This window comes from Miniopterus schreibersii (genome assembly GCF_964146895.1).
Source record: "Miniopterus schreibersii genome assembly, chromosome: 15".
Classification (NCBI taxonomy): Eukaryota; Metazoa; Chordata; class Mammalia; order Chiroptera; family Miniopteridae; genus Miniopterus; species Miniopterus schreibersii.
Genome location: NC_138115.1, coordinates 50,432,340 through 50,569,737, shown reverse-complemented (window position 1 = coordinate 50,569,737; position 137,398 = coordinate 50,432,340). Strand labels below are relative to the sequence as shown.

The 137,398-nt window shown below is 55.4% G+C and overlaps 7 protein-coding genes across 15 annotated transcripts in view; 4 read left to right on the top strand and 3 right to left on the bottom strand.

Annotated features, from left to right (window-relative positions):
• The window catches only part of IP6K1 (inositol hexakisphosphate kinase 1), a 27,043-nt gene extending 9,368 nt beyond the window's left edge, over positions 1-17,675 (top strand). For 2 of the 3 annotated variants that reach the window (XM_081160407.1, XM_081160408.1), the window contains exons 2-6: positions 5,624-5,974; positions 7,000-7,210; positions 10,979-11,160; positions 13,647-13,822; positions 14,348-17,675. In XM_081160407.1, coding sequence (XP_081016533.1) covers positions 5,752-5,974; positions 7,000-7,210; positions 10,979-11,160; positions 13,647-13,822; positions 14,348-14,881 — 1,326 coding nt within the window. In that variant the 5' untranslated portion in view covers positions 5,624-5,751 and the 3' untranslated portion in view covers positions 14,882-17,675. The remainder of the gene's footprint in view (positions 1-5,623; positions 5,975-6,999; positions 7,211-10,978; positions 11,161-13,646; positions 13,823-14,347) is intronic. The other variant, XM_081160409.1, reaches the window with a different exon arrangement.
• Positions 17,676-17,982: 307 nt separating this feature from the next.
• GMPPB (GDP-mannose pyrophosphorylase B) lies at positions 17,983-20,461 on the top strand. Its single transcript, XM_081160406.1, has 9 exons — positions 17,983-18,370; positions 18,484-18,564; positions 18,668-18,716; positions 18,867-19,009; positions 19,217-19,375; positions 19,461-19,539; positions 19,613-19,740; positions 19,822-20,004; positions 20,090-20,461. The coding sequence occupies exons 1-9, from the start codon at positions 18,242-18,244 to the stop codon at positions 20,219-20,221; spliced, it is 1,083 nt and encodes a 360-aa protein (XP_081016532.1). The 5' UTR covers positions 17,983-18,241; the 3' UTR covers positions 20,222-20,461.
• Positions 20,437-46,606, bottom strand: RNF123 (ring finger protein 123). Of its 4 annotated transcripts, none has more exons than XM_081160402.1 (39): positions 46,535-46,606; positions 44,899-45,016; positions 44,536-44,620; positions 41,686-41,765; positions 41,481-41,575; positions 41,006-41,060; positions 40,824-40,909; positions 40,556-40,642; positions 40,281-40,348; positions 40,007-40,132; positions 39,507-39,621; positions 39,328-39,432; positions 38,832-38,957; positions 38,614-38,706; positions 38,470-38,543; positions 37,594-37,711; positions 37,397-37,496; positions 37,133-37,194; positions 36,908-36,979; positions 36,575-36,695; positions 35,829-35,930; positions 34,521-34,633; positions 34,079-34,277; positions 33,590-33,735; positions 33,204-33,287; positions 32,388-32,495; positions 28,596-28,773; positions 27,762-27,836; positions 27,524-27,611; positions 27,345-27,432; positions 27,173-27,257; positions 25,790-25,929; positions 25,519-25,707; positions 25,351-25,426; positions 25,038-25,122; positions 21,339-21,481; positions 21,096-21,190; positions 20,863-20,948; positions 20,437-20,778 (listed from the first exon to the last, which is right to left on the bottom strand). In XM_081160402.1, the coding sequence occupies exons 2-39, from the start codon at positions 44,978-44,980 to the stop codon at positions 20,658-20,660; spliced, it is 3,951 nt and encodes a 1,316-aa protein (XP_081016528.1). In that variant the 5' UTR covers positions 44,981-45,016; positions 46,535-46,606; the 3' UTR covers positions 20,437-20,657. The 4 variants fall into 4 exon arrangements, with proteins under 4 accessions (XP_081016528.1, XP_081016530.1, XP_081016527.1 ...); XM_081160404.1 differs by having other exon boundaries at positions 34,527-34,633; XM_081160401.1 differs by having other exon boundaries at positions 44,899-45,079; positions 46,535-46,602.
• Positions 22,124-23,812, top strand: AMIGO3 (adhesion molecule with Ig like domain 3). The gene has a single exon (XM_081160405.1). The coding sequence runs from the start codon at positions 22,207-22,209 to the stop codon at positions 23,725-23,727; it is 1,521 nt and encodes a 506-aa protein (XP_081016531.1). The 5' UTR covers positions 22,124-22,206; the 3' UTR covers positions 23,728-23,812.
• Positions 46,607-47,427: 821 nt separating the features above from the next.
• Positions 47,428-52,118, top strand: MST1 (macrophage stimulating 1). 3 transcript variants are annotated; one of them, XM_081159371.1, is made up of 18 exons: positions 47,428-47,530; positions 48,194-48,341; positions 48,424-48,536; positions 48,614-48,728; positions 48,810-48,946; positions 49,025-49,145; positions 49,282-49,400; positions 49,584-49,752; positions 49,902-50,032; positions 50,119-50,221; positions 50,325-50,461; positions 50,561-50,596; positions 50,684-50,804; positions 50,972-51,049; positions 51,194-51,340; positions 51,421-51,527; positions 51,628-51,767; positions 51,884-52,118. In XM_081159371.1, exons 1-18 carry the CDS (start codon positions 47,443-47,445, stop codon positions 52,043-52,045), a joined length of 2,172 nt encoding a protein of 723 aa, XP_081015497.1. In that variant the 5' UTR covers positions 47,428-47,442; the 3' UTR covers positions 52,046-52,118. The 3 variants fall into 3 exon arrangements, with proteins under 3 accessions (XP_081015497.1, XP_081015499.1, XP_081015498.1); XM_081159373.1 differs by lacking the exon at positions 49,902-50,032 and having other exon boundaries at positions 49,025-49,141; positions 51,884-52,117; XM_081159372.1 differs by lacking the exons at positions 51,628-51,767; positions 51,884-52,118 and having other exon boundaries at positions 51,473-51,527.
• Positions 52,119-52,533: 415 nt separating this feature from the next.
• APEH (acylaminoacyl-peptide hydrolase) lies at positions 52,534-61,352 on the bottom strand. Of its 2 annotated transcripts, XM_081159289.1 has the most exons (22): positions 61,236-61,352; positions 61,028-61,160; positions 60,409-60,535; positions 59,958-60,051; positions 59,785-59,860; positions 59,533-59,696; positions 59,230-59,367; positions 59,045-59,136; positions 58,928-58,968; positions 58,722-58,843; positions 58,147-58,207; positions 56,965-57,062; positions 56,238-56,289; positions 55,305-55,393; positions 54,758-54,896; positions 54,192-54,275; positions 54,031-54,111; positions 53,575-53,663; positions 53,273-53,463; positions 53,078-53,180; positions 52,887-52,993; positions 52,534-52,799 (listed from the first exon to the last, which is right to left on the bottom strand). In XM_081159289.1, the coding sequence occupies exons 1-22, from the start codon at positions 61,245-61,247 to the stop codon at positions 52,694-52,696; spliced, it is 2,199 nt and encodes a 732-aa protein (XP_081015415.1). In that variant the 5' UTR covers positions 61,248-61,352; the 3' UTR covers positions 52,534-52,693. The 2 variants fall into 2 exon arrangements, with proteins under 2 accessions (XP_081015415.1, XP_081015416.1); XM_081159290.1 differs by lacking the exon at positions 60,409-60,535 and having other exon boundaries at positions 61,236-61,268.
• A 1,811-nt stretch (positions 61,353-63,163) lies between these two features.
• BSN (bassoon presynaptic cytomatrix protein) lies at positions 63,164-132,328 on the bottom strand (the record flags this gene model as incomplete). Its single annotated transcript, XM_081159199.1, has 12 exons — positions 63,164-67,512; positions 69,392-69,483; positions 69,814-69,868; positions 70,034-70,165; positions 70,688-70,787; positions 70,921-71,729; positions 72,021-74,094; positions 76,303-82,953; positions 83,402-83,848; positions 90,247-91,131; positions 100,154-100,562; positions 132,129-132,328. The coding sequence occupies 10 exons, from the start codon at positions 132,326-132,328 to the stop codon at positions 69,828-69,830; spliced, it is 11,748 nt and encodes a 3,915-aa protein (XP_081015325.1). The 3' UTR covers positions 63,164-67,512; positions 69,392-69,483; positions 69,814-69,827.
• Between the last annotated feature and the right edge of the window lie 5,070 nt (positions 132,329-137,398).

The window sequence follows — 137,398 nt, the reverse complement described above, 5'->3', positions numbered from 1 at the left end:
GGAAAATCCTATGTAGGGAAGCATCCACATCAGTTTCCCAGGCACCTTAGGGTGTGCTCACCTGGGCCTCCGTCCTGTCAGCTCTCCCCCACTGCTCTCAGCTTCTCTTAATTGAGCTACATTAGGATGGAGGTGAAGGAAAGAAACTAGAGTCACCAGTCATGTCAGAAACCTCGATTGGAGAGCAGGCCTGGCACTGCCCCTGTGCATCTTTCTTTCAGTTGTGCAGAAGCTTCTCTCCTCAGTTTTGGATCTTTAGTGGGATGGGCAGTATGAGATGTGAAGTCCAGGATGCTCCTCACTCCATATTTTAGCATTTTAGACAGGCTGTTTTTTAAAAAAAAAAAAATATATATATATATATATATTTTTTTTTTCATATTTAGAGAGCGAGGAAGGGAAAGGAGAGAGAGAGAAACATCGATGTGAGAGTGAAACATTGATCGGCTGCCTCCTGCATGCCCCCTACCGAGCATTGAACCCAAAACTGGGGCATGTGCCCTGACCAGGAATTGAACCGGCAACCTTTTGGTGCATGGGACATGCCCAGCCAACTGAGCCACAGTGGCCAGGGCTAGACGGTCTCATTTTAAGTGTTCTGTGGTTCTGTATTTCTTTTAGAAACATTTCTCCTGTCCTTCCACGTGTGTGCTTTCTGAGTTTGACCATGTTTAGATTCAGTCGTAAATGTGCTAGGCAGAGACTTATTGATTCACGTCTGGCTCACTTGCACTGTTTAGTCACAGCACAAGGTATTACTGTGGCAGCTTGTTAAGAATGTCCATTCAGATTGTGAGCAATGTTTCAGGGAGGAAGGAAGGGGCACCTTTGTTTCTCCTTTCTTTTGTCGTTCTCATTTTGATTTTCCCTGTATCACTTGGGACCTGTGTTTAAAATTCTGTCGTCAACCCTCCCCTTTTTCCCATTCATTCTAGCACAGTTGAGATATTTTCAAAAGGGTTTTTGCTTATATATATATATACACATACATACATACATACATATATATATATATATATATACACATATATATATATATGGAAGCACAGGTTTCTAATCTTTACAAATCCAATAAAACCAGGAAAGGGGTTCACTGGATTCTATCTTTTCTCTTTGTCCTAAATTAATTCTGTTCTGGCAGTTACTTGATGGGCTGGCACATCTCAGGCCTCCTGCCAAGTTTCCATTCCTCCTTGCTCCCTGTTAGCTCTCTGCCTAGTGCTCTCAGGAGGATGCCGCTGTGTCCCTTGATCCTGGGATAGGACCCAGGAGTCTGAACAATTCTTCATCTCTTCTCTGAGGACAGACAACAAACTAGATATCTTTAAGCCTTTTCTCTTCTTGTTTCAGACCTTCCAGATTGCTCTAGGCCTCTGCACACACTTCTGGTTTCTAGGTGAGGGTTGTGCCAGGCCCTGGCAGATTGGAAGGGCAGGCTCAGGTTGGCAGCCCTACTTACTTTGAAACGTTCCAGTTCCCTCCTCAAAGGTGAGGTTTGTGAGCATCTGCCTGAAACAGTCCTGCCCACGGGGGGTGGGGAAAGGAGGATGCGCTCTCGCGCCCTCCTGAGCGTATCTAACCTGTGTCAGCGCCTGCAGTCTCGTATGTAAAAGCAAGAACGGACTTGCCTTCAAGAGGCATTAGGCTCCCTTGGTTATGTGCTTTAGAGAACAAACAAGCTTATATGTTAGTTTTCTGCTGTAGTTTTTTTATCCATGAATTTAAGGGTATTTCAGTATCTTTTTCCTGTCAGAGTCTTTATTAGCTTATTTCTGAACTTAATTTTCATAAAGTCCAGAGCTATACAGCCCAAGCTTGCTTTATTGTTCTTTTCTGTTAGAATGACTCATCAGGCCATTGTATTGAGTGATTTTGCTATTTTAACCTTGGATTATATCAGAGGTAAGAGACAAACTAAAGATACATTATTGACAGAATTTTACTTAGCATTTCTGACCTACCAAGTTTAAATTTAATTTTTAAAAAACTAAATGAATTTTATATGATTTTTAAAGGACATGATACTTTGTCATTATGCTTTTAGTGCTTAAGTAGATATCTTTAACTTCAGAAGAGGTAGTAGAAATACTGAGTTTATAAACCATTTTTTATGAAAAATTGAGAAAATTTACAAAATATACCTATGGAATGTGAAGGCACCAAGGATGCTTCTCTCTCTCTCTTTTTTTATATGGTTTTATTGATTTTTTTTTTTTTGAGAGAGAGAGGAAGGGAGAGGGATAGAGATAGAAACATCAATGATGAGAAACATCACTGATTGGCTGCCTCCCGCACACCCCCTGCTGGAGATCGAGCCGCAACCTGGGCACCTCTTAGCACACCGGCTGGGCAGGGATGCTTCTCTTTATAAAAAGATTGCATATCAGACTCAAGTGGTTAATCTGAGGCTATAAAAATATGTTGGCCACAGAATTTGGAATTCTAACCAGGCTTCTTAGAGTGCATGTCTGCTGATCTGCATGTTAGTGTGTGTCTGAGCCTGCCCGACTAAGGAACTTGGTGACCAGGTATTGTCTTGCTCTTGCTGTGGAGATAGTGCCTTCCTAGTTCTCAAAATAGTTCTGACCTTGTTTGATACCATATCTGATTGCAGTTTCTCTTTCTTTGCCAGGGTTTTTATTCATTGCCACTTTCTAGGCTTACTCTGTTGTTTAGTTAAAACAAACAAACTTATAATTTTTTTTTTTTTTTAATATCTTTATTGATTTCACAGAGAGGAAAGGAGAGGGAGAGAGAGAGAGAGATAGAAATATCAGTGATGAGAGAGTTATTGATCGGCTGCCTCCTGCAGGCCCCGACTGGGGATCGATCCCGCAACCCAGGCATGTACCCTGACCGGCAATCGAACCCCAATCGCCTGGATCCTAGTTCGATGCTCAACTGCTGAGCCACGCCCAGCCAGGCTATAATTGTATTTTCTAAACTTGGTTGGAGTTCTTTGATGTGGTTCATCCTTTATTATTGAGATTATCTGTATGTTTGCTGAATTCCCCCCTTGTTTCTCTTTTGTACCCTTAACAAAACTGTTCTAACCTCTTCACGGGCTATCTTCTTTTTCCTTCCACATCTTGTTTAGTTTCTGTTGTTGCTGTTCTTATCTGGGTATATTTAAAACTGTTTTTCTTTCATATATCATCTTTTTAGAGTTGAAACACAGAACTTTGCATTTCTTTATTTGTTGATTTGGAATTCTGTCCTGTGGCCAGCGTGCTTTGCTCTCTGTAAAGCCATCTCTTTGTCCTGGCTTTGGTAGCTCTAGATTAGTCTGTAACTTTTTTTATTTACAATCCTAATAGTAAAAAGAAAGAACGTGTCCTCCATAAACATTTTTTTCATGTCATATATTTACCCTATTGTGCATATCTGTTACAAACATCATATACATACCTACATGCATTCATTTATTCAGCTGTTCTTATTGTGTGGCTGCCATGTGCCAGGCACTACTCCGGGCATTTAGGATAATATGTAGTCACCTAGCTCTGGCCAGTGTGGCTCAGCAGTTAGAGCATCAGTCCTGCACCGGAGCGTCACGGGGTTTGATTCCCAGTATAGTGACCTAAACAGACAGTCTTTCCTTCATGGGGTTGACATCATAATAAAAATAAGCAACAGATATCATTGATAAGTAAATTACATGTCAGAAGAGGATAAGTACCATGAAAAAAAAAGAAAAAGTAAAGCAGATTAAGGGGACAGAGTTCAGGTGGGTTTGCAGTGTAAGCTTAGGGAGGTTAGGTAGATCTCATTGAGAAAGAGACATTTGAGCCAGTACTTGTGAAGGAAGTGAGTTATCCATGTAGATATCTGGGGGTAGAGTGGTCCAGGCAGAGGGAATGACTGGTGCAAAGGCCATAGAGTAGCAAAATACGCCTGTGTGTCTAGCTAGTGTGACTAGAGTGAGGTAGCAATGGGAGAGGGCTAGAAAATCAGATCATAGAGAAAAGGGGGTGGGAGGAATACAGATCTTGTGGGATCTTGAGATGGGGTGAGATTGCAGGATTTTGAACTGAGAAGTCACATGCTCTCTTAGTTTAAGAGTCCTGTAGCCTCTGTGTTGTGTTTGTTTTTATTGGTTGTTTGCAGTAGGGTATGAATCAGGTCCAGGGGAGAAGTGTAGCACCAAGCTAGGCTTTAGTTTGTCGAAACACACACTTTGTTTGAACAGGATCCTGTTGTGATTAAAATTACATGACCAAGTAGATAATTCATATGCCCTAAGTATAAGACGTGAATTTAGTTCTTTTTGCCACTGTGAGATTCCTTTTACTTTCATATTGTGTTTTTACTCACTGTGGTCTTCTGGAATTGTTTAATTCATTCCAACAAAGCAGTTTTTTTTGAGCACTTACTGTGTGCCAGAAACTGCCTTGGACCCTGGATGGAGATGAAAGAGAACCATTTGGTGGTGGTGACAGACAAGTAGACAGATGGCAGTACAGTGATACATTGCAGTAGAGGCAGCGCAGCCTCCCTTAGGAACCATAGAGGCGTGTACGCACTCACGTTAGGCGACAGCAGACTCTGGGGAGACTCCCTGGGGCCTTATCCTGAAGGAGGTCTCGAAGGTAGATGGCTGAGCAGAAGGGACTGTGCCTTAAGCGGTGCGATCTGTTTGGGGGAGTGGGAGTGGAAAAAGGTTGATTTTTGTTGATAGCGGGGAAATAGAACATCGTTTCCTGGGCAGCTTCGGATAAGACAGCTTTACAACAGTGTTCTTACATAGCCCATTAGCCCATTATCGTGAGGTTCAGAAAAAAAGTAATGATTTATCTCTTGCAGGTAAAACCTTATTCCTGCTCTACAAATATTTTATTTTTTTAGTCTTGAACTTCCAGATGTAGTCTTGTCAGTACATTCCTAGTTTTAAAAATATATTCAGTACTAAGGAAGGTGCCGACTCCTTTAACTTTCTTGAGAGAAAAATGACATTACAAGGAGGGTACTTGAAGGCAAGGAGCTTTTCCTTGTCCCACGGGTTGGTATGAAGTCAGCGGGAATGGAGGCCCTTTGGTGTTAAACATGGTCCAGAGTTGATGGCCATAGATTTAATGTAAAAAATCTGAAGCCTGAATTCCTTTGGGAAAAGCAAGATGTTTTTATGATTCTACAACTAACAAGGACTGGCTTTCCCCACCTGGTCTTGGCACCTTTGGCAGAAAATTTGGGAATGTAGTGTGACCTGATTTCTCAGGCAGAAACCCTTCCTTTGAGTGAGGGAGAGCCCCTCACCAGTGCTGGGTGTCGTGGGAAGTCTGAGCAGAAGGAGCTCATGTTGCCGTCTGGTTTTCCTGGACCCTTCTCTGAGTGTGAGGTGAACAGGGATAGTTGCTGTGACATACTCGAGCGCTAAGTCACATCCTTTAGAGAACTGAGCAGAAGAGAACGTGGGCTTTGTGCCTACAGAGGTAGATGGAGGAGACGAGACCAGCGCTGCACCATTAAATAAAAATTCACCAACTGCCTCTCACGCCTGAACCAGGGGATACTGCGTGTCAGGGCACCAGAGTCCCTGCTCTTACCCCTGTTGCAGACCCTCTGAGCACTGGGGAACTATCTTGTCGGGAGCTTTGATTCCCTCTTTCCTCTTTCTTTCTGTTAGGAAAGAAGAATACGCTGAACAGACCCTGACCTTTGGCTTTCAGCTCCCCAAGACCTTCTACCGAGCTCTCCTTTTGTGGCCCATGTGCTGCATCGTCTGCCCTCAGTGTGCAACGGGCCCCCAACGCAATGTGTGTTTGTCAAACCATGGAAGTGGGGCAGTATGGCAAGAACGCGAGTCTGGCCGGAGACCGGGGAGTCCTCCTGGAGCCCTTCATCCACCAGGTGGGCGGGCACAGCAGCATGATGCGCTATGATGACCACACTGTGTGCAAGCCCCTCATCTCCCGGGAGCAGCGCTTCTACGAGTCCCTCCCTCCCGAAATGAAGGAGTTCACCCCCGAGTACAAAGGTTAGTCACTGACCTTGGACTGCTTCCCTCAGCTCAGTTTTCCTTGTTTTGTTGGCCCTGTGATGTCTCTCTCTCTTCTCTTCCTCCTCTCTAAAAGTCAATAAAAAAAAAAAAAATCTTTAAAAAAAAAAAAGGCCCAGGGATTGAGGCAGTGCCCATCTAGAGAAGGAAATGGGCCAAAGAGAAGGCTGTTCTTGGTTTGACGTATTGGCATATTTGTAAATGCTTCTCACTAATTTTCAGATTATAGAGCCAATTTCGCACATCGGGTGAGGAGAAACGTAGCAGACAGAGGGTGGATGTGGAAGTTAGACAGAAGGCAGCCTGGACCATTTTTAAAGACAGAAAACAAAAACCCTCCTTCCTTGAGTTAGGTTTCTAGGTGTTGTGTTTTAAGTGGTTTGGTAATGATTTAGAAGACATTACAAACAACCTGTTTGATAAAAATAGACACAACAAACTTTTGCATGCATACAGCAATGGAAAATACAAAGCTGTCGGCTGAGTGGAAGTTCTCTCTGGGGAGGTTAGCTTAGCATCACGATCAATGTGCGCAGAAGAAGTACTTCTGGGACTATCTGGGAGGGAGAAGTCTGAATGTCTCTCTAATGACACTGTCAGGCAGAAGGGCTCAATGTAGAGGAGGCCACAGGAAATGGCAGCTTCACAGAGCCATTAAATAAGTAGTGGGTTAGATTGCGTCAGGTATGCATGTCACCAAGGGGACACCATTCTTCTTGCGCACTGTTACAAAAGTCATTAACTGCAAGTGAGAGCTACAGATAAGAGGGTGAGAAATAAATACAGATTTATCCGAGATCAAAGGTAAGTAGCAGACTCAGAGTGGGGTGAGTGGTAAGCTATCTTATGGAAAGATGTCTGCTGTCACTGTTCCTACGTTGATCTATAGTTTGTTCAGGGCAGGTGACGTTTGTGTGCTGTAGGGACAGCCAGCGCCAGCCGTCTGTGCCACATGGGCCCAGCCTGTGTAGACATGTGTTGACTGGCTGCCATTTTTTCAACAGGCGTCGTGTCTGTCTGTTTTGAGGGGGACAGTGATGGTTACATCAACTTGGTGGCCTACCCTTATGTGGAAAGCGAGACGGTGGAGCAGGATGACACACCAGAGCGGGAGCAACCGCGGCGCAAACACTCCCGCCGGAGCCTGCATCGGTCGGGCAGTGGCAGCGAGCACAAAGAAGAGAAGGCCAGCCTGTGCTTTGAGCCCTCTGAGAGGTGGGTGGCGAGCAGGCTGAAGGGGCGTACCTGGCCCTGTCAGCACCACCACGAGAGCCCGGGCACATTGTGCATGGGAAGTAGGCCTGAGCTGGGGGGAGGTGGCTGGTGTTCTTGGGTCCACCCATATAGATATGACCTATCCCCTGTGTGTCACATCACCCCAGGGATGACTTCTGAGTGTGGCTTTGGCTGGTTGAGAGAGAATGAAGCTCTTTCAGCCCTTAGGAAGCAAGGATGCCCCTGCCCTCCAGCTTTGTTATATCTCTTGCTTGCCCCCAGGACAGAAGATCAAGATGCATTGGTCCACCGTGAGGCTGCAGCTTCTTTCTGACCTGCAGGATGTCAGAGCCCAAGGGCAAAGAGAAGCCATTCAGACTAGTGTTCTTTAGGGGCTTTGGGTGTCAGATCACTCAGAGACTCTGCTATCAGCTATTAACCCTTTCCCTGCACCTAAAATTTTGTTTATTGCATTGGAAATTGATTTTTCTTGTAAATTAGGAAAATAGCCTACAAAGAATTGTTTTTTGCTATTTCATGCAAAAAATGTGAACTTCCACTAGGGTGGCAATAATCAAAAGGACAGACAATGAAAGTGCTGATGAGAATGTAGAGAAATTAGAACCTTCCTACGTTGCTGATGGGAATGGAAAATAGTGCAGCTACTCTGGAAAACACTTAGTTCTTCAAAAAGCTAAACCCAGCAGTTCCACTCCTAGGTATATACCCAAGAGAACTGAAGAAATTTAACACATAGAAAACTTGTACACAAATGTTCATAGCAGCATTAGTTCTAATAGCCAAAAAAGTGGAAACATGCCAAGTGTCCATCAGCTGATGAATGGATAAATAAAGTGGTATAGCTGTGCAATAGAATATTACTCAGCGATAAAAAGGAGTGGAGTACTGACGCACAGGATGAACCTTGAAAACATTATTCTCAGTGAAAGAAGCAAGTCACAAAAAACATGTTTTATGATCTATTTATATAAAATGTTTATAATAAGCAAATCCATAGAGACAGAAAGCATGTTAGTGGGCCAGAGACTGAGGTGGGGGAGAGGAGGATGGGAAGTGACTGCTAATGGTGATAGGGTTTGATTTTGGGGTGATGAAAATGCCTTAAAAATTCGATAATGTTGATGTTTTACAACTTGTGAATATATTAAAAAGACCACTGATTGTAAAAAAAAACAACATCACCACAAACAACAAACAAAAAATAATAAAACTAATGTAAACTAACAATAATGGGAGCTTCCTGAAACAAAGTAAAATCAAAACTGTATGATTAAATTACTCTATATTTACTGTCACTCAAAAATAAGTTTCTGTGACTGGGATGCCCTGTGACCTGACTTAGTTGGAATTGGACTTAGATGTTGCAGCACGTAGTTAACTCTGACATCAGACCAGTTCAGCCACACGTGCTGCACATCCTGCTTCCAAAGCTCGGGCCTAGGATGTTCCCGTCCCCTCACTCCCTTTGATGGAAAAGACACACTCACATCGAGGAGCACAAAACTCCATGGGACTCTGGCTGAGCGCGTGATGTGTCACTTCCTGTGTTCTCAGTTGGAGTCTTCTGTGGCCAGACCTGCATTTCTGGTGCCAGGAGAGGGCTTCATCTCTGTTGCATAGTTGCAGGGTCTCCTGATGCTGCCCATGCGTGTGGAAATGGATTCCAGCCTGCAGAAGCACAGCTTCCAGGGCTCCCCTCCTCCCCAAGGGGCTTCCTTGTGACTGGTGTTTGTGGGACCTAAGCTTGGTCCTTCAGGTGGACAGGGACTGTTCCCCAAGTCCTTACCTGGCGGTTTGTGCCTCTCTGGGCAGCTCGTAGGAGCGGCTTTCTCTTCTCCTCCAAAGATACAGAAGTTATTTCATGTGTCATCTGTGACAAGCCAGTGCACATAGGATCACGGGACGGTCTGCCCATGTCCAGGTTCAAGGCCCTGCTCTGAAGGTGACAGCTGTCTCTGCAGTGACCAGACTTCTGTTTGGCCTGTTAGCAGAGTCTCTACATCACTCCCAGGAAAGGAGCTTGTTTCTTCCCCAGGTCGAGGGCTGTAACCAGGGTCCCCATTTAGAGAACTGGTTAGGGTTTACTTGGCAAATAAGTCAACCTTGCTGTTTCTTAAAGGGGATCACAAACAGGCCCCCTGAATGCCTTAGCAGCGCCCTCACCAGAAGAAAATGGGACTTTTGTCATGCTGAGGGGCACTGCCGGACTCCTCCACTTCCAGTTAAAGGAGCACGGGACCTCTGCCAGTGCCACCCTGTTGGGGAGCGTCAACAGTTCTGGAGAGGACAGTGGCATTGACATCGCTGCAGCAGCCGCTTCTGCTCAGAGTCGCAGCCATGCTCTGCCGTTTCCAGGGCACGGCTTCGCCTGCCCTTTGCTTTGCTTTGCTTGGCAGTTCGACAAAGGAGCCTTGCAAATTACTCCAGGCAAAGACTTTAATGCTGGGGGAAAGTGAAGTTGTGGTAAAGTTCTGATATTTTGAATTGGAGTCATCTTACCAAAATCCCTTTGTGGTTTGACTTTTTTAGAAATCGAGTTTCCTTACTCGGTGGCTTCATACTTTCCTTTCCACAGGTGCAGCCTGGTCCACTGAGAGGCACAGGTTCCGTGGGGCCTGCTCGTCTCTTTTCCTCTTTCTTCCAGGCCTGATACAGAGGCAGACAGATATTCACGAGCATAATGCCAGCATCTGCCTCCTTGCAGAATTATTAAAGAAAGATTGTCGTCGATGTCACGGACTCGACACTGCCTGAAAGGATAGTCATTCATGTCCTTAACAGTGACATCCTGTGCTCCATTCTGTATTTGTGAAGTGTGAAGCCACATGCTCATCACTTTTTGTATTTTTAAAAATTGTAAAATATAACAAAATTTACCATTTTCACCTTCTCCCAGCATACGGTTGAGTGGCATTAAGTACATTCACATTGTTGTGCAGCCATCACCACCTTCCACTTGCAGAAGCCCTGCGTCACCTCCGGAGAAGCTCTGTGCGTATTAAGCAGTTAACTCCACTCTTCTTCCCCTGGCCCTGGCAGCTACCACTCTACTTTCTGTGCCTGTGCATTTGAGTTACCTCGTGCGAGTGCAATCATATGCTAGGTCTCCTTTTGTGTATGGCTTATTTCACTTAGCACAATATTTTCAGGGTTCATCCAGGTTGTAACATGTATGAGAATTTCATTCCTTTTTATAGCTCAGTCATATTCCACTCTATGGATGTGCCATGTTTTGTTTATCCATCTTTCCACTGACGGACACTTGGGTTGTTTCCAGCTCTTGTTTACTGTAATGCTGCTGTGAACATTGATTCAGGTATCTGTTTGAGTCTGTTTTTGGCTCTTTCAGGTATATACGTAGGAGCGGAATTGTTGGATAATATGATAATTCTATGTTGAACTTTTCTGAGGAACTGTAAGACTTTCCCACAGTGGCTGCACCCTCCAGTAGTGTGTGAGGGTTCCAGTTTCTTCTCCTCAGCAACAGTTCAGTCTGTTTTTATAAGAGCCTTCCTAATGGACGTGAAGTGGTAGCTTCCTCCTGTAGTTTAATGCAAAGAATTATTTTTCAGACATTTTTTAGAGACACAGGAAGATCACTAATAACCACTTACTCACTTTTATGTGCTCATGCATCTGGGGCCCCCATGCCGCCCACCAGCAGGGTCTGTAGGTGGCAAATTAGGCTTGATCCACCCTGTGCAGTGAGACCCCAGAGGGTGACTCGTGTATGTTCTTTCTCTGTAGCTCCCAGGAGGCAAAGACTTCAAAGGTGGAGCCACACAGCCATTCAGATGTCCCTTTCCAGATGCTAGATGGCAATAGCGGTCTGAGTTCCGAGAAGATCAGCCACAACCCCTGGAGCCTGCGCTGCCACAAGCAGCAGCTGAGCCGCATGCGCTCTGAGTCTAAGGACCGAAAGCTCTACAGTATCCTTGTTACTGCTGCTTCAGCAGCATCTGCTGCTGGGACGATGGGTGCTGGGTCAGGGTTCCCTCAGCACGGCTGAAACCCTTTCTGCTCAGGGCTCCCTCTTTTGTTCTCATCTTCCTTTTTCATAGGCTCTTCTTTCTCTTCTTCCTCCTTACTTTCATCAGCATATTCTTTTATGCTTTTTGGGGTTGTTAAGGCTGAGTCTTAAACTTGGGAGTCTGGAAGACTCCCAATAGAACTTTCTGTGCCAATGGAAGTGTTCTGTACCTATGCTTTTTATTAGTATGGTAGACACTGAGTATACTACAATCTGGCTGCTGTGACTTGAGATACTGAATTTTAAATTTATTTAATTAAAATTTAAATCACCAAATGTGGCTAGTGGCTACCATATTTATCAGTACATGTCTAGAATCAGGGATCTGTGTGTGTGCGCGTGCGCACGCGCTCACAGACATGCAAACGTCTATTTCTCACCTCCCAAAAGATAATAATTAAAAAGTAATGTGTTTGATTTTGGTGTTCTTTTTGTTTGTTTTTGTTTTTTATCTAAAGATAAACACATACCTGTACAATGTAAAATAGTTTTAAGATGTTGAAGGTAAAAAGTACTAATTATGAAGTAGGAATCCTTATAAACATTTGGTGTTTGGCAGCAGTAGACAGTAAATAACTAATACTTACTGAGAAACCGAGGGGAAAAGTGCTGAGCACCTCATACATACACGCCTCATAATAGTCTTTGAGGGAGGAACTCTTACGATTCCTTCTGTAGGTGAAGAAATGGAAGCACTGGAGCGTAAGTGTGTCCAGAGCCAGGGAGTGGCCAGAGCAGGATTCAAGAGCCCATGCTCTCAGGCACTGAGATGCTCCTATAGCCTTTCTTAGGATTTATTGTCACTTATTTATAGGTTAAGGAAGGTAATCGGTTAATTTAAGGCCCAATGTAATGGTTTTCTGTAAGTTTTTTTGTTTTTTTTTTAAAAAATATATCTTTATTGACTTGAGAGAGAGGAAAGGAGAGGGAGAGAGAGATAGAAACATCAGTGATGAGAGAGTCATTGATCAGCTGCCTCCTGCACACCCCTGACTGGGGGATGGAGCCCGTAACCCGGGCATGTGCCCTGACCGGGAATCGAACCCTGATCGCCTGGATCCTAGGTTGATGCTGAACCACTGAGCCAAGCCTGGCTGGGCTGTAAGTTATTCTTTAAAGAATTAGGAGGTGTTAAAATGTTCATCAGAGTAATGCTGAGTATCTTATCCACTGAGGCTGTGTGATGTGTCATCGTCCCCAATGGAATTGAGGGCTAGGCTGTGAGTCCCAGTGACATTTGGCAGATATCTGAAGAGCCTGTACCTTTATCCAAGGTTGTTGCAGACAGCCCTGGCCGGGTGGCTCGGTTGGAGTGTTGTCCCGCACACCAGAAAGTTGCGGGCTCGATGCCTGGTTGGGGCACATACAGGATCAGTGTTTATTTCTCATACTGATGTTTCTCTCTTTCTCCCCCCTTCCCTCTCTAAAATCAATAAAAAGCATATCCTCGGTGAGGATTAAAAAAGATTGTTGCAGACAAATTTAGATGAAGACATGGATGTAAATGACCATAGAGCCGTTTTGAGCAGAAGGTCCTAGAAGTACTAAGGGACAAGCTTTAAATATATAGTCCACTGGTTTCAAGTTAAGTCAGAAAATGGCAAGATAGAAATTTAAACCAGCTTCTTCTAAAGATTCCTAATTGGAAATGTAAAGTCTGATTTCTCATTTTTATAGTAGTACTACAAAGATTTCTCAGGCCTGGAGTGGGGCCTTGTTTACTGATGGTGCAGGGATATATGTGAGTCTGTCAGAACCTTCTGTAGTTTGTGTATGCCTTCAGGACATCTGAAGAATGAGAGAGTGACGACTCCAACAGGTGTGGTGTGGACAGCAAGTGGAATATCATTTAGCCATAAAAAGGCATGGAGTTTGTCATACTACAATATAGAGAAACCTTGAAAACATTTTGCTAAGCGATATAGCCAGACACAGAACGACAGTGACTCTGTGACTCCACTTACATGAAGTACCTAGAGTAGACAGACTCCTAGAGACAGAAACAATAGAGGCCGCCGGGAGCTGGAGAGGGGAGGGGAGGGGAGTTGGTGCTCAGTGGGCACAGCTTCTGGTTTCAGTTTGGGAAGATGAAGTTCTAGAGATGGGCGGTGGTGGCGGTTGCGCAATAATGTGAATCTACTTAATGCCACTGAACTGCACACTTAAAATGTTTAAAATGGCAAATTTTATGTTACGTGTGTTTTACCACGATAAAACTTTTAAAAAAAAGAAATAAGCCAGTAGTGCGAAGTCCACATTTGAGAGTTTAGGATGTGAATACAGATTACATTAGACGAGAATGCCCCCTTTTGTGGAAAAACTTGCTTGTGCTTTCCTGGCGGGGGTGCACGGTGAGAGTGGTTGTCGTTCCTGACCGTGGCGCAGAGTTCCTCCTGCTGGAGAACGTGGTGCACCACTTCAAGTACCCCTGTGTGCTGGACCTGAAGATGGGCACCCGGCAGCACGGCGACGACGCGTCGGCCGAGAAGGCAGCCCGGCAGATGAGGAAGTGCGAGCAGAGCACGTCAGCCACGCTGGGGGTCCGCGTCTGCGGCATGCAGGTGAGCGCCTAGGAGCTGCTGCTGGCGGGTTTTAGGTTGCCCTTGTGCCTGCTGCTGCCCATGCCACGTGCTCTCCTTGTCCACATTGTCCAGAATCTCCTCCGAGAGGGTGAGTCCCCCAGGGGGTGCTGAGTGCATCCTTGTATGTATGTTCCTTGAGCCCTCTTGTCCTTGTCTGGTGACTTTGGTCTGGGCTCCAGGTACAGAGCTGCTCTGAGAGCCTGTTGCCCTGACATTGGGGCAAGTAAGACTCTTGTCTGTCAGTACGATGTTCCTAGTTTGAGTCCAGTCGCAGGGCAGCTTGGAAAAGGATTTCAAAGGTGATGGTGCAGAACCTGCAGGCCTGGTCTCTCTCCTGGCTTTATTGCAGGAAAACTTAGGATGAACCTGGCCTGCCAACTCAGTTGTGTAGGGTTAGAAAAGCTCAGGCTGATTAGCAGTGCTTTCCAGACAGTGCTTGCCCAGGGCACTATGCAGTCATCAGGCCTCCTGGCACTCACCCTTGTCTGTTTCCTGGGGTTTCAGGTGTACCAGCTGGACACAGGGCATTACCTCTGCAGAAACAAGTACTATGGCCGCGGGCTATCCATTGAAGGCTTCCGCAACGCCCTCTATCAGTACCTGCACAACGGCTTGGACCTGCGACGTGACCTTTTTGAGCCCATCCTGAGCAAACTGCGGGGCCTGAAAGCGGTACTGGAGCGGCAGGCCTCCTACCGCTTCTACTCCAGTTCCCTGCTTGTCATCTATGATGGCAAGGAGTGCTGGGCTGAGTCCTGCCTGGACCGCCGGTCCGAGATGCGTCTCAAGCACCTGGACACAGGGCTGCCTGAGGTGGCATCACCCTGTGGCCCTAGCACCAGCCCCTGCAGCACCAGCCCCGAGGCAAGCTCCTCCTCTCCACCCAAGGTGGATGTCCGCATGATCGACTTTGCACACAGCACGTTCAAGGGCTTCCGGGATGACCCCACCGTGCATGACGGGCCTGACCGAGGCTATGTGTTTGGCCTGGAGAACCTCATCAGCATCATGGAACAGATGCAGGACGAGAACCAGTAGGCCCAGTTCTGGGCCCTCGGAACCCCTTCCTCTCCACCCGCAGGCAGGGACCATTGATCTGAACTCGCCGTGAGGACACACAGACTTGCTTTTAAAGGGTTATATTTCTCTTGGGTATAAACTAAAAGAAATGTTTTTAGCTGTAGCCTGGAATCCATATATATATAGAAGAGAGCAGAACACACATCCTCTCAGCCAGGCTCCTTAGCTCTACAGCTCTGACTGCTGTGTCCAGGCTGACTTAGCAGAGGTGCCCCTGGTGGGCTTGGCAGCAGGGACAGGGTACCCTTGGACATTGGTTTCTCTTGCCTAGGTTTTTGGGGTCTGTGGCTACAGGGCCCTGCTGATTGTGGGGTGAAGCCCTGGGCTCGCGCAGGGCCCCTCCATGCCCACCCATCCCTTGTTCCTCAGAAGTAGAGGGATTAGGTGCCCATCTCTAGGGGACATATTCTAGTGTTGTGGGTGTCAGCCACTCTTTGACTGATGCCCCCAGGGCACTACAAGACCAGCTGTGCACAGCTGGACCCATCCAACTCAGTTCTGTTCTTAGCATGAGGCTAGATTCATGAAGCTGCGCTGAAGTCAGCTTATGGCAGAGGGCAGGCCCCGGGGTTCCCAGGCCCCCTTTGGCACTTGAACCTGCTCCTTTTCCTGCCTGCACACCCCAGCTAGCCTTTCTCACCAAGATCCCTTGCCTAAGGAGGCCACGCCCTCTTGCCCCCCTGCCAAGGAGAGTCAGTGTCCCAGCAGGCCTCAGGGCCTCTGGTGACTCTGGCGAGACAGTATTTGCAGTTCTTGTGCTGTGGGGCTGGGAGTCCCCTTTCTCTGGTGTGGGCAGCTGTGCTGCCTGTGGATGGGCTGCTCCTCCCAGGGCTCAGGGGCTGTGGTCCGCTCAGGGTCTCACCTTTCCCCAGGCCAAGCTCAAGGCAGCAGCCCATTTAAGGATCTCCAGGCTTGTCTGCACGTAGGGACGTTGTCTGCGCCCTGGGTGCAGGTGCCCAGGTATTGCTGAGTTTTGTCTTACCAGTCCTGGAGTCCATCAGTCTCTGTCCATCTGCCAGCCCGTCTCGGGATCCTTCCCCTGGGATGTAGCCTTGTTCATTAGTAAATATTGATTTCCTTCATGCTTTCCTCAGCAAAATATTCTCTCCCATTTCTGAGGTGAGCTTTTGCCCCTGGCCCGTCTTCAGCAGGCGCTGCCTTTTTTCAAAGAACTGGTAGAATTAATTGTAGGAGGCATTTCCCTGCTGGCCCAGCACCCTCTCTGTGGGCCTGGAGTGTGGCCCCTTCAACACTCAGTACTTACAGTGGTACAGTGAAGGCCCAAGGGGTGACCCCTTCTCCATGGTCTTAGTTTTTGCTGCCAGCCCTTAATGACACAGAGGCCTGCCACTTCTAATACTTTTGGCCAGGAGGTGACACTGCACTTACCTAACCATTGCCAAGGTTAGTGCCCTTACCTCTGAACCTAGGGGCCACTGTCATTGTCACTTTGGGCATATCCCTGTTTGGGCATTAAAGGTAAGCTTGCTAGACTCTGTCTGTGAGAAGCCTTGGTAACTGATGGATAATTTCCTGGTCCTGAGGCAGCCTCATGCATCTTAAATGGGTTCCTTGATGGATCCCATGTCTCAGCCCTCTGACCCTGGTGCCAGTGGTGGGCAGGTTCCCATTCCTTGGGGCTGGGAGGGACAGCTTGCTTGTTTCTGGTCAGTAATGACTGTCTTCTCTCCTGTACTGTTCTGTGGCTTCAGCCGTAGGGGCAGTAGCTCTTCATTAGTGTAGACAGTCATTTCCTGGCAAGGCAGAGGCTGAGACAGGGGCACTTGGATTACCTTGATTTGAACCTGCCCAGCCTGGAGGTGTGCTGTGCCTCCTGAGTTCCTATATTTTGGGAGCACATGCCACCCCCTTCTCTTCATAGCAAGAGGCTGTACCCACTTATATTTAGTGTTTTCCTGGCACTAAAAAGAGAAGGCCTGGGATTTGCTGCTTCTCCCCCCAGGGTGGGTCCCCTCTTTTCAGCACTTTCGCCAGTTGGAGAACCAGCCCCCCTTTATCCTGCAGGTGGTGGGCCTGTGTGTGCACATGCTCTCCGCCCCTACTCTTCCTCACTGCTCTGCCAGAGTCCTGTGCCTGCCAGGCCCTGCCTTCCCAGCCCCAGCTTGGGACCAAAGTGCAGCGTGGGATCACGGTTGGGTTACTCAAGTGACCCCTGTCCATAGTGCTTCCTTGGGCCAAGTGACACAAGCCCCTGGGAGGTGGGATTGGGTGGTGCTTAAAGAGGAAGGGGACCAGTATAGCAATTTGCCAGGGACCCCCACCCCTCCCTCACATTGGGGCCTGTGCGGTGGGCGTGGGGACTCTAAGGGGCCAAAGGCCTAGGCTAGTTCAATAGCCGCTGCTCACCTGCTCACACGCACGCCTCCTAGATGCAGATTGCTTTGAACGTCAACGCCCTTGAATTTGGTTTTCTTTGTGCCGATTTTAAAAAATGGTTTAATGAGGGGAAAAACTTGGAGGACCTTGGGAGGGTCCTTTGCTTCTCCCGGAACCGCAAGGCTGCGCCTCTGGGAATCGCTTTCTTGCTCCACTTCCCTGTCCCCCAAAGCCTGCGCCTCTCTGACGCGTGGCTCCCGCCCGACCCCGCGCAGTTGGGCGTCTTCCGGACGCTGCGTGCGGGGGACGGGGTGCTTAGACCTGGGGCCGAGCCACCCCTTTCTGTCCACCTCGCGCTACCCGCCCCGCTTGTGTCTGAGGTCGTGTATGTCAAAATAAAGCCGCTAGAAACTCAGGCGTGTCTGCTGCTTCTTTGTGAAGACCCGCGGCTTCTGGAAGACTGGCGATCCGCCCCACCCTGTGCCCCCGGCGGGGCGGCGGCGGGCTCCGCGGGCGCCGGGAGAACGCAGCCTCGCCCTTGGCGCCAGTTCCGCCTTTGGATCCGCCAATGGCCAGCTGACCCGCGGGCCCCGTCGCGGTCCCCATAGCAGCCGGGCGCGCTCGGGCTCTCATTGGCTACGTCTGCCGGAGCCGCGCCCCAGCGCTTAGACGCCGGCGGCCGTGCCACGTACACGGCAGCCCATTGGCCCGCCTGTGCTTACGTCACCGCCACTCCGGGCGGGCCTGAGTTTGGGGCCAGCGGCCCTCCATCCAGCCTCGCATCCTGGTTTGCGGCGCGGCCCGCAGGTCGGCGTCAGGGCGTCCTGGGTGGACAAGACAGATACTGACAGGTGCTGGTCAGTCTGGCAAGTGAAGGACGCGGGGCTGGGCCCGGCGGCTGGAGTGAGCGACAGGGGTCGACCAGGCGGGCCGCGGACACCTCGGAGCCCGGGACTCAGTGTCCGGCCGCCCGCAGGCGCGATGAAGGCGCTGATCTTGGTGGGCGGCTACGGGACGCGCCTGCGGCCGCTGACGCTCAGCATCCCGAAGCCCCTGGTGGACTTCTGCAACAAGCCCATCTTGCTGCACCAGGTGGAGGCGCTGGCCGCGGTAAGGCCCGGGCCGTGGGGGACGTGGCACGAGGGCCGGCCGGCGAGTTGGGGTGGGGACGCCCCTTCCTCTGGCTAAGCCTGCCTGTGGGCCGGCGCTGTCCTGTCCGACAGGCGGGTGTGGACCACGTGATTCTGGCCGTGAGCTACATGTCTCAGGTGCTGGAGAAGGAGATGAAGGCGCAGGAGCAGAGGGTGAGGCTTGAGTCAGTTCTTCACTCCTGCCCCTTCCGTCGGTCCCCGCCCCGCTCAACCTCCCTCTGGTGGGAGGAACCTGACCGGGGATTCTCCCTTCCAGCTAGGAATCAGAATCTCCATGTCCCATGAAGAGGAGCCTTTGGGGACAGGTCAGTAGAGATAGGAATGACCCTTGGGGAGGGTTTACGGCTAGGAAAGGGGTAAGACCCAGCTTGAATGGGGCCTGCTGAGCATGGATCCAGGGCTCACCCCCCGCCCCCCCGAAAAATGGTGACCTGGTGACCTGTTCCCTCCTGCAGCTGGGCCTCTGGCACTGGCCCGGGATCTGCTCTCTGAGACTGCAGACCCTTTCTTCGTCCTCAACAGTGACGTGATCTGCGACTTCCCTTTCCAAGCCATGGTGCAGTTCCACCGGAACCATGGCCAGGAGGGCTCCATTTTGGTAAGGAGCAGGTTTTTCTTCTCTGACACTCCCACCTCCCATGTCCAGCCTCCCCCCACCCCCCAGCCTTGAACTGCCCAGCCCTTATGTTGTGGGCGCAGAGCTGTGCAGTATTTAAGCATTTGGGGAACAGGCCCTGAGATTTAGGACAGCATGCCCATCAAGGTTCAGGAACACTGGACTAGGCCTGAGGTCCCCTGCGTTTAGGTGACTCGAGTGGAGGAGCCCTCCAAGTACGGCGTGGTGGTGTGTGAGGCCGACACAGGCCGCATTCACCGGTTCGTGGAAAAGCCGCAGGTGTTTGTGTCCAACAAGATCAACGCAGGCATGTACATCCTGAGCCCTGCCGTGCTGCGGCGGATCCAGGTGTGTAAGAGCAGCTCCTGGGTGGGCTGGGGTAGGGCAGGCTGCCACCACCGTGACCCTGCTCACGAGCTGCCCACTCCCACAGCTGCGGCCTACATCCATTGAGAAGGAGATCTTCCCTGTCATGGCCAAGGAGGGGCAGCTATATGCCATGGAGCTGCAGGGTGAGGCAGGGAGGCCGCAGGGCGGGGGTGGTCTGTGGTGGGGCTGAGCCCCTGATGCGTTCCCTCCCTACAGGCTTCTGGATGGACATTGGGCAGCCCAAGGATTTCCTCACCGGCATGTGCCTCTTCTTACAGTCACTGCGACAGAAGAAGCCTGAGCAACTGTGCTCAGGTCCTGGCATTGTGGGCAACGTGCTGGTGGTGAGGCCCTTGTCCAGCCATCATTACCCCCCTCAGTTTTGGGGACAAAAAGCCCACTTGTGTTTTCCCCACTGTCTTCAGGATCCAAGTGCCCGCATTGGCCAGAACTGCAGCATTGGCCCCAACGTAAGCCTGGGTCCTGGCGTGGTGGTGGAGGACGGTGTGTGCATCCGGCGGTGCACAGTGCTGCGAGATGCCCACATCCGCTCCCACTCCTGGCTCGAGTCCTGCATCGTGGGCTGGCGCTGCCACGTGGGCCAGTGGGTAAGCAAGCTTCAGGGCCGGGCCTTATGGGGAGAGGGGCAGGGGATGTGCCTGCCACACTGACAGGCTGCCCTTCCTCCCCAAGGTTCGGATGGAGAACGTGACGGTGCTGGGCGAGGACGTCATAGTTAACGACGAGCTCTACCTCAATGGGGCCAGCGTGCTGCCCCACAAGTCCATTGGCGAGTCTGTGCCGGAACCTCGAATCATCATGTGAGGGGCTGCTCGGGGCTGGCTGAGCCCCCATTATTGACAAGGAGAACACTGGCTTGACCCGTCAGAAGGCCCTGGACTCGCTGCCATTTGTCTGGGAGGCTCAGACAAGGCTGAAGCTGTTGGACACCTGCCTTCTCCTGTGGACATAATCTGGCAGGATCCTTGCTGGGCACACCCCACAAAGCCCACTCCCTGAAGAAGGGCCGGGCCAGGGCTGTATGGAATAATAATTTAATGCTCACTGTGGCCCAGACTGAAAGTCAAGCTCAGGCACAATTAGGGCATGGCTGGGCCCCCACCAGCAAGGTTACACACAAGCAAGGAGGCTGGATGTGGTGGTGCGGGGTGGTGGAGGCTAGCAAGGGGAGCTCATAAATAGGGCCCAGCCTGGGTCTGGGTTCAAGGGTGGAGGCTCCTGTTGTGTGGACTAGGCAAACCTAGGCAGCAGAGGAGGTGGCACTCGAGTTGGCTGCCTTGTCCCAGTCTTCCACCGACACGATGGTGGCTTTGCAGAAGAAGCAATCCTTGTTGTTCATCAGGTGCTGGTTGATACAGGCTCTGCAACAGGAGGGGATGAGGGGGGCCTGTATATCCCTGCTCCGCCTGCCCTGCCCACCTTCTGTGCCCATGGAGCCCACTTACTTGCAGGACTTGTGGCCACAGGGTTGGAACACAGCAGAGATGGGGTGAGCGTAGCAGATGGGGCAGAGGTCCTCCTCACTGGTGGGCTGCAAGGAGCACAGTGCAAGGTGGGCTGGGGTTGGTTGCCCAGACAAGTGGACATATGGAATAATGTCCATATGTCTACACAGTGTGCACAGTCATGCATTCTGGTGGTGAGTGTGGACCTGTGTGTGTGTGGTGGCCCCACTCACCAGGGAGGCAGCCGCTGCCTGGGCAGATGCAGAGGTCAGGTGTGCCAGCATCTGTTCCACCTGGGCCAGCTCCTCGGCACTGATGTAATCTGTGTCTGGGGGTGGTAAGAGGTGTCAGGCTGAATGTGGGTCTAGGACTCAGTGCCTCTTGAGTAGCCCTAGCCTGGGGATTTGCTTTTTTTGAGACTCCTGACCTGGCCCAGCCCCAAATCCCTCTTCCCTGACCCACCCTGGCCAACTCACAGCTCTGTAGGGAAAAGCGCTTCCGGTCAGGCGCAGGTAGAGCAGTGCCAGGGGCAGGGGGCTCTGGATGCCCCAGAAGATAGCGTATAGAGCGAAGCTGGAAGCAGGGATCAGCCAGGAGCACTGATGTGGCTTTCTCTGTCCTAGGTGGGAGAGGAGAAAAGAGTAGTCAGGAGACTGGGGCCTACCTATCTGAGAGCAGTATCTGTTGGAGGGGTTGGGGTGGGGTGACAATCCAGCCCACCCCATATCCCTGCTTCTTACCCTCCCCAGAAAGTCCTAGATCCCAGTAAGGACCTATACAACCCGGGTACCAGTTTAAGGCGGCTCAGGGGCACCACCAGAGGACAGTGCAACTACACCTGCCACCGAACATACACTAACCCTTCAAAGGAAACAGCAGTTTAAAGGCGGGCTTCCCAGGCTTCCCTGCTACCCTTTCAGGGGAGATGGGCGCTGCGGGAACCTGCCAACCAAGTGCAGGCTGAGGAATTGGGGCCAGACTGGTGGCCATGAGAGGCCCTAGGGTTGTGGCTTCCCCGCCCCCTCCAGCAGGAGCCAATGGAGCCCGAAGCTCCGCCCCTGAGTAATTGCTGCCCCGCCCCCCCCCCCCCGAATATTTAGAAGCTTAGTGTGTCCGGGAAAACACTCCGAGAGCTGGGGAAACGAGAGAAGGGAGTGCAGAGTGGAGCGCAGTCCCAGCTCAACCTGCAACCAGGGAGCAGGAGCGCCGGCTGTGTGGGGTGGAGCTCGCGTCCTGCTCCCCCGGCCTTTCATCACCGGGCACTTAGAGCCAGAGCAGAAGGGGTGAGTCCCGGAGCTGTGCCCCACGCAGAGCTGCCTGGTCCCACCCCAGGTCTTCCCCGCCATGACCTGGCCGGTGCTGCTGGGTGCACTACTGTGCACAATGCGCGTCGGATCAGGCACCCCGGACTCCGAGGGCTTCTTACCCCTTGCGCCCCATAACTGCCCCCACAAATGCATCTGCGCTGCCGACCTGCTGAGCTGCGCCGGCCTTGGGCTGGAGGACGTGCCGGCGGTGTTACCTGCGGCTGCTGCTCAACTCGACCTGAGCCACAACGCGCTCCGGCGCCTGCGCCCTGGCTGGCTAACGCCCCTCTCCCAACTGCGAGCCCTGCGCCTGGGTCACAACGAACTGGAGGCACTGGGTCGCAGTGTCTTCACCAATGCCAGCGGCCTGCAGCTTCTCGATTTATCATCGAATGCGCTGCGGGCGCTCGGCCGCCACGACCTGGAAGGGCTGGGGGCGCTGGAGACGCTGTTTCTGTTCAATAACCGCCTGGCGCACTTGGACCGGCTTGCCTTCCAGGGCCTGGGGGCACTCCGCCTGCTCTACCTGGGCTGCAACGAGTTGGCATCCTTCTCTTTCGACCGCCTGCATGGTCTGAGCGTGACCCACCTCCGCACTCTGGATCTCTCCTCCAACCGCCTGGGACAAATCCCTGTACCCGACCTGGCTGCACTGCCGGCCTTTCTCAAGAACGGCCTTTACTTGCACAACAACCCACTGCCCTGCGACTGCCGCCTCTACCACCTGCTGCAGCGCTGGCACCAGCGGGGACTGAGCGCTGTGAGTGACTTCGCACATGAATACATGTGCCTGGCTTTCAAGGTCCCCACCTCCCGCGTGCGCTTCTTTGAGCACAGCCGCGTCTTCGAGAACTGCTCCGCTGCCCTGGCTCGCGGCCTAGAGTGGCCCGAAGAGCAGCTGCAGGTGCAGGTGGGTGGGTCCCTGAGGCTACACTGCAACACCAGTGCCCCCGCCCTGCACGTTGCCTGGGTCTCACCCCAACAAGAGCTGCTGGTGGCGCCAGGATCCCGCAATGGCAGCATTGCGGTGCTGGCTGATGGCAGCCTGGCCATCAGAAGAGTGCAGCCATGGCATGAGGGTGTCTTTGTGTGCCTGGCCACGGGGCCCCGCCTGCATCACAACCAAACGCATGAGTACAATGTGAGCGTGCACTTCCCGCACCCTGAGCTCGAGGCTTTCAACACCGGCTACACCACGCTGCTGGGCTGCGCGGTCGGCCTGGTGCTGGTGCTGCTCTACCTGTTCGCACCACCCTGCCCTGGCTGCCGCCGCTGCTGCCGCCGCACCTGCTGCTGCCGGCCCAGAGCACCCAGCCCACTCCAGGAGCTGAGCGCACAGTCCTCGGTGCTCAGCACCACGCCGCCCGACGCACCCAGCCGCAAGGCCAGTGTCCACAAGCATGTGGTCTTTTTGGAGCCGGGCAGGAGGGGCCTCAATGGTCGTGTGCAGCTGGCAGTAGCTGAGGACTTTGATCTCTACAACCCCATGGGTCTGCGGTTCAAGGTTGGCTCTGAGTCCACTAGTTCCACAGGCTCTGAGGGGCTGGTGATGACCTAGGCTGCCCAGGGCTCCCATCCAGGCCACCGCCTGCCTGCTGCTTGCCCTGCTCCCTGCTGCCACGCAGAGTACTACCAGCTGCTGGGGGGAAGCACTGGGCTAGTCCTCTGCCTACACCACAGTGGCCCCACTCACCAGTAGAGGGGTTGGGGTCCCTGACCACTCTCCTGCGTCGCCTCAGCACAGGGCCTGCTTGGGCCCCCTTTCCTTGGGACGTGAGGATTGGAACCAAGGCCCATCAGGAAGAGTCCTTGCCTTGGAGCCCAGGTCACCCTTGGGCCAAGGTAGCTCTCCAGGAGTGGTGGTGAGGAACTGAGGCATAGCCACTTCCCCTCACCCCCAAAGGGGGTAAGGGAGTGGGCCACAGGGGAAAGGGGAGGGCTCCAAAGGAAGGCCTGGCCCCCACCCCCAGGGTGGAAGGAGGAAACAAGCCCCCCTCCAGTGAAACAGGACTTGATGCACCAACATTCAACCTACTTCCAGCTTCACAAATCCACACAGAGTCTATTGGGCAGGCAAGGCTCCTCAAGAGACCCCGGGGGGCCTGGCCTGGGCCCCAGCCTGGGTGGCCCTGCTCCCTCTGTGGCCAGGAGCATCACAGGCCACTCTGAGGGCAGGGCCTCTCCCATGGGCTCACAAGACAGCAGCAAGGGGCACTGTGGCCCTACGTCCCCAGCTTTTCAGCAGTAAAAGCCTGCTGAGCAATGGCCAAGATGGATGGGCAGAGCCGGGTCTCTGTCCCTAGAGGGTAGAAGCCTCTTAAGGGCTGGCACTGGTCTCTGCCTAATGGCAGAGGCAGGGCCCTGGCTTCATATAGCTCTCACCGCTCCCACTGCAGGGAGGCAGGGAAGGGGGGCTGGGACCCTCCTGTGTGGGGGCTGAGATGGGGGCCCCTCAAAAGTCCTGAATCTGACTGTCGTGGAGTTTCCTAATAAAGGCAGGACATGCTCATTGCCGGCGCCTTCGCAGACACAGGTAGCAGTGTGCGCTCAGTCTGGATCTCAGCGGTGCTGTCCTAGACATCCCAGGATGCCACCTCCACCCCGCCAGAGTCTTGGTGCCCCTGCCCCACCTGAGGCTCTGACCACGGGCTGAGGGATCCTGTTGTGCTAGAGTCCCCAAGTCTCCTACTCAGCCACTGCTACTGACACCTACTTAGGCATTTTAGAGCTCTCCACCCTTCCTCTACCTCAAAATCTTATCCTGAGGTCCATTTTAGAGATGAGGCAGAGCTGCAGGGAGGCCTGTCCAGCCCTGTCCCCATCAGACACAACCAGCTCCCACAGGGGCCCACAGTCCCCAACACTCACCCTGAGGCTGGGCCATGCACCAGGAGCCGCACCAGGATGCCTGTCACCGCCACCAGGATAGGGTAGTGGTCCACACTTTCCAGGCCTGAGAGAGGGCAAGAGGGGATGCGCTACTTGCGCCCTCCCACTGCAGGGGCTCCTGGCTAGCCTGGCTGGTGCCACCTCCCTTCCCATTGTCCTCCCCACAGTGGGGTGCACTAAGGCTGGGGGTGCCAAGCCTGGCTGTCCTGGTACAGAGTAAAGAGTGGTATCACTGTTCCTAGCCGAGGAAGCAAGGCCTGGTGTGTAGAGTGCAGGGCCCCTAGGTCCTCACCAGGCAGCCACAAGGTGACCACACGGTCAAACAGGTTCCGCTCCGCCGTCACCCGGTTCAGCACCTGGTTCAGCAGCTGTGAGGGCAGTAGTCCACTGGTGGCTGGGTGGGCTCACCCTCAGGGCTTCCCCAGGGTCCCACCGGCTCTCCTTGCCCCGATGGACACACCTGTGCAAGACGCCGCAGCAGCATCTCGGAGGTAGGCTGAGTGGAGTCAAGGAATATCTCGGGCACCAGTGTGATGGTCATCTCCAGGACACGCAGTAGGCTGACTGAGAGGTCAAAGCAGGTGGCACACACCTTGAGCTGCCGGGTGTCCACAAAGTTCCTCTCTAGGCGTTCGACAGCCTGCTGGATCTGAGCAACGGGCGGGCGGGCACAGTCAGTGGCCTGGCCACAGCACCAGTCATGCCTCATCCTCCACCCCACCCTGACCCACCTCCTGGATCATGCCGATAAACTCGGAGAAGGCCCAGTTGAGCTGGTTGAGGACGCTATTGAGGAAGCTGGGTGCCACGTCGGGATCCTGGCGCAGCAGGTCCGCCATGTGCTGCTGCAGCAGGATGGAGGGACAGGGCTCTGCAGGGACATCAGGGACTCCGGTCAGGGGCCCCGTCTGTCTGCCTCTGTCCTAAAGTTGGGCCATTGGTGTAAGGACAAAGACAATTCTGGGAATGCTCAGGTCACGAAGGCAGAAGGGCAGGGCTAAGTCTGCCTAGCAAGCCACAGCCTGCAGTTGTTTCCAGGCGTGGAGCAGCCCCCAGCTCCAGCCCGAGCCCCAGCAAGTTCTCATCCACAGGCCCTCTGGGGAGAGCTAGACATACACAGGGTAACCTAGACCCCTTCTCACTCATACCAAGGCCAGCTTCCCCAAGCACCTCCTCTAAGCCCTGTCGTCCTCTATTGTCCTCTGCTGCCCTTGGCCTGGCTTTGGCATAAGGCCGAGGTGGTGGGCGCCAAGTCTGGGCTGACAGGCAGCAGTAACTAGAGCCCTCAGCTGCAGCAGGGCTGGGCAGACCTCCCCCCTTCCCTCATGCAAATCAATAGTTCCTGCAGCCGCAGAGCAGCCCCACTGCCACTCTCCCCTTGCAGCTCAGTTCCACCCTGAAGGCAGGACCAAGGCGACTGGCAAGGACTCATTGTGTGACTTTGCACAAGGCACTCAGCCTCTGGGGACACCCTTCGGGCCAAAACACTGCCCACACAGGCAGAAACACACCATGTGGGTCAAGGAGAGCCAGCAGGTGGGGTGAGTTTAGCGTGCAGCAGGCAGACCGGCAGCTGGACCACCCAAGACCCCGGCTGGCCGAAGGAGGGTCCTCAGGCTCACAGGGCTTTGCTAGACCATGGCCCCAGAAGAGAACATAGCCTCTGCTTCCAACCAAATGCCCCTTCCTCCAGAAAGCCCCATGAACAGCCTCTAGAGCCCTGTCCAACTCCAAGTCTGTGCCCCCCTGGACTCAGGTGTCCAAGTAGATGGCAAAGAAGAGGCAGAAGGACATGGCGCTGGGACAAGGCTGGAGGTCAGGGAGCACAGTCCTTGCTGCACAAGCTGTCAGCAGCCTGGGAAGACACTGCCTCTTTTCACTGTGACCCAGGCAGAGCTTTAGGCCCAAAGGGTACAAGTGGGACTGGGGAGCAAGGCGAAGTAGTCCCAGAGTATCCCTGGGCTAGGGGTACGAAGGGGAACAGAAACTCCAGGGGATAGACAGGGAGTTTGGGGCCCAACACAAGTCCCAGAGAGGGGCTGGAAGAAGTGGGAAAGTCTGAGAACCCAAGAGCAGTGGACAAAGGCCACTGCCTGCCCGGCCTGGATACTCACTCTGGAGGCTGGGCAAGTTGGCATCCTCAGGTTTGATTTTCAGCAGGTGTGGCAGCCGTGTATAGCGGTACCCGAACCCACAGCCCTGGGGATAGGGTCAGTGGAGGTCAGTGGGGCAGGGCCATCCTTCATTCCAGCCAGCCACAGCCACCTCCCCTCTAGCCGGGCTTACCTTCCAGAGCCTCACCAGGATCCAGTTGGTCTGGGCCCAGGGCCGCTGTTCATAAGGAGCCAGGAGACTCCTCACCATGGCGATACGCCTACGAGGGCAAGAGGTGGCAGGCCCAGGATGAGGCTGGGCGTGGTGCTGCTAAGGGCAGGGTGCACACCCTACCCGCAGCCCCTACTCACTGCTCCTCAGGGATCCGCTCCACAGCCCGCAGGGAGTGTGGGTAGCAGACGTAGCTGGCCAGGGCCTGCATCAGCGAGTCACGGATGTCTGCGGGGACATGCCAGGCCTCAGCAGGCGCCTAGTATGAGCCCTGACCCCCATGCCTCATGCCCATCTGGCCAGCATTTTGTGCAGAAAATAGCCAGCCAGAGATGCCATTCCATGCCCATCCCCTGGGCCCTCTGCAGGGCACCTCACCAGTGCCCACGATGCGTGTGTCGGCAAAGTGTTTGGCAAGGATGGCAGCCAGGCGGGTCAGGGTCTCTTCATAGCCTGCAGGGGGGGAGTAAGAGCTGTTGGCTGGGAGTGGGGGCTGCAGAGGCAGGCGTGTCCCTTGGCAGGGTGGGTGGGCTTGGATTCACCGATAGCTGGGGAAAGGCTAAGGCACAGACTCCCTGTGGGGGAAGGCAGTCCTTGCAGGAGTTCTGACTGGGACCAAACCCATCTGAGCACACACACTTGATGGCCCAGTAGTCAAAGCCCCCTGGGCAGCCACAGCTCTACCTCTAAGGACAAAGCTTGCACTGAGGTCCAAGGTGAGGCAAGGGCAGGCCACAGCCTGATCCAGACATAAATCACCCAGCCCAGCCTGGAATCAGGGGTCTGCATGAAGCTGGGGCTCCCATGTGGCCCCCAGCAGGGCTCCACCCCTTGCTGTGATCTATGGAGACAAACCACTGCCCTGCACAGCTGCCACACCCTGTGGCAGTGCCAGGGTGGCAGGGTGAGAGGCCAGTTGGCTCCTGGACACAGCAGCACCAAGTAGAAAGTGAAAGCAAGGATCCGTTTTGCCTGTTTCCTGCCCCAGCACTGGGGAGGAGCTTCTGGTTCTGTCGTACTGGCACCAGGTAGGGCTCTCAGCCACGTGGACGCTAGCAAATGCTTGTCTGATGCAGGCAGAGTGGAGCCGGCTGCCTCCCCACCTCCCCACGCGCATGCATGCTGCTGGGCCATGACAGCCCAGAACAGGACTCCCAGGGCTCTCTCCAAAGGCCCCTCTCCGCCCCCTTCCAGGCTGAATGGCCCCCTCACCTGGGAGCTCCTCCATGCTGTGCACAGGGCCAAAGTAATTCTTGAGAGCACTGTAGCTGTTGATGGCCACACTCAGGTAGAACTCGGGCATGAAGGCAAAGAGAGGACCTGTGCGGTCACCGTGCTCAACGGTCCGCAGACAGACACGCAGCAGCCAGTAGATGTCCAGCATCTTCTCCTGCGGGAGGCACACAGGGGCCACAGTGGGCATGGCCAGTCTGGGAACCAGAAAAGGCCTCCCCAGAATGAGACATGAGAACTGAGAACTGATCCCAGGAAGTCAAGCAGTGGCTCAGGCAGGGTCAGTTGAGCACTCAGCAGGCAAGAAGGGTGCCCCGGCCTGGAGAACTCTGGGTTGCTTTTTTTAAAGGCACAGAAGGCTTGAAGTGAGAGGGCGCTGTGCGACCACAAGTTTGTCTGGAGCACTGCCCAGTGCAGAAGGGACTGCAGAGGAAAGTGGGGTCGGGGGGTGAGGAAGCCACAGCCTCGTCTAGGCCCAAGAAGCAGGCAAAGGAACTGGATGGGCAGGAAGAGGGAAGTGCCGACAGCTGTGGGGGAAGGGGATGGTCGCACCAAGGGTGGGGCACACATTTCTGGGGGTGATAGAGCCTCCATGGAGGTCACAAGAACTGGAGAAGTAGGCCTGGTGCAGGGCAAAGGGATGTGGCTTAGCACAGTGAAGCATGGGTGCCTGCAGATGCCCTTAAGAGGTGGCACCGAGGAGGCAGAACTATGGTCTGGAGCCCAAAGGGGAAGGTGGTGAGCAGTCAGGAGGCAGCGTGACTGCTGGCAGGACAGAGGCCACAGAACGGACAGAAACTGCTAGGGCCCCCTTCTCCACAGTATGGTTCCCAGAGAATCTGTCAGGATCCCACAAAGGGGACCAGATTTCTCAGGTCCCAGCCCAGACTCAGAGCACCCGCATCTTCTGGGGAGGAGCCCGAGCTCATCTGGGCCGTACGGCGGCTCTCTGATGAGCCTTCGAACCTTCGAAGCCAAGGAGAAGATGTAAGCAAGACGTCAGAGGGGGCCCGGGCGCCACATGGCAGCGAGCCGGAGGGCCAGAGAAGACCGAGTCTGGGTGCGGGGGAGGCAATGGCACCAACTCGGCCACGGGGCCGCTGTAATGGGATGGAAGTGTGTCTGCAGAGGGGTGGATGCTCGAGAGAGACCTTGCAAGACTATTTCAGAGAAATGGAGGAGCCCGTGCTGGGCCATGAGTGAAGATGAGGTGCTAAGACACAGAAGGAGAGAGTGGGCGCAGTAAGTCAGGGAGGGTGTCATGGGCCTTTTCCTTTACTGGTGGGAGAAACTGATAGAAAAGGAAGCAGGCGTGTGAGCTCAAGGCACTTCAGTGTAATAAGGGCTGTATTATGACAAGCCCACAGCAAGCACCACTCTCAATGGTGCAAGACTGAAAGTGTTTCTTCTAAGAGCAGGAACAAGGCAAGGATGCCTGCTTTCACCACCTCTGTTCAGCAGAGCACTGGAAGTCCTAGCCAGTGCAACTCGTTAATAAGGAGTAAAGGACACCCAAGCTGGAAAGGAGGGAATACAGTTATCTCTGCTTGCCGGTGACATGACCTCATATGCAGAAAACCCTAAAGATTACACATACACACACAAAACCCTGTTAGAATTAATAAATGAATTCAGGGAATTTGCAGGATACAAAATCAACACATAAAAATCAGTTGTGTTTCTGTGTACTAGCCATAAACAACCCAAAAAGGAAATCAAGAAAGAATTCCACTATGTTAGCATTAAAACAATGAAGGTAAAAGTTTACCAAGGAGGCAAGACTTCAACACTGAAAATTACAAAATGTCTCTGAAAAAAATTTCAGAGGCACAAGTAAGTGGCAAGACATCCCATGCTCATTGACTAGAACATTTAATATTGTTAAGATGTTAATACTACCCCAAGATCTACAAATGTAATGCAATTCCTATCAATATCCTAAGGGCATCTTTTGCAGAAATAGAAAAATCTATCCTAAAATTCATATGGAATCTCAAGGGACACCAAATAGTCAAAAACAACCTTGAAACAGAACCAACCTGGAGATCTCACACTTCTGATTTCAATTTATTGCAAAGCTACAGTAATCAAAACAGTGTGGTCCTAACATAAAGACAAACACACAGATCACTAGAATAGAAAAGAAAGCCCAGAAACACACACACATAAATAGTCAAACGATTTTTGACAAGGGGCCAACAATATGTCCGTTCCTCAAAAAAAATTTTAAGTCGAATTACCATACAATCCAGCAATTCCGCTTCTGAGCACAAATCCAAAAGAACTGAAAACAGGGCCTTGAAGAGACCTTTGTACACCCGTGTTCATAGCAACATTACTCACAACAGCCAAAAGGTGGAAGCGACCTGAAGCCCATCGATGGCTGAGTGGACAAACAAAATGTGGGATATAGTACAAGTACATTCACAGCGGAATACTATTCAGCCTTAAACGGAAGGAAACACTGACACAGGCTTCAACATGGGTGAACCGTGAGAACATTATGCCAAGTCAAGTAAGCCAGTGACAAAAAGACTAATACTGCGTGTGACTCCGCTTGAATGAGGTACCTGGAGGGGTCAGATTCATAGACAGAAAGCGGCACGTGGCTGCCGGGTACCGAGCACGGGGGAATGAAGAGTCAGTGAGTCTAAACTGCAGTGTGGGGAGATGAAAACATTTACAACAACGTAAATGTACTTCACACCACTGAACTGTACACTTAAAAGGACTGCGAAGGTACGCGATGTGTGGCATTTTACCACAACTGTGAAAAATGGATAAGATGGTGCACTTTACGTTATGTATATTTCATCACAATTTAAAAAGGTATAGAGATGGGAAGGCGAGGTTCCTAAGAGGGTGTGGGAGGCAGTGGCAAGAGTGCCTGGGAGGTGGACAGGCAGGAAATCCCAGGGGTGGGGAGAAGTGCCCCAACCTTCCTTGGACTTGAAGGCAGGGTGGTCTGCAGCAAGAAAGGGGGGCTGAAAGGTGGGGAGGGGCTGGCTCAGGGAGGCGCCAGGAGAAAAAGCAAGTAGAGATGGCCGGTTAAAGACAGGGACACCAAGGGCCTTAATCACCGGGTCATGGGGGCAGGACCTGCCCAAGGAGGCAGACCAATGCTGACATGGCACCTGGGGAGTGTCCCAGGGCACTCACTAGTGGGGGAGAGGTGCCAGGACAGGGAAAGAGAGAAACCAAGTCTGGAGGGTCCGGGGCCTGGGGGTTGAAGCTGGTCAGGGGGAGCCTGCCCTCTGTCTGTCTCCCCTTGGGGCTGACTGCCCAGGGACAGCAGAGCCTCGTATTTCTGATTCACTACTGAGTGTCCCTAGTGTCAGGATGGCACCTGGCCCTCTCCAGGCTCTGGGTACATGTTGTCGAATAAGTGAGTGAGTGAATGAGCAGAGGCAAGCCAGTGGCCTCAAAGTGGAAGTGAGTCCAGAGGAGATGCAAAGAGCGAGGGTGAAGCTCGGGGGAGGCCACAGAGACTGTGATGCACTGGGAGGGGGAGGCAGGTAGAGACAGGCTCTGTTCAACTGAGGATTTATGAGCTGGAGGGGAACTAGGGTGTCTAAAAATGGCATCTACTTAAGTTCATGGGTCATGAGGTTCAGGGGACTTAGAGGGAGGATGAGGGCTGGAGAGGGAGTACATGTGTGCCAGAGGCCCAGGGCAGCAGGGGGCATCGCGGGGCTGTCACAACCCTACCCAACCTCCGACCAGTGAGACTGGGGAGGGCAGCAGCCAAAGGCCGAGGCCACATCTGCTCACCTGGGAGTAGACAGTGGCATGGACCCAGGCAAGACGGCGACTCAGGTGATCCAGCTTTTCTGAGAAAACTTTCTGGCTCTTGGTCAACTCCTCAAGGATGTCCTTCCTCTGCCACCCAAGGAGAAAGGACAGTCAGGACATGGCCCCACATCCACGTAGCCACATAGGGGCCCCATGGTGCCTGGGGCAAGCAAAGGGGGGTAAACCCCACTCCTCTCTTCAAAACACTCCTCTGCCTCTGACCTGCGGGTAAGCCTGAGCAAGCCTCTGAACAGGGCAGGGCATGGTCATCCCCTGGGAATGTGGAAGTGAGATGCAGCTGGGGGTTTGTGAGCCCCTCACTATGACAGCCCAGGGGCTCCACAATGAACTGCTGCCAGCTGGGGACGGGTGGCCTGCCAGGGTGGCGCAGCCTGGGCACGCCTGGCCCTGCTCCCCAGGCAGGGTGAGCTACAGGAGGGGGCTCCCGGGGAGTGGGGGAGCCAGGACCCGCTTCCTGCTGACTCTGCAAGGGGCCGAGGAAGCACTCAGCACTGAATCCATAATTGATGAGGAGAGTGGGTGTGCTGAGCACTTAGCTGGCCAGAGGCGGGGGCACCTTGGCACAGGCCACGGCTGGTTGATGGGACTCAGATCGTGCCCGGACCTGGTGCCAGCCCCCTCTCACTGACCTGCTATGGTCAGGGCGGGGGTGGGGACAAGAAAAACTGCTGAGGTCACCCCCAGAGGCAGGGCCAGGCCAGGCCAGATTTCCTCTGTCGACTGCCCTGGGTGAGCTGCCCCAGCCAGAGACCTACCTGCCCGTCCAGGTCTTACCCGCTTGGGGCACCGACGGAGCTTGTCCTCTGTGTTCCTCAGAGCCATCGCGTACTCGTTGACGTCATCAGATACACCCACCATCTAGAGCATTGGACACCACGTGCCTATGGTGACCCTTGTGCACCTCACGCAGGTTTCTCAGACCCAGCCTGGACCCCAGCCCTGGCAAGCTCCCAACCTTAGGCCCCAGACAGTACCCTCTCCACAAAGTCAACCAGGTCAGGCCTAAGCAGCACTGGCAGGAACCTGTCCTGCTATGGCCTAGGCTCACATGCATGATCACGTCCTGGCAGCCCTGCAGAACCGGAGCACACATGCACACGCACACGCATACATGCAACATGCAGAACTGCATGCCATATACATGGACCAACGGTCAAGACCTTGCCCAGCTGCTGGTGGACGCTGAGGTTGTACATCATGACAGCACCATCAAGGACTTCCAGCAGGGAGTTCTCCGTGAGGGGCTGCTCGGGCTCCTCAGGCGGCCGCCCCAGCAGCAGGCCTTCATTCCAGTGGCTGCCCTCAACTGGGGGGAAGGGCAGGGTCAGGGCTGGGGCTACTCCAGTTGTCTCCTAAGCCTGCAGAGCCAGGATAGGCCTCACAGCAGAAGGGAGCCCTCTCCCGGTTCTGGGCTCAAGGAGGGACTATACAGGGAGGACATGGGGGAGGGGCAGGGCAAGGTCCTGTAGCACCGGGACCTATTTCTGTGGCATTGATTTCCTGCCTTGAATGTACTTCCCATGCCCTTGAGAGGCTGCCAGGCCAGGGGACCAGAGGGGAGGGGAGTGGATCCTGGCTTTGCCCGGGGCAGGAGCTGTATGTGATAGGAGGCCCCATCGGTGCCGTGCGTGGCCCTGCCTGACACCTACTGTCCTCCCGGGTCCTCTGCTCTGCGCTCAGCGTGCGGACCTTCACTTTCTCCGAGGTGCTCAGAGGCCGCCGTGGGGTCATCAGGCTCACAGCTGCTGTGCTGAGGAAGCGGTTGGCTCGGCCCAGGGTTGGAGAGCTGAGCCAGCCGGGTCGGGGCAGGGGCAGCGCACCCCCAATGGCCAGGGCCTGCGTGGGGCGCTGTGGTGGAGAGAGGAGGCCAGACGCCACTCAGCTCCCTAGGACCTGGGCCCACTCAGGGTTCCCCCGATTCATGGGGCTGGGGACTGGGAAAGGAAGGCTTGTGCCTCCACCTACAGCAAGGACGTCTGCCCTTGAGGAGCTCCTTGCCTGTATGGAGGTGGACAGCCCTGAGTGACACCCCTGCCCTTCTGAGAGAGTGAGGGGGGACAGGCCAACACGAAGCCCCCTGCCTGCCCCTACCGGCACCTGGGCGGCAGCAGGAGACGGCTCTTCGTCTCCGTCCAGGTCATCCATGGTGGCCGCCTGGAGCTCCAGGGGGTCGATCAGGATGTTGGCCTTCGAGGCAAGGTCGTCTGGGAAGAATGGCAGGAGGGCTCTCAGTCCAGTGGAGGGTGAGGGGTCAGGGGGGAGCTGCCCAGGACTGCGAAAGAGCGCCGTTGGCTGGGCAGGAGGTCTGGCAGGGCCCCATTTACCACTGAGTCTGTGCCTTACCCCTGCACTTACTCCAACAGCCTTCACTTTGCATCCCGGAGAGTCTTGGAGTCCCACAGAGACTTGGCAACAGAAGGCATCCCATCATACCCTCCCCGTCAGTCCCTGTCTCCCAGGACCTGAGCTTTCCAAGTGCCCCCACTCTTCCTCCCCTCTACTTCTCTCACTGCCCTACTGTCTAAGCCTCTGCTCACCTCACTCTGCACACTCCCCCTGGGGTCCAGGCCCAACCACAGGCTTGTTCCCATCTCTATGCTGACAGCTGCCCACACCAGCTCCGCCTCCAGACCAGGCCTTGGTCCTGGCTGGGCCCCTCACATGCACCGAACTTGTCATCTCAGCCTCCTCCTGCAGCCCCTTCCTGATGGTGCCCCATCCCCACAGCCTCTGGCAAGAAGCCTGGGGTCACCCTTGACTCCACCTCTCCACCCACACCCTCCCCATACCTGTGCTGCCTGAACAACTGGTCACCCTGTCTCCTTTCTTGACCCTCACAAGGCAGCACCCCCGACCTCACTCCCCTGCCCAGCAATGAGCCTACAACTGCCTTGTAGCTGGCGAGGCCCTCAGACTGTGCCCTTGAGACTCCTTGGCCTCATTTCCCATTGCTCCCTGCCTCACTTTTCCTCTCTGGCGCAACGGTTGCTTCCATCTCTGGGCTACGCTGGGTTCGGCTATGCTGGGTCATCCCTGCCTTTGCCTGTGCTGTGCTCAGCCACTTGTGCTCATCCCTAAAAGCAGCTTGGGCAGCAACTGCCCCTCCCACAAAACCTCCCACCCCAGTGACCTCACCAAGATCCCATGGTCCCCACTCTGTCAGCACACCTGCCCCTACTTAATTATGAGGCTCCCAGATGTCCCCTGGGGTGGGTGCTCAAGGAAAGGGATAGCTGGACTCAAGACAAGAGGCAGAGTGGGCAGATCAGCACTTCCCTGCCCAGAAGGCTGATACTTGGGCGCCCTCTAGTGGAAACAGGATGGCTCAGCACTCATGGCAGAACTGGCTCAGAGACTGCCCTGCCCTGACCTGCTCGCTGCCCACAGGCCTGCACTCACCTTTGAGGGTCTTTCGAAGGTGTGAGAGGAGGCCTCCCAGGCGCTGCTGGTCGAAATAGTCCACCTTGCCATTATAGAAGACCTGCGGCGGGACGTAGGCCTCTGCAAGAAGTTGGAAGCCAGTCCAGCAGTCAGAACCCAGCAGGAAGACTCCTGAGAGGTTGCCCCCTCTATTCTGGCCTAGCATAGAGGGAACCCCCGGCGTTGGCCACCTACCCACCCAGGGACACAGCGTGGCCTCTCCTACCTCCTCCACCCTCCTCCATTCAGGTCAGTGCCAGCAACCACACAACTTGGGATGAAGGGGGCATTCTTAGCTGTGGGTTGCTCAGGGGAAAATGCGAGCCCTGGCCCAGCCCTGTGGGGTATCCCCCAATGCAGGGCCCAGAAGGCTTCCCCTGACCCTTGAGGACTGTGTCACACACAAACACAGGGCCCCAGCACCTCAAAGCCCAACCAAAGCATCCCCTGCACAGGACTGCATAGTGGGTTGGGCAGGCTGGGATCGATGAAAGGAGCCTGTGGGAACAGTCAGTGCTAACATGGGCTCGCAGTCCTAGAGTGCAGGGCTCCTACTGCCCAAGCAGAGAACCCACCTGTAGGTGGAGAAGGACTCCACTGGGCAGGAGGCCTGGGACGGTTCCATCCATGCCCACCCTCAGCTCAGCACCCCATACCAACACCAGGGTTTGCCTTGTGCCTGGCTCCACCCAGCCTCTAGGACCCAAGGCCTGGGCCCCACTCACCCTCACTGAAGGAGGCGCGGGGGTTGGAAGCCTTGTACTCATCCCAGTAGTAGCGCAGGGCAGAGATGAGCCGGTGCAAGAAGCAGACCATGTACTCAGGGGGGCAGAGCAGGGGTATATTCTGTAGGCACAAGGCATAAAATATGCAGCTGTTCTAGCCCAGAGCCCAGCCCACTCCCCATGCAAGGCCTGCCCAGGATCCTGGGCTGGGCAGGGAGGGCAGAGTACCAGGGCTAGGTAGGAAGGAGGCAGGCTGAGAGGTAGCAGAAGCCTGGGTTCAGACCCTGCCACACAGCCAGGGGGCTGTTGTAGGCTGGCCTGGTGGGCACCTACCCCCCTGCCGCTGGCATTCTCCTGCAGAAACTTCCGGAACTTGGTCAAGAAGATGTACCTAGAAGCTTCACCCTTCAGGGGAAGGGAAAAGGAAGCTGCAATGAGCTGAGACTGGCTGCAGACTGGACTGGTTCAGTGCTGAGCCTGAGCCTGGCCCCTGCCATGGGAGCTGAGCCTGCCCTGCCCTCCCAGCCTGGGACCCACAGGTGCCTGGGAGACACTCACCCCATTGTCATCTTTATTGTTCAACAGCAGCTTCAGGATCTGGACCTGCAGTTCTTCCACCACTGGGGGTGGGGTGGGAACAGGACACTGAGCCCTCGGCAGAGCCCTGCCCTCAGCTTCCCAGGGAGAGGAGGGGGGTGCAGGCTTGGATGGGGTGCCACCACCAGGGACCCTGAGACCAGCCTGGGTATGGTCACTACCAAGCACCCCCAAGTACACATGTGCACACATCCGCCAGCCCACCCAGGCCCAGGCAGGCCCGACCTTCGATGCGCTTCTTGAGTCTCTGGCAGCCCCGCTCATAGGCACGCCTCCGCAGCCGCTCCTCGGCTGTCTCATCCTTCACCTCCTTACTGTCTTGGCCCTAGACAGGGGACAGGGAGGGAAGACAGCAGGGCTCACCCATCACCCCAGCCCTGGGCCAGCCCTCCTCTGGCCTGCCACCCCTCCAGCCCGCCCACCTCCCTGCTGGAGCGGTGGGGCCACCAGGTGGTGGGGATGAGCTCCTGCAGGCCCGCCTCCTCCACACGCAGCGGGCTCTTGATGTGAAAGAAGACGGCAGACCGGAGCACATCGAAGCTGGTGCTTGTCAAGGCAGAGCTCTGCTCATCTGAGGGCACCCCACACATCCAAGGGTCCCCCGGGGAAGCCCTGCCCACCTCTGCCGTGCCCACCACAGTGCTCTCACCACCCAGGTGCCATTGCTACTCTGCTTGTCTCTCCGTGAGCCCCAGGAAGGCTGTGGCTGTCAAGCCCAAGCCCAATCCCCAGCAAGTGCGCAGTAAAGGCCTGTCACAGGGACAGGTGACTGTGGGTCAGGCTGAAGAGAGAGCGCCTGGTGGCCTCTCTGTCACCCAGCTTTGCTTCTGCCTCCTGGAGGCTGAAGACCCAAGAGAGAGAAGATGGCTACTAGCATAGGCCTCCTAGCCAGGGGCCCGAAGCTCCACTTTCCCTCCTATTCTATTCGCGCATCCTCGACATTCTGGGGGACTAGGAAGAGCTGACTTCCAGATCTCGGGAACCCCCAACCTGGAACGTGATTGAAGTGCAGCGCTTTGGCTGAAGGGCAGGCCCTGTGGTGCCCCCACACCTCCACGTAGCCCAAGGATCTGCAGCCACCTGGAGATCCTGCTCGGGCTGGCCAGCCAACCAGGGCCTCTGCCCTATCCTCCCTGCTTTAGAGAAGGTCCTGGGACAAGGCCTCACATACTGGGTGGCTCTTGGTCCTCCTGAGCCTCCCTGGGGACCCCTGGCCAGAGGCACACTGGCCTCTGCCCTGGCCTCTGCCAACCACTGGGGGTACATGCCTGGACTGCCGGGCAGCAAAGGAAGGATACAGAATGTTGCTAAGCAGAAACTTGCGGGTCTTCTCATGCCTCAGGATGGCGATGGTGAGCCGCAAGTAGTGGATCTATGGGGAGACGGTGCTCAGAGTGGGCAGGTGAGGCCCAGGGGCTCAGGGCAGTGGCATGAGCACCCACTTGCAGGCTTAGGTCGGGAACGATGGGTGAGAACCGGTATAGCCGCAGCAGGGACATCATCAGTTGCTTGAGGCAGTCATGCACCTCGTAGTCCTGGGAGAGAGAGGCGAAGTTGCACACCAAGCAGGCTGAGGGCAGGCTCCCAGGCAACCATTCCCTAGACCCCATCCCAGTGGAGCCCAACATCCCAGCCTGAGGCCCGAGCTCAGGAGTCTCACCTCCATGAAGAGCCACAGGAGGTCCAGGACCTGGCATACAATGGACTGCCCCTGCGCGGGGGTGCCCTTCTCCATGACGCCCAGGAGGAAGGTCGTGAGCACCGACTCCACCAAGTACACCTTGCGCTGCTCCAAGGATGTGCACTGGTGAGGTGGTGGCCTTCCACCCACTCAGGGCACCTGTGCCATGGCATGTGGTCGAGGCCACAGGCATAGATGGACCCTTGGGCCCCCTTAAGCAACCCCTCTGGGGCTTTGCCAATGCAGCTCCCTGGCCTGTGATATCATGGCCCCTCAACCTTCCTTCTAGGACATCCCAAGACTCTCAGCTGGAAGAGTCTCTTCTGTTGCTGGGTGACATCCTTGGGGTCCGAGGTTTCTGGTCACACAGGGCCCCTGCTGGGTGAAGGTGCAGACCTCATGCACCTTGGCACCCTAGCCCCTAGCACAGGTGCCTCTAGCACGGCTGCCTCTTCCCCTACCCATGTCCCCTCACCAGGAGCGGCGCAAAGCGATGGAAGATGTGGGCCAGCGTGAGCAGGACAGTGGGCTGGCCCTGCAGCCGCCACTCGGAGCTCTCCTTCTCCACCAGCCGCCCCTCCTGTGGGGGGGAGGAATGTTAGGGGCAGAGGGTGGTAGAGGCCCACAGCTCCCCCAGCCCAGACTCTGGCTCACCACGGGGTCCAGCTCCACGCTGAGCAATGCCCGGAAGCAACCCAGCAACTTCTGTGCCCGTACCAGGTCGGCACGCGGTGGGTCCTGCAGGGGCCGGTAGCCTGCCACTGGGTAGGTGTCACAGAGTTAAGCCAGCACTACTGCATCTGTGGCTCAGACACACCTGTGCCCCCTCCTGCCCCCAAGACCACTGAGCAGGGGCCTGGGCTCCAGGGCAGGAGGCGGGGCCTGCTTGGCATCACTCCCACGCTTACTCTCTGCAGAGTGACACTCTTGCTACTATGTGCTGTTCGTCTGTTCAACAGAGACGATAATGGTACCCACCTAACAAGGTTGCTATAGGAACTATTGTCCTCAGCCCTCACCGAAGCTGTGCCCTACTCACTCCCGGACACAGCCAGGGCCCAGGCCCTGCCCAAGGAGCTCCTGGGGCAGGGAGCTGCCCTCAGCTTCCCTGGGATTTTCCAAGCCCCTCCACAGCCTTCTTCCCAAAAGGATATCGCAGAGGACGGCTGCCGAAGTTGAAGGCCACGGACTCCTTGAAGGAGAGGCTGATGGCTGGGAAGTAGGCCATGCCTGGGCCCCGGGATAAGTTCTCAAAGGCGGTGCCCAGGGACACGCCATTCCTGGAGCAGAAGGGAGAGCCTGTGAGCCAGTGCTAAGGCCCCTGCTGGGGCTGTCCACCCTCAGGTCACCCCCTCACAGGGACGGGAAACTGAGGCAGCCCGGGGAGGTCCCCGAGGCCAGATCTGAGGAGGGATGCAGGAGACTCACAGGCAGAAAGAGAGAGTGCCATCGTCCAGGTCAATCAGGCAGCTCACGATGTCCCCCGCTGCCCATGCCTGACAGGGGAGGAGCCTTACACATGTGCAGAAGCCAGGGAGCCTGCCCACTGTGCTCCCTGGGCTGCGTCTCTACTACCACCCAGAAGAGACCCGAGTCCCTGTCCCCTCCCTGGTGCCCTACAGTCCCTCACAGCTTCCCAGTGGCACCTGACAAGCTGTGGAAAGGACACGGGGCAGGTGGGCTACAGGGGACTCGGCCCTCACCTTGCCGTAATTTGTGGTGGTTACGTTCCACTTGCGCACCCGGTTGCCATCGTAAGCATAGGAGTTGTGCGTATCTCCAACCCCCTCCTAGGGAGGATGGTCTGTGAGGTCCAAGAGAGGTGGGCCGGGGCAGGGCCAGAGCCCAACAGCCACCAACCTTGGACCCGCATGGCTCCTGGGGTGGGACACGTTCCCAGAGAGCAGTCGGGTGAGGGTCTAGAGGCTGTAGTAGGAGAGGTCTCCCTTGGAGGGCCCCACCCACACATACCTCCTGGTTGAAGCGGCAGTTGATGGTGCACCAACCGATCTGCATGAGCCCCTGGGAGGAGATGAGGACCTCGTAGACCCATTTCCCTGGAAAAAGCCAAGTAAGGCCCAGCAGGCAAACAAAGACTGCCTTCCACCTCCAACCTTCTCCCAACTCCCTGAGCCAGAGGAGCACGGCCTCACCTTTGTACACACAAGTGGTAGAGCGGATAGTACCAAAGTTGCTGTGCCCAATCACCTGGTGAAGGAGAGGGGTGGTGAGCCTCCTCCCAGGCACACAGGGTGCCTTCCTGAGGGAGAATGCCCCATCCCTCACTCTGCCCGCCTTGGTGGTGCGGGCCTGTTGTGGCCAATGCTGCCCTGTGCCTGAGCAGAGTGGGAGGGACTAGGCCTGCATGAGCAGGGATCCTGAGCCAGGAGCATGATGGGAGGGGCTCATGGCTGTGTTGGGAACACCTTGGGGCTGGACTACTTCCAAGAGGATTTCAGGGGTATATCAGGAGGTTTCAGTGGCTTGGGACTCAATCTGCCACATCAGGAAGGGTTTGTGGCTGCAGAACCATCAATAAAGGCAGGGACACCAGAATACATTGGGAGGAGTTTAGAGAGGTGTCAAAAGGGGCTGGGACCCGGGGTTCCATGCCATGCCCTCACTCACCCCCAGGAGGTCATCATCCACCAGAAGAAGCCCTTCAAAGCCCCCCGTGTGGTCCAGGACCACAGTGGAGGGGCCAAGCCGCCCTTCCGCCTGTCCTGAAAAAAGGAGGTGGGCGTGGGGTCAGGCAGGGCCCAGAGCACACTGAGCTCACCAGGGCAGCCCCAGGCCCTGGCTCCCTAACCCCACTCCAGAAGCTGCCACATACCCTGGCTCTCCTCATCCTCACTGTCCACCTGTAACAGCTGGTCCAGATGCTCTGGCAAGTTCTGGAAGTTCAGGGGTTTCCTGGGAAGAGCAAGAAGCTGTGAGGGACCCAAAAGTCTTTAAAACCAGCCAGATGACACTAAACCCTCTCCTGCTCTGTCCCCTGAGCTTCAGAGGGTGGCTGCCTAGACTCCAGAAAAAGGGTGGTGCTAGTCCTAGATTCCGGCACCTGGCGGGTGAGAAGGCTAGATTATCTGCAAAACTAAAAATGTGGTGCTCTCAGGACTGTTAAACAACGAGTCCTCTCTAAGTCTTAATTCCCTCATCTATAGAGAGTGACACAGCTGTATGTCAGAGATGCTGCAAAGACTCCAGGAACAACATATGCTCCCTGTATAGCTCACAACCTGCCCGCTCGCAAAGGTGGCTACGTTGATTATACTGAGGAAAGGAAGGCTGGAAGAATTGCTGGTCCCCAAGGTAGTCAGTACCACGGACAGCTCATCCAGCCCTTGACCCCAGCCCTGATTGATGCTCCTCTGGGGGCAGACTTCCAGTCTCCCCACCACCCAGGCAGGGAAGTCTGTGTGTGGAATCAGACATATCCTGGCAGTATGAAGGGCTCAGCCCTCTGTCCTGTACCAACCTGTACAGGCCAGCAGAGCACCCGTCCCAGCCGAAGGGACTGGGAAAATCTGTCTGAGTAGCCCCCTCACCCTCCCAGCATACATACTCAGAGGAGAAAGGGCTGTCTCAGGTCGGCCAGCTCTGCCCTGAGTTCAGCTGCTAAGAATAGCAGGGAATGGGGTGGTGGAAACTAGCAGGTCTCAGGCAGAGGAGAGGCCCAATACCCATCTGGAGCCAGGCCACAGACTGCCGGCACCTGTTCTTCCACCTCTGATCTTAGCTCCTACCCCATTCTTCTGCCTAGCGAGTAGCGTCGGGAAGGGGATGCAGATGGGCCAAAGCACCCATTTTCTGGCAAGGTAGCTTCAATCCAGGCTCAGGGACCACATGCTCCTCTCTGGCTGTGAGCTCCTACTAACCCAGAGCTGCAGGAGGCAGAGATGCACAAAGCCATGTAATTATATGTGGTGGCCATATAATGGGGTGCTCAGACAGTAGTGTTAAAGGCTGCCGCCAGTCTCATCTCTGAATACCCCAGTGGTCCAGGGATAAAGGAGGCTTCCTTACTAGTTCTTCCTGGCCCATGCCTGGGAGGGATACCCTGGTCCTATGCCTGCTCTCCAGAGCAGCTGGGGGCAGGCGACCTGAGACAGCCTCTCCGAGTGCCTGCACCACTGCCCATCTGGCCAAGCCCAGCACTGCCTGCCCTTTGTGGACTGCCCAGGGTTTTCCATCCACACAGCCGCTGACTGATAGCCCCGACACCTGCTTTCCCTCCTGGCAGCCACAGCATCAGCAGCAGCAGGCTCATTTCTGGTATCACATGAAGTAGGGATCAGATGGCCCTGGGAACAGTCCTGGGCTGGGGCTGGGGTGGAGGCAGGCAGCAGCCCTCAAGAAATAGGAACCCCTTGGCCACCACAGACACTTAAATGGAACAGGCAACAAAGCTGCCCTTTGTGCCCATCCAGAGAGTAGAGACTGTGAAAGACAGAATAGCCCCGGCTGGCAAGAGGCTGAGTGACGGGACACCCAGGCCTCCCAGTAAGGAGGCAGAATTTGCAAGAAGTAATTTAGCAACAGTCTTAAAAGTGATTGCAGCCCGGCTAGTGTGGCTCAGTGATTGAGCATCGACCTAGGATCCAGGAGGTCATGGTTCGATTCCCGGTCAGGGCACATGCCTGGGTTGCAGGCTCGATCCCCAGTACAGGGCATGCAGGAGGCAGCCGATCAATGATTCTCTCCCATCATCGATGTTTCTATCTCTCTCTTCCTCTCTCTGAAATAAATTTTTTTAAAAGTGACTACAGTTCAAATACTCCAGCCACATGAGTCCAAGCCTGGGCATCATCACAGCATGTCTACAAAAAAAGCAAAAGCAAAGACCCCTCCAAACCAGAGCATGGCTGAGAGCCGACCCATGGCCCTAAAAGATACCCACTAGGATCAATCTGTAATGTAGGAAAACACTCAGAGGATACCATTGGGTGGCAAAAACAGGATTTAAACTTCTCAATATTTTTGGAGGTGAGTGATATGTCCATTATCTTGATGGTAGTGATGGTTTCACAGGTTACCCCAATTAAAGCTCCCTTTAAATAATGTGGTTTATTGTACGTCAATAATTCCTCAATAAAATTTTTTTAAAAAAAAGGACTGATGATGACAAAAAATTTTAATTAAAAAATGTATTTTTATACAGCATAATCCAAACTACATAGATTGTGAAATCAAGAAATCCTGCCCAAATAGTCATATTAGAATAACGAGATGATAGATGCTCTTTCTTCTAAGTTTTTGCTAAAATGCACTTGTAACTTTGATATGGATTAAACTTAAATGCATTAAACTTGCAAGGAAAGGGGGCTGGTGAGGTCTGTACTTTAGAGATTCAGGCTGAAGCTGCAGAGGGCTAGGGTGGGGAGAGGTGTGGGCAGATGCTCACAGGGTCAGATGCTGACTGTGGAGTAGGTGCTACGCTGAGCACTGACTGCACCACCCCTCTGACCACTACAACTCCCTCAGAAGGAAGGTACTTGCACTGTCAGGGGAGAGGAAGAAGCGGAGCCCAGAAGGCAGACACCAGAGGTCCCACAGCCAGGAGCAGCAGTGAGAACGAGACCCAAGCCAGCCTACCCAGAGCCCAGGCCCTCCTCCCCACAAGGCGGCCTCTAGCCTCTGGTCTGGTCCTGCAGAGGGAGGAGGGCTACCCACCAGGCCATACCTGCTGGTGGCTGCGGCGGGTGTGTGCTCAGGAGAGGAAAAGACGCGGTGCAGGTAGTCACTCAGTAGCTTTTCGTGCACAATGCCTGGGCCACAGGTCAGAAGGGAGAGAAGGGTCATATGGTCAGTGCAACTCTCAGCTCTGCTAGCCTGAGGCTTCTGGTCCTAAGCCAGCCACAGGGGTCAGAAGAGCAGTCATGCTGGGTGCACTGCTCCCTGGCAGCTGGTAGAGAGGAGCTGGCTGACAGGTAGGAGGGGTGCAGCAAGGCCCGAGGCTCACTGGACCTGGGACTTTGCTGCCTTGGTCTCTTCCTTCTCCTTCCCTCAAAACAAGGAGCCTCCTCCCAGCCCTGCCAGCCCTTACCTGTGACCCTGGGTTTTTCATCGTCTGAGGTAAGCCCATAGCTCTTGCGGGAGAAAGATAAGCCAGCCCCCTTGGATGCCATCCTTCATCTCTTGTGGGCAGCCAGTGGTCCTGGGGGCTGAGGCAGAGGCAGAGGTTGTCCAGTTGAAGCCAGCCAAGGGCTCCCACACTGACCTCAGTCCTAGGGTGGCAGGAAGTTTTGGGAGCAGGTGAGGCCAGGTGCACCCATACTCTTGCATGTACTAACACAAGGCAGAGGAAAGCAGGGACTCCCAGCTTCCTACACAGGGAGGGAGGGTATGTAGGACCCCACATGACAGGTCCCCCACCATGTCCCAGTGCTCAGCACCGGGCCCCACAGAGCAGGTGCCAGATATATGTTTGTTAAACCAAATTAAATGCCTCAACCTTGGGAAAAATCAGACCAAAGTGTCCAAAGTGAGATAGCCTAGGAGCAGAGCCCTTCTCAGTCAGAAGCCACACTGGGTCCAGCTAGTATCCAGAAAAAAGGATATACCCTACACCACATTCCCCCTAGGGTAGCCCACCATCCAGGGCTTGGAGCCATCTTCAGCTACAAGTCCTGCTGACACCCAAGGCCAGGACCTCCTTCCTCAGCTCCAGGATCCTCCCTTCTCTTGGCCAAAGTCCTGCTAGTTTTCTTGCTCCCACTCACACACACTGCCTCCCACCCCATCAGAGCACCACCCTTGCCCAGTCCTCATCGCGGACCCTGTTGATCTCCCCACCGCTGTCCCATCCCTCACTGGGGTGTTGCTACAGCTGCCTCAAAAGCTGCAAAGTCGCTGGTGCCAGCCTCACTGTCTAAAGCTGTCCCGTCCAACACAGTAGCCATTTAGCAACATGTGGCTATTCAAATTTGAATTAAAGTTAAAAAAATTTTAATTCAATTTCTCAGTTATATTAGCCACATTTCAAGGATCCAGTGGCCACAAGTGGCTAGTGGTTAATGTACTACACACTGAAAATACAGGACACTCCCAAAAAGTTCTCTACACAGCACTGGCCCGGAGCCTGGCCCTCTAGCAGGGCCTCAGCGCTCGGCTCTCTGCGGCCCAGCCCCTTATCTCACCCCAAACAGGTCCTCGGCTCACATCGCACGCCCTTGCCCCTTCCCACCCAAACCACGCCTGCTCCTCGCGAAGGCGACTCCCGCCCGGCCGCCCCGCGGGCCCTCGGCCGGCCGCCCGGCCGCTGCCCGCCTCGCACCAGAGCCGGTGCCGGGCGGGTGAGCCGTGGTCTCCCGTCCGATCGGCAGACCTTCCAGGCATCCACTCTGGGCGTGTCAGGTGCTGAGGACCCAGGTGAGAGGCGGACCTCGGCTCCGCGCGGGGGCTCCCCGCCACGTCGGTCCTGTCCGGCCCGGCCGAGAGATCCGGGCTCGGACCAGAACCGAGCCCATCGCGGAGCCCAAGGGCGCGGAGGGCAGGGCACGTCTCCCCCAAGTCGCCGCCACCCGGCCCCCAGATCCGGAGACTCCTTCAGGCCAGCTCCAGCCCGCAGCCCCGCACCGCAGGCCGGGAGCCCGCGCGGCCGGCGCTCCGCACCGGGCCGGCGGGGCCGCGGGAGGAGCCGGGGACCGGCCCCGCTCGGCGCCCAGCCGCCCCTCACTCACCCAGCCGCCGCCGCCGCGTCCGGGCTCACAACATCCGCCCGGCCTCTCGGCTACGGCGCCCGACCGGGGCCAAACTTAGCCCCTCCGCGCACGCGCGGCGGCCGGCGGCGGCCTCCGCCAGGGGGCCCCTTCGGCCACCTTCCGCCAGCTCGCTCCCGGCCTCTGCATCGCTCTACCGCGCGAACCCCGCACTGCTTCCGACCCCTGCCCGCGCAGGAGGAGCGCCTAGCCAAGCCGTGTCGGAGCACGGCGTCCTAACTGGGAGCCCCAGGCCACCTACCCCAACTCCTACCCGTACTTGAAAGCCCGGCCCAGATGTCCCCTAAGGACGTCTGAAAGGCCGCTCCTGCCACGGCCTCGCTACCTGTTACCCCCACCTCCCTTTAGGCCAGACTGGTGGCCTCGCTCACTTTCCCGGGGATGGCACCTCTGGTGAGGCAAGGGTGTCCTCTCTGGGCTCTACTGTCAGGGGTGTGGGCCTATCTGCCTACAACTGGGCCAATAAGTCTGCAAAAGGAGTGGGCTGCCTGGAGGCTGGGGCAGGAAACATTCCCTACTTTGCAGGGGAAAACAGGCTTAGAGAGGTTTACTAGCATTGCGTAGGGCTGCAACCCAGGTCTCTGGCAGCAACCGTGTCTATACTGCCCTTCCCTGCAGAGCAGGGGGACTCCGCCACCACCCCAGGGCACCTCAAGGGTCCCTTGAACCTTTCCAACACCTACATAGGGAGGTCTCTTAGGAAAAGTTGTGCCAGAGTGAGAGCCCTTGCCCCTCACCCAGGGGGCCTGACGCCTGGCCCCACCCCTATTCCTGTAACTGGGTCTCAGGTCAGGCCCATGCAGGCCTGGAATGGGGGTGTGGAGCCAGAGCCGCCCAATCCCGTAGAGACAGGTTTCACAATTTCCCGGATGGGGCTGTGGTGGGTCACAGTGCAGCTCCTGAGGATGGGGTGGCTCCCACTCCTGCTCCTTCTAACGCAGTGTTCGTGGGCCCCTGGTGAGTGTGCTCGCCCCTCCCCACCGCCCGATCCCATCTGCCTTCAGGGAGAGGCCAGCCCCAGGCCCATCCTGCTATTCAAGCCAGGAGCTCTCTTTCCTGCTGGGCATGGAGCACTGAGTGACCTTGGCTTCTTGCACAGAGCTGGGCAGCCCCAGGACTATAGATACAGCCTATTCAAGTTTGCATTAGAAGGTCTGCTGCAGCATGGAGGCAGTGCTGGGACCCAACAGATGCCCACATGCAGGCGGTTATCCCTCACCAGCCTGCTCTGTCCCTCTAATCTAGCAAATGCCCTTGTTCTGGTAAGAGACCAGACTTGGAGTCAGAATGCCTGGGTTGGGCCTCTGCCTGGGTAGTATGACAGCTCTGGGCTTGGCATTCGCAGCTGAAAGAGGAGATGAAACAGGTTCCATCAGGCAAGCACCACTTCCCACTGCTCTCACAGAAGGTATGTTTTAGATCTGCGCCTGGTACCTTGCCCACAAAACAGTGATACAGGTGATAACTGCCACATCTGGGCAGGCTTCTCCCACCCTGTACAGGAGTCTGACCATTGAGTGTGTCCACAGAGTGCATCCAGAGCCTTGTAGCTTTGATGCCCTGAATAAACAGTGTGTACATGCTGATATACATGAACTGACATGCATGCCCACCCTGCAGGGCAGCGCTCGCCATTAAACGACTTCCAGGTTCTCCGGGGTACGGAGCTGCAACACCTGCTACATGCAGTGGAACCCCGGCCTTGGCAAGAGGATGTGGCAGATGCCGAGGAGTGTGCAGGTCATTGTGGGGCCCTACTGGACTGCAGGTAAGTGGCAATAGGGCCTAGATAAGACTGGGGGCAGAGGATAAGACTGGGCCTGGGGTGACCCTGTGTCTCCTCGCCTCAGGGCTTTCCACTACAACGTGAGCAGCCATGGTTGCCAGCTGCTGCCATGGACCCAGAACTCACCCAACACATGGCTGCAGCATTCAGGGCGCTTCGATCTCTTCCAAAAGAAAGGTAAGTGCGAATAAGGGTGGCCTGGGATAGGGGTCCTGGGGCCTCAGGCCTTGTTGATGTGGGTCTATTGCTCCCAGACTATGTGCGGACCTGCATCGTGGACAATGGGGTCAAGTACCGGGGCACCGTGGCCATCACCATGGGTGGCCTAACCTGCCAGCGCTGGAGCCACAGGCTCCCCAATGATCACAAGTGAGACAGACACCTCCTCTCTGTCCCTGCCAGTGGGCACCTGCCCCCAGCACACAGTATATTGCCCCTCTCTGCACCCAGGTACATGCCCACACTCCAGAATGGCTTGGAAGAGAACTTCTGCCGCAACCCAGATGGGGATCCTAGAGGTCCCTGGTGCTACACGACAGACCCTTCTGTGCGTTTTCAGAGCTGTGGCATCAAGTCCTGCCGGGAGGGTAAGCGGCTAGGGGTCCAGCCTGGGTGGGAGGAGCGTTCCTACACCCGCCCATAAACCCACTGCCCTGTGTCTCCAGCCGCTTGCGTCTGGTGCAATGGCGAGGATTACCGAGGCGCAGTGGACCGCACCGAGTCAGGACGGGAGTGTCAGCGCTGGGACCTGCAGCACCCGCATCCGCACCGCTTTCAGCCGAGCAAGTACGTGCGGGCGGGCTCGGTGCCTCGGGGGGGAGGGGGGGCAAGGCTAGTGGAAGGCCCAGGACTCCAGGGGCGGGCGGTAGGACACGGCCAGACATGGCCTGAGTCCCAGGGTCTTGTTCACACGGGCCCCCAGGTTCCCTGACAAAGACCTGGACGACAACTACTGCCGGAACCCTGACGGCTCGGAGCGGCCCTGGTGCTTTACCACCGACCCGCAGGTGGAGCGAGAGTTCTGCGCTATCCCCAGCTGCGGTAGGACGCCAGGGCCCCGGGCCGCGCGGGGGAGGCGCCTGGGCAACGCGGGGGCGTGGCCTAGCGGGATGGGCGTGGCCCGGCGGGGCGGGGCGGGGGGACCGGCAGAAGTGGGGTGCGTCCTCAGCCCCAGGCCCGGTCTCAGCTCCGGCTTGGGTTCCGATCGGCTTCGGTCCACCCAAGGGCCCGAGGCACAGCCGCGCCAAGAAGCCACGACGCTCAGTTGCTTCCGCGGGAAGGGCGAGGGCTACCGGGGCAAGGCCAACACCACCGCCGCGGGCGTGCCCTGCCAGCGTTGGGACGCGCAGAGCCCGCATCAGCATCGCTTTGTGCCCGAGAAATACCCGTGCAAGTGCGGTGTCAGGCGACAGTCGCTGGGGCGCACCTCCCGGGGCGGGGCTTGGAGGGCGGGGCGGGGCGGGGCCGGGGGCGGGGCCGGAGGCTGGGCTCCCGGGGGAGACCCGCTGGGACCCAGCTGCGCTGAGCAGAGTACCTGCCCAGGGATCTTCGCGAGAACTTCTGCCGAAACCCCGACGGCTCGGAGGCGCCCTGGTGCTTCACGTCGCGGCCTGGCATGCGGATGGCCTTCTGCTACCAGATCCGGCGCTGCACCGACGACGTGCGACCCCAGGGTAAGGCCCGAGCTGGGGCTGGAGGCACCTAGCGGCAGGGCTGGGGCGAGAACCGACTGACGGCAGCCCCCGCCCGCTCGGCACAGACTGCTACTACGGCACCGGGGAGCGGTACCGCGGCTCGGTCAGCAAGACCCGCAAGGGCGTCCCCTGCCAGCTGTGGTCCGCGGACACGCCGCACAAGCCTCAGTGAGTTGGTCGGCACGTCCACCCAAACCCTAAGGCCACTCAGGCTGGAGCCCGGCGGGGATTTGGGATTAATCTGCTATGAATCCGCTCCCCTCCCGCCTAGGTTCACTCCTGCCTCCGCCCCCGACGCGCATCTGGAGGAGAACTTCTGCAGGAACCCAGATGGGGACAGCCATGGGCCCTGGTGCTACACTACAGACCCCAACACTCCCTTCGACTACTGTGCACTGCGGCGCTGTGGTGAGCTCGGATGGCACTTCCCCCGGGCCGGCCCCCAACCTCCACACCTCCACCGCCTAAGGCTGGCTTCCTAAGCTGGGTGAACTTCCGTTCTTTCAGATGACGACCAACCACCGTCCATTCTGGAGCCCCCAGGTACACACGGGCCAGGCTTGGGTGGGGGGCCCTTTGCCTCCCATCTGCATACAGTGGGGGTTTCATGAGGCCCATCCTATCCCCCAGACCAGGTGCTGTTTGAGAAGTGTGGCAAGAGGGCACCTCGCCTGGAGCAGCATCCCTCCAAGCTGCGTGTGGTGGGGGGCCAGCCTGGGAACTCACCCTGGACAGTCAGCTTACGCAACCGGTGAGGCACAGCTGACTGTCTCCCCATGAGAGGGGCTGAGGCTGTCCTCTGTTTATGCCAGCGGAGGGTGGGAACCTGCCCCTAGCCTCAGAGGTTCTAGCCAAGAGATGGTAGGTCCAGCCTGTGTGCCAGAACTCAGTTCCATGTACTAACCCCCACTCCTCCAGGCAGGGCCAGCACTTCTGTGGGGGGTCCCTGGTGAAGGAGCAGTGGGTACTGACTGCCCGGCAGTGCTTCTCCTCCTGGTGAGCCTCCCTTGGGTTTGGGGACCCACCTAGTCCCATCACTCTGCCTTCATCTTCCCCTTGGCCACCTTCCCCAGGCAAACCAACAGGTGGGCATTGGGGCAGCAGACTATAAGTCATGACTGAGCAGAGCCTCTCTACCAGCCATGTGCCTCTCATGGGCTATGAGGTATGGTTGGGCACCATGTTCCAGAACCCACAGCCCGGGGAGCCAGACCTGCAGCAGATCCCAGTGGTCAAAATGGTGTGCGGACCCTCAGACTCCCAGCTTATTCTGCTCAAGCTGGAGAGGTGTGTGACAAGTCTAGAGGGTGTGAGGTGGGGCTGGGTCTTGTGGCCTCAGGCCCTGAGTGCCTTCATTTTTGCTAAAGACCTGTAACCCTGAACCACCGTGTGGCCCTGATCTGCTTGCCCCCTGAGCAGTATGTAGTGCCTCCAGGGACCAAGTGTGAGATCGCAGGCTGGGGTGAGACCAGAGGTAAGAGCACAGTTCAGGGGCATGGACTGCTCCAGGCCAGGAGGCCCAGTTCTGGGTCCTACCCAAAGGCCCTCCGTTCTTTCCATTCCCTTCACTATAGATAAGAGAAACAACATGGTCCTCAACGTGGCTCTGCTGAATGTCATCTCCAATCAGGAATGCAACATCAAGCACCGTGGACGTGTAGGAGAGAAGGAGATGTGCACTCAGGGACTGTTGGCCCCTGTGGGTGCCTGTGAGGTCAGTCACAGGGCCCCTGGCCAGCCAGGGGAGGGTATGGGAAGCTGAACATGTACTATGTCATTTCCAGGGGACTAGTCTCTGCCTTGGCTCTCACCAGTTCTCCCACTTACCAGGGTGACTACGGGGGCCCACTTGCCTGCTTTACCCATGATTGCTGGGTCCTGGAGGGAATCATAGTTCCCAATCGAGTATGTGCACGGCCCCTCTGGCCAGCCATCTTCTTGCGTGTCTCTGTGTTTGTGGACTGGATTTACAAGGTCATGCGTTTGGGCTAGGCCTGGCCTCAATCCCATGTACCCTGGGAAGAACGAAGCTTCCTGTCAGACATAAAGCCACCTTTGCTCTTCACACCCGTGTAGGGCGCTTCTTAGTCTCTGCTTCTAGGGAATGAACTGACACCTCCTCACTAGGGCCTGGGGGGCTCAAGCCCTGCGTACCCTGGGCTGGGCAATCTGACACTTGGGAGTCCTTCAGCCTGTGGGTGCTGTGGATGAGCAGGACCTCACTAGTCCCCTATATGAACTGTTGGGAGAAGGGTGGTGTGGGGCAGTTTCTAACAAAAGGGGTTGCAGCAGAGGGAGCTGGCCTGGTGGAGTCTCAGTTGGCCAGGACAAGCAATGGCTGAATCCCTCACTGTCCCCTCCCTTCTCACACTGGAGATAGATGAGGTCCTATGGCTACCACACCCAGGGCCTAAGGTCTCTCTGAACCCAAGGGTGGGGCTGAGAGTAGGCATGGCTGGGCACAAGGTACCAGCAGGAACCAGACCGTCCTCATTTATTGTAACCATATAGCCCACATTTCTCGGTTCACCCAACCATAGAGTCCAGAGCCCAAGAAGCCTCTCGCTGCTCTGCCAGACCCTGGGGCTCTCCAAGAGCCAGCTGTGGCATCTGCCACCCAGATCCTGCAGAGGCAGGGCTTCAGCTGCTCAAGTGCATGCGCAGCCAGAGCACAGCGTTCATGAAGCTGTCTGACTCCACCTCCACCTCTGACAGTGCGTGGGTGCTTTTGGGATACAGCAGGAGCCTGTAGGGGTAGGGCAGTAATGATTGAAGCTGGAGGGTCCTCCCCCACTCACCTGCCCATCAGCTGCCAGGGCTGTCCTGCACTCACCGAACAGGCACATTCCGGGTCTTGAGGGCACGGTAATACTCAATGCCCTGCTTGAAGGGCACACGCTGGTCCTTCTGGCCCAGCATTAGTAACAGCGGTGTCTTCACCTGGGTGTGTAAGGAGTGATGGTGAGCAGGGCCCCAGGCTCTGGATGGATTGGCAGCACACTGGGTGGTGGGAGGGCTGTGTACCTGAGGGGTGTACTTGATGGGCGATTTGTCTAGCATCTCAGCCCACATGCTGACGTCTGGCAGGCAATCACTGCTGTAGGGGAAGCCAGCCTCCACCATGCACCTGCAAGAGAGGTGCTAATGCAGCTCTGGAGCCTGGGTGGCTCCGTGGGGGTATGGGCCGGACAGGGGAAGTGCAGGGCGAAGGGCACTCACCAGTCAGGGATGTCAGTGGATCCCATCATGGAGGCAATGTTGATCACAGGGTTCCGAGCCACGCAGGCACTGTACATCTCTGGGTACTGACCAATCAGGTGGCAGGAGAGGAAGCCACCGTGGGAACCACCCATAAGGGCAACGCGGCCTTTGTCAAAGTGTTCCTCTTGGAGCACCTGCTCTACTGCAAACTACAGGGTGGGCAGAGCGCACTGCAACCAGCTGCCTGCCCAGCTGATGGAGCAACATCCCCAGCCCCACCCTCCAGCCTATGCAGAAGTCAAAGCCCCAGGCCCCGCTACCTGGACGTCCTTCACATCTTGGTGGCCCACATTGCCAGGGAGGGAGAGGATGCTGTCCTGGCCAAAGCCCGTGGAGCCACGATAGTTCACTGGAGGCCAGGAAGGGACCAGACACGGTAGTCAAGTGACATTCCCAGCTCCCTGGACACCTTTATACCCATTTGTGAAGTAGGCCCTAAGGGCCAGCTGCACACAGACTGTCAAGGGCAAGGGGCTAAGAGAGTTGAGGCTGCTGCCCAGTGACCATAGCACCCTTTCCACAGGAGTCCCAAATTAGTCCCTCTTACCACCATACCATGGAGCCAGTGGCTGGGTTAGGTGGTTCCTGGTAGTGGTTACCAGGTCCGGCAACAGAGATGCCTGGAGACTAGGGTGGTACCTGTGGTACTTGTACAAACCAGTCCCACCCATTATCCCCTGAAGTCCGACGAGAGCTGCGGGGCCCTGCCCACTCACCTAGTAGCACTGCAAAGCCCATCTTGCACAGCATGGCTGGGAACAGCATCCAGGCAGTGACAAAGGACGAATGGGGTCCCCCTGCAAAGAGGAAGCAGAGGGTGAGAGAGCCACCTAGGAGGAATGGTGGGAGGGCAGGGGCTCTTAGGCCAGATGCCTACCGTGGGGCATGACCACCATGGGCACCTGGGTCTTATCTGGAAGGTCACTGGGCTGCAGAAGGATTGCTTCAAAGTCAAGGCCAGCTGCAGGGAGAGAGCGGAAGTCAGCAGAGCCCAGGGGCAGCCCCAGCCAAGGCCTCAGCTGCAGCTGCAGGTCTGGGGCTGACCTCTAGAACGGAGACCTGGCCAAGGCGGCCCACACAGAGCCACATGGACCCCAGGATGCTCCTGCTCCTGCCCTAGTCAGGGAGCCCCACTCTGCAAGGACAGCATTCTGGGTGAGGTGTGGTCACAGGCCTCGTATAGGGCCTGTCTTCTTTGCACCTTGGCTTCCCCACCACAGATGACTTGGCCTGGTGATTCCAAGCTCTGATGCCCAGTGGGACACTGTAGAGCAGGTACCCAAATGCCTGGACACTGTACTCCCCATGACTGTCCACAAGAGGAAGAAAAATCCTCTTGGAGATAATCCCAAGAAACCCCACAATGTGAAGCAGGAGGCAGGAAAGGGGACCACAGGTGCTGTGCGCTGGGGAACCCGGAGAAGGAGCCCCGGCCCAGCTTACCATACTGCACATTCTCTTGCTCTGGGGGTGGCTGTAGCACCCGGATGCCCCAGGAGATGTTGGGAATGGCCTCGGCCTCCTCCAGGGACACCCATACCACCGACTGTTCCTTCCCTGTGGGAGGCAGGAACCCAACTTTCTGCCGAGGGGAAAAAATGTGTTACAGGGGCCTGGCTGTCTCCCTGCCCTTCCAACTCTGCCCAGGATGGGAGGTGGCACGGACTCCCATTGTGTGCTGATATATACAAAGGCACTCACCCCCCACCCCCTAATCCCCCGCCTCAGCTTCTAGGCTCTGCAGTATCCCTATGCTGTTAACAAAGGACTGGGCACTTTTCCAGACACCTGTTCTGTACAGAGCAGATCTTAGCCTGGTAGTTCCCTCCCATGGGTGCTAGACCCTCGTGGACCATGCTGGGCTGGGCCCACATCTTGGCCTCTCACATGCTGACCAGCCACAATCAGACCCTGGGGCCAATTCTCTGACCTGGGGAGCTCTGCCTGCACAGAACCCCCGCATCCTGGCCTGGGGACCACCAACACTCACCAGGCTTGGGGGTAGGCTGGGCGTGGAGAACTGTGCCACCATGAGGTCCCGGTCCATTGTGAGCAGCTTCCAGCTTCCACCTAACCCCCCTGGAGAAGGCAGATGCCACTGAGCCCCTGGCAGGGGGTACCACCTTTCCCACCCACTCCTTGCAGAGCCAGAGTCCCAGGCTGGAAGCACTACCACAAGGTGCCCCTTCTGCCCTGAAAAGCAAAGGGATGCCCACAAAGGGACCATCACAAACATCCTAGTGCATGCACATGGTCGTGGGTGAGCCTCCTGCTCAGTCTGTGTTAATCCAGTAGACACTGGTTGAGCCGGGGGACTGTTAGGTCTGGGGACACATCAGACCAACACACCACATCCATCACCATTTGATGGCTGCAGCCTGCAGCGGCGGCAGCCAGCAGGGCAGTACTGATTTTGGGCAGTGGGGGCCAAGGAGATTCCTAAGCAGGGCCTGTGTGGTGAGATGCAGCTTGGGAAGGATACTTTGGTAGCTCTGAGGAGGAGCGAGCACAGTCAGGGCAGGAGGAAGACTGGAAGAACTTTCAGGGGCAAATCACCAGGCCCGGTTGGAAGAGGAAGACAAGGGAGCCAGCACAGGGCTTCTCTTGGGCCCTGCGTGGCGGAGGCGCCTGTGCCTAAGGTATGGGGGAGAGGAAGGGTGACTCTGGAATATCAGCAAGAGGGAGTTTTGCAGGCTTGAGGAGCAGGGGTGGGGACCACGCTGAGGCAGAGGCAGAGCAGAGCAGGGAGGCAGGCTTTTGGCTGGGTAAGGGTCCTGCATGGGCAGGGTCCCTGTGACACTGTCAGTAAAGGCTGCAGGACGGTGAGTGGTACAGTAGCCAAGAATGCCACTGCTGCCCCACAAGCTCGAGCCCCAGGCCCATCCCTGGCCTGGCTGGCCCACTCACCACCACCCCCACTCACCAGCCGTCAGGGAGGTCACGGTGCCTATCTGGGTGTCCACAGCAAATAGGTCCTGAAGCAGAAAGGGGGCTATGTGTGGCATCATATCCATGAGCCCTGTGGGTCCCACCCCCACCTCCTCTCTCCCCTCGTAGGGACCCCTGGGCCCGGCCAGGGCTGTGAGCAACCATGCTGATGGCTACTCAGTACAGTAGGGAGTGGCTTGAGGGCCTGGGTTCAAATTCTAGCCCCATCACAGCTTGCTGAGTAACCCTGGGCAGTGTAAGGAATGCCTCAGAGCCCCTCTGAGCCAGAATGAGGACCACATAATATCACACCCAAAAGGAGCCTGGCACACTGTGGGTGTCCCCACCCAATCCCTGGGAGAGGCCTCTGACCCACCTCTGTCACTCCCTGTATACTGTTTAGGGGCCCACCCCAGTGCGAGGCCCCTTGTCCCGAGTTGGAAATGCCTGGGGGAGGAGTTGCAGCTATGCCTCGGGAAAAACTGCCAAGGAATCTGTTATGGATACTATAGGATACCATGGTCAAGGATGGCATCTGAGATCACCAGGGCAGCCAGACCCCTAAAGGAAAAGTGAATCCAGGACAGGGACAGGCGGGGCCTTAAGGGGCTGGTGAGATTTCATAGCTGGGTATTCCAGCCAGTGGTGTGCATGTGCCATACCCTAGGCCCAGGGACCCTGGGATTGGTCATGGGAGCCTCTCAACAGTCAGGGCCCCTTACCTGCCGGCTGCGATGAGCAGAGTCGAAAACCACTCTCTGGCTGTCAGCTGACCAGCATCCCAGAGGCAGATGGCTACAGTAGATCCCAGAGAAGTTCTCTGCAAAGACAGGAGGGCCGGGGGCTGCTTCCAGGAGTGCAGGTGTGGGGGGGTGAGACAGGCTGGGCTGCTGGGGAATTCACCCGTGACACATGATGGCACCCTAGGCAATGAGGAGCTGCCCAAAGAGGGGGCTGAGTGGCAGAGGTCTCTGAAGGCCCAAGAGAGGCAGAGCTCAGGAGCTCCTGAGAAACTGTAGGTGCTCAGAGGAAATGCACTGGCTTTCCTGTGATCGGCTCTAATTGGCACCTGGTGAACACATGTATGGCACAGGGGGCTGAACAAATCCTGCCCTTTATTATCATCACTCATGTAACCCTCACTACAATCCTACAGAGAAGGCAGGGATGGCCACCCTCTCCACAGATGGAGATGGAAGAGCAGGGAGGTCAGGACACTTAAGGGACAGAGCTGGGCTTCAGACCGGGTCCCCACTGCTGCATCCATGTAACCCAAAGGAAAGATGAAAAGACAGTCCCTTGCCCCTGGACTCCTGGAATTGACCAGGCAGCCTAAGAAAAGAGACTCTCACCTCTCACATCCTTGGGATAGCCTAGGACCCCAAAGAGAGCTGTGAGCACTGAGACTGTGACCGGAGCCTATCAGCCCAGAGCCACCCTCCCAGACACTCTGCTGACTCAAGGGCTTGGACTGAACTAATGCTGGGTGGGGGCTGGGAGTGGAATAAAGCAGCACACTTGGGCTCAGAGCCTCTCTAGCAGGACATTCCAATCTAGTGCAGGTTCTCAGAGCCCAAAGGAGCAATGGCTTCAGGCAGCCATTGGAAAACCCAGGGAAATCTAACGGAGCTGCAGCATGGGAAGGAAATCCTCAGCCCTCTGCCAGCTTGGGCCGCTCTGATCTCTGCTCTGAGCAGGCTGACTTCCTCTATCAGAACCCTTCCCTGTGGTGATGGCCCTGCTCCCTGGGGAGGCTGGGCATGAGGCTGGCCCAGCAGTGAGGGAGACTTCAGAAGGAACCCAGGAAGAAAGAACTGAGGCAGCAGCTGGCCCTGCACAGGGATGACAGATGGTGGGAAAACAGCTTCAGGCTCCACTGAGCCACCCAGCTACACGCCCCTTACCTCCCAGCTGCCGAGGCACGATGTCTACCACCACTGAGGTGACCTTGGTGTACCAGTCATACTGCAAGGAACACAGCAGTTAGGCCCACCAGGGGACTGGCAGTGCCCTCCGGGCACAGAGTTCAGTACCAGTCCTCTTCTCAGATAACCCTGGGAAGGGAGGGACGACCTGAGACAAGCCTAATGTATCTCCTTCCTGGTGACCTGGGCCAGGTGTCTGGAAGGGCCTCTGACTTTCACTAGGAGCCCAAGGACCCTGTAACTAAGATTCTGTAATTGCCCACTACATCCCAGCCCTGTGCAGAGCCTGCCATGTGCAACTGAGAAGCACAGGGAGGCGCATCCTTGTAGACAGAGGATGCTCTCAAGGGGAGTCTCGACAGTGCAAAGGCCCCCACGCCAGCAGCACTCTCAGCCTCCAGGCCCTGCCAAGAGAGGACAGGCAGAACTCACACCATCACTACACCCAGGACAAGAGGTCCACTACGGGGCCCGTGGGGAGGTGAGGCTGAGTTTCAGCTTTCGCCCACCATCCCATCCTCTTGCACACCTCACCCTGCCCACCTCCAGCTCACCAGGCACAGTTGGCTACACTGATGATGGGGGACCAGAGATGGGTACTGCAGGTACACGATGCGGCACTGGTCTGGACTCAGCCGGGGAGAAGAGATAGCCAGGGAGTCATCCGACAAGAGCTCTGGACCAGACGGAAACGTGAGCATCATGTAGGCTGGCAGGGCCGGTGCGTGTCAGGAAAGCACAGGTAGGCACCAGCACTTACCACACTTCCCCCCTATGAGATCCACATAGTACAGGGCTGACCTGAAACCGCCAGAGAGACACTCAGCTTCACGCCAGCCTGAGCTACAAGGCCCCCTGCCTTGTCCCACCTCCTCACCTGCGATTGGTGCAGAAGCGGACACCCAGCCGGAAGGGCTCGTGCTGCCAGCCTACGAACACCACGCCTGTGTCCCCAGGGGCCCAGAATGCCTGTGAGCAAGACCAAAGGGCAGGTGTGAGCAAGGGAAGTAGCTCAGGCAGAGCCCCCAGACTCCAGAAGTATGTAGGCGGAGTCAGCCTCACCTGTCCGGGGGACACACTCTCAGGGACTCCCTCAAGCACGGAGATGTTGCCACTCTCCACATCCAGCACGCAGAGCACCGGAGTGCTTTTGGAAACCATGTTTTCTCCCCAGTCTTCATAAAACACAAACTGATCCCCCTGAGAACACAAGAAACTCAATGCCCAGCCTGTCTTGCAAGGGCCTGCCCTGCCCCCTAGAAGCCTGTATCTCCCCAGTTCTGAAAGGTGCAGTGTGTGCAGGGAGCACACTGAGCCCCAGGGCTCCCTGCAGGGCCTTCACGGACTGGCCACTGCCCTGAGCACCTTGATGGCCTGGTCTGGCTTCTTCGGCTGAGCCATCTCATCATCACTGCCACTGATGTCCAAGGCTTTGGTCTGAAAGAAGGACTCAGTCTTGGGGCGCTTCTTCTCTGCCACATACAACAAGTGTGTCTCCGAGTGCGACCAGGACAGGCAACCAAAGCAGTCTGGGTGAGGGAGGGCCAATCAGGGGGAGCCTTGGGCTATGGTTGCCCCTTCTGTCCACCCTGCCTGTTCACCAGCCAGCTGCCTCACCATCCTCGTACACAGGCCCATGTTTCTCCAGCGCTGACAGGTTGAAGCTCTTGAGCTTCCGGTTCTTCTCCCAGACCTGAGGACATCTGGGCATCAGGCTGCCTGCACCCCCAACAGTGCCTTACCTGCAGGCTGAGCCCCAGCTGCCCACCACCCGCGCCGCGCAGACACACCTCCAGGAACTGCTTCTCCTCCCCCAGGCCTGCGCTTCCGGCCTTGCGCAGCACGGCCTTCATGGCCCCTGAAGGAGACTCTCTGCTCAGCAGTCTGAGGAAGACATGGGGCAGCAGGTCAGGATCTTCTCCGCCAATGACAGCCCCTGCCTCTCAGGATTCTTGAGGCTTTGGCAACTGGCCTTGCTTCCCGGCCCTGGGGCACAGGCGGCACTCTCTGCAGCCTCTCTGATCCCTAAGCCTCCCTGGGCTCTACTCTAGGCCCAAGTCTTGTCAGGCCATGTCACTGCTTATCAGGCCATGTCACTAGAGACTATATGAGCTTCCCAGGGGCAAAAACCCTCCTGGCCTCCCTTCTGGTCCCTACCCACACACAGGCACATGGCGGGCACTCATAAAAGCCTTGCACATGGCTGTGGCCTTGCCCACAAGCCTCCTCCCTCAAACTTACTCCCCCCGGGTCTCCACACTGTTGCCCGCAGGCCCTGCAAACACCACCGAATCCCCATCGTGGAACACTAGGTACTGGCGGCAGGATCGGATGTTCTCCATGCGTTCCAGGTCCCTCTGGGTCCACTCTGTGAGGAGAGGCATGGAACTGCCCAACTGGACCCACATAGGCTCCCCCAACCTCCACCCCCCGGAAGGCCCAGCCTGCCTCCCTCAATCCGTCTCCAGACATTCTGGGGGCAGGCTGGACACTAAGCCACAGCTCAATTCTAGGCTTCCAGAGCCTGAGCTGACGGTGGCCTCTCCAACAGAAACCACTACAGCTCCCAGCACCCACCCAGAACCAGGAGGGCGTCCTGGCATATCTGAGATAGGGTGACGGAATGAGCCCCATAAGGCCACACCCTGCACCCAGGTCTGAATTCTACTCCCACACCTCAACTCATGCACTCATGGGCACCCTCCCATAAGGGAGAACAGCCCCCCACCACACACCTGTGTGCAGGGACCCCTGGGGGGTGCACTCTCACCCCCACTCCCTCCCCACACACGTGCGCACTGTCCAGCAGCGTGCCCCGCACCCCCCCCCCCCCGAACCCGGTTCCCCTCCCTGCACACACCAGTGTGCACAGTCCGGTAGCGGCCCCCGTACTGCGTGGTGACCTCCGGGCCCAGGCAGGCGGCGCTCAGCGAGGGCTGGCGGCTCAGCGCCCGGTACAGCGCCGCCGCCTCCTCGGGCTCGCTCAGCAGCACCTGCGCGGGGGACACACCAGGGTCAGGCCCGGCCCGGGCCGCGGGGATCCGGGGAACCGCGGGCCGAGCCCTCACCTGCCGCTCCATAGTCGCAGTCGCCGCCCGGGCGAGGCGGGGCGAGCCGGCGCCCGGAAGTGAGGCTTGGGGGGCGGAGCCCCCAGCGCGCCCCCGAAATCCGCGCTGCCCGGCCTCGGGGTGGGAGGGGCGGGACCGCGGGCGAAGGGGCGGGGCCATGAGGGGAGGGGCGTGGCCTCGACGCCGGCGGGACCGGCCCCGGGGCAGACGCTGGAGCTGGGGGCCCCGGGCGTCCTGGAGGGGCGGGGCGGGGCGGGGCGGGGACCTCGAGGAGAGGCGCGGGCCTCCCAGGGCGCGCGGGGCTGCTGAGGGGCGGGTCGGAGGCCAAGCCGCAGGCCTGCCCTGCAGGGGAGGGAATAGGATCTTGGAGGAGAGTGGGTGGCACTGTGGGAACGGAGTACAGGAGGGGGTCTCCAGGCTGCGGCGAGACCTGCGGGGACAACTGAGAAGGGGGTGAGGCCTGAGTGCGGACCCGGCTGTGAGGTCACCGAAGCTAAGCTGAGTGGGGTGGGCCCTAGGCAGCGGCCGGACTGGCTGAGCCAGTGAGGGTCAGACGGCCACTGGTAGGGTCAGGGCCCGGCCTGGAGAGGCCCGTGCGGCCCGAGCCCGCCCCAGCAGGAATCTCCCGTAGCTCCGGGGCTGCCTGTCCCGTCCCTCCTGGTACAATACGGGGCAAACCTTCACCAGACGGTGCCAGACCCTCACCTCGGTGGGGCTCACAGGCAGGTGGAGACAGAGACGTAGATCTGCTGCCCCGTGAGCGTGCAGAGCGCTGGGGTGCGGGGCAAAGGGCGGGTTGCTGAGCTCTCGGGCTGTCGCCTGGGGTTATCAGCTACCAGACCAACCCCAAGAGCTATCTCTCCCTTCAGCCCTCACCCACCCTGCTCAGTGGCACCTTGCTGGGATCCTGAGCAGGTGGGCTTCTGCCTGCCTCCCCAGGCCTCAGCTCAAGCTCTTGGGTGCAGAGGGCCTGGTGGGGTCCAGCTGCCCCCAGAACCAGGGCGCTTCCTGTACAAAGAACGTGGGCACGCAGGCCCCCTCAGCACAGTGGCACAGGACTGAGTGGGCTATGATGGCAAAGGAGGGCAGGAGAGGCTGGGCAGCAGTTGGGCCAGCAAGGATGTCCCCTTCCCCATCAACCAGAGCCTGGCTGGACTTCCACACTTCAGGGCCCTGGCTCCCTGTGCCCTGCCTTGCCTTTGACCAAGATCCCACTTGTCTGGCCAGCAGCTTCCCCTTCCCCATCAACCGCATCGGGCTAGTTAAGTGAAAACAGTCCTTACTTTCTGAGGCCACTTGCATTTGTGAGTAATCAGTGTGTGCAAGAAGTGAAGGCCAGAACTGGGAGCAGGAAGAGTGGCCGCAGCCACCAATCTGGGTGGAAAGGTTGGAAACCAGGATGTCCATCACAGTGTTGTTTACAATGGGAAAGCTGGGAACATGGTGCCTGTCCTGCAGGGCATGTGCAGTAGGCTATAAACTCATGGTGCAGCTCTCTAGAGGCTGGGCCCTGCAGGATGGTCATTTAAGTTCCTGGGGTGAACATGTAGAAATAAATGGGAGGTATGGCACCTTCTAACTTCTGTTTAAAATTAAAAAGAATAGAAAAACACAAATAGGAAGGGCATGCTTCAAGATACTAACCCTGGCCCAGCTGGTGTGGCTCAGTGGTTGAGCACTGGCCCAGGCCCTCAGTTGGATTCCCGGTCGGAGCACATGCCCGGGTTGTGGGCTTGATCCCTGGTAGGGGGCGTGCAGGAGGCAGCCGATTGATGATGTTTCTACCTCTCTATCTCTCTCCCTCCCTCTCTCTCTAAAAATCAATAAAAGCATATTTAAAAAAAAAAAAGACATTAACTCTGTGGGGACGGCTAGAGGCAAGGTTGATCCTCTTTTTGTTTACCTGCTTTTAAAATTAGCAGCTCCGGTTCCTTAGAAGGTTCTCCTGTCCTTCTGGAGGACTGAGGTGTGGCAGCCCACCCAGCAAGGCAGAAGGCTGCAGGATCTGTTGGCAGCACCAGGGGGCAGCACCTGCTCCCCCTCCCCCCACCAGGCCACCGAAAGCTGTTTGTGGAGCCGGGAACTCACCCGCAAGGAGGCACCACCCAACAGTCTGCGCAGTGAACTAAGACTCCCTCCAGGGCCAAGCTTGGGACCTGCCCTGGAGCGCCTTTGTGGGAGGCCATTGTCTTGGGACTGCTTGGTGTGGACTTGGCCCTGGCCTTGCCAGCACTTTTGCAACGTGGCCCTTTCACTCTTCTCCCTTTGACTGTCAACAGACAGGATTGTCACAAGTTTGGGGATTTGTTCCTCTGGCTAAGCCTTCCCATTTCAGAAACCATCCCAGAGGCAGTCTGTAGATTGTTATATCAAGTCCTTTTATTCTGATACCACAGAATTACCTTGTCACAATACAGGGGAGGGACACTGAAGTACCACGAGTTCTCACAGAGCACAGGAGGACAGCACACATTTCACAAGGTCATGTGGAGGACTCGGGTCATTGCACTTACAACTGTAAACTTGTTTGTTTGACTTTGTACAGCACTCTTCCCCCCTCAAATAAAGGAGAGAAGGAAAGGGAGGGAGGGAGGGAAGGAGTGAGGGGAAAGCGAAAACAAGACATGGAAGCCAGCAGAGGAAAGGCGCTGGGCGGCTACCGCCCTCCAGGCACTGTACCTGGAAAGAGGAGCTGATTTGATCCCAGAGGCTGAATGAGGCGGACACACACACATACCCACTCACACTGGTTCACATGCATACACACAGTATGTCACGACTTCCACGGCTCTCCGGGGCCACCCAGTGCATGTGGCAGCAGGGCTGCGGGTGCCCAGGGAGACAGAGGTGACATCTCTGAGGAGTTTCAGTTGATCAGGCCTGTCACTCTGACCCTGTCAGAGTCCACAACGACAAGTATTTACAAAATGAGGGGAGGGGAAACAAGGGCAGGCCGGGGCCAACAGACCAGGACCATGCTGCTATGGCAAAGGACCTGCCTGGAAACCCCACAGGCTCTAGAAGACAGGCCATAGGTGCTGCCGTTGCTGCCCTCTCATCACAGGCCCTGAGACCACACTTTTCCCAAGGACTAAGCAGATGGTGAGGATGGGGTGGTGTCACTGTGAAGTGAGTGTATTGGGCCCTGGAGTGGGCAGAGGAGGCAATGCCCTTGCTATGACACTGGGGAGGCAGGTATGGAGAAGGCCTGAACTGCCTCCCAGAGACCCTTGCCTATTTGGAGATGTGCATGCTGCTCCCCATTGCCCACGGCACCGAATGTTGGTCCCTTAGCCTCTGGCTGCAGTGTCCCCAGAGCCACAGCTGCATCTACACAAGGCCCAGGACACCCGCAGCCCAGAGGTCTGCTCCAGCCACCTTCATAAGGGGTGAAGGGTGCAGATGTGTCCTGTGGGTACACTGGGAGGTGGGGGGGTGAGAGATGTCAGAAGCTTCAAACTCAGGGGGCTTGGCCAGAAAGGCTGTTTGCTGGAAAGTTAGCATTTTAGAGCCTGAGGCTGAGTCTGATAGAGGCTTACTTACTGTCATCTCCCCATCTTCCCTGCTCTGTGTCCCATCCCCTGGCTTTTAGTGGGAAGGATTACTGCCTTGGGCTCCCACGTGTCCAGACACTAAGCACATCCCCACATAGACCTGGCCCTGGGCAGGCAGAGGTGGTGGATGGCAGCCTCCCTCAGCCCTTGCTCAGCCAGCCTCACATAGCTCAGGCCTGATCTCAGATGACGCAGGTGTCCCATGGGATGGTTGAAGCCCAAATCCTGGAGGACCAGGGTCTCAGGCCCAACACAGAGATTGACAGCCTCCTGTCCCACCAAAGCTGCCTGAGGTGTGCCAGGATCCCTCTCTGAAGGGCTGTGTAGACCTTATAGGAAAGCATGAAAATGTGGACCCTGAGAAATGCATGGTGCAGACTAGAGCACTCTGGAGGAAGGCCAGGCCTTGAGGGGTGGGCAGCCACTGCATGCCGCGCTCTGGCTCAGTCGCAGAGAAGCCGATGAGCAGCGGGATGCTTGGGCTTCAGAGATGAGGGTGGGTGGGGAGTGTAGGTCCTGGGACAGAGGCAGAGAGACTCACACAGGACTTTCTCTAAGTTTTGCTATTGAGAAGCCTCCCAAGAAATTCTGCTTGAAGCCACTGTCTCGGTGGACACCTGCTCTGGTCCAGATGACATTTTCAGCTGTCCTTGCCACAAGTGTCAGATATTTAGCTCTTCCTGAGCACCCTTTTGCCCCCCTGGAGCCATCTCCTGGCTCACAGACCTTTGAGCCTTCCAGTCACAGAGAAGAGGCATGGAGCAGGTGGTCAGGAGCTAGGGTCCCTAGGACACAGCAAGACCCTGCCCTCAGCCTGTCTATCTGGCCACAGATGCAGCCCAGCTCTGCTCTTGAGCAGTGCACTGCTGCGTACGGGTGGCCAGGTGCCTCTGCTCAAGGTTCAGGTTAGAGGGGAGCAATTTACAGATGGAAACCTTCTGAATGTTCACGCACACACATCCTGTGCAGGCCTCACCAGCGTGTCCTCTTCAGAGGCACCTTTCACCTGCCATCTCGGTCAGAGAAACGTGCAGGGTGCACGGGGCCTCGTTCTGCCTGCCCGCAGCCTGGCATGTTCAGGCAACAATCCCAGCAGGTCCTCACTAGCTCGTGCAGAGGTCAGCTAGAAGCGCTCCTGAAGGAGAGGTTGAGGCAAAAAGAACTCTAAGCGAGAGGGTCGAGCATTTAAAATGGATGAAGTCGTGCAAGAGGCTGCGAGCTGTGCATGCTCCACTGCAGGACAGGCAGCGACTCGCCAGGCAGCAGCAAGTCCCGCCACAGGTCAAACATGCCACAGACTGAGAAGTTCACACACACAGCAGGGGCTGGGTGGGCTGGGTTGGGGGGTTGATATGAGCGTATCTATCCGGTTTCTCAATTGCACGTTTGCAATTAACTCCTTATACATAACATGGAATTTATTAAATATTAACAGTTGTCTTTGAGGGTTTATATTTCATTGCATAGAACGTTAGAGATGAGACTTGTGGCTGTGCCCAAGAGAAAAGAAAGTCCTGAAGGGAAGGGCCTCGAGGAGGAATGTAGCCCAGTCCACCAGTTGAGTGGACTGTGCCACACTCCCCAACACAGGGCTCTGGGTCCTTCCCTTGGCTGGCAGAAGCCCTGGCCCCTCTGCTCTGAGCATGCCCACTGGTGATGGCTTAAGAAGGACTGGAATTGCACAGTAAACAGAGGCGGGCTGAGGGGCCTCCCTAGACCTCGCCCTGGGTTTGTGCTCTTGGTGGCCTGCTGCCCACTATTGCTTCTTAGTCAACATTCTCCCTGTGCTGAGCAGGGACAGAGCAGAGAGGAAACCAAACCATCAGTCACAAGGGATGGTGGAGGGAGGAGAGTCAGGGAGGTGAGCAGAGAGAAGAGACAAAGGGGAGAAGGGGAAAGGAAAGAAAAATGCTTATGAGGTATACACGTAAATCAAACGAAATGATTAAGGCTGTTCTTGAAATCAAAAGAAATCCCCAGGTGTGAGGAGGAGGAGCCGGCTGGTCAAGACAATGGCGGTGCCGCTGGGATGCTCAGGATGGCTGGGGGAATGGCTTTGAGATGGTGGCCAGCGTGCTAGAACACTGCCACCCACGGGCTGGGAGAAGCCTCAGCCAGCGCCCACGCTGCTTTTCGGTGCTATGGCCTCTTATTTCAGCAATGAGACAGTGTTAGGTCCTAGTGTTTGTAAAGTTCTCCCAACCCCACGATAGCCACACGGATGTCTGCTCCGATGTCACCCTGAGGGCAGGGTGAGGGGGGCAGGACCTTGTGGCCAGAGGGATCAGGGCCAGCTGGAATGTGAAGGAAACGGAGCCCAGGGCCCCCAGCCCTCAGTCAAAGCCCCACTCCAAGGCTGTGGAAAAACTTCTGGCATCGTGGAGGGAGGGCAGCGTCCGTCAGAAACAGGCAGCGTGTGCCCAAACTCTGTGTATAACGCATTGGAAGCCTGGCTGGCCGGGCCACAGAGGCGGCTGTGGGAAGAGCAGCAGGACTGTGCAGCGGCAGGGTTTCCAAAGAGGGCTCCTCCCTCCCAACCACACCATGCCTTGAAGGTGGCACCCTGAGGAGAGCAGGGTCTCTGGAAAGACAATCAAAGGTCCCCTGGGCCAGTGGTCCCGCTTGTCCAGCAGCTGCTGTTAGAAAACATCCCGCCTGGACTAAGGCTGCCCGCCACGTCCCACCGGGTGAGTCTGTGCCAAGGGTTCACCAGACTGTAGATGCTTGGAGGAGAACAGGAGGGAGGCGGGGAGGAAAGAAGGAAGGAAAGAAAGAAGGATTTTGTCAAGAGCTGTGGACAGCTGCTTCCCTCCCCGCACTCCTCTCAGTTGTCTGCCACACGCTGATGGCCGCCTCCTCCTCACCCTCGGGATCCCACCCACTGAGGCTTGGGAGGGAGATGGGTGCTTGGGCAGCTTTGAAGTCACAAAGAGAAGGACAGGAAGGAAGAAGAGTCAGGTAGGTCAGGGAGGGGCATTTCTTTAACATAATGCAAACTGATTTTTGTTCTGCGTAAGAGTGAGGGAGATGGGATTTTGTTAAAAATGGCAAACCTCTCCCAATCCACTTGTCAAACTGCCATAGACAGCAGGGCATGGACACTCACAGGAGTGCCGCCTGCTTGGCCCGATCATTAGCCAAACACCAGAACTGGAGGGAGATCCCTTTAACTATAGTGAATAGTCCCAGTGGCCCATCCACGTTGTGTGGCAGAACACAGAATAAAGCCATGCCTGTGGTTCCTTTCCCTTCCCAGTGATGGAGCCCCAGCCCTACACATAAGGTGCACACTGCCATGAAGCTGGCCATGGGCTGCCCCTCCCCTCAGCACAACTTCTGATTTCACATCTTTTCCAGGGCAACTCTGAGACATCTGGCTGAACAGGAAAGTGGCAGGGAGCTCGCTGTCGTGGGGTGAAGGCAGGAAGGACACTGGGGTGCTGCACTGTGGCTACTGTAATTAGAGTAAGTGCCGGGCTCTTTACTTTGGCCTCCAAAGCCCACCCCAGCTGGCTCCCACCACTCAGGCCTCACCTCTCGCCACCTTTTCCCTCCTTATGGCTCTGGCTGTGCTGGCCTTCCATCTACCCCTGAAGCCCACCTGTCACATCCAGCACCTGAGTCTCTGTTGGTGCTGTCCCCTCACCTGGCACTCCTGCAGCAGCCTCTTCTCGAGTCTTACACTTGCCGGGTCATTTCTCTAGAACAGACCCTTCTGCCTCAGAACCCTATGTCATGGGCACTTAATCACTTTCAGAAATTACCTTTTTAATCTAATTTTTATCTTTTAACTTATTTATTCTCTGTCCTACTTAATGGACTGTCAGCTTCAGAAAACAGGGACTTGGTTTTGTTCCCTGCTGTACACCTGGCACCTGGAACCTAGGGCTTAACAAATCATTTATGGGATAACTGAGTAAGTGGATGGAAGACTGACCCTTCCAGTCCCCCCACTGTTCCTCCAGAGACAGGCAGCCCCTTTGATACTACCCCCAGCTTCTTCCCACCAGCAGTCCTTCTGACTTGCTTGCTGACCTCCTGGCCCTGCCACACACACCTGCCCACCATGAGAAGCACCCAGGCCTCTGTGCTCTTAACCTGAGAAATAACAAAGGAACGAGGAGGAGGGCCCAGGTCTGTGGACTGCTAGGAGGTGGGCCCTGGCTGCATAGAGAGCAACACCAACGGCCAGGCCACCCTCCCTGATATCCTAGATGGCATACCTCCCCCTCCCCCACAAAGGCTTGGCCATGGCGAGAGAAGGCTCCAGTAGGAGGCATCTCATCCTGCCTTGGCCACTGCAGTTGGGACAGGGCCAGAGCTCCCATCCTGAGGCCCTTCTACTCTCTCTGGGCCGACTTAGGCTGGGACTGAGACTACCTGTCCTAGTGCCCCCCCTTCCCTCTGTCCTTTCCCTGTCTCTTCTCTACTCATTCTGTCTTTTCTTGTGGGTGACAAGCTCAGCCTCTGCAGCCAACAGTGTATTGACTGCATGCTCACAGCCGAAGGAAGCCCACCAGGCCCTCCTAGTCCACACTTGCAGGAACTGGCTGGCCCTTCACCCCGTCCTCTGCCCCACCCCACCCTGGTCCTGACACTCACTGTTATACGCAGAGTCCAGAGCTGCGCCCAGGCCTCTGACTCCAGAGATTTTTCCACAGCAATGATATCATCTCCCTTCATCTCTTGAGAGCCTGTGGAGCAGGCACAGGGGAGGGTTGGGGGGAACTGCATCCCAGCCTCCCCAACCTAATGCCAGCTTGTAGCTGTGAGGGTCCTGTGGGGGCAGGCAGTGGTGGCGGACAAGGGGAAAGGAGCCCTGGCTTCCCTTGGCTGGGGACCGCTGCTGAACTGGCCGTGTTGGGGTTTCTGTGCACAGGGCCCCTCCTTTCCCTCCTCCCTCTCCCACACTCAGGAGAGGACGCTGGAGCCCAGGCTCCTCCCAGAGGACTCCTCAAGACTTAGAGCACCCACGCGGGCACCCCAGGCCCTCCTGGGGCAGGGCACAAGTAGCTCATACTCACCCTTCAGGGCATGGTCACCAGAATGAGGAGAATTTCTTGCCAAAAGCAGAGACAGCTGTGACATAGAAAAGGAGAGCGGCATCAGGAAATTGAACCAGGCTCCCTCTTGGTCACAGTGACTTGGCACAGTGAAGCCAAGCTCAGCGCGAGGACCACCAGGCTGTCCCAGGCCCAGTGACAGCCTGGAGTCATTCCTCAGGGCCCGCCCTACGGTGCTTACCTTCCGTCAGCTTGCCTGCCTGCTCCGCTGCCCCTCCAGGGAGGATCTTGGAGAACACACTCTCCCCTTCGACACCCGGCTGGCCAGGGGGAGCCCCTGGGGTCCCTCCAGGCCTGGCTCCAGCTTTCATGCCTGGGGGAAAGAAACCAGCATCATGGGCCAAGCCTGACCTGGCCCTCTGGCTGAGTGGGAGGAAAGCTGGGAGGCGTCTGAACACTGGCAGCAGTGAGGGGTGGGGAAGAAGGGAGAGGAATCAAAAGGTGAAGATGAGGAGGAGGGGTGGGAAGCCGAGGAGGGGTGGGAAGCCAAGCAGAGAGGAAGTTGGAGAAGGTGAGGAGGAGGGAGAAAGGCAAAGGCAGGTGAGTTGGAAGAGAGAAGGAAGGAGAGGGTGAAGTCAGGGTGCTGGCCCTGTGCTCACCCGTACCTCCCAGGTTCCCTGCCGAGGACTGCCTAGGCCCTAAGGCTCCAGTGTGGGGACCCCATTGTTCGTCCTAACACCAGGCTCATTCTCTGCTGGGAAGGCTACAGCCCACTGGCACCTTCTCAGGGAGTAGGGAGGACATGCAGTGCAGGGGAGCTCAGGGCTGGTGGGTATAGGGAGAGAGCAGCCAGGTCCTCTGGGTCGTAGTCGAGGGCACCAAAGGGTAGGCTCACCTGCAGGTCCAGGTCCTGATGGTGGCTGAGCCTGAGGAGGCCTCCCCTGCTGAGGCGCTTTGGCTGCCCCTTTAGAGCCATTTGTCTGCTCCACCCGTGGCTGCAACACAGAACCCATAGCTGAGATACTGCCCATCGACTCTGCCCATGCCCAGCCTGGAACCAAGGGGATGTCCGAGCTGCAGCCGCAGCAGCCGCCCCAGGTAGGATCCACGCACTAGAGCCCTGCTTACCGGTCCTGCTGGCTGGGGGCCTGTGGCTGTCGCAGGGCCTGGCTGAGGCTTCCCTGCTGGCTGGCTGGCAGCAGGGGCTGGGCCCCGGGCAGTTGGCTGGCCCTGCTGCTGCTGAAGCCGAGCCTGTGATGGGGTTTGCTGGGGGGGCTGTAGCCCGGGACCTTGCTGCTGCTGCTGCTGCTGCTGCTGAGTCTGCGGCTGGCGCGATGCTGGCGCTGAGGGTGTCTGCCTGGATGGTGCCGGCTGTGACTGCTGTGGCCCTGGAGGTGCCTGCCGACCCTGCGGCTGTGGCTGCGGCTGGGGTTCTGGCTTTGGCTGCAGTGCCATGGGCCCTGAGTGGGCCTGCCGGGAGCCCTTCTTGCTGTCAGAGGCATGGTGGTATGCTGATGGGACACGGGGTGACTGTGAATATTCAGCAGGGCTGGGATACCCAGGCTGACTCTTCTTCTGCATGGCTGGAGCAGGGCTGGGCTGAGGGTGAGGCCGAGCCTCATGGCGACCCAGGTCCCGAGCATGTGGTTTTGCAGGACGCCGGCCCGGCTCCTCGCCAGCGTGGCGGCCTGAGTGCCGCCCGTGGTCACTGTGGTGTCGGTGTTCTTTAGCTGAGGAGTGGCGGCCTGGGCCACCCTCATCATGCGGCCACAGGCCCTCTTCGGGGGGCTCATCGTAGTCATGGTAGCTGTGCCTTGCAGGGCCTCGCTTCTGGGAGGAGGAGGAGACTGCGTGGCCCCCGTGGTGCCTGAACCGGTCAGAGCGGGCATCCCGGGGCTTATCGAACCAGTCTGTCTCCTCCTGGCCCAGGTGATATGCTTCAGAGACCAAAAACAGAACACTGTCAACCCCCGGATGGGTGGCAAGGGTAGGGGGACCTAGCTGAAGCCATGCAAGGAAACCGCAGTGGGTACCACAGCCATAAGCAGAACTCTAGGCCCCCACCCACCCTCCCACAACCAGGGCCAGGGTGTGTGTGGAGAAGGCAGAGCCCACAGCATGAGGCGCCAGGCCAGGCCCCACTGGGACATCTCGGGGCCCAGGACCCCATGGGCAGGAGGGCCCCCAGGTGTTGAGCATCTGCTGAAATCACCCCCAGCTGCCATTACCTTCGCTGTCGGAGACCACGCAGTGGGAATCATCCAGGATGTAGCCTTCCTCACGCTTATATGTGTGAGCCCGTGGGCCATCCTTGATGTGCTCTTGGACGTCAGGCATGGAGTGGCTGGAGCAGAACTGTGGGCAGGTGTCTCCAGGAGGGAGGGTGCCCCCGGCAGGGCGCGGCCGTCCCAAGGGGCTGACAGGGCTCTCCTCTTCCGAGGCCTGGCTCCGCATGGGTGGCCGGGCCCGGCTGTGGGCCATGCTCAGGGATGAGGGCTTGGGGCCCACTTTTTGAAGTCGCTCCGCAGCCTCCCGCTCCCGCTCCCGCTCGTATCCCCTGCCCCGGCCACTGTAGTCGTGGCTGGACAGCTTCTCCCCACTGTACGCAGCTGCCACCCGGGACCGGCTGCTCCCGCCGTATGTGCGGTCCTCCTCCTCCACTGGGTCCCGGCTGGATGCCCCGTAGTACCTCTGCTGCTCATACACGTTCTTCTTGAGCCCGTAGGTGATTTCGTCCTGGAACTTCCTGCCCCGGGCAGCCAGGCCGCTGCTGACCGCAGGGGGAGGGTAGGAGGCCAGGTCTGACTCCACGTCCTTGGCTTCCTCAATAGGCGAGAACTTGGAGATCTTCTGCTCCATGCCCTGCTTCCGGTGTTTGCTGCGTTTCGAGGAGATGGCTGCTGGGGCCAGGCTCTTGGAGGGATGCTTGGGCCCCACGGGGCCCGGACCGTACTTCTCTGCTCGAGCCCCATGGCGGTAGTCGCTCTCACCGTAGTAGTGGGTGCTGCCTGGTCGGCCGTCGCTTTCCATGCTCCGGTGATGGCCGCTCTTCCCACGGGGGTCGTAAGAGTCTTCCTCAGATTCTTCCTCCCCTCGGCCATAGCAGCAGGGCAGTGTGGGCCCCTCCAGGACACCTGGCTCTCCCGCTTCTTTCCCTGGACGTCCACTGCTGCTTGGCCCCAGGGGCTCCAGTCGCTGGCTATCAGGGACAGTGGAGGTACTGTCCTTGGTCAGCTCACTGATGTCATCGATCATCACATAGTTTCGAGGGACGTTCTGCTCCAAGCTGGCATAGTGTGAGTCAGAGGGGTAGGTGTGGGCTGGGCTCACGCTGCTGCGGTCACCGGCCCGGGGCAGCTCTGTGGACTTGCTTTGCTCATAGCTGCTGCTTACCGCTGGGCCACTGTAGCTGGTTTCAGACAGGGCTGAAGACATGGCCGCGACAGGGCTGGGGACCACTTCATAGTTGGTGGGCACCTTCTGCTCCAAGTCAGCTAGTGATGTCTGGCGTGGCTTCTGGTGGGGGGCACGGCTGTCAGCCGGGACTGGGAAAAGGGTGCTCTGTGTGGTTGGCATGGGTGTTTGGGCTGCATAATGGCCTGAGGGACGGAAAGCCTGCTGGCTTGGCAAACCAGCCTCAGCAGGATAACTGGTGCCAGGAGGAAAGGCAGGTACTGGGTACGTGCTAGGGCCAGGGTAGGTAGGTGCTTGGTGGGCTGGGAATCCGTTCGGAGCTGGCCCACCACTGCCTGCAGTGTACTGCGGGGCCGGAGGTGGGAACCTGGGCTGCTGGAAGGCAGCGGGGCCAGAGGGGGTGGCGGGAGCAGCAGCGGTGACTGGGAAGTCTGCATACTGGCCAGGAGTGGCACAACCCTGGAGCCGCAGCTGATTGAGCTCACTGTCCGACAGGTAGTCACGATGCTCACCGAGACCACGCACGGGCGGGTAGTCACGGCCACCCCGGTCTTTGGCTAGCGACTCTTTGCGCTGCGTGATGCCCAGCTCCAGGTACTTGAGCCTGGCGTCGATCTCCTTCTCCTCCTCGTCCAGCTCTGCCTGCTTCTTGCGCAGTTTGGTGGACTCATGCTCCACCAGCCTCAGGTCCCGGTCCAGCTCCCGGAGCAGACTGGCCTTGGTGGCAGGGACAGCGGTGGGCCCCGCCAGCCCACGCTGCAGCAGGCTGGCTGCATACAGCTGTGGGGGGGCCTGGCCAGCCAGGGGCAGATGAGCCTCCTCTGGAGGAGGGCTGGGAAGTGTCCGCTTCACCTTGCGGACCAGGCCGTTGGGTGGCAGCGCCGACACCTGAGACAGAGGGAAGGGCGGGCAGCACTGAGACCCAGGGTGTGAGTGGCTTGGCGGGGCACAGGGTGGAAGAGCCCTGGCTTTGGCTGGGGTGGGGGCTGGGTTCCATACTGTTGGAGCCCTGATTCACCAGGCAGCCTCGAGGCCTGCCCAGCCCACCCGCTGGCCTGTGATCATTTTACAGGCCTCTCCTGCCCAGTGCTCTGGGCCACAGGAGGGTAGGGAAGGAGCAGGTGCCCCTCTGTGCTGCTCTCTACTACTGGCCTGGCTCTGAGAACATTTAGTGCACGGTGGCTCTGAGAATCCCTGCACATGTCCAATGGGCTTGCCCCCCTCCGCCTTCCACTGAATGTACTGAGGTGAGCAGGGTACAGGTTTGGCTCTGGATTTGGGTCCTAGCAGCTGTTGGGGACCAAGGTCAGTGGAGGGACGTGGACAGGAATGGAGTGGGTCCTGGGCCACCGGGTCCCTAGAGGATGATGGGAAGGGACACATGTTGGCTGTATGTCAGTTGCAGCAGGCTCTGGGTCCTTTGCTGCCTCCTGCCCTATTCCTCTCTAAAGTGACATGCAACTCCTCCAGCTGCCCTGCACCACCCTCTGCCAAACCCTCTGGGCTGTGCTCTCAGCCTGGCCCCCAGCTCCCTCCATAGCCCTGTCAGCCTACTACTCTCTGGGGCTACCAGCACCCCTCTAGGTCCTCCCCAACCCCATTTCCTGCTGCATGGCTTCCTGGTCAGGACTCCCTAATGCTGCCCGCCACAGGGCCCCCTCACCTGCCCCGAAGCTCCACATTGCTGGAAGGTTGGCCCTGGGTCCTCCCTTTGTCTCTGGCTCATAGCTTTCCCAGAATGCCCCAAGCTTTTGGACTTTTATGGACCAAAGCTCCAAAATACAAGAGACTGACATCGGGCTTCTTACATTTAGGCTTGCCAAGAAACTACATAAAAACCTTCCACCTACTCTCATTGTATGTCATAAATGATAGTGGGACCCCAAACCTCAGAACAAAGGGTGGGCCTTTAATGGACAATTTCACTTTTGGAACTCATTGCTCTGTTGTCTGTCTTGTTATTTTGGCTGCATACTCTAACTGCTCATTGTGGTGTGGCCCCACATAGCCAGCTCATGGGACCTCTGTGTCCACATTAGCCTGGAACCAGACCACCTGCTTCTCTGACCATCCTTCCCTGCCAGCCCAGATTTCTGACCCCACCTCACCTCCTCTGGCCTGCACACACCAGGGCTCTCCACTACCCAAGCTTATCATCTCCACAACCCCACCTTGAGGCCCCACCTCTCTCCTCTGCATCACAAGGAAGAAATGGCAAATATGCCTCATGATGCCTCTGGCTCAGACCCCCTCCCTGGGGCCCTCTGCAGTCTCTTCCTTCAGCCAGCTGCCTACATTCTGCCCAGTAAGCTCTCTAAGATACCCATCTGTCCTGTCTCACCTGCCTAAAACCTCCAAAGGCTCCAAGGGCCTTTAGAAGAAGCCCATCCACCCCAGCTTGGGACTCAAAGTCCTTGGCATTAGGTCCTAGCCACCCCCACTTTCCGCCCATGGCAGTCCACCTCTCATAGTCCCAAGGCATCACTGGCAACTAAAGCCACAAACAAGGGTAAGTTTATGCTCCAGGAGCCCCTATCTAGGGGAGCAGACAAGTGTGTAAACAGATTTACTGAGGGCCAGATAGGGGCAGAGAGCGCACTGCAGCCCATTGGATGGGCCCTCAAAGCTACACCAAGGGGCTTGGGCTTCATGTGGGGCAACGGAAGCCAGGCCAGGGCTAAGGAGTAGGGACGGCCACAGGTCTGTGTGACTGATTTTCTCAGGAAACATGTACAGTAGAGGTTTGACGTGGAAAGGGCCAGGTTAAGGGCCTAGATCGGCGGGGGGCTAAGGAGGCCTGAAAGGGGAGTGGACTAAATATGGGCCTGAGGGGCAGTGCTGAGGAGAGCTGGAGGTTTCTAGTCTGAACGGATGGCTGTGGGGCCCATGTGTGAGCTTGGGTTTGCCTAGGATGTCCTTGCCAGGCTGCAGGCTCCACCACGTGCATCAAGGGAGGTTCAGTCCTCCACTCCTTCCTTTGGGCTTCTGGAGCTGGAGGTGACTCCATCCCCACCCCAGAAGAAGCCCTTCCCTGTGGAGCCCCCCAGGCTAGGCAGAGACCCCTGCCCCACCCTGGACCAGCCCCTGTGCCCATACCTGGCTACCCAGTCCCCCCTGGTGCTGGTAGAGGGAGAACCTCTCTTTGGCAGACTCCTCGGCGGTGGGGCTGAGGGGCTTAGGGTCAGACAAGGACCGCTGCAGGGTCTTCATGGGGCGAGGCAGCGTTTGTTGGCGGAGAGCGCTGTCAGCTGCGAAGTGCTTCTGGGGACTCACATGAGCCTTGTTCAGCCTCTCACTGGAAGCAAAGGAGGCGTCCAGGAGCCGGTGTGGGGACAGGGGTGAGACTGGTGAGTAGAGGACCTGAGGGGACTTGGGAGGCTGGCGGCTCACAAGCTGTGAAAGGGAGTCCGGGGGCAGGTGGGCCTGGTAGCCAATCTCCAGGGGATCCGGCTTCTTTTTTTCAAATCTGCCCAGGGGCCCTGGGGTGACAATCTGGATGCCAGGCAGGTAGGGGCTGATGGCAGCTGGCCCTACAAGCTGTGGCCCAGCCCCACCCTGGGCTTGCCCATCCGGCTCCGTCTGGCAGGCCAGGCTCTCCCCACGTCCAGTCTTTTCTGGAGCCGATATGTACCTGACGATCTCCACCTTGGGGTCAGTGGCAGCTGTGATGTGGATGGCTGGAGAGACCCTGGGCAGCTGGTCAGGCTCCGTCTGCACGGAGCAGTCGCTGATGGTCTGGATGCCCACGCTGCTCGTGGCTCTCGCAGCAGTGCTGGCAGTGGATGAGGCAGCAGCATCATGCTTGCTGTCCGAGCCAGAGTCCGAGTGGCGGGAAAGACGGGACCTTCGGCGGCGCACTGGCTGCTCCCACTCGGTGTTGTCCTCGTCGTCAGTCTGCACGCTGCAGTCAGCACTCCGCCGGACCCTGCGCCGCCGGCTCAGGAAGTACCGGCCCTCCCCGTCCTCGTCATCAGTCTGCACGCTGCTGTCGGCAATCCTCCTGACCATGCAGGGCTCAGGCCCCGACTCTGCCTCGAAGGTGTCCCGCAGGCGTGGCATTGAGTGCCGCTTCTTGAGGCCACTGCGGCCTGCCTCCCACTGCTCCTCTGTCTGCAGCGACATGTCCGAGGCAGAGCTGGGGAGACCGCGGTGCAGCACGGGCTCCCGAGGCTGCCCCAGCCCCTCAGGCCCTGCCACGGCAATGAAGGCTGCATGGGTCAGGGGCGGCCAGTACTGGCCATTCTGAGCCAGCTCAGTGGCCGCTGAAGGGGGCCCTCGGCCAGGTCCATCACAGACCACAGGGAAGGGGGGCTTCTGCCTCTGCTTTTGTTCCTCTAGCTGCTGTTGCAGCTGCTGTTGCAGCTGCTGGATCTGCTCCAGCTGCAGACGTTGCTGTGCCAGCTGCTCCCGCTGCAGGGCAAACTGAGCCTGCCGTTCCTCCTGCTGCTGCTGCAGCACATGGTGTTTGATGGTCTGCAGTTCCTGCAGCTCCCGCTGCACTAGCAGCTGCTCCTCCTCCCGGTGCCTCTGCAGCTCCACACGCTCCCGCTCGAGCTCCTCCTGCAGCCGCAGCTGCCGCAGCTTCTCCAGCTCCACACGCTCCCGTTCAAGCTGCAGCATCTGCTCCTGCTGCTTCCTCTGCCTCTCCTCCTGCGATGCCTCCTCCTTCTCAAGCCCTGGCCTGCTGGGGGCCCCAGTGCCGCCTGCAGGAGCAGCATCTACTGGTGGTTTCTGGCCAGCCAGGGGGGCTGGGGCTGGGGCTGCTACAGCCTCCTTAGCAGCAGCAGCAGGGGTGGCTGTGGAAAGAGGCTCTTCCCGAGGGGCCCCTGCTGGTGGCTCTGGCCTTGGTGGGCCCCCAGCCCCTGGCGCCTTAGCAGCAGCAGGTTTCCCCAGGTAGAGAGGACCCTCGGCAGGTGGCACGCTGGAAGCAGTGGGGAATCTACTTAGTGCAGGATATCGGTACAGCCCTGTGGGCCCAAGAGGTACCCGGGGGGCAATCATGGGCATGCGTGTTAAGCTGGTGAGCGGCACAGCTGTGACCCCACCAGATGCGTAAGGCCTGTACATGCCTCCACGCACCATGGGCCGCAGTACTGAGCCAGGCTGGGTGGTGATGGGCAGTGTTGCAGCAATCGGGGTGTTGATAGTCGAGTAGATCATGCCATCAGGGGCGCGCACAGTGGCTGTGGATGGCAGCAGCTGTCTGACTGCTGTTCCCTGGGCTGCTGCAGGCCTGTACTGGGTCAGGGTCCCAGGATTTGGGTGGCCCTCCGGGAAGGTGGGATTCCCAAGGAGGCCAGCTCTGAGTGGACCCAGACCCTGCGGGGCACTGATCCCAGGCCGGGGCTGGGACTGATACTGCATGAGGTCAGGGCCACCAGCACCACTGCCATGCCGCCCTCCATACTGGTCCATGGAGTCAAGGGCCGCGCACATACGGCTAATTTCGCGGGCTGTGGTGGCACTGTACTGGGCCAGGCTGGCCTCCTGGAAGCCAGCTGCTTCTCCCCGAGGGCCATACCTGTGGTCCGAGTAGATGTTTGACACTGAGCTGTAGCGCCGCATGGGAAGTGGGTGAGTCAAAAGATCTGTGGAATGACGCAGGTCCGTGAACGAGCCATACTGCAAGCCCTGCCCCAGGTAGCGTCCATCTGCAAAGCCCAGGCTATAGGACTGCTTCAGTGAGCTGAGGTCCACAGCCGAGTCTCGTCCAGAGCCCTGGAAAAGCTGACCCATCCTGTGGGCATGGTAGTTGAAGCCGGCTTCAGCCAAATTGGTGTCAGACATGGAGGAGTATAGCCTGCCAGGGAGGCCCTGTGGGTAGGGCCTCTGCTCCTCACGGGGCCCAAGCCCCACTACCCCCTGTGCCCGGTAGGTGGGGGGCTCAGGAGGCTCAGGATCCCGAGGATTGTAGAAGGGGCCGCTGCTTTGGCCATGTGGGGCACCATCTGCCACACTCTTCTCGGGTGCACTGGGAGCAGGGTGGAAAGTGCCTGTACAGCTACTGCCAAAGGGGAACTTGTAGACCATGTCACAGCATGCCAGCTGGCTCTCAGGCCTCATCCCCGTGAGGTCCATGGCACCCACTGGCTCCTCTGGGAGCAGTGTGGTCACAGTGCCTGCTGTGCCTTCGCCCATCTGCACCAGCACTGTGTGTGCCTTCCTGGCACCCGGTAGAGCATGAGACCGCAGCTCTGCAGGGGTGGCCCGGTGGGCTTCAGCACCAGGCTCTGGCACAGGGCCTGACTTAAGGCCAACACTCTGGGCAGTGCCCATCTGAGTGATCAAAACATCTCTTCTGGCCAGAGGTGCTACCTGGTTAGGCAGGTTATACCTGGCAAACTTGGCCTCCCTGGGTCTTCCCCGGGGTCCACCTCGGTACGGGGCTGTCTGGACAGCCTGCTCTACCTGCTTGACCTGGGCCAGGCACACGGGGCTACCTGTACCCTGGCCAAAGTCAAGCCGGCTCTGGAAGGGGTCTCCGTAGACCACAGGCTGCTTCTGCTGAGCCATGAGCACAGATGAGGCCACGGTGATGCTCACGGTCGTGGCGGTGCTGAGGAAGGCATGGGTCTGCTCCTGGGTGTTGAGGTTGATAACCAAAGGCTGTACAGCTGTCGACTGCCGGCCTGGGACTGGATCCAGGGCAAGGCCATACTTCCTTGCCTCCACAGCAAGAGAGGTCAGGTCCATGCCCTGGTCAGTGAGGATGATGGGGGTGGGCTTAACGGCAGTGCGGAGGTCAACTACGGCACTGCCAGGGGGCCTGGGACCTGGCTCAACCCTGGATGTTCCAGGGACGGAGGAGATCCGGCACAGGGAGATGTTCTCAGCAGGGAGGGCACCCCAGCCATACAGTGCCAGGGGCCCATCCGCACCAGCACTGGCTGCCCGCGGGAAGCCAGGTGGCCCAGGAGACTCCAAGGGAAGCTGAGACACACTCAGAGGTGTCTGGCTGTAGCCGTGGGTGGTGGGCTGGGTGTCAGTGGGGGAACACACTGGGGAGGTGGAGGCACTGGCATGTACCATCCTGGTCTGGCTGGAGGCATCTGACGCCAGAGTGATGACCATAAAGGGGCCCTCCTGAGAGGATTGCTGCCATACCAGGCGAGGCGTGCTGGGTCGATGTGGCGTTTGTGTGCCCTGAGCCACCATGGGGGACGAGGTGGGGGCACCAGGGCTCCGTGGCATGTCCGAGGCAGGGGTCGGGCTTGGCGTCTGTGTAGAGAACTCTGCTGTGGCCCTTGCGCCCAGCTTGCCAGGGGAGAACGTGGGGCTCTCTGAGGGAGAAGATGGGGAGAGAGGCGGGCTAGGGCCCGCGAAGTAGGAATATCCCTGGGAGGGCTGGGCAGCGCCGCTCTTGCCATCACCGACACGCAGGGGCTTCTCTCTGGCGGCCCGTCCACTGGCAGCAGGGCTGCTGGAGGCCTGGGGCAGCTCCTCAGTTTGGGATCCGTAGCTTGCAGTGGCCGGGCTCTCTCCATAGCTGTGGGCTGTGGAAGATGGTGAAGGGCTGCGCTCAGAGCCAGCTGGGGATGTCGGAGTCACATACCCTCGAGGCAGGCCAGCAGGACCAGGAGCCACAGTTGCGGTGGCTGAGGTCCCAGGGCCCTGGGGAAAGGATGTGCCGACCTCCTTGGAGGCAGAGCTGGGGGAGGCAGGAGAGCTGTGCAGCTTGAGGGGGTCCTGAGGCTCCTTTGCAAAATGCTGAGTAACTCGGACGTCAGGAATGACGCGGCCCCCACTGCTGTCTGAGGTGGCGGAGGTGGAAAAGGGCACAGGGGCAGCGAGCTGGGTGGGGCTGGTGCCGGGGGTAAGTGGACCCCCATTCTGCTTCATTGGGTCCATGTACGCACTCTCGGCATTCAGAAACTGCTTCTCCTTCTTGTCCTCGGCAAAGGCCAGGTCTTGCGAGGAGGCCTGCCGCATGCGGGCGATGCTCTGCGACGTCTGAAGGATCTCCTCGTAGACAGCTGCTCCCAGGCTGGAGGCAGTGCCCTCCGAGGGAGGTGGAGCAGCCCGGCCATAGCCATTGTCAGCGGTGTCCTGGAACTCAAAGGTACCCTGGGCCCGGGGGCCTACGGGCTGAGAAGGGAAGCCACGGGGCGCCCTGCCCCCAGCCGCCTGGCCCTGCTGCCGCTGGAGCAGCTCGGCCTTCCGCATCATCTCCTCATAGGCCTCCTCGGCGCTCTTGAGGGGCCGGCCGGAGCTGGGAGTGCTGGAGCTGCCCAAGGGTGGCTCAGTTGGCGAGTAGAGTGACATGAACGTGGGCAGGCTATACTCACTGCCCGACTTATAGAGCCGGGTGGGGCCGCCATCCAGGGCCTCGGCCTCCGAGTCCAGGGAAGGTGAGGGCGAGTATTCAGAGCAGGAGGAGCGGTGGAGCTCCTCCATCTCGGCTGCCTGCCGCAGCTCCTCCGTGGGGGAGGCGTCCTCGATGGGCGACAGGTTGCTGGGGGGTGTCTTGGAGCGCTCGCGCCTCCGCTGGGCCCGCAGTTCCTCCTTGTCACGCCGGGTCTTGCGGACTGTGCTGCGGATGCGCTGCTGCTCCACCTCCCGCATCTTCTCCTGCTCACGCAGCAACTCCTCCTCCTCCCGCAGCTCCTCCTCCTCTGAGGAGTCCTCGATGGTGGGCAGCAGGGGCCCGTGTGAGCGGTGCCTGGCCTTGCGCTGCTGTTTGGCTTCCTCTAGCCGCTGCCTGCGGCTGGGGCTGCTGTCACTGTCCTCCTCTAATGAAGACAGGGAGGTGGGAGAGGTGCCCGACGTGTAGCTGGGCGTGGAGGCCGGCAGCGTGGAGGAGTGCTCCCCACGGGAGCGGTCCTCAGGGGAGCCTGTCAGGCTCTCCATCTCCAGCTCGGGCTCACGGTCCAGGCCAGGGTCTGGGCCTTGGCCCAGGTCCAGCTCGTGGCCATAGCTGCCTGTGCTATTGAGCTCAATGGTCTTGAAACGGCGGAGGCCTCCCTGCAGGGCCCCGGTGCCATCGATGGCCTCTTCTGGGCCTTCCTCAGAGAGCAGCTCCTCATAGCCCGTGGTGGCATTGTGGGGCAGGCGCCTCTTGGGCAGTGCTTCTGGCTCTTGGCTGGACTCGGGCCTGGGCCTGGGGCCGCCCCTCTGGGTGCCATGTTTGGCCAGGCCGTGCCTGGAGGTGGCCGCACCCTCCTCCTCCAGGTTGTCTTCCTCAGCGCTCATCTCCAGGATCTGCCGTCGCATGAACTCCTCATCGGTCATTTCCGCTGCCCGTGCTGGGGGCTGCGATGGAAGAGGGGACAGGCCGCCCTCACTGCTGTCCTCCACATAGTCATGCCTCAGCCGGCTGCCCAAGTCGTCCGAGGACTCAGCTGTGTCCCGCTGCTCCCCCTGGCGCCCCCACTCCAGAGTGTCCCCCTCTTCCTCCAGGATATCCTCCAGCTCCTCGTCGGAGTCAAAGGCCTCGGGCATGAGGGACAGGGAGTGCGGCCGCCGCTTCTGCTCCCCACCACTGCCGCTGGGCAGCTTGCTGCGCTCGCTGCTGGAGGCGGGGCCCTGGGCCTGCAGGGAAGGCCGCATGCTGCCCACCTTGTGAAGCTGGGAGGGGCTGGGTGGACGTGGCCCTGTCACCCCCGCACTGTCCAGCTTCTCCACCTCCTGCTGCACCACACCTGTGATCTCGCTTTGGGAGCTGGAGACGCCATCAGAAGAATAGCCCGTGTCGCTGAGGCTCTGTGGGCTCCGGGACAGGTCCTGAGAGTAAGGCTTGCCCACCAGCTCCTGCAGCAGAGGAGAAGCAAGTGCTGACTTCCCACGGCAGACAGTTCATCGGAGGGAGAGCCCAGCCCTCTCCATCAACCCCAGGGTCCTAGAGAAGGGTCCCTCCACCTCCCAGGGATCAGAGCCCACTACCTTCTCCACTGCTCTGGCCTTGAACAACTTGCAGGCTCCACGGCAAACCCCACGCAGCCCTAGGTTTCACAGAGGAATTTTACTAGATCTACGGTAGCAAAAACCCAGCAAAGCATCCAACAAGGTGCCAGGCACAGGACTAGCCTATAACTCACAGGCTCCAGACCCACCACAGCCTCATTCAGGCATCCCTGCCCTACTCTGTGGCCCCAGGGACCGAACCCAGGCCTACATCCCAGTGGCCCCAGGGAGCCAAGCCCTTCCCTAGACTGTGCCACCTGACAGTTAGGGTCTTTGCAAAATGAATGGGACTGACCTCTGCCTCCCCACCCTTGGGGGCTTCTGGAACAGCTTTGACGACAGGGGTGGTGGGTTCAGTTCTCCGCACTCCGGTCTTTGCTTTAGGAGTCCCATGGGGCAGGGTAGTCTCTGGAGGTGGTTTCGGCACAGGCTCAGCTTTAGTTGGGACTCCTGTCTTTTTCTCCTGGGCACTGCTCGGGGCCCTGCTGGGTTCAGAAGCCCTGAGGGGCTTTGCTTGGGGGCTGGCTTTGCTGGGCAGGGGACTGGCCTTGGCAGGCACAGGGCCTGATGGCTGGCCCAGCCCCTGTGGCCCTTTCTGCTTCAGAGGGGTTGTTCCAGCCACACGGTGGGGGGCCCCTGCGGGGGGCTGCTGTGGGGTGGGTATCGGTAGGGGAGTCGGCTCTCCCAGGCTGCCCTCCAGTAGTCGCTTAGTTTGGCAGTTCAGACAGAGCCACTCGGTTTTCTGTAAGGAAATGAGAGAGGAGTGAATGAAATCATGAAGACACTGAAGTACTGGAAGGATATTTCCATGACTACTTTTGTAAACTTAAGAAGGAGAGTCACCAAAGACATGAGGGAAAAAAGAATGATAGATGTGTTGCCCCCTAATGACAGACTTTCCCATTCTTAGTGCACATACACAGAGTTAAAATGATGAACCCCAAAGAAGGGTCCCTTCCTTACTCCATTGGGAGCTTTCCCCATGGCCAGACAAGGAAGACTGTAAGGGAGGGAAGGCTACGAGCAGCACAGGGTCTGGACAAGAAGGGGAGCTGGGATTGCCGAGATTGGAGCTTTTCTCTGCCCTGCCCCAGGGAGCAGACAACCCCTGATGGCTGGTGTGGAGCCCAGGGGTGGAGAGCCTCAGCAGGCTAGGAACGGCATCAGATAGGCACCTCCTGGAGGGGTGGCCCCTCCCCATCTCTTGGCTCTTGAGCCTCACCCACCATCCTTCCCCACACACTTCCCAAGCAAAGGCTATGCCGGGAGGGTGCAAACTCCTGGGGCCAGGGTACGAGCTCTAGGAGATGCCCGACTTGGGGGCAGGTTGGGGTTGAGCAGGGGCATAGAAAATGCCACATCAATAATTCTGTCCTGGTTTCCTGCCCATAGAGCTACGCACATCTCTGCCCTGGGTCCCAGTGGAGGCCAGGCTAGGCAGGTAGCCAGGCCTTGGTGTATGCTGAAGGGTAGGTGCTCCACAGGCTTGTTACTCAGGGCCTTGAGACCATTGCCCCGAGATTGGAGCTTTTCTCTGCCCTGAGGCCCAATCCCATACCCAAGTCCTGGGCAGAGGGGTCCAGCTGTGGAGGGGGACCCTTCAGAGGGCCTCCATGGACTCACCCTGCTCCCTGCAGGATCCAGCCCTAAGAACTACTGTTGACTCCTTTACACCTCATCTGATGCTCTATTCACCAACCTCCTCCAACTCCAGTGAGGCAATGGGTGCTGGCTACTTGCTGGGCATTGCGCTTACTTCGCCTGGCAGGGTCCACTCCTAGACCCTGGGGAGAGCACTGGACAGGCTGAGACCAAGCCCCGAGATGGACAGAAGCATACAGTCTTAGCTAAGAATCCCACTCACATGCCCCAGCATTACCTAGGGACACAATGAAAATGTCCCTGTGTCAGAGAGAATTGTGAGATGGCACAAGAACCCTGGATAGGTGGGAGGGGTATAGGCAGAGGGCAAGAGAGAATTCTGGAAATACGCAAACAGCCCCTTCCCCAGCCCCAGGATCAGCATGCTAGGATTAAGATCTGGGCCCAGAGCGGCACTGGCCCAAGGCTTATACTGCCCTGACTCCACCTTGGGTCCCTGCACAGCCATCCCACATTAGGCCTCTCAAGGTTAGGCCATCTTCCCTGGCTCACCTTGGAGGCTGGCAAACCTCTGACCCCTGCCTCTGGCCTGCAGACCCCACCCCCGAATCAAAAGTCCAAATGAAGCAAGGGCACCTTGGAAGGGTGTCCTGGCGGGAAGAGGTAGACGGAATGTGAAGGGCTCAGAGCCAGCCTTGCAGCGACCTGCTTACCTGAGCCCTTGACAAAGCTTGGTACCTGTGGTCACATGCTGCCCCAGGCTCTGTTTCCTCCCAGGCTTACTCATGGAGGGACCAGGCTGCAGAAGGGGCTGCCCAGCGGCCCTCTAGCTCCTGGCTCTGCTATAGCCGGCATCAAGGAAGAGAGGGAGGGCAGGCAGGAAGAGGCATGTGAGCTAAGAACTAAAAATAAACACCTAGCCTGGCTGCTGAAGGCCCTTCTCCAGCTCTCTGGGGGTAGGGGGAGAAGGGTATAGGGCATTGGGGCAGGTAGGGGTGGAGCGAGGGGAGACCTGGCCCAGGCCTAAGTCTTCGGGGAATGTGGATGGGGTGGGAGGCAGGCCATGCAGAACCTGTGCCTTGGCTGTTCTCGTCTCTGCCCCCATCAACATGCCCCCACCTTGCTCGCTCACTCATCCCCTTGTTCATTCATTGCCTTGTGTATTCTCTCCTAGTCTCCCAGCCCCAGCCCCAGCCCCAGCCCCAGCCCTCAGGGAGCTGCTGCCTGCTTGACCCTTTGCCTGTCCCCTTCAGCAAGTAAGCAGGGGATGATCTGGGACCTGGGAAAGACAATGGGAGGCTCTGGTGACCACTTTTGCCTTGCCTCCTTCTGCCCAGTTCCTTTCTGGGGACAGGAAGATAGAAACCCTCAAGGACAAGCAGCACCTAAAGGTGAGAGGTGTGGGTGCACTTGGGCGAGTTCAGGTAATAGATGGAGCTAGGTGGGAGGTGCAGGTGGACATACCATTGGATGGAGCTAGGTGAGCTCAGGGTGAGGAAAAGGAAGTGGGTTGTCCGAGAGAGTGGGTAGGGAGCCCAGCCCCACAGGCAAGTGGGAACTGCTATGTCTAAGGGAGCCCGACCAGGCTGCAGTGGAAGCTGGCTTCCTCCCTGCACTGTCTGCCATCTCTTTATAGGAGGAGCTAGCCTACCTGTCAGTCTGGTTACAATGATACTAGACTGACAGACACCCCATGGCTGCCTGGCCCAGCCTACCCTCAGCCCCACTGCCAGACCAGGGGACAGTGGGTGAGGACTCCAGAAAAAATGGGTGCCCAGAGGTAAAGGGCCCAAGACTCAGGCCCTGGACCACAGGCACGGCCATCATTGGTGCTGCTGTTCCTGCTCTGTAACCCCGCTGCCCTTCCCAGTCTGCAGACATGCTTAAGCTCCTCTCTTCTGGGCCTCTGCATCTTACGAGAGGAATCATCCCTGATACCCCCAGCGTGTGCCTTTGTGGCCAGGCTGTGCCCTCCCCACGGCTCCCCCACCCCATGCTCCAGGACCAAATGTTTCATCCCCTGTGGGGCATCCCCCTCTCAAGACCAGGATCTTGCGCCGGCCACACGGTTGATTCACACCAGAGAGGCAGGGGCTGGTGGGAACCCTTTTTTCCCCACACAGAGACTCTTTTAGGACACTCTGGTTCCAACATCCTGGCTCAAGGGCTGACCTTGCATAAGTACGGGAGGTGTGGCATCTCACCTGGTTCTCACGGGAACCTACGAGGAAGTACTACTGCCCCTTCCCCAGGGAGGAGATGGGCTCCCTGGATCACTGCCCAGAGGCAGCCTGAGGCAGGTCTGGAGTAGATGCAGCTGCTGGCCTCTTGCCTGATGCCCCTGCGCAACCCCGGCCCCAAATAAACCCAGCCCAGCCCCACACATCACAGGGCCAGGCCCTTTGCCCAGAGAAGCCAAACTTCTCAAGGGCACGCTGGTATTTGGCAAGTACGATAATATAAGGAACTGGCAGTGTTACTGTAACCATTCCAATTCCACTCATCTCTTCACAGACTCTGTTTTGAACTGAAAGCCAATTAAAAATTAAGCCAGAAGGTACCATTATCCTTCCGAAGTTAAATAGGTAAAAAAATTTGGAATCAACAACTCTTAATTATGAAATGACTCACTAAATAGCACCATGGTTATTTTTCCCCCAGAGGAAATTTCAGTGGGAAAAGGAACCTAGCTCCACTGCCTCTTCCATTGTGTGTTCTGGACTCTATGTCTAGAGAGAAGGTAGAAAGATTTTTGAAGCTCAGAAATGCTGAGGAAAATTCCCAACCTGGCAGCCCAGGCACTTGCTCCGGCCTCAGGTGTCTGGGAAGTGTCTGGGAAGGAGAGCCTGGCAATGTCTGGGAAGGAGAGCGAGGGCAGACCTAACCTGTGGGGCCGGAGAAGGACCTACTGGCCCTGCCACCTCACTCCCAGGGCAGGATGTGTCTGGGGGCCCTGCTGAGAAATCAGGAGCCTCTAACGAAGACCACACCAAGTGGGTCACAGGGAAGAACCAAATGGATCCAAATGCCAAGCGGCCATTCGCTGAGTTGCAATCAAGGAAAGCCCAGTCTGGTTACGGCCTCAGCAAAGAAAAGCATCAATGTTGGTGCAGGGGAGAGGGGGGACACACCAAGCACCAGCCCCTCCCCACCAGCCCCTTGCAAGACCCAAGGCAGGCAGAGCAGAGGTAAGGTTTTGGTCACTGTCTGGGTGAGGGAGATAAGGGCTTGGACTAGGCTGTGGCCTGAAGATGAAAAAGCCAGGTTCTAGTGACAGTGGGAGGAAGAGCCAGCGAGGCATAGTTCATGGAGTGGATGTGCGTGAGAGAGGGGAAGGATGACCCCAGGCTGCCAGCATGCATCTCTGACGGTGGATGGTGGCTGGTGGCACGGTTTCCAGTTTCTGGTATGGGAACCACAGGCGCTGGTATCATGGCCACCCATCCACACCTTCCCCAGGAGCAGCCACAGGTGCCCTGGGGATAGCAGTGGTACCAGGCAGAGCCATGAGGAGAAAGAAGAAAGTGAAGCTGGGCCACCCTCTGATTATCATTTTGAGCAGGAGGCAGGGAAACAGGGCGCAGGGTGGGAGGAGCTAGGACCAGGATGCTGAGCAGCTTTGCCGTCAGGCCCGTGGAGGCAAGGGTGGTCCTGGCCAAAGAGGTTGCAGTGGAGCAAGACATGGAGACAGCAGGTCATGGAGGGGGTGAGGCAGAGGCAACACTGGCCATTGAGAGGCAGAAGCTCCGGGGTCCAGGAAGGCAAAACCAAGCAGCTAATGAGAGATTTAGATCAGAATCCAGACACACATCCAGAGCAGCATGTGACTGAGACACTTCTGCCTGGGCTGAGTCAGCACTTCCCTGGCCTGGCCCAGGGGCTGCTGAAAGGAGTTGTCGAGACCGTTTTCACTGCTGCACAGAGGTATTTTTCCCCTCTGTTCTGTGCATATCCTGCTTAATGAGGAAATGCAGGCCAAGTCTCTCGGGAATAAAGGTGCTCTAGGCTGGGCCAGTTCAGCAGTCCAGTGGGGTTCAGTTCCTCAGTGTTCGGGCACCCACCCAGCTGGCAGTGAGTGACTGCCTGGCAGTCCCTCCACTGGAGCTTCTCTGGCCCTTGGTGCCCCCCTGGTGCCCCGTCCCCACCCTGGCCAGCCAGGCCAGCGGTCCTTCAGTGAGCCATTGGACCTAGGGCTTGGGAAGGTGGCAGTGTGGGAACTAGAGGGCCACCTGGCATCACATGAGAATGTCATTTGTCTTGCTCAGGGTTGCCCCTCCTTGCATGTTGGGAAATATGGCAGCCAAAACAGTCTTCCTCATCACACTGGGCAGCTTCCAGAGAGGCCTGGCTCAAGGCAAGTCAGAACAGGTGCCACACAGACCATGGCAACACCATGTTCCACTCTACTGTCCCACTCTCGGCCAGCAGGGGTTGGGACTCCACACTCCCCTGACCAACATCAGCCATGCAAGGGCTCAGCTGGCTGATTGTGTGCAGGAGGAGGAGCCTTGGCTTGGCCGCCTCCTGACATGACAGCAGGGGACAAATCCACTTGCCAAGATGAGACAATCGCAGGCCCCAAGGCATGCCACAGAAGGGGACACAGCCACTTATGTCCAGGGCAGCCAAGGTAGGGTTCACCAGGTGGTCCTAAGTGGGTAGAGTGGGGAAGGGGAAGATCGGAGGCAGGCTCCAAGGCCAGGGCTGAGCCAGCTCTACCAGGGTACCTCCACACCACTTGTGCCTCCCAGGTGGGGCTCCAAGCTTCCAGAGAAACTGGGCCTCCTACTCCCTTCCACCCAGCTCTGCACAGTGCCCAGCACTTTTCCCTGGAGCAGGGGATCCAGAGAGACAGACCACAACCCCAGCACCCCCTCAAACTTTCCTACAGGGAAGGAAAGCATCTCTGAGCATCCCACAAGTAGTTCCAAGGAGAGCCAGGCTCACCCAAGGGAAAACACAGAACCAAAGACTGTGGCTTTGACAAGCAAACATCAACACCCCAACACCAACGACCTCAGAACGGGATGGAAGGAGGATACCACCTGGCTGGGCTAGGGGCTGGGCAATGGGATATGGCTTGCCCCACTGTGAGAAAACCTTCTGCCTTTCCCTGGGCATGGGCACAGCCCTCTGCCTAACAGCCCTTAACCCCTTGTGAGGGTCGCAGACCATGGGCCAAGTGGGACCTCAGGTTCTTCCTACCTGAACAGAGGAGGTTGGAATCTTTCATCAAGGTCATGCTCATGATAGCTGGGAATGGGAGGCCAGTTCAGGGCTTCCTGAGCCTGGCTACCTCTGGGACCAGCCTCAGGGCACTCGTCAGCCAGTCAGAGGCAGTGGGCACCATTACCCCATCCACTGTGCCAGTTAGTTCTCTGAGGGAAGGACAGGCCTGGGGCAGGGACAGAAAAAGAGCATAGCCCTCTGCAGCATTAGTAGTGTAGGGGCAGCCCCGCAACTGCTGCAGACCCAGCTTTCTGGAGCTCTTTCTGGCCCCTGCTCTCCCCATGTCCCCCATGACCCCAGTTCTCTTACCTCTACCAGATGGGGCGTCGGGTTGAAGCCACATAGGTTGCACACCTGGAGCTTGCAGGTGGTGCAGGTGTTATAGTTGGCTGGGCCCTTGCTGCCCACGTTGAGCTCAGCTTGGCACAGTGGGCAGGTGGCCTTTTCCTTCGGCATGGTCTTTGGCTTGGCAGCAGCCTTGGACACTGCCTGGTGTTCTGCTCTGCCAGGCTTTGGACTGCTTGTTCCCCCAGTTCTTGCCTGGGCTCCAGGCCCTGATACAGGACCTGTTCTAGCTGCAGGCTCAGCTTTGGCTCCAGGTGCTGGCCCCGGCCCGGGCCCTGAGCCTGGGGGTCTTGGGCCAGCCTCCTTGCTGGCATCACTGAAGACGATCTTGGGTGGCCCCTTGCTGGGGGCAGGCTGGCCCTGGGTGTCGGCCTCAGGCTGCACAGACATGAGGGTACTCGCCTGGGTCAGCAGCGATGCACCCAGACCAAAGAGCTTCCCAGTGAGGCCCTCCTGGGTCTGCTCAGCAGCACCAGGCCCAGAGGGCACTGTGGTGGCACTTTTGGCCAGGGTCTCTCCTCCAGGTGGCCTGGGCTCAGCCGTGGAAGGCTTGATGGGGTGAGGGGGTTGAGGAGACACCTTCCCCACCTCTGGAGGGGCGGCTGCTTGGGCAGGTGCCGGCACTGAGGTGGCCTTGGCTGTCTCTGCCTGGCGAGGGCCAGGCTGTGGTCCCCCTGGGCCCCGCAATCTCTCTTGCTCTGGCTTCCCCAGGGGCTGTTTGGCTGGGGAATGGGCCGGAGACAGGGCTGGGGAGTGCAGCTGCTGCTGGCTCTTGGAGCGAGGCGCCGTGGTCATGTCCATCCCCAGAGCCCTCTGCATCTGGCAGTTCAGACAGAGCCACTCCTTCACCTGAGGAGGAAGCATCATGGTCAGCAGGATGACCAGGGCTGGGGGCACCCATGACACAGGTCACTGCAGGCTCCAAGGCACCACAGCCAGCTCCCAGCACAGGTGGGAGCACCAAGCCTTCCTCAGATATTACTGGGCTTCCAAGGGGCAGGGCTGAGAGGGCATATAACACTGCCCTGTCTGCTAGGAGCTACCAGGCACGTGGAGCGGAGCAGAGGCAGGCGCTCATTCCGCATCCTACCCTCACGACCACCAACCCACTGCCTGCCAGACCCTCCCACTCAAGAGTCCTCCTGACTGCGCACGGGCTGGATCTCAGGTCTGTGTGCATCAGTCCACCCCAACCCCGCCTCACCCGTCCATCACTGCCCTCCTGGCTGGATGACCCCATACCCTCCAACTGGTCACTCTGCTTCCCCTGCTGCTCCCTTCAGGCCATTACCACACAGCAGCCAGATGCGTGAGGAGGGAAATCGAGCCCTAGCAGTGCCTGCTACAACAGACATTCAGTGAGAACTTGCAGGAAGAATAAATAAGTAAAAGGGGGTGCAAGACGGAGGCATCGAGAATAAGAAGAAACTACGATTCCTGTCCTGGAGGGGCACAGTCTAGCCAAGGAGACAGGAGACATGACAAATCTTGAGCACAAGATCAGCGCGAGCGAGCAAAGTAATACAACGCAAGTGACAATGTAAGTAGAACGAAATAAGCCCTTTTTGTTCCTTCAGGATGACACGTTTGAATAAAATGGGATAATTTGTGCCTCCATAACAAACAAGACATGTATTGCTATTCACATGGCAGACGTGTAGTTTCTCCCCGTCACAACCCCTCCCTCAGTAAAGTGGGCACGTGACTTACGCGGGGCCAGTGGGTGGTTTAGCCAGTGGTGCAGGGCCTGGCATGTGACCTTGAAGACGGCAGCCGGAGCCCAGCCCTGGTAAGTGGCGAATGAACAATAAGAGAGGATCTTTTTCTTTTGGAGTCCTAGCCGAAGGATGCTGCCTCGGAAGGTCAGTAACCTTCTTTCCCAGCATGCAGAGCGACACTAAGAGTGAAGTCCACAGCCAGCCAGAAGTGGAGCCAGACAAAGAGAAAGGGGCCGATGTGATGACTTCATTTAATCCTCTGGATTCAGCTATGCCTTAAGGCTACCCCCGGACTTCCAGTTACATAAGCCAATAATATTGTTTCCTCCAAAAAATCCACATATAAACCAGAGCGTATACCTATGGGTTCAAACCCCTCCAGCGGAGTCCATCGTGCTTCCGTGGGGCCTCTGCCCGCCTAGCCCCACCCGTCTGGCCTCCTTTCCCACCATCTCCGCTGAGCCGCCCCACCCCAGACCCGCGGGGCCCCGCTCTAAGTGGCGCTCACTCCTGAGCGGGCCTTTGAACGCACTATTCCCCTTAGCCCAGCTGCTAGTGTAGGTCTCAGGTCAAGCGTCACTTCCCTATCAGAACACACCCTTGACCACGCAATCTAAAATACCCCGGGCAGTCTGGACCTAATCACCCAGTTATTTTCTCCATGCGGCAAGGTGGGACTTCCCTCCGAGAAGAGGGATCTGGTAAGTAAGGCTTCTCATCCTGGGACTTCAGGGTGACACCCCCCTTGGGTTCCGAACAGGGTTGAACAAGGTGGGTGGGGCATGTGGTAAAACTCCCGCACTCACCATAAGAACCTTCCCTTTCTCGTCCCGTCAACCAGGCTGTCAACAGGCATCTCACCTAAAATAGAACCCAAAGGGCTGAAATGTCCCCTCGGTGACTCATCGCCCAGATGGGAGCAGTTATTTCTATCGAGCCTCTTCCAGACAGCAAGGAGCCTTGACCACACCCTCCCCGCCCCTCTCAGGTTCAGGCCCAGGCAGACAGGCCCAGCACGCAAGGCCTCCCAAGGAGGATACTGGCCAGGGGAGCTCTCTGAGCCCAGAAAGACTTCCCGCTCTGCCTGCCCCACGGGTCGCCGGAGTTTGCTGGCCGGCCTGTCCTGGGCCTCTTCCTCCATACTCGGTCCTCACCCCTGCGCCCCGGGAATGAAGGCTGTCCACTGGGCAGGGAGAGACATCTGAACACCCCAGCCCACCTGCACGCCTAGGCTGGGTCCACATGGCCAGGCCTGTGGCAGACTCTCCAGCCCTGGGACCAGCAGCAGTGAGTCTTCCTCAGCTGTACACAGTGCCTGTGGCTCCTTGTCATCCTCCCAGCTGCTCCCACAAGGAGAGGGAATAGCCTTCTACTAGCGTGGCAAGAAACCTCTTGTAGGGCCTGCTGTCCATGAACCTGACCCAGCACACGGCCAGAAGATGGGCTGGCCACCAGCCACAGACTTCATGTCCTAAGAGCCAGAGGTAGAGCTAAGGGGACTTCCCAGGGCTACCTTGTCAAGCTGGCCCTTCCTGCCAGCAAGGAAGCCATCCTACTATCTCAGAGGGCTGGCTGGGGGCTTCCATGGACGCCATGCGCCACAGCCCAGTAGGGGCCTGGGCAGCAGCAGGGATGGGAAGGCTCAGGGTGGTGTGCAGGCCAAGAGGTGGCTGGGGGGGGGGAGCAGAAGCTACAGGAAAGAGGCTTCCCATAAGGAGCAACTGCCCTCTCTGCCAGGAGACTGCTGAGGATTCAGAAAGGCTGAGCCTTGTGGGCTCTGTGGCTCTGAAGGGACTTTCTCAGCTGCTCCTTTACTTGGACAATGGGCAGAAGGGCAGCTAAGGTGGCACTGTCCACCTGAGGCCTAGGGACCAGGCTGGGCACTATGAACCACACGCTGAATGAGCAGCCAGCTGAGATCTGCCTGCAGTGGCCTCTCCCTGCTGCTCCCTTCACTGGGCTCTGGGGCAGGAAGGGGAGTGGGCGCTGTTCTTAGGAGGGGCTTCTACATCTTCCTCACAGATTCTGGTGACACTGAAGCTTGCCACCTGTGTTTTAACCTCAGACGGTGGGATCGCGCTTTGTTTGCCACATCTAGCCAAAGGATGCTGCCCAGGGTACCTGCTTCTTCTCCGGAGCGATGCCTGCCTCCCTGCCATCTCCATGGCTGCCAGGAAGCTCTGGGGGCCCCCAGTAGTAACAGGCTCTTCTGTACGTAAGGCTCCCCTCTCAGTTCCCCACTGGCAAGGAGGGGGGTTGCAGACGTCACTGGGCCTGCCTGCCTTCCTGCGGAGAACAGTGGCTTGCTCAGAGGCTCAGCCCTCCCTGGGAGAGCAGGCACTCAGAGTGTCAGATCACTCTGCACCTACATCATGCCTGATGCTGCATTCATGCTTTTTTCCATTTTGGTACAAGTTGAAACATCACAGAAACAGCTTATAAATGAGCCCTTCTTGCTGGTGCCAAATCCAGAGGTTCCTGGGAGAGCTTCACCAGCCAGTGTGATTCTACGCTCTTCCGGGCAGTGAGTCACTAGCCAGGCCTCAATAAGAGGTACAAATCCCCTCCAGGGCCCTTAGACAAGGGCAGGCCAGAGGAGGGAGTCAGGTCCCCTCCGGCATCCAGTTTCCCCAAGCCTGCCAACAATCTGTGCTTCACCTGTCAGCTGGCTGGCATCAGGCTCACGGGCAGGTACCAGAGTACTACAGCGCAGGGGACAACGATCCAGAGCTGGCTCAGCCAGGCCTGGCCCACAGGAGGCCTATGCCAGTCTCATTGGGTCAAGACCCTGAGGGGGGCCCTGGAAACCTGCCTGGCATCTGAGACTGGGACATAGGGAGTGGAGGCTGGAAGCCTCATTGGCCTGGAGCTCCATGAAAGGGGGAGAATCTGTTCATCTGCCTCCACCTCCTGATATCCCTTGATCCCCCCACCCCTGCTTGACACCTCTATTCCTCATAATGTAAAATTTGCCATTTTAACCATTTTTAAGTGTACAATTCAGTGGCATTAAGTACATTCATAATATTGTGCAACCATCAACACTGTCTGTTTCCAAAGAGGTGCTTTTCAAAGCACTCCTGACCTTCTCACTGCCCCCTTCCAAACCCTTGAAATCACATCTAGAGACCCCGGCAGGATCTGCACACCCCCTGGTCCTGACTATGGCATCCCAGCCACCCTGGACCTGGCTTGCTCCCAGGCCCTCACATGGACCATGCACTGTACACACACACACACACACACACACACACACACACACACACACACACACGGCCTTCCTCCTGGTCCTCCTCAGCTGTGACACCCAGGAGTGACTATGTGTTTGTGGGTGGTTACTGGTGGAAGGGCTGCCGTTTCCACTGGCCTCCTGGCTCTGGGAGCTGAGCAACACATCTGCTTCAGCTCGACCTGCTTCTCCAGAACCAAGGGCAGTTTCTGGCTTGTGGTAAAGACTCAAAAAGCACCTATGGAGGAAGGAAAGGTTGAAAAGAAGGCTGAGGGCCACCCTCTGACTGAGGGGATACAGGCAGGCCCGCCCAGGCCAAAGGCTGAGCTAAGCAGATAATAGAAGCAGAACCAACAGGTTAGGTTCCCAGCCAGCCACGGTTACTGCACCAAGCTTTCCTCCTCTGCCTCTTCCTGCCTCTGCTTTTCTCTATCACGTCCCTTTGCTGCCTCTCCCCTCTTGTCCCTTTTCCCTGGTCCCACTTTATCTGTTTCTTGCTGTCGTTTTTGTCCTGCAAGGCTGACTGCCCAGAACTAAGGTATGGTGGGAGGAAGGCCCTCCAAAGGCCCACCTCCTGGACCACGTCCACTTGGTCTGGAGGTGGAGGGGGCAGGCTGGGCACATGTGCAGATGTCGCCTCCTCCTGGGCTCGGGGAGGAGGAGGACACCTTTGCCCTCCTCAGCCCACTGCTGATCCATGTCCTTCTCACACCTGCTCCTCATTCCTCACGGGCCCCGGTGGCAGTGTGGCCAGGAGGGAGCAGAGGAAAGAGGGCAAGGCTGGTGGCTGCAGCAAAGGAATCTGTGCCGCACTCACAGCACCGCCCCCGGGCCATCTGGTGCCCCAGCCCGGGCGGAAAGGAGTGGGATGCAGGCGGTGGAGGAAGAGGACTGTGGCCATTTCGTCGTCTCCCTCCCTTCGCCACACCACCCACCCTGCATAAGCAGCCAAGCCCAAGGCTTGCCAATGGGGGATGGGGTGGGGACACACAGTGGATTCAACATCCTTGACTTGGTCTCAGCGAAGTCTAGACCTTGGAATAGGCAAGGAAAGGCCATGATCACATTTCTGTAGTTCTCTTGAAGGGGCTTATAAGATTTTGACTACAGCAAGGGAGATGGGGAGGGATGGGCAGACTCACATCTGGAGGAGTCCAGGCCAGGAGGTGCTAGTGGGCTGTTCTGAGCAGGGCAGGGAGGCCTCTAGGAGGACTGGCAGAGACGGCCCATGCCTGCTGCCGACCACTGCCCGTATTCTCCAGCCCGTATCACTCCCATCCCATTGCTCACCCCAGTGTTGCCTTCCTGCTCTCCACCCCCATCACTGGACACTGAATGGGCTTAAATGCTAACACCTCTGGCCTCCCAATAGTGCATCCTCACAAGGATGCTCTCTTGCAGGTAGTAAGAAATGTTCGGACCCCACAAGGAAACCACCAGTCTTTTCCATGGTTTCAAACAGGTTAAATTATTTACCCTGAGCTCCAGGACTGGAGAACCCCAGGAAGAAATGGGCTCCACCATGAAGAGGGGCCTGCTTGTTCTGAGCCATCCTCAGACTGAGCAAAAGTTGACTGTGGATGGGAAAATGGGGCTGGGAGCCCCTGGGGGACACAGAAGACCTGGCCACTAGTTCTGGGTCCCCAGCTCCTTTGCTCCAGAATGACCCAGAATAAGCCAAGACTTCCCAAGACTTGGTTTCCTCCTCTGTAAACAGAGGGTGTGCTAAGCTCCTTCCCTGACTTCCATGCCATCTCCGTGTGCCCCAGGCACTTGGACCCCCAGCAGAGGGCATGGGCAGGCATCTTCCTGTCAGATGTCACAGCCTTGAGAGCAAGCCATGTGGGCATGGGCAAAACAGCAGGCACCACGTCTGTGAGTGTAGTTCCCATCAGCAGCCCCAGTGCTGGCAAGGGAAGCTTGGGTCCACTGGCCAGAAAAGCAATGGTTCCAGAGCTCAGAAAGCTCTGGTCAAACGGGGCTGACTGTTCTAGCTGCATGTGAGTCTCAGCTCCAGACCTGGCCTGCTGTTCCTGCAGGACCCAGCTAAAGTAAAAGACTCTGGCCTGGCCAGTGTTGCTCAGTGGTTGAGCGTTGACCCATGAACCTGGGGGTCACGGTTCGATTCCGGGTCAGGGCACATGCCCGGAGTTTCAGGTTCAATCCCCAGTAGGGGCTGTGCAGGAGACAGCCGATCCATGACTCTCTAATCATTGATGTTTCTATCTCCCTCTCCCTCTCCCTGAAATCAATAAAAACATGTTAAAAAAATAAATTAAAAGATCCTGACAGATGTCATGAGACAGAAAAGCAGAAACACTGAATTCTGTTGACCATCGGCCCAGTGGTGCCAGTTCTTCCCTCCTTTCAGCTCATTGGTCTTCATGGAGCTGGAGCTTTCAGCACAACAGCTCTGTCATGCTCCTAATTGTGCTATGACTTGAGCTACAAGACAGCCAGTGATCCTCCACCTGTGACACTCGTGAGCAAAAGCCCATTTCCCATGGTTGTATTTACAGAGATCCAAGAGCAGCTTCCTTAACAGTCTTGGAAGCCACGGGTCCCTCCATGTCACTTGTGTGGGCCCCCATCCTTCTCCAAGACTGCTACACCCCTCCCTCTGCCTGCAGGAAGCTGAGAAGCTGATGTGCCCTCATGAGGAGGCTGCCGTGACCTTGGTGGCAGGACACAGGACCCAAGCTGCCAGTCCCCTCTGCCAGGGCTGATTCCCACATGAGCAGTGTCAGGCACAGCCTCCCCCCCCCGGACAGCCTCCCTCCCTCTGAACTAGAGCAAGGGAGGTGCTCAGACTAGATGTGGCCTGCGCAGAGTGGATCTATCAGACCAAATGTGGCCTGGGCAGGGTGGATCTATCAGCAGAACCTGCCAACCTGTTTTCTCATTACGAGGAAGCATGACCAGGGAGGTGGATCTGCTCTTAGCTAAGTGACAAGGCGCCTGTTCCAACTCCAGAATCAAACTCTTCTAGCCCCTCAGGAAGATGTGCCAAAGGTTCTTTCTCCTTGGCAGCAACACCACTGAAAGCCAACATGGAAAAGAAAAGGTTCTGCATGGAGACCCCGGCACAAAAGTGCATTCACCAGGTATGAACCTGCAGAACTAGGTCAGCATTTCCCAAACTGGCTGCCATGGAACCACAGCCCTAACGTCCTATGAGAGGGAGTCTGGGAAAAGCTGCCAGCTATAGCCCTGCCTTGGAGCCCCATGTGCCCTTCGGGGTGCTGAAGGCCCTGAGAACCTCGCTGCAAAGAATCATTCCATTTTTCCAGCCCGGCACGTGCCTAAAGTACTGGGAGATCTGCTCTTCTGCAAACAGTGTGAGTCTGCAGCAAGTTTCAGGCCCCTTTCCTCCTGGCCCTGAGCCTCGGCTTCCTCCCAGCAGTAAGGCAGATGGACCAAATGTGGCCAAGGTCCTCCCACTCTGCTGTTTTTCCAGGCACATTCAAAGGCTGGCTCCCTTCCCACCTCGCCAAGATCCTTGGCTTGGAGGAGCCCACTGTGTGGTAAGGACGAGGATGTCCACCAGGAAAATGGTGCTACTGTATGGGGCTCTCCCTTGATCTCTGCCCACCTCACCCAAAGTCGTTCAGGTCCTGCAGCTTGAGTGAGCATCTCAGGAAGGGGAACCCAGAGGGCAAGGCCAGCACAGGGAGATGCCTTGAGTGGCATCTCTCATCCCTGTCATGACTCCCAGCTCCTGTGAGACCAGGTGCTCTGGCTTCTCCCTGGCAGAAGGCACAGGTGAGCTGCCTTGGCCTTAACCACACTGTTCTCAATACCGAAGAACAAACACTTACCTAACAATCAGGGCAGGGACGGGCCGTTTCTAATCCCAGATGTAATGATCACGAGTGTGCACGCCTCCTCAGGAAGCCCCCACACTCCAGGAATGACTCCAAATGCACTGAGTCATCTCCCCACACCAGCAGCGCCTTCCTCGGATTCTCACACTTACCTCTCACAAACCACACGTCCCACACCCACAGCACCTCATGTCACAAATAGCCCCCGACCTGAGAACAATTATTCTCACTTATCCCCCACCCACGTGGTCCAAACGGCTCCTGCTGCTGATAATTCCAGAGCAGCCAGCCTGTATCTGCAGTCAGCCACTCTCCATCCTGCCCAAGGGCAGGGCTGGGCGTAGGGAGAACCAGAAAGTCCTCTGGGTTGCCCCTGAGGAGAGCGAGGAAGCCAGCAAATCTGCTCAGTTCATTTCAAAGCCATGGCCCAGGCTCAGCTAGTTCATTGGAGCAGCCAGCCTCCAGGAGTATGGCTGAGCATCCCACAGCAACTCAACACATCCTGAACAAACCAGAGTGGGGCTGTAGAGCTAGGGCCCTCGGGGGCAGAAAGAAGGCCAGCTCATGAAAATGGCCCCAAAGTGGCTTCTTGGTGAGTGTAGGACACTGTCACCCATTGGCCCCAACCAGGGTCTCTATCCCAAGGTTGTTACTTGGGATGGGCAGCTGCTCCACCCCAGCTAACAAACCAGAGCCCCAGAAGGCAGTTTCCCGCCTCCAACACTTTGCTCTCCTTCCAGGGCCCACTGTCAGGGAGAGAGGCTGGCCTAGGGCCCTCTTCAAATGAGTATCCACAGGGAAAAGTTGTCCATGAGACTGTCTTTGGTTCTCAACGCCATTTTCGCAGGTCAAACTTGGACCAGGTAAGAAAGCATCTCTGCTCTGGGACTGCCCAAGCCTTCGGGAGGTGCCAGAATCCCTCAGGAGACCAGGGCCAGGCCTTGCTCTCCGTTACCATGTCTGGAGCCAGAACAAAGCCCCAGGAAGACACAGGCAGGTGGCCAAGGTAGATGAGAGGAAAAGAGAGTTGGTGACAGAGTGGAAGGGAGGCAGGGAAGGCATGGGAAGGCAGGTGGGGGGAGCGGCGCAGAGGTGGTTACCTGGGTGAGGTGAGGGTTGGGGTTGAACCCACACTGGTTGCAGACCTTGCTGTGACACTGGGTGCAGGTGTTGAAGTTTGGCTGGCTGGGGGTCGACGTGAGGTCCGAGGTCTTACATATGGGACACAGCGTGCTGCTGGGAAGGGGGGCGATCTGGGGGACGGAGTAAGGTGATGTGGGGGTGCTGCCTCTGTCCGGTGACACAGAGGGGGACCGCCCTGATCTCTGTGTCCTGCTGTCTACCTGCAGCGTCCTGCGGGGACCATCAGCCTCCTGGCCTGCTGGGCCCTGTGCCCTTGTCTCTCGGGGGCTCTCATGGCTGGGAGCAGCAGCAGGAGCCTGCTTCGGGGTTGGGGAAGCTGCTCTCTGGCTACCCAGGGGGTCCTTGGGGTCCAGTCTCCTGGAAACGCTGAAATGAAATTGAAAATGACTACGTTAGAGACACATCTTAGAGAAGCAGCCTGCAGGGGCCTCTCCCAAGCCCCATCACCACCCTCTTCCTACCCAGCGGCATCATCACAGCCACGGATGGCTGAGTGCTGATTGTGCCTGCACTCAGCCCTGACAAGCATCTCCCACTTGAACCCTCAGCACCAGGCCATATGGTAGGATCATGAGTGTGCCCTCTCGCATCCTGATAAAGCACAGATTTTGATTCAAAAAATCTAGGGTGGGGTGTGCATTTTAAAGAATCCCCAAAGTCATGCCTCTGTTTTGGTCTGCAGACAACACTTTGAGTGCCAGGGCTCTAAATCCATATATTAGAAACACCTAGGGCGATTTAAAATTTCTGATTCCCAGATGAAACCACAGACAAACTACATGGGAGTCTGTGGAGGCAGGATGGTGGCATTAGCATTTTTTTCCTCCCCAGGCAATTCCAAGATAGAGCTCAAATTCAGAACTACTGCTCTGGCAGGTCTGCTACATTCTAACGTGTCCCCTTCAGAGGCCGACCCCAGATAGCTGGAGAGGGGTGGGGGAGGCACCTCAATACCTACTTCATGCTATCACAGACAAGAACAAAGACCCCTTCTTCCTGGCAGTCCTCCAGCAGGCCTGAAGCCAGACCAAGTCCATCAAGATGAGTGAGTGTTACTTTTCCGTTAGCGCAAGGCTGGGTGGGATTGGAGTTCTAGGACCCAGCCCTGGAGGAATCACAAAGGGGAGTCCAATGTGCCTGACCCCCACCTCCATCCTGATGTTGGCCCAACTGCAGCCGAGCCAGCAGAGTTGAGTAATTCAATGAGGTAGAAGGCAAGCCATCAGGCTAAATTCAATTCTCTTACATTCCTTCTCTCTTGACCCAACTTAAGTTCATTTCTGCCAATTTTTCTTTTCCAATTTGAAAGAAGCTGAGCACAAAAAAGCCAAAGGCAATGCTTTCTACGGCTTCTCTGAAATTCCATTCTTGCTTCAGTCTATATTCATTTGGGTAGCTACTGACACCCAGGGGACAGGGCACATTGGCTAAGAGCCACTACGGAGGCCCAGCCACAGCTGCCTGCAGAGCAGCCCCGCCTGGCCCTTCTGCCCTGGCAGGGTCTGGCTAACAGGCAGAGATTCTAAGTTTGCTTCCCATATGAAGGCCATCTGCTTGCCAAAAAGACTCAGGAGCCAACTGGTAGGACATCTTGGGATAAGCCATTTCAGAGGGGAGAGGTCCAGGAGCCCACAGGGGAGGCCCACTCCAAGACACTGAAGCTCTTCCTTTCTTCTGGGAACTGCTGATGGAGACACACCTTGGTCTAATAAAGACTATTCCAGAAAAAAGAAACTCTACTAAATGTCTATCAAATGTTTCTTCCATCAACCAAGAGCAACCTACATTCATCCATCCGGTTTCACATGCCTGCGCTTTTTCCTTCAGTGGGATAACCAGAGCCGGGTCTAGCTCCTCAGGGTCATCTCTGCCACCAGCTATGAAGACCAGTATGGTGGTGGCTGCAGCTTCTCTGGCCCACTCTCAGAACCTGGCACTAGGGCCTCTCAGTAGACTAATTTCTGTGTATCTCTAAGAAATATTCACACTTGGTTATTCCATAGTTCCTTTTTTACTTAAATTATTTGGGGCTGTCATTTAGAAGCAGCCCTTGAAAGCTAGTCAGAAGCTACGAGAGCCCTTAGAACCTGTGAAGGGACTGCAGCACTCTCTCAGGAGTGCGAAGTCCGAGGTTTCTTCTGAGAAATTTAGCAATTTCTACTGCATCTGTGTTGTCTGATATGTGACAGGCAATCTTTTTTTTTAAATCGTCACCTGGAAGGGAAGGGAAGGGAAGGGAAGGACAGAGAGGGTGAGCCCAGAAGCTGCCGGTGCCCATCCTGACACTCAGCCCTCCCCTGCAGGAGAGAACTGCAGAAATGACCCCTGGAGTCCTCTCCAGCCTCTGGCTGCACCCCCAGCCCCGCCACAGAAAACCTCTGTGGATGACAGAGGAGGCAATGCCAACAGAGCCCTTACCATGGGCCCCACTGTGTGCAAAGCATCTGTCACATATTAACTCCTTTAAGCCTTATAGCAAACCCATGGGGCAGCAAATCCATGGGCTAGGATCCACTTTGCCCATTTTACAGATAAAGAAACAGCCACACATAGAAGTTAAGTAACTCACAAAGCCATCAGGACTTGCAAGTAGTGGATCTGGGATTCCAATATCAAGGCCACCTGCCCCTGTCCCTAACGACTATCCCACCCTGCCTCTCTGGGGGAGCACAGTGAGGCTGTAGAGGGCAGGAAGCATTGCAATTTGGCTTCTTTGTATTTTATTTCTTTTTCTGAAAAGCTGTTTAAGTGGATGCTCCCTAAGAAGTCTCTGACATTTGGCTCCCCAGTGTAGCCCAGGCCCCAGCACCATGCTTGGCACTGAGTGGGCACTCAGTAAGCACAGCAAAGTAAATGGAAAGATGTGTGAGCAGTCCAGTGAGCTCACAGAGTGGGGCAGACACATGATTTAGTTATGACCACTTCACCTGGAATTTGCCCAGCAACACTGAGGCTAATTGAGAAAACCAGAGGTTCATTCGTTCATTTGGGCATTCAGTCATCCACGAACACTTACTGACCCTGGGCTAGCTTCAGGCCCCGTGATAGGTATTGATGGTGTCAATGGATTATGTCTCTTATAATGGAAGGTGGGTCCTTACAGGTGTTCACTGTATTGTTATCCTTACATCTTATACATATTTTATAAGTATTCTTTTATTCTTTATAAACACCTATTCAATATTGAATTAAAATGAATTTTTAAAAAGTGAATCAGACAGGGATCCAGTCTTCTGGGAGCCTCCAGTCTAGAGTGGAGACAGGTGTGCAAACAAATCACTGCAAGACACACCTCCACACGGTCCAGGGTAGGGGCTGAAGACTGAGAAGGCTTTGAGGACAAGGCGACATCTAAACCAGGTCTTAATGGATGGGCTGTCTTCCGGAGGTGAAAGGGGACAGCGCACGCAAAGGCCCGCAAGCAGGACAGAGCATGCTCGGTCTGCATGGCAGTGCGGGGCAGGCAGAGCCTGGGAGTAGGCGCGATTTCAGCACCGAGAACAGCTCCTGGCAATAGCATGCGCTTCACTGGGAAGCTCAGAGTTGATATGGCAAAAGCCAGGAGAGCAGGGCCTCTAAACTTTTCAGACAAGGCCGTGCTTGGGTTCTGTGTCAAGGAAATGGTGGAGGCAGTGAAACAGTGAGAATAAGGCAATAGCCCAAGAGGTAGTCCCCGGGGTGAGAGGGAGGGCAGGCTCAGCAGAGGGTATTCTGGCTTGAGGTCCAAGGAAGAGTGGTCTTTTTGAGTGAGATGGGGGACCCAAGGGGAGAAGCCAATTGGTGGGTGGAGAATGGGGAATGAAAGGGAAAAATCACGAGGTTGGGTTTGGTGTTGTTGAGTTAGTGGTGGGGGGCATCCAAGAGACATCAGGATATGGGTCAGAGCTTTGGTTTCAGTTCAGACAAATCTAGATATTTTTATCTGGGAGAGTTATGGGTTCAGTTAGGATAGAGACCACATAAAGAGAACTGGTCCAGGGAAGATTTTTAGGAAGCACCAACATTTATGGGAGCAGGAGAGATGCCAGAAACAGAGAAGTCAGAGAAGGGAGAAAACACACACACACACACTCACACACTCTCTCACGGTTAGAAAAGTCCCCTGGAGGAGCAGTCAACAGTGCTGTGAGGAGGCCAGGTACCTGAAGGCTGAGAAGCCCAAGAAGCTGTGGAGGAAAGGGCTACACTCATGACAGAGGGTCCACCCATGGCAGGAGACCCAGGAGATCTGTCTGTGACATTGCCCTGGACACAAGTCCCAAGGGGACCAGGGTGGTTGGAGTAACCCCAGGAGGAAAGAGGTGTGCCCCCAGGAGGCCCCCCTCAACAAAGGTCTCCCCTGGGTGGAGAAGCAGGGAAGAAGGAAAAGGGGATGTTCACAGGTAGGACCCACCCCTGCCCCAGGGAAGGCCTGGCTCATGGATATGGACCATCAGCAGTGAGGCCCCTTGAGGACAGTGCTCCTCCCTTGGGGCAGGCTGGGGTAAGGACAGTGAGGGGAGAGGGGCACTGCCATAAAGCAGAAAAGGCACAGGAGGACAGGCAAGCGGGGAAGGAGGGAGAGGGCAGAGATGCGGAGGTGTGGCCAGAAGCTGAGCAGGGGGAGACTAAAATGCCCTGTCTAGGGATAGATATTTCTTAAAGATGGACAGGAAGGTAGAGGGTGTAAAAACAGCTGGATTTCTACCAGGTTTCCTCCCTTCCAGGACTTAAGGCTACTGACTTGTGAGAAACAAGTCTTAAGACTGTCTAGCAGGGCAGGAGGACGCTGGGGAGGGGCACACCTCAATACCCTGTGCCTCCGGTCCCACACCATGACCACTACCAGGAGCAGCCCAGGCTGCACTTATCCGAAGCTGGGCTCCTCTCTGCAGAAACCCTCAGGGAAGGCATGAGGACAACAAGCTCCAGACACTGAAGATGCTCCAGCCACCAGGTATGTCTACAAGGGCAGGGCCACTAGGGAGAGATGCGCCTGCCCTGGTCCAGGGTGGGAAGGAGCTGGAGCCGCGCTGGGAGCTGCACACAGGGAGGACCTGCTCAGGCTGAAGCAGACAGGAAAGGAAAGCAGGGAGGCCCGGAGACAGTGCACACTCCAGAGGGAAACGAGGCTGGCTCCGCATTGGCAGCACTCTAGGGCATGGCCCCCACTGCCTCCAGGGGGATATTTGGAAGAGAAACATTTCACACCAATAAATAAATGGCTGTCTTTGTTCACCGGGAAAGGAGAGAACGTAAGGAAGCTGTTTTTCTAAGTCAGAGCAGCCGGAAGAGTCCTACAGCTTCAAACAAGGTTTAATAAATTCAAGGCTGACCTTTCTGTAATAGGCAATTACGGCCGGGAGGGTGCTGCGGGAGGACTGTCCCTCTGAAACCCGCACCAGGAAGGACCACTGGGCCACCGTGGCCCGTGTATTCAGGCAGAGAGGCAGGGGCTGCAGAACGGGAAGCAACCGGGCCAGGCCCTGGGTCCTGAAGCAACCCTCTCAGGAATGAATGGGAGGACGGACGAAGTTTTCATTTAGAAAAAATTCCAGTTTTCACACAAGAACTCCTGCCTTTTTGATCATGTGTCCCTATCAATAAAACACGTTTGCATATCCTCAATGTATGAATATTTACCCACCAAGTCTGTGCATGTCTACTGTTGATAAAACACACCTCCCCAAATGGGAGAGTTGGAAAGGATGAGACAGGAAATAAATGTGAATAGGCATTTTCATGTTTCCTTCCCGTGCCTCAGCTGACTATTGTGGCTCCCTCTCCTCCTTGGCAAGTGTACCCTAATTTGGAAGCCACTGCTGAGGAAATTCTTGTTTTTAAATATGCTTTTATTGATTTCAGAGAGAGGAAGGGAGAGGGAAAGAGAGATAGAAACATCAATGATGAGAGTCATTGATCGGCTGCCTCCTGCACGCCCCCTACTGGGGATCGAGTCCGCAACCTGGGCATGCGCCCTGACCAGGAATCGAACCGTGACCATCTGGTTCATGGGCTGAAGCTCAACCACTGAGCAACACCAGCTGGGCTGAGGAAATTCTTAATCTCCCCATCTTTAAAGGAGTCTCTATTGATTGCTCAGACAAGATTCTCTCCTGCCCCCAGCCCTGCCCTATTAAAGGGGTACTTAGGTTAGTGTCAGGGGAGCCCCAGGCCACTGGGGGCTGCCCTCACCACCTTTCCTGACCACCTATGAACCAAAAAAAATTTGCTCTGCTGACAGCCATAGCTCAGAGATGAGGGTCTCTAACACGCAGCTGCAGCCCTCAGAAGGAGGCTATGACTGGGCAGGAGCTAGCACCATCTTCAGTCTCTGAGATGCTCTCTTGAAGTTAGGGACACCCTTCAACCTGGGGAGGGAAGATGACACACATAGGGTTCCTGGGGGGGTCATGCTATACGCAGAGCTCCCCAAGAGGCTGACATCCTCCCCTCCTAACTTCCCAGCCCCTTGAAGCTGCTGCCCACTCTGAGGGTATATCAAGACCCAAAAGACCCTAGGGAATTAGGTCCTCCTTGGTACAGGCAGTGGCAAAGCACCATGCCAGCATGGTGACAGTCCCCAAAGCAGATGTGTACTGATGTACTTGGGCATACACATACTCACACCCCTGAGCAGACAAACCCACGTGAAAAAGCCGTAGTGTTACCCAATACCCACCACCTCCACTCATCCCTTCCACTTAGAAACCAGCAGTTGACTCTTCCTGTGACAAGTTTCAGTGGGTCCTAATCCAGTAAATCGGGGCCAGGAGAAAACATGTTTCAGGTAATGAGCTCTGACTGCTTTGCCATTGCTGAGGGAAGTGTTTGGGATGAGACTGGAGGTCGGTAAGGAAGGCAGAGAATGTGGCAAGAGTATTGGCAGAAACACAGGCCCGGGGAAGCTGCCAGTGTGAGAGGAGGGACCGCCAGGAGGCTGGGAGCACGATGGGAGCCAGGTAATAACTGCAAGGAAAGCAAGCCCTTGACCTTGTTCCCCAGCCGCGTGGCCTACGTGGGTCCACTGGGCTGAGAGCATCTCTCAGGACAGTCTGATTTGGCCTTGGTTCCCTTTAGGCACAGCCAGTCTCCAGAATCCAGAACAAGGATGGGAAATTAGGGCAACTTTCCTCTATGCCCACTAATTGACAGTGACTTCCTGGAGGGCTGGGTTTGAGAAGGATCAGTGGGAAAGATTGTTACTGTCAATTCGTAAGGTCTGTCATGAACACAGCAGTAGGGCACACAATGCAAAGGCCAATTTGTCATCCATGACACAGAACAAACCCAGACCCTTAGACCTGCCCCCAAGTGACATCCAGCTTCCTGGAGCATCTTACTCAGAACCAGGCCAGGCCCACCTCATCCTACGGGGAAGAGATCAGAGGACACATGTAGTGCTTACCTCTGACCTTCACTCAGCACCATCCTCACCTCCCTCCTGCAGCTTTCCCAGGCATGAAAGCTGTGGGTGGGCATCAGTTAGCTGAAGCATCAAACGCCAGCTCAATGTAACTTTGAAGGCTGACTGTCTCTTGCACCGCAGCGCTTGTGACAAACGTTGCAAGAACAATGACTCACCTGAGGGCAAGTGAGCCATAGATGCCAGCCCCTTAGTCTAAGGACTCTGTTGAGGGGTCACTAATCCTTTAACCATAGCTTCTCCATTCATGTCTTATGGAGGTTATCTATCTATAGAGCTTTTTATTCCTTCATTCATTTAAAGAGAGCTCATAAAAGAGAGAACCATGATCCCTAGTTCTTGAATGTCTAAGCATATCTATGCGGTCATTAAACTTGAACAACAGTTTGTCTGGGTATAAAATTCTAGGCTCACACTTTCTTTCCCTGAAGACTCTGCAGGTACAGCCTCTCTGTTTTCTGGCATTGACTATTACTGTGGAGAGCTCTGGGCCAGCCTGATTAGCTCCCCATTACTAACATTTCCTCTGGAGGCAACAGAACTCTTTTTTGTTTTGAAGTTCAGTAACTTCACCAAGATATGTTTGAATATTCCATTTCTATTTTTCCTGAAATTCAGTATGTTCTTTCAAACTGAAGATGTATGTGTTCCTTTATTTCAGGAGAAAGTTTTCTATTATACCTTTAGATATTTCTCTGTCCCTTTGTTTTGTTCCCTTCTCCAGGGATACCAATTATACCTATTCTCACTTCCTTTGTCTTTCCATTGTCTCGGCTGCTGGCAACCCACCATTCTCAGCCCGCTTGCTCAATCCCTTGGGCAGCTCGACCTCTTTAACAACTCCTTGGCATCACACAGGGTTCAGGGACACTCCTAAAGGCCCCCGCTTAGGTTGGCTTTGCTAACCAGTCCAAGAAGGGGCTTTTGGGGTTTGGCCCTCAGGACTCTGATCTCTGTGCCCTGGTTCCATAGAGGCAAATTTCCCCTTCTAGAACCCTCCCTCATCCTGGACTAATTGTCCCTGTACTTAGAAACCATTTTTTGTTCACTGCATTTCAGTATGTGGATGTTTCTCAGTTTTGTTGAAGATGGTTTTCTGTTTCTTGTTCTTGCAGTTATGGGTTAGTTCAGTAAGGATACTGAGCAAACAGATGTTCCAATTCATCATATTTAACCAGAAGACATTTTACATCCCAAAATAAATGCCATTTTTCCCTGGCTTTCCACCTGTGCAAGTCCTAAGTTTTCTAAAGCAGTGACCCATTTATCAATCTGACTTAAACCTTAGATCTTATCTCTAGATGGAAGAAAAGTACACATTGATAAACATTTCTGTTTGATTTCATAAGGCACCAGGCTTCCTGAAGCCCATGGAGGCCAAACCCCACAGTGGCTGATCTGGCCCACCGCAGTGGCCTTCCCAGCACACCAGCTTGTCTCTTGAGCAGCACTCACAGGCCCCCTAATCACCCACATGCCCCCTAATGCAAGCCCTGCCAGAGGCTTGGGAGCTCCTGCATCCATGCCCACAGGCTCTCCAAGGGGCTAGCTGAACACCTCCCCAGCACATGAGACCTGACTTCTGGTGTGGAGCCTCCTGGGCCTCCCTCCCAATGTGTCCCCCACCAGTCTGGTCCCAGTGCTGCCCTCTGCAAGGCACTTCCTGTTTACTGTCTGTCTCTCAGGTCAGCCTGAGCACCTCCGACGGCAGGGGTTCCCCGAATCTACTGTGAATACAATCCCTGTATGACAGTATAAAAGGAAGCAGAAGCGCCACAGGATATTTTAATTAATTAATGAAAAAGAATTTGTAATTAAACAAAGTTTATAGGAAATGACCTTTCTAAGGCTTGAAAACAACTTCTTTTAGGGGAGTTATAGTCATATTTATGCCATTCACCTGTCTAGGGAGATCACAGTACACCCTATACAGCATGAGAATTTTAAGGAACTGCGTGGCCTTCCCAGCCTGTGGTGACTGGGGCACCTTTCAAGAATGCCTCCACATAATTGAGTGAACTAATACTTTCCAAATAACCAGTGTATAATTATAAAATCATGCATGGGGCCCTAGCTGGTTTGTCTCAATGGTTAGAGTGTCAGTCCGCATACTGAAGGGTCCTGGGTTTGATTCCAGCCAAGGGCACATACCTCGGTTGCAGGCTCAATCCCCGGCCCTGGTCAGGGCGAGTGCAGGAGGCAACCAATTGATGTCACTCTCTCACATCGACATTTTTATCTCTCTCTCTCACCCTTCCACTGTCTCTTAAAAGCAATGAAAAAAATATCCTCCAGTAAGAATTTTTTAAAAAGTAAAAAAAAATAATAATTTTTAAAAAATCATGCATGGGTAAAAGATCCTTTAAAAAAAAAAAAAAAGAATGCCCCCAGGGACTCTGCTACCAGGCTCAGCTTTCTAAGAGGGACACATGACTAAAGAGGCAAATTCTTTTTAAAAAAAATATAATCTTTATTGATTTCAGAGAAAGGAAGGGAGAGGGATAGAGAAAGATAAAAACATCAGTGATGAGAGAGTTATTGATCAGCTGCCTCCTGCACGCCCCTGACTGGGGATCAAGCCCGCAACCCGGGCATGTGCCCTGACCGGGAATCGAACCTCCATCTCCTGGATCCTAGGTCGATGCTTAACCGCTGAGCCACGCCCGGCAGGGCAAAGAGGCAAATTCTTGACCCCTCTCCACAACCTTCTCAAGAGCCTTGGCCCCAGTGCCAGCCCTCTGTCCACATTCACCAGCCCTGTCTTCAGGGAGTGCCACGGCTCCCAAGTGTGGCCCAGGAGTTCTGATACAGCCAAGCCACAAAGGCCCCTGGTCCCCACTCAGCCCCAGGCTTGCAGAAGTCTGCTTTTGAACCCCACATGGGGACAATGTGAGTGTGAAGTGTCCCAGTTTTGTTGCTCAGGGGGAAGGCTCAGGAAGCTAGGAAGCTCTAGAAGTCATTACGTAAAGCTGAGCCAGCATTTCCCACTTCCAGCTCCTGCCAATTCTATACAGCTGTTCACCAAGGGGATGGTGCTGTGCTTGCCAGCTCTTCCCAGTTCTGCTGACACCAGGTGACTAACCGGGACCCAGTGGTCCTCCATGGCACGGGGGCTGACAAACGGCATGGACAACAGGATGTGCTGCCACAACCCTGTGCCTCTAAGTCTCGTTAGGCTGATGACAGGCTGTGGGGAGAAAGCACTCTGGAGTCTGGGACAGACATGAGGGCAGGCCCCACTCAGGAGTCTTGCCTAGGAAGCCCATTTGAAAAAGGCCTGTCTGTCCCGTGGCAGCTGCCGCAATTGGCCCATGAGCCTTAAGAAGGCTGCACCGTGCTCAGTCCTTGCTCTTCCCTCCCAGCAGGCAGGAAGGAAGTGCCACCAGCCGGCACTACACAGGCAGGGACACTGCACAGCAGCTCCAGGTCACCGCCCCATCCTGGACCCACTCGTCCTCTGCCTCAAAGACTACAATGGAGACCCTCCTACCTGCAGTTCCCTCTTCCTGCCCTGCCTCTGGTCAGGGAGACCCTCACCCCTCCCAGCTCACACTGCTCTCTTTCTAGAAGGCGCTCTCTGTAGAATCCAATTCAATCTTCAAAACCGGGCTCAAGCACCAGAAATCTGCTGCACCTTCCTGCAGCCACATCACCCCTCACACAGGACAGCCCCTTGTGGCGCCTGGGGGCCCCTCTCAGCTGAAGTTCAGGCAGCACGAGGCCAGCCACGCAGACCCAGCCAGGCTGGCGCTCAGGAAGTGCTGATCTGCTGAATGCATGTGAAAAATCAGAATGACAACAAATGGCATCTCAAGATGGCAAATGAGACTCAAGATTCCAGCAGGAAAAGCATGCCCTCTTCTAAATAATACCCACTGCGACATTAAAAGACATTTCAAAAGGAAAGCCATCTGCTACCCCGAGCCTTCAACATCACCGTGCCCACTGTTCCACCTACCCTGTCAGCCTCGTTGCAGGAAAATGTACGGGGATGGCAGCTCATTTCCCCTTTTGGACAACTCCGTAGTCTCCTCTGATTTTCTGGCCTTTCACTCCTGAGGGGTCTACCTCAGACGGAGAAATCTAATACCTACCTGTGGCACTTGGCTCCCGCCCCTCCTCCTTTAGACTGTGAGGGTCATGAAGGTGCCTGGGTTCTTTTCTCAGCCTCTCCCGTCAGTGATTCACCTACCAGCCCCTCAGTGGGAGCTTGCCTCCCACTGGTGGAAATTTCCCAGTGAGGTGACAGGCTGGGGAGGCTTCCTGCAGGAGGTGCCCCATCGCTCCCTAACCCGCCTTCCCATTCTTCCCTCTTACCTCAAGGACAGATCCTCATGCCCCCTCACTGGTCAGCCTATTGTGGGGTAGCTAACTCTTTCATCATTAGGTCCCATGGGCCTGGCCTAAAGCCAAAACCTCCCATCCCAGGAGCCATCAGTCCCTGTCAGGTGGCTGGACCCACCCTTGACCAGAAGAGTCCCTCTCTCTGGCTGACCACCCGGAGCTCCCTCCCTATCTCTTCCCTTTCCCAGGGCTCAACATCTGGGAGCAGAGGCTCAGGGATGCCCATGTTCCTACCTGACCCATTTTCCCATGTTCAAAACATTAAACTCAGCTACTCAGGCTTAAAATCCATCAAGACCAATGCTCTCATGTGGAAGGTGTCTGCTGTGGGCTTGAGAGTGGTGATTCAGACCTGAGAAAAGGGCATAATGAGATGCTGTGTGAGCTTATGTGCACCCGTGTGAGTGTGGCATGTGCAAGTGTGCTCATGTGTGTGCAGTGTATGTGCATGTGAGCGCTGGCATGTGCTCATGTGTGAGTGTGCAAGTGAGCACATGAGCACATGGGATCACACTCCTCATGGCACATGCCTAGCCACTGAGTAATGGGTGCTGCCCCCAAGAGGAAGGGCAAATGCCCAAGAGTGGCCAGACTGAGCCAGCAGAGGCCGGGGTCCCCCAGCCTGAGGAACAGCAGTGCCAGGTGCACAGTAGGCACTGAGAAAAACACTCCTTCCTCCCTCCTTCCCTCCCTCCCTCCCTCCCTCCTTTCCCTGGCTTGGTAGCAAGGGGAGTCGGCAGGAGCCTGGGATTCTGACACCAGAGTCTAGAAAAGTGGGAAGTAATGAGAGGTGCTGGCGGCGATGCTGAGGGAGAGAAAGTGGTAGAAGCGTGTGGCCTATGGCTGACAGGAGAGGAAGGACCGGGTCTGAAAGCCAGGCTCCTGCAGCAGGCCCAGCGGCCCCTGGCCAGGAGGAACATGTACGTGGGGGTCTGGACAGCCCTGCTGAGGGCTGAGGGCAATGCTGTGGACTCATAGCCAGGCTCTCCCTTGGCAGACGGTGGACAAAGTGGCTGGGGAAGGTGCTGGGGACCCAAGGTAATTTGGGGTTCCAGAGAATAGGTGGGATGCCCAGGATAGAGGATGTGGTAAATGCAATCTGTAAGCAAAAGGGAGAGACAGAAGTGGTTAGGGCACCAAGGGCAGCCACAGCAGCACAAGTGGGCAGCTGCACTGAGCCCTGGGCGGCACTGCAGACGTCGGTCACCTGGCAGTAAGCAAGGCAGACAAGGCGGCTCAGCTCGTGGGACTCGCCTTATGGTGCAGGAGACAAGCCAAGACCAAGAAGACAAATAGGTAAGCCTGGTTCATATGATAGGTGCTTAGAACAACACAAATGACGAAGAAGGGAGGCAGCCCTGGTGAGTCAGGGGGCACCTCTAGGAGAGGACACCTGAGCGGAGACATGCAAACATCCTGGGAGGGGAAGCGCATCCCAGGGAAGAAATGCCAGGCGCTTAGGCTTTGAGGCAGGAGTGTGCATTGCAGACAGGGAGCTGGAGGGGTACGGGAGGGGGAAACATAGGGGGGCACGTCCGGGTGACCTGGGACATGAAAGGAGACCCTGCTCTCTGTAGTCTGGACTCCTTCCCAAACTTGGCATCTCATCTCAGTGACAATCTACATGTCTTTGAAACTCTAACTGCCCACCAGGCTGCTGAGACTCAAGAATCCCTGCGTTGTTCACAGTAGCCAAAGGTGGAAATGACCCAAGTGTCCCTCAGTGGATAAATGGGTAAATGAGACGTGGTATAGACATACAATGAAAGAGTATTCAGCCTTAAAAAGGAATGTCACTCTGACACAGGCTACAATACGGATGAACCGTGAAGATGTGCTGAGTGAAATAAGTCAGATACAAGAGGACAAATATTATATGATTCTACTTATGTGAGGTTCCTGGAGTAGTTAAATTCATAGAGACAGAAAGCAGAACAGTGGTCACCGGGGCCTGGGGGGAGGGGGGAGTTAGTTCAATGGCACAGAGCTGCAGTTTGGGAAGATGGTGGCGATGGCTGCACACAATGTGAATATGCTTAATGCCACCGAACGGTACACTTAATAATGATTCAAATGGTAAGTTTTATCTGATGTACAGTTTACCACAGTAAACAAAACAAAAGGAATGAAGTACTGATATGTGTCACAGTGTGGATGAACCTCACACACATTACGCTAAGTGAAAGAAGTCAGACACAAAAAGACACATATTCTATGATTCCGTTTATATGAAATAGCCAGAGTAAGTAAACCAATGAAGACAGAAAGCAGACTAGTGACTGTCTGGGGGAGGGGCAGCGGGAAATGGGGAGCTACTTCTTAATGGATCTGGGGTTTTCTTTGAGGTGATGAGATGTTTTAGAATGAAATAGAAGTGGGGCTGTGCAGCATGGTGAATGTACTAAATGCCAGAGTTATACACTTTAAAATGGTCAATTATATGCTAAGTTAATTTCACTTCAGTAAAAAAAAAGAGATAGACAGAAGAGAAAAAGAAAACCTGAGTAAAATCAGAGATTCTTACTGGGCTGCAGAAGTCCTCTGCTCACCTTGTCCCCACCGTGCAGCAGGCCCCACTTAATCCAGCAACAAACCTGTGCACGTGCATCCCCTGCTGACCCAACGCTCAGCAGCACCATGGTCTGCACAGTCCTGTTCTCCTCAGCCCGCTGTCCTGTCCTCTGGTTACCCCTTTGATGTTTCAACTTCAATGAGTATTTAGCCTTTTTCCTTCAAGTTAAATCACTTCATGTACTGGCCGGTGTGGCTTGGCAGTTGAGCACTGACCTATGATCCAGGAGATGGAAGTTTGATTCCCAGTCAGGGCACATGCCCAGGTTGAGGGCTCTCGATCTCCAGTAGGGGGCATGCAGGAGGCAGCCAATTGCTGTTGTGCTCTCACATCCATGTTTCTCTCTCTCTCCCTCTCCCTTCCTCTCTTTCTAAAAATCAATAAATTATTCTTTAAAAAAAAAAAATCACTTCAAACTTGTCTCCCTTCTAAATGGATTTCTTTCATCAATGTTTAATTATCTGTAGTGCAGTGGCTGGAAGACCCTAAATGCTCAAAAATTCAGGCTTTCTCTCTGGAAGTTGTAACACAAACTGGACATGGATCTCAAGCTTATAAAGGTCCAGGTACAAAAATACAAAAGATACATGCTCTTGAAAATTCACTGGAGAAATATCTGTCACAGTAAAACTCAGGATCAACACCAATGTCCTCAGCTCTGGCTGGGCAGCACACCACCAGGCAGAGAGAATTCATAGAGGTGAAGGCACTTCCAGTGACATCTCAGAGCAACGTCTAAGGGACTGGAGAAGGACAGGAAAGCAGCAGAGTAGCCCCTGTGCCCCTTGGGAGTTTCCAGCTGGTTGTTCTGGTAGAGCCAGCAATGGAGGGGTACGACTCAATGGGCCCAGCACTCCTATGGGTGTGGAAGGCCAGGCCCAGCTGCCCAGCAGTATGTGAGCAACCAAGTAGGTCAGGCCAATCCGCTGATGGAGCACAAGGCTCCGGAAGGGACACGCTCCACCCGCAGAGCTGCCCCCCCCCCGCCCCGCAGAGAGCTGCGTGGGATGTCAGCATCTTCTGTGCTGTGCCCCTGACTCATAGAACAGCTCTTCTTCCACTCTGCACATGAGAACGTACTGTCACTGATGAAAGAGGGGCATGTGCAAAAGAGGGTAGGCCAGACCATGGTGGGGGAGTGGGGGAGGCAAGGAAACCCCCACCAGTTAGTGATGACCAACTCTTTACACCCACTGTTTCAGTTCACCCTCACAACAGCTCTGTGACGGAGGGCCGATAAGGAAAGGAAGTGTCGTGCATGAGGCAAAACATTATTGGTAGTAGGAGTCTCTTCCCCCTAACCTGTGCCTTTTTCCCTGTATTGTTTCATGCTCCAATGACCCCTCCTGACCTGAGGCATTGCTACCTGCCCTCAGAAAGCCAATTCGGTCAGAATGAGTTGTCTTGCTGTCCCAGGGACACAGAGTAGTGCATCGGGGCACAGCAGGCCATGAGGACCTGAGAAAAACATCCCTGCAGTGGATGCTCCCCCTTCTGACACCCAAGGGAAAACTCAAGGGCACTCCAAGGAAAGAGTTGACAGAGGTCAGTGGACAAGGAGCCCTTGGCTCTTGCACCCCACCCCCTCTCACACAAAAACAGTGGGCTAATTGCAGGGATCTCAAGTTGAGAAGCTCTCAGGAAACAGAGTCCACATCCCCATGTCTACTGGTAAGGCCTGTGTCTGACACGCAGGACCGGTCAAGGTGAGCTCCCAGAACACCAAGTTCTCCTGCTTCCCTTCTAGTCACAGAGAGCAGAACTGGGGACCACGCAAAGGCAACAGATGGAGTCCTCCGCTTCAGCCGAATGCTGTGACTCATTTAAACAAATCCCACAGTTCTCAGAAATCCAATAACGACCTCTTACTGAAAAATAAAAGAATAAGTTCTTCAGAAGCAAACCATACTCGTGATGCGCACAAAGCCGGAACCTGTTCTGGTGTTGCTCTGAAAGTCAATGTAAACTAGGCTAGACTGAGACTTGGCCTTCACTCTGAAAGAGATACCACAGAGCAGCCTCAGCGAGGAACACGGTTCAAGGGGACTCCTGTCCTAGGTGCTAACACCGGTGCCTTGGGCTCTGCTCGCCAGCTCTGAACTTGGCTTCACTCTCAAACTTTTTGGCCAAGACAGAGCCATAAGGTAACATTGGGGAAGGTGTTACACTCAGAAGAGCAACCTCAAAGAAACCATGCTCTTATTAAGACCTCCCTAGGCTTCTGGTCTCACACATCTCAGGAGGCCTTGGAAAGGAAAGCAGAGCTGAGCCCAGTGGACACTGCCAAGCCCAGGAGTACAAGGAAGGACCTGCTTAACTTCTGCAGAACCTTCAAGTAGAAGGTCTCACGTGTGATGTCCAGGCAGCTCTAATGATTGCTACCATCACTGCAGACCACCTCCTCTGTTGCTCCAATATTTCTGGCCATACTTCTAGGCCACCCTCCCCCTGACTTCCTTTTCCTGGAACCCAGCCCCCTACACACACTTGCCTTCCCATTGGAGAATCCACTTTCTTGTCTGCTACCCCAGAGAGGTTTCTCTGACACAGAGCTGGTATCTCCCATTGGTCACTGGCTGTATCACAGGGACTATGGAGAAAGAGCTGAGGCTTCTTGCCTGGCCTTGACCCCATCTTGCATGTGGCTCACCTACCTCTTCCTCATTCCCTGTGGGAAGTTCTTCTGTCTCAAATCCATGTTCAACCATCGTCACTGGCTTCAAGATGGGTTTCTGAGCTGTGACTAAAGCCCCCAGTAAGCTCCAGGGCTCCAGGCTCCCCTCCATGCCTGTCACAGACAGTGGCCAGAAGAATTTTCCTAACCAACTTTGGCAACTTTCAGCAGTTCCTCTGCCACCTTTACACTCAAGTCCAAACCCTGCCTGCCATTCCAAGACCTCTGACCTCTGGCCTCACCACCCTACTCAACCTGATGTCCGGAGGTCTCTCAGCCCAGTCCCTCTCTAGGGGATTATGCTGAGTGAAAAAAGCCCACCATTTGTGAGGTGTTAAAAAAAAATTAAATATGGTTTTATTGATTTTAGAGAGAGAGGAAGGGAGAGGGAGACAGAGAGAGACATGGATTGGCTGCCTCCTGCACGCCCCCCACTGGTGATCGAGCCCATAACCCGGGCACGTGTCCTGACCGAGAATTGAACCGGTGACCTCTCAGTGCGTGGGATGATGCTCAGCCACTGAGCCACACCAGCCAGGGCTGAAATGAGAAAATTTTAAATGGAGGACAGATTGGTGGTTTCCAGGGATTAGGGGTGGAGTGGGGGGAGGTAGATGCATTTGTAAAAGGACAACACAAGGTCCTGGCAGTTGGAACTGTTCAGAATCCTGACTGTAACGGTGGATACACAGGTGATAAGATGTACACACAAACTTAATAAGCACAGACTCTAAGAAGCACAAGTAAACTAGGGAAATAGGAATCAGGTTGGTGGACTGTCCGAATGCCAATACTTTGGTTCTGTTATTATACTATAATTTTGCAAAAACTTATCACTGGGAGGAATTTGGAAAAATGTAAAAAGGAAAGTCTGTATTATTTCTTAAAACTGCACATGACCTGCAATAATCTCAATTTTTCAAAAGTCAAATATGTCTCAAATTATTCTACCATTGGCTTGCCATTTTAAAAATTGTGAATAAGAAATGTGTTGCTATTTCGTCACTTTGTAATATTACTTTATGGTTTGGTTTTCAACTTTATCACAGCCAAGAATCTTTTTAATAACAAATATAAAGCTTACAAATCTCTGGGAAAATGGATAAACTTTAAACGAAGGCAAAATAAAGCCATTCTCAGATAAACAAAAGCAGAAAAAATTGTTGATAGCAAAATTGCAATTACAAGAAATAATAAAGGTCAATTATACCTCAATAAAGCTGGGAGGGAGGAAAGAAATACTAAAGGAAGTTCCTCAGACAGACAGAAAGTGACGCCACACAGTAATTTGAATCTACACCGAAAAACAAAGAGTGCTGGAGAAGGTAATTATGCAGGTGAGTACAACAGAAAGTATAATTGCTTATTTCTTCCTTTTATTCGCTTAGCTGACTACAAGGCAATTGAGTAAAACTGTGTGCATTTGTGTGCGTGTTGAGCTTATGATGTATAGAAATGTAATGTGTTTCACAAAAAGGGCACCAGGGAGATGGGTGGGAACAAAGCTGTGCTGAAATAAAGAAATGACATCAGCTAGTATCTTGAACCTACAAGAGAGAATGGTGAGCATCAGAAATGGTAAGAAGGTTAACATAACAAACTCCACAAGCACACACTGCTCTCCTTTTTTTCTCAGCCTCTTTAAAATATCTATCCATGATTATATGTAACATTATATAATATCACAAGGAGTAATCATTATAACAAATTATCACTGGGTTTGTAACACATATAGATATTACATGATAACAATAACAACACAAAAAGGGGGAGGGAAGTGATGGAGCTAATAAGAGGAGTTTCTGTATTTCCATGGAACTAAGTTGGCATGAATCTGAAGTAGATTCTGACAAACCAAGATATATATTGTAAGCCTTAAAGCTAGGCAAATAATTATATAATTAAAATCTCACCACAGGAATTCAAGTGTTACACTAGAAAGTGTCCCTTAATACAAAAGAAGCATTAAAGGAAGCTGAGAGGAGTAAGAAAAGCATGAGACGTGTAGAAAACAAAAAGCCAACTGGCAGATGTAAATCCAACCATATCAATAATATTATTTAAATAAAAATTAATTAAACAATCTAATCAAAAGGCAGAGATGATCAGACTTGATTTTTTAAATCCAGCTATATGCTATCTAAAGAGACACATTTTAGATTTAAAGATACAAATAGTTTGAATTGTTTTAATGGGAAAGGTTACCACGCAAACATCAACCATAGGAGACCTGAAGTGGCTATCCTACCAGCAGACAAAATGGACTATAGGATTTTAAAATGTTACTGAGGATAAAGATTGATAAAAAGTTCAATCCATTAGAAAGATTATAATTATAAACAGTTGGCAGGGTGAATTCAGGGTAGAGGGGATCAATGGGGGAAAAAGGGGAGATATCTGTAATACTTTCAACAATAAAGATAATTTTTTTATTTATAAACAATTGTTTATAATTATATGCAGTTATATATAATTAGTACACAATACATACAATTAAATACAACTGAAACATATATACACCTAACAACACAGGACCAAATTACATGAGGCAAAACTGACAGAACTAAAGGGAAAAATAGCAAATTCAACAACAATACTTGGAGAAGTCAAGACCTTATTAATAATGGTCAGAACAAGTAGGAGGCACAGCAACAAGAACACAGAAGACTTGAGCAACACTGTAAAGCAACCAGAACGCACAGCATCTATAAAACACTCCACGCAGCAGCAGCGGAATGGACATTCCTCGAGTGCACATAGAAGAGTCCTGGGTTAGGCCTTAGGCTAGGCCATAAAACAAGTCCCAATGAATTTAAAAGAACTGAAATCATAAAAAGTATGTTCTCTGAACACAACATAATAAATTAGAAATCGATAACAGAAAGAATTCACAAATAAGTGTAAAGTAAACAATATGTTCCTAAATAACCAATAGGTCAAAGAAGAAATCACAAGAGAAATTAGAAAACACTTTGAGAGGATGAAACGGAAAGCACAACACACCAGGACGCACAGGGCGCAGTGAAAGCAGCGTTCAGGGGGCAGTTTGTGGCTGCCGATGCCTCTATTAAAAAAAGAAAGACCTCACCCAGCCGGGCGTGGCTCAGCAGTTGAGCATTGACCTAGGATCCAGGAGATCAGAGTTCGATTCCCAGTCAGGGCACATGCCCGGGTTGCGGGCTAGGCAGCTGATCAATGACTCTCTCATCATTGATGTTTCTCTCTCTCTCTCTCTCTCCTTTCCTCTCTCTGAAATCAATAAAGATATGTTAAAAAAAAAAAAAAGACCTCAAGTCAGTCACCTAACCTCCCATCTTAATGACCAGAAGAAGAGCAGACGAAACACAGGCACAATGAAGAAAATCATAAAGACTAGAACATAAGTAAACGAACAAGAAACAGAAAAACAATGGCGAAAAATCAATGAAATAAAAAATTGGTCCTTTGAAAAGATCGACAAAGCCAACAAACATCCTTTTGACAAAGAAAACGAATAACTCGGATAACTGGGATCAGAAATGAAAGAGGCATGTTGCTGCTGACCTTGAATGAATGGAAAAGACTTCGAGAGAACACCGAAGATCATACTCCCTCAGGTGATTCATATAAAACGAACAAGTTCCAAAAAAGATGCAAACACCAAAACAGACTCAGGAAGCAATTAAAAAATATATGAATAGACCTATCACAAGTAAGGGGACTGAATTCGTAATTTTAAAACTTCCCCAAAGAAAGCCCAGGCCCAGATGGCTTCACTGGTGAGTTCTACTAAACACTGAAAAAGATTTCATACAACAAAGATACTACAAGAAAATAGAACTAAAAATGGATCTTCTTTATGAATATAGATGCAAAAATCCTCAAGAAAATACCAGTAAACCAAACTCAGCAACATGTTAGAAGGATTACTCATCACGACCAAATGGGAGTTATTCCTGGAATACAAGGATGGTTGAACATTTGAAAACCGACTGGTGCAAGACTATGGAAAAAGCACTTGACACATGTGGCTTTGGCTGAGCCCTTCACGCTCGCCTAGACTGGGACCCCACTGGGCCGACGACTACATTTCCTCTGTGAACTCCGGACTACACAGGCCCTGATACACAGTGAGACTAATCAATGATTGTTGAATGAGCGAAAATAAACAATGAACAGAAATGTTAGACAAAGAAACAACAGTCTCAAAATGAGAATCTTTCGGGAGCAAACCTTTCCCTGAAGGTAAAACAGGGTCTCTGGAGAATCGATTTGTCGGAGGAAGGTGCTGGTGGTACTGGCTGCATCACTGCTGTGTCTAAGCCCACCCTATGGCACGTAGTGGGGTGACAACCAGCACACGCCACCAGAGTCGCTTATACGGTGTAGGTCTTATTCCCAAAAGCCGTACCCCACGGGTGGCCTAGAGCGTCTTGGCTTGTTCACCAAGGTGGCTCCTGAGGCCCAAATCCTGCACCTGTTTTAGCAGCCCTTCGTGAAGGTGAGGAAGGTAGGCCACAGTGGGCCCTCGGAGCCCCCAGGGATTCCCCCACTGAGTCAGAGCTTCCGGGGGCAGGGACCACAGCCTTAGCCAAGTTTAACTCAACGCTCTCTGTGGTAGGAAACAGGGGTGATGCTAATCTGCCTGTTCACCTTCCTGTCCTCAGTCAGTACGGGAACCAGAGGCACTGAATGCAGGCCTCCTGCTGAGTGCTTTCATTTACAGCATCTCATTGATAAGACTGAGGCCTGTTAAAGTACTTGACCTGCCCTCGGGGAGCAGGCAGTGCCTCCATCTCTCCCTCCTCCTTATCTCTTCCTCAGGGTACTTGTAGGAACCAGGTGGCATCAATATTAATGCTCTTACAGGTGAAGGCTGCTTTGTTTTTCCAGCCGGGACTTGAATACCCAGCTGCCTATCTGACATCTCCCTGGGATGCCTCTAAGACACAACTTGCCCAGGAACAAACCCCTGCTCTCAGGGCCCATCCCTGTTGCCCCAGATGCACAAGTCAAAACTCAGGGGTCCTCTCGCCCCTCTTTCTCTCTCTTTTTTTTTTTTAATATGTCTTTATTGATTTCAGAGAGAGGAAGGGAGAGAGAGAGAGAGAGGTAGAAACATCAATGGTGAGAGTCATTGATCGGCTGCCTCCTGCACGCCCCTGACTGGGGATCGAGCCCGCAACCCGGGCATGTGCCCTGACAGGGAACCGAACCGCGATCTCCTGGATCCTAGGTCGATGCTCAACCGCTGAGCCACGCCCGGCCGGGCTCTTTCTCTAACTCTTCACAGCCAACTCTTCGCAATCCCTGGCTCTACGTTCAGAATACATTCAGGAGTTGAGTACCTTTCAGCACTCTCACCACCTTCCCACTGCCCGCCCGCCCTGCATCCTGGTCATGACTGTCCTTTCACCCCTGAATACTGTCTAAGCCCCTCACTAATTCCCTGCTTCTTCTCTCTCCCCTCAGGGTTGGCAACACATAGCAAAACGTGCACCTACCATTTCATTTCAACAATCTGACTTCTGGGTTACTATCCCATAGACACACTGGTAAAAACAGAAAACAGTGAGTACACCAGGTTCCTCACCGTGTGCTCTCTGTGGGAGCAAAAGACTGGTACAGGCCAATGTCCACGGCAAACGACGGCATGCCTACATGATGAGCACTGTAGAAGCTGGAGCAAAAGGAATCAGGAGGATGTCCATTACTCCACTACGGGTGATCTTCAGGAAAGTAAAGTACAGGACAGTGTTTAGAGTTTCCTACCTTTTATTTATAAAAGAGGGGTAAATATATGCATTTTCTTTATATTTTCAAAAAGAAACCATGAGGGGGAAATTATAAGAAGGGTTTCTTATCAGGGAAAGAAGAAAAAAGTTGGAAGGGAACGAGACGGACCTAGACTTCTCTCAATATAACTTGTTTTATTTGGAATCACATAAAAGTTTTACATAATTCTAAGAACATTAAATCAAAAAGAAAAATGTACAGTTGGCCCTGGTTCTGCATCTGCAGATTCAGCCAACCATAGATTGAAAATATTTCCAAAAATGTTATATTGTTGCAAAGAAGTTGTATTGTTGCTGATGTGCACTGTGTAGTTAGGCCCATGATGCTCGCTTCTGTACTGAACATGTACAGATTTTTTTCTTGTCGTTCCCTAAACAATATGGCATAACCACTATTTACACGTGAGGCTGAACAAGTGTCAGGTGTGGTGCCAGAGAGCTCAGGATGGTGCGGGAAGGGGTTCTCAGGCTGCGTGAGCAAAGGCCCCTTGTCCTCCAGGCCGTGTCACACCTAGTCCACGTGACATGCTGAGCCCCGAGCGCATCCTCTTTGTTGTTGCCAATCCTCATCAGAGGATGTTTTTCCCATTGATTTTTTTTTTTTTTTTTTAGAGAGAGTGAGAGAGTGAGGGGGAGAGCGAGAGAGAAAGAAACATCCATGTGAGAGTAACTGCCTCCCGCACACACCCTGACCAGGGCCTGGGATCAACCTGCAAACCAGGTACATGCCCTGACTGGAAATCGAACCCGAGACCCCTCACTGTGTGGGCCAATGCTCTAACCACTCGAGGACACCGGCCAGGGTCTGAGTGCATTCTATAAGGCTCCCTCAGGACACTGACAGCCTTGGGCAGGACAGCCTAGGTTGACAAGGGTCCCAGAGTCACATCCCAGCCACAGCAGCGTAGAAGCCAAGTCTAGAGGAGATGGGTTGAGGAGGCAAGAACATGGGGAGCTCCCATTAACCCACAGGCAGACACACCAGCTGTGCCAGAGGGCAGAGCCAGGACCCCGAGGAGCAGGTACAAGGAAACCTATTGCAGACAAATACAAAGAAAGGAGAACTTCCCAACAGTGGAGCCATCTGTCTGGGAGAGACCAAAAATCACTGACCACTGGGCATTCACACCAAGGCAGCGCTGCCTTCGGGAAATATGAAAGCAGACATTCTGGCACCCATTAGGGGTTGGATTAGATGCTCGAAATAAAAGGTGGGCAGAGCTTTTATATCACACACTGAAGCTAAACCACACCCCTGCTGGACCTTGGTATTGGAGGAGACCTAGCCTGAGCCCACAGAACCCACAAAGCTGCAGGAGAAACTGCAGAGAGCAGCATACCCATCTCCTCATTCGACAAGTGAAGGAATCTGCCCACTGCCCACTCAAAGGGGACAGAACTAAAGTCACTTTCAGGCCAGCCCTTTCTTGCCCTACCTTCCCCCACCACGAAGTGTTTGCCAAGCCCAGCTCCCTGGAAATCATGGGCGCACTGGTGCTGCCAGAACACCTGTGGGACATGGTGGGACAACGCTCAGGAGATGAGCAGCCGCGCGTGACTGGGGACAGGGAGCCGCAGCAGCTCTGTGGGCTCAGGTGGGGCCTTGCTGGCTCGCCCGCCCAGTAGGAGGCCAACAGCTTTTCAAGAGCTCCTGCCCACCAGGAGCAGCGGAGAGGCGAGGTGCCAGCCCGTGCCTCTCCTGGCTCCAGGCGTGGCTGTGAGGTCACCTCGCCCACTCTGAAAGATCTCTGGAGAAGCTGCAGAGCGGTCCTCTCCGCTTACAGCTGCCTCTAGTTAACCTCAAGGGTGCCCTGAGTGCACTCTTTCGTGCTGCCCTTGTTTTCTCTCCTTATTGGGGCCGAGGGACAGCGGGAAGCATCCCTCTTCCTCTTTACTAGTCTGACAGGAGATGTCAGGGGGCGAGGGGAGGGACTCTGGAGATTGGCCAGTTAAATCTCTCATTCCACAGACAGAAAAGACTGAGGATCTACCCAACATGTACAGCCAGTGTGGGCCATGTCAGGATTGATTCAAACCTGAGTTTTTGGCCCCATCCAGGATGCCTCCATCTTCTTCATGTCCACCCCCCCACCCTCTCCTTTGCTCAAATGGCCTACTTCCTGATCCTTCCCCGTCCTCCAAGCCCTCCCCGTCCTCTTGCTAAATTTTCCATCTTCTCAGCTGGGAGGCAGGGGAGTGACGCGGTTCTCCAGCTGTGCTCAGTGTCTGGCATTTCAGTTTGCTCAAGTCAGCTCTCTCCTGTTCTTCTAGATCCCTCCTATTAGGCCTTGAGAGCTCCCGACAGAGTGGGTTAATTTGTGACTGTGTCTTGTAAGCTGTAAACCACCACACAAATATACGCTCGGCTGTCTGAGAACATGAAGTGACACAACCCTCTTCATCGTGCCCTCGTTTACTTACCTCTGCGACACAGGGAGAAGGCGGCAACAGACTCTGCCTTGAGGAACTTGAGGGTAAAGATCTGAACAAGTGCCTCTTGCTCCCCCCCGACTGTGAGGCCCTTCAGGGCAGAGCCCACTTTGTGCCCCTTCCTTTGTTCCTCACATTTCACCCAGGGACGGGCATCCACTAGGTAGGTGCTCAGCAAAGGAGTTCCTGAATACTGTACAAGGATAAAATTTCACTTTAAAATCGTCCTACTTCTAAGTAGAACTTAACTGCAGAAATCCCTCACGACGCTCCCACAGACAGAAAGTATAGGCAACCCTTGTTACCTACTTGCATGCCCGATGTCTGGAATGTATGGACCTATCGGGAAATTTCCTTACCTCCCCTTTCTTCCAAAGCACCCAATGCCTTAATGGTTCTTCCAGCACCTTTGGGAAGGACAGCACCCCCTCCCACCCCCCACCCCAGCCAGTAGCACTGACAGCTCGGGCTCCTTTGGGTATAGGGGGCAGTCTCAGACAGGAACACGTGGGATGAACCTTGTATGAGCTTGTGGACAAGCTGCTGAGGCTCTTTGATCTCCTCAACAGTTGGGGCCAAGACCCAGAAGCCAATCTTCTACTTCCCCTGTGGGCAAAGCTCTTCACCTTGGGCCCTGAGAGCAGCCCCATCCTCTTCAGGGGCAGCCAGGCCACTCCAGGAAGTTCTGAATTTGATCCCAGGGGTGACTTAGAGTTCCCTGGATGCTCCCAATATGCCTCCGTGTGATCCTCTTGTTAGAAAGAAGCAAGGACTGCCCTGGCCGGTGTTGGTCAGTGGTTAGAGCATTGGCCCGTGGACCAAAGGGTCGCAGGTTCAATTCCCAGTCAAGGGCATGTACCTGGGTTGCAGGTTTGATCCCCGGACTCAGTCAGAGCACATGCGGGAGGCAACCAACTGATGTCTCTCTCCCTGTCCCTCTCCTTCTCCCTTTCTCCCTCCTTCCTCCTTTCCCTTCTCCCCCTCCTCCCACTCTCTCTGTAAATCAATGGAAAAAATATCCTCTGGTGAGGATTAACCAATAAATAAACAAACTATAAACATTTTAAAAAGAAAAGAAAAAATAAAGCAAGAAGTAGGGATGCTAGGTAAGGGGGTCTCTGCTACAGCAAGCCTCTCTTCAGAACCCTTGGTACCCATAAGAGCAAAGAGCAGGACAGAGAGATCAGAGCAGCACTGTGACCAGCCTGGGGCCCAAGGTACAGCACAGAAGAATCCAGGAGATGCTCACCCACTCCATCTTATAGGCACAGCTGACCAGAACCGAAAGTGTAAGACACATGGGCTGAGAGAATGCCAGGGGGCGACAGACACTCACCAAAGACCCACTCTGCAGGGAGGGAGCCACAGTGGGTGGGACGTCAGAATCCCATTTCCCCTAGCACAGGCAGGATCCCAGAGGCCAGGGTCCCATTTCATTCCCCAGCTCTGATTAGTTTCCACCTCTGTGATGGTGAATGGAGATGGGGAGAGCCCTGCAAAAAAGGGTGTGTGTGTGTGTGTGTGTGTGTGTGTGTGTGTAAAACACCTAGCAGGAAAGCCCTAGCTGGGTAAGCTCAGTTGGTTAGAGTGTTGTCCCGATACCCCAAGGTTGCGGGCTCGATCCTGTGTCAGGGCACATACAAGAAACACCAATGAATGCATGAATAAGTGGGACAGCAAATCAATGTTTCTCTCTGTCTCTGTCTCTCTCTCAAATCAATAAATAAAAATTAAAAACAAACAACAACAAAACACGTAGCAGAATGCCTATGATGAAGCAAGCACCCAGCAACGGTGGTTACAACCGTTACTGGCGGACCTACCTCCAGTCAGCCTCGACTTACTGTACATGGGCCACAGGCTCCAGGACAGGTTCTCCTTGAGTAGCACACACATATCAGGGTCTGTCCCTCCCACCTCCATCACCAACAGTGGGAAAGGGCCCCATTCAGATGTGCGGGACCTCTGAGAAGAGAGAGGGTTTACTGAAGGCCCCAATCTTACTTCCATAGGGAGGGCTCCACAGAGTAGGGTGACAAGGCATGACCCAGGGGCTCTGAAAGCTTTGCCTCTGAAACTCAGAACCAAACCCACTCAGAGGAAGGAAGGCTTTAAAAAGAGAACAGAAAAGTGAACCACTGAATGATTTTTTTTGGCTCCCAAACTAGTCCAAAGTCTGGCTCTATTTTTATGAACTCCCAGCCCCTTCACGTCTGAAGCTCTCAACAAACTCTTTGTTTAAAAGCTAGAATTTCTTGGCGAAAAGAATGAAATCAGAATCTGAATGGCTTCTATATATAATCCCCAGTTTAGAGGGAAAATGTGGGACAGAGGAACATCTTAAATGACACCACAGGGACACAATCGGCACAATCCAGAACATGAAAAACCACAGGACAGAAGACTTGGTTCTCTGATCCTAAATTGCCAATGGGGGGAGGGGGGGAGGAGAAGAAACCTATAGATTTAAAGAAACTCAAGAAATGTATCAAACAAATGCAATGAGTAGACCCTGTACAGATCACAATTCAACCAAACCAACTGTAAAAATAAATTCACAAGATAATCAGAAAAACTGAACCCTGACAGAATACTTGTTGAGATTTAAGAAGGGGCAGTTACCCTGTTTAGCTGTGGTCATGCTGTGGTAACGTTCGCACAGAGCCCTTGTTCCTTAGACCCTGAAACACTGATGATGAAATGTTGGGCTGTCTGGAAGTTGCTTCCACAATGAGTAGGGAGTGAAGGAGATGATAAACTTCATCAGCCATGAGTTGACAGCTGTGTCTGGGCAAGGAGAACGTGGGAGTTCACTGGCTTATTCTCTCTGCTTTCATGTACATTTGAACTTTTCCATAATAAAAAGTTATTTTAAAAGATAGCCTTTCTCCCCGTTATGTCTCCATAACTTTTTTTTTATTGGCAGCATCTTGTCAGTCTTACTAACGCCGGGAACAGCTATATTATCAAAGCTGCCCCTCTCTCCCTGGCAAGAAATGCAAAAACATTTGCCCCCTTTGGGTGAAATTTTTATATCATCACCATTCAGATGTTAGATCACTTTAGTACAAACCCCATTACATGCCCTCCACAAGAATCCAGCCACTGGAGCCAAAAGTCACCTCTAAATGATAAAAAGGACCATTATTTCCAACCCTAGCAATTGTATCCTTTCGTTCTAACCTTACAAATTAGTCCCAGGTTTTTCTAGAACCTGACTGTTAGCTGATATAACAAGCATACAGTATAACAAGCCTAGCTAATCCTAGATCAGAGATGCAATGCCTGACAAACCCATTTTTAATTTTTTTTATTGAGATATAATTATGAAAAACCCATTCTGAGAAATGAACTCTACATGTGGTTCTCAGAGCAGCCTTGCCCATCTTCCAGCAAATAACCAGGTTCTCTGTGCCCAGATGCCTTTCTTTGGCTCAGGATGTCACCATGGCATATGGGCTGGAAGTGAGTGAGAGGCGACCTTGGCATTGATCACAGATTTTGATGGGTACTGAGGGAAAGTCTCCACCCGGTTCACCCCAGCTCTCCTCCACACCCCTGCACTTGGCCTCATTCTCTGCTCACTGTCCCTGCCTGTGTGGACCACACTCCTCACCCCCCATTTCTCCCTCCCTCCACCTTTCATACGCCCCCATTTTGCCACATGCCTTAGGTTTCTCCTTTTTTTGAAACCTGGCCCTGCTTCTACCCTCTTCTCACTCGACAACCTTTCTATAAGCACTGCCTATTTGTCACTTCTCAGACAGTGAACTGCCTGCAGCGCCACTCCCTGGATCCTTCCATGATTTGGCTCTTCAAAGATCGTCTCACCAATCAGACTGTGAGGTCCTAGAGGACGGGAGAGCATCATATACCCTCCCAGACCCTCCACAAAGCCCAGCACAGTACTTGCTCTTCACCCTGGTAAATATACCTTGGCTGATTCACTAAAGATCAATTTGCAAATGTCAAAACATGTGCAAGTCCCCAAGGGCTGATGTAGATTAGACTGGTAGCCACTGATCAACCTGGCTTCTTTGTGCAGCGTTTTAAAGGTGCTTCCTGGGTTCAACCACCTTGAACTGGTTGTGTGTCACCGGTGTGTGTACAGGAAAAGTCCCATCACCTTGAGCACCTCACTGTATGTCAGGCATCTGATATATATCAAGTGTCCATAAAAATAAGCCAGTGGGTGAATGAATGAAAGGTGCCCCTTCCTCTAGGAGGATGCAGCCCACAGCAGCGCATACAGCTGAGAATGGAGCCTGAGATGGAGCTCAGCATTCCCAGATCTGGCACTCCTCGGGAAAGGCATAACCTATATAACTGTACATGTGACCCTGATTCCAGCGGCGAGAGCCTTGCCTTGAGGGACTTTATGATGCCCAAAGTGCCATATCATCCAAACGGGCAGCACTCTGGGTGTTGCTGAGGTGACACTACGGGTGTGGCGGCGCTGCTCTTCGCGAGATTCAAGGCAGGCTCTTTAGCCACAGATGCTGCGGCCGCCCCCTTGCAGAGCCCAAGTCAGCTCAGTATGAGGATGAAAAGACTAATTCAGCCTGGGGTGACAAGGGGTAACATGCCAACAGGAAAGAGCCAGGAATTAACACCCCCCAGAACCTCAGTTCCATTCCCCTCGGGGATTGGTAAAATAATCTCCCCCTTACCTGATCCTCCACCTATCCCTCTGAGGTGCCCCCAAATTCATAAGCTTGCCTGAAACTGTGCCAATGCTCTTTCCTGAATGCCCGGAAGCACATGCCACAGGGCTTTTTCACCATCAATGGGCCAATCTGTTCAGCAGCTTCTCAGAACAGAGCATGCTAAATTTGGCATCAGGTACCTGAGATGCTCTGGTGAGAGGAAGTAGGAGCTATTCTGATGCTGAAGGAGAGACATACCATGAAGGTGCTGCTCAGCGGAGGTGCTGTGACAAGCCAAGGATTAGCTGGAAGAGAAAACGCCTAAGTCTCCTAAGGGCCCCCAGTCCTGTGCTTTGGAGACAAATAGCCAGCTCACCTCTTGAGCCCGAGGGCCATAGGGACCTTAACACCACAGGCCCATGTTTGAGCCTTGCCCACAGTCAGGAGCAAGCTTATGTGACTGCTAAACCCAACAGGAGCCCGTGGTTCCCCTGACCCACAGTAGTTTGTGAGTCTGCCCTGTAGCAGAATGCATAGGCAGGGTGAAATCAAACACTGGAAAGGCATATAAGCAGTAGACACCAGCCTCCTTCCTGTGCCTCTGAGCTGCCCAAGTCTTTCCAAAATTTCATACACTTAGCTCTGCAACATCAGATAAACTAAGCGCGAAGCAGCCTGTTTGGTTACCAGAAGAGAAATGTCGAATTCCCCATACACAGAATACCAAGGTGTTTTTCCACTCAGCTCTAGACGTCTTCCCTTGGAGGGAGAGCTTTAAAAGCCCGGGTAAGCCTCATTCATGCTAAAACTCCAACAGCAGCTCAACACGCAGCAAGATGGACAGTATTTGCAGCACTAAGAATCGCATGCCATCCAACTGCATTACTGTAATAGCTGATGTAAAATGAGCAAAGCCCCCTCTAAAAGGGATGCTCACGGGCTGACCTGTCTGCGGCAGGCTTCAGGCTACTAAGAGCCTTTCATTACTGTTGGTTGTCTAAGAAATGACTTCTGAAGAAATACATGCACAAGAGGCACAGCTGGGCAGCTGTAGAATCAAAAATTATGTTCCCTCACAGTTTATGTGCTCCCACACAGAAAAGCCAAAGCCACATTATCAGCAGACTCACATGGAGCCGGAAGCACCCTCTGGTTTTGCAACTCCCCAGGGCTATTTGGTGTAAAGATAATGCCTTCCATTTCATCCTGCCATCTCTCGGCAGCTTTCCTGAGCTTTCAGTCTACTGATTTTACTGTATTGGTATACCCTTCCACTGCACTCACTGCCCCTTGATTGTTTTTATAGGACCTCGGCTGGCACACATTTTAAGCAGGCTGGTTTCATGGTATCTGATCAAATATGTTCTGTTTAAAGCACTGGACGTGGGTTTCAGCGTTTCCACTGGTTTGAGGCAAATCCAAGTCATAAGACAACAGACACATATTTGGTGCTGGATGATTCAGTAGCATTTTTGCTTCACCCCAAAGTGTTGCACTAAAGCTAGGCGAAAGCACCTGGCCCTGTTAGCATTGTTGAGCCCCAGTAAGTACCTTTTGGTGTCCAGTGGCATTTTCCCTTCCTCCAAAGATGACTATAGCCACCAAATGCCATAGGAAAGCGCATGAACAAGTTCACGGCCCAACTATTTCCATATCTGACACTTACCTTCCCTGACAGCCACTCCCATTGTGCTCTTTCCCCAACCCAACACAATGGACACATGCAGACACGGGCAGACAGGGAGGACGTTTTCCATCCCACTGCTCCCCAGTGCGGAGGACCAGGCTGCAGTTACATAAGCCCCTCCTGAGCCCGACGTTTGGGGGAAGCACATTTGGGGTTCATGACGAAGTCACGGTGTGCAGGCCCCAGCGGACCCTGCGCTCTCTCACCGCCGTGCCAGGCCGGGGCGGCAGGGCTGGAGCGGGAGGGCGGCTCCGCGCGACCACCGGCTCCCGCCCTCGGGCTGGGCTCGGAGCGCGGCCGGAAGTCCGACCTCACGGCCAGGCTAGGCGGCGGGGACGCGGGCCCGGCCCGGCCACGGGCTGCAGCTCCCGACCCCCCGGGCGCCGCGACGCGCGCTTACCTGGCGGGACCTGGGCCGGGGCCGGAGCCCGGCGGCCCCACGGTCGCCCGCGCGGCGCCCGCCGCGGGGAGCTGTCCGCCGCCAGCCGGTGCTGAAGGCGGCTTCCCTGCGCCGGGGCCCGGACCGGGGCCGGGGCCGGGGCCTCCGGGCGGCACTGGCCCGTCGCCAGCGCCGCCCTCCAGGCTGGCCTCGTTGCCCATGGCGAGCGGGCGGGCGGGCGGGGTCGGGGTCGAGGTCGCTCGGAGCCCGGGCCGGCGGCTCCCGGGCGGCTGCTCACGCTCTGGGCGCCGCCGCCGCCGCCATCTCCCTGCTCGGCTCGCGCCGCCGCCGGCCGCTGCGCATGCGCACGCGCCCCCTCGCTCCCCGACCCTGCACACGCTCCTCCCCCTCCCCCCGCGCGCGCTCCCGCGGGTCCGTGAGGACGCGCATCCGGGAGCCCGCGGCGGGGTCGCTGGGAAACGGCCTGCGGGGGGCCAGCGCATGCGCCCTCTGAGGCCGACGCCGCCCGCGGTGCTACCTGAAGCCCAGCGGGAGTTGGCGGGACCGTCCCACGGAGCCAGCGTGGAGGACACAGAGCATGAGAAAGGGCCCGGGGCGGGGGGCGCCGTGCCCTGCCCTGCCCTGCCCTGCCCTGCCCTGCCCTGCCCTTCGTCAGCGCGCCCCCTGCTCCAGGGAATGCGGGCGTGGGAGCTCGCCTTTGGGTCACCGCAGTGTCTCAGCGGGCAGGCTTCGTGGGGACAGGCCCCAGAGAGGAGCCACCCAGGTGTGGTCTCAAAGGATCTTCGGGAGCTGGAGGGCAAATGAACAGAGTGTTCAGAGGCGCAAGGTCACGAAAGGACGGAGACAGAGGCTGCTGAGTGATGGGGCCGATTGTGAGGGTGTCGGGGGCCACTGGGGGGTGAAGACTTTATCCAGATGGTGATGGGAACCACCCGGGATTCACGCTGAGGCCTGGTCCCGCGAGACAGGAGCCTCGGGAAGTGACCGTGGAAAGGTGGAGGGTGTGTCTGGCCCTAAGCCAGCTGGAAGGCAGCCTCAGCAGGCCCGGACGGTGACCTTGGAGATGGGGAAGAGGAGCCGATACTTCTCGGAGGCCTCCGGCCTGGTTCCCAGGGACGGTCTAGCTGCGAGGCTGCGCTGCCTCTGCACTAACCCTAGAGCTCGCCCAGTGACCTTCCCTTACCCCACTTGTATAGACTTAAGTGCACACTACTCAGGATGCCTCGTGTCTCCTCACACAAACCTGGGCTTTCCTGGGGAGAATATGTCCTAGAAGGTTCAGACTATATTCCAAAGTCTTCCTGGCTTCATAAATCATGGCCGTGTAGAAGAACTTGAGTAAACGCATTTTACAAACCCATTTAATTCTCCTAATGACGAGAAGTGTATCCAATAGGATGCCTGCCGTTCCAGCCTGACCCGGAGTTAGAATCCAGGGATCGCAGTGAGCACTGATAGCAGGCAGATGGACAGACCTTGACCGGGCTTTCCCCATGCACTCAGCCGCTCCTCCCAACCTCGGAGATGGAGCTTCCATGACGCCTGGACTCGCTGACTGCCTGGGGTGATGAGAGCCTCTGCCTGTGTTATGATGGTCCTCGCTGTGTTTCCTCTTTGTAAATGTCTGGTGACTCTTTGTGCACATCTAGGTTCCATGAGGATCCTCGTGGAGATGGTAGAATAGGAAAAGGGAATAAAGCTGGAAGCTATAGAATTTGCCTGATGCCTTATCTCCGTAATTCCTTTCGTGTAGCAATGGGAAGATCTTTACTTGTGTTATGTGGGGGGAAAAGCCAGTAAAATAAAACCATCAGAAATGTTTACTACCAGCCTAACCCCACCACCCAGCATTGCTCGCAAGAAAGCTAATTAAGTTCCACTGCTGTTAGAGTTATGCGCTCCCAAAGGTTTGTTATGACAAGAAACAATAATGAAGCCACAGTTTCTCCAAGTTGTAAGCGTCCTAGTCAAAACATGCTGCTTTCCTTGCCCCTCTGCACTTCCCTGACAGGCCTCCAGGCTGCCGTTGCCTGTCTCCCCCACGCATATGCTCATTCATCCTCCTTCCGCCATCCAACTCCCACTCCGTGCCAGGCCCAGCGAAGACCAGGACGCACCTTCAAGGAGCTGCTTGCAGGAGATACAGGCACACAAATCACTCCCCATAAACTAGAAAATGCCACCTCGATCCCTTTGCAATCCTTCCCTCTAGGACCCCAGTTCCCATGGAGTTCCCTCCACCTACCTCTGATCCATGGATTGGGAGGTGAGAGTGTGGGGAACAGGCCCAGTAGAAAGTCATGCCCTATGCCCTCTCCTAACCAGCCCAGACAACAGAGGTTCAGACATGACTTGGACAGTCCAGGGGAAGAGGCAGCCTGCTCAGCCTTTCCATAAGACCCAGTTCCACACGTCTTTAGAAAGTCTCTTAGAGGGGGGCCCTACCTCTTTGTAGCTCTACTACTGCAAACCCAAGTACATTACCGAGAATCACCCTTGACCACCAGGGATTTCAGGCCATGTGCCATAGCCACCCTCTCCACTGAGCTTCATCTTTGTCCTCGTGAGAGTAGATTGTTGACAGGGCTTGTTTGCTCTGTCATGACCGCATGCTCAGCAAGTTTCCAGGAGCCACCGAGGAGTTCCTGCCTTCCAGGAAAGATGGGCAGAATGGGGTGGGGTCTTTGATGGTGAATCAAAACCCATATGGCAAACAGAAAGGCCTACAGTCCCTTAGGCCTCTGCTAGGCCTCTCTAGTCGCTCACTCTGCTAGAATGAGTAACTTCAGTTAAAGTTAAATTTCAGTTAAACTTGGCACTTTTGAGCCCTAGGACAAGGACAGCATGATACTAGGCCCCAAGGATGCAGGAGAAACCAAGACTGTTGAGTCTAATCTCCCCTCACTGAGCTTGCAATCTCCAAGCCTGGCCTTTGCCTAACTGCCGCTCAAACCAGGCCCTGAACCTGGAGGGCTTGACGGCTGGACCTCTGTGCAGGACTGGTGCCCTGCCCCAGAGTGGTGGGTGTGGTCAAAGCATCACCAGACCAGGCAGTGAGGGCTGATGCCACACTCAGGCACCATCAGGGTTGTCTGAGAGCCTTCCCTGGCTCCCCCACCCACCCCCTGGTTCCAAGCTGGGTAGCAGCAGCTACCGGTTGGGCAGCAACATCTGGGTTGCCACTGCTCTTTCTATATTAATAACTCCTCCAGCTGGGAAGCCTGGCATGGGCATCAGCTTTCCAGGAAGGTGGTCTTGCTGACAGTGCAGACTGAAGAATGGATAGTAAGACTGAGCAAAGGACATCCTCCATTTGCCACCAAGAGAGCAGAAAGGCCACGTGTTCAGCTGAGCCCTTCCCCCATCTTTGCTGATTCCAGCCAAGCCTACCCCCATCCCCTGACCTTCTCCAGGGATCTTCTTGGTGCTCACAGGGTGGCTACGTCCCTCTCCTAGCTCTGCCTAGCTCAGGGCTTCTCAGAGGAAGCTGGGGATAGCAGAAAGCTCAGGTGCTGCCTGGGACCCAGGGCACTGCAGGGGGGACACAGCAGTAGCTGCCTCAGAGCCATTAGGGTCACAGTGGATGCCTCTTCAGCCTTGCATTTGCACTCTAATCACTTTACAGAACACAAGACAGAGCTGCCTCACCCCCCATGTTCACTCATATACACCATGAAGTCCTCAAATAAGAGCAGGACTCCATCCCCTTCAGCCTTCCCCAAACCCATCTCCTTGCCCAGCCCAACCAGGCATGTGCTCCCTGAGAGAGAGTTCATCCAGGGCAAAGTTGGTCCTCTCCTGCAGGCACACCTGAGACAAGCTGCTGCCACCTCTTAGCAGGACCTCTCCTCCCCTGCCATCCTCAGCTGGAGCCAGCCCCTTCCTTCACCTTTCTCTTCCAAGACCTTTTGCAACAGACATGCTGAAGGAAGTGGGAAGTGAAGAGGGGAGTGGTCCTAGAAAGAGAGCTAGTCTGACCTGCGCTCCCAGACATTTCAGCAAGTTCCAGGCTTGGGCTTTGCCCTCTACAGCCTGAGGCTGCTGACACCTAACAAAAGGCAACCATACCCTCAGACCTGGCCCTGGGAACCCTAGCCAGCTGCCAACTGGATGTTCCCTGATGTCCTAGTGTGTGCCCAAGGCTGTGGCGACAGCTATGGGTAAGGTGTTCCTTTGGGCATCAGGGTCCTGCCACTCCAGGGTCGACCCAAAGAAAGTTATCATCTGCTCCCATCCCTCTGTTTCTAGTCCCAAATGTCTTCCCGTAGGGGCACAGACTACGGGGACCTCGGGTCACGCAACTGGAGATGCCTGGCTTCCATTCACAGTCCCCCAGAACCCACAGTACTTTAGGCTATGCCCTCAGGAGTTCTCAGGATGGAGGAAGGGGGGGCTTGGGGAGCATCCATCAGGCGCTGAGCACTACTGTGTGCAGGCCAGGCGCTGGCCGCCACCGCAGGAAGCCTGGAGGCACACAAAGCTAAGGCGATGGAGTGCGCAGAGTGCCATCCTTAGTAGCTCCCGCCTACATACATCCCACTTGGAGGTCTGCTGGAGGAGCCCCAGGAGTGAAGCCCTCCAGAAACCTGGGCCCCAGACTCGCCTCTCCTATCCCCTGCCCGCTTCCCTTCCTGATGGACAACGTCCAGGCAAAGGGCAGGCTCGGAGCCCCAGTTACACTCATCCCTCTGTCGTTAGGGACTGGGCCGCGGTGACTGGGCAAGAGAAGCGGGGCCCATTTACACCACCCTGCCGGCAGTCCTGCTGTCAGCCCAGCCCGCCCCTGGCGGGTTTACTCCGGCCTCCGGCGCCACCTGCTGGAGTCGCGGGCACTTCCCTCCTCTCGGCCCAGAGCTGCTGGCGATCCAGTCTCCCCAGGGCTCAGCCGGCTGGAGAGCTGCGGTGAACCAGCCCAACGGCACACTGGCCTGGCCGCAAGGAGGCTGCAACAGGGACACCAACAAGTCAACTTCGCTTCACCCCAGCTAAGACTCCAGGTGACCTCCACCAAAGCTAGGGGCAGTGGGGCTACTGAGAGCCCCAGTGGCCAGGTCTCCGTGCTGCTCTTGCCCCAGGCTGCCCTCAGGCGGGCCCCTCCTGCAGGAGCACCCCACCCCCAGTAGATGGGAACCCCCCTCCCCAGTTTGAATATCTTGCCCTATCTTCTCTGGGTCTTCTAGGGTCTCCATAAAGGAAATGGTACCCAGCAGTCCTCAGTGGGGGCTTCATATACTTCTTTGCCACTCCACAATATGAACAAAATTTTACAA

Bases quoted from the DNA above. Each gene is read 5' to 3' on its own strand.
- GMPPB (XM_081160406.1), top strand. From the start codon at position 18,242: ATGAAGGCGCTGATCTTGGTGGGCGGCTACGGGACGCGCCTGCGGCCG. The intron at 19,010-19,216 runs GTAAGGAGCAGG...CCCTGCGTTTAG, and splicing joins GCCAGGAGGGCTCCATTTTG to GTGACTCGAGTGGAGGAGCC. The intron at 19,741-19,821 runs GTGAGGCCCTTG...CACTGTCTTCAG, and splicing joins TTGTGGGCAACGTGCTGGTG to GATCCAAGTGCCCGCATTGG.
- AMIGO3 (XM_081160405.1), top strand. From the start codon at position 22,207: ATGACCTGGCCGGTGCTGCTGGGTGCACTACTGTGCACAATGCGCGTC.
- RNF123 (XM_081160402.1), bottom strand. From the start codon at position 44,980: ATGGCATCCAAGGGGGCTGGCTTATCTTTCTCCCGCAAGAGCTATGGG. The intron at 41,576-41,685 runs GTATGTGGCAGC...TCCTTTTTTCAG, and splicing joins TGAGGATGAGGAGAGCCAGG to GACAGGCGGAAGGGCGGCTT. The intron at 37,195-37,396 runs GTCGGGCCTGCC...CCCCACCCCCAG, and splicing joins ACTCAAGAAGCGCATCGAAG to TGGTGGAAGAACTGCAGGTC.
- MST1 (XM_081159371.1), top strand. From the start codon at position 47,443: ATGGGGCTGTGGTGGGTCACAGTGCAGCTCCTGAGGATGGGGTGGCTC. The intron at 48,537-48,613 runs GTAAGTGCGAAT...TATTGCTCCCAG, and splicing joins CGATCTCTTCCAAAAGAAAG to ACTATGTGCGGACCTGCATC. The intron at 51,341-51,420 runs GTGTGTGACAAG...TTTTTGCTAAAG, and splicing joins ATTCTGCTCAAGCTGGAGAG to ACCTGTAACCCTGAACCACC.
- APEH (XM_081159289.1), bottom strand. The intron at 56,290-56,964 runs GTAAGGGGCCCT...TTTCTGCTTCAG, and splicing joins CTGCTCATCGCAGCCGGCAG to GACCTATTTGCTGTGGACAC. The intron at 54,276-54,757 runs GTAAGCTGGGCC...CTCTCCCTGCAG, and splicing joins GCAAGAGAATGTGCAGTATG to CTGGCCTTGACTTTGAAGCA.